Source organism: Myodes glareolus, chromosome 5 (assembly GCF_982192425.1).
Source record: "Myodes glareolus chromosome 5, mMyoGla1.1, whole genome shotgun sequence".
Taxonomy (NCBI): domain Eukaryota; kingdom Metazoa; phylum Chordata; class Mammalia; order Rodentia; family Cricetidae; genus Myodes; species Myodes glareolus.
The window spans coordinates 32,336,816-32,479,793 of record NC_142030.1 but is presented as its reverse complement, the minus strand read 5'-3'; the positions used below and the strand labels follow the sequence as shown (position 1 = coordinate 32,479,793).

The following is a 142,978-nucleotide window of genomic DNA, read 5'->3' as shown; positions in this document are numbered from 1 at the left end:
TATATACATAATAAATAAATAAATCTTTTAAAAAAACATTTTATTTCTGTTTTATCTTCCCAATACATATGGAATAAACTTAGAAAAATACAGCCCACCTATGAGACATGCCCAGGGAAACTTAGCCTGGCTTTGCTCTTCACTTTGATTCAGAGAGAGAGAGGACAGGGGTTTGACGCCTACCATAATTTGAGACTCTGAGATGCCCAGTTCTTTAGCCAGATGCCCCCTTGTAGCTAAATCTGGATTAGGATTCTTTTCAAACCATGCAAGAAGAGTGTTCTTTTGATTCTGGTTCAGAATAATTCTCCTTCTCCGAGCTTCTTTTTCCAGTAGACCTAGCAAAGAAAGACAGGTAAAAATGTGAGTAGGACATCTTTTCTGGCATGAACTCCTGCCATGTCTGCTCCATGCTGAAAGCCCCGACATACAATGACGACTATGTATTTTTAATTTAGTGATATCTTTTTGTTTTTGTTTTTTATTGAAACAGGGTTTCTCTGTGTAGCCTTGGCTGTCCTGAAACTCACTCTGTAGAGCCAGTTGGCCTTGAACTCACAGAGATCCTCCTGCCTCTGCCTCCCCAGTGCTGGGATCAAAGGTGTGCTCCACCACCACCCAGCTAGGAAGGTATCTTAAGCCATGCCAATAAGACATGCACAGGTATAAACATGAATTTTAGAAGAGATGATAATTATATTAGAATAAAAGTAAGAAATTACAGAAATTCCCACAATGGTAGATGAAAATAGAAAGTAGTGGGAACTAGAAACATGCAAATTAATGAAACAAGTATATAAGTTTTAAAAATTGAAAGGTTAAAAGATTGAAAGGTTAGATTATTATACAAAAGTTGAACTGTGGGATAAGTGACATACTTTTAATAAAACGAAACATTAGATGTTTAATTATCTCTTTATCCAAAGTGTCAACTTAAATATTCTAAGTAGTCTCCTTTAAAAAAAAAACAAAAACAACAAAAAAAAACCCTGTTATTGTAAATTACAAGTTCCAAGAATTTCAAAGCACTCATTCATCAACCCACCCAAAATGTCAATAAAATCCAGCTCTCTTGCTCTCCCTCAAACAGTGGAAAAATCATGATTGTGATGGAAAAGTTCTGAGGTTTGGGAAAACAAAGGAGGCCTCTGGCATCACTGCAGGAATAAACAGAGAGAAACATACCAAACGTGCAGCTTAGATCCATACTGAAGTCAACTGGAATCCGGGAAAGACAGACGAGACAGACGAGTGGAGTGGCCCGACTGAGCTGCTCAGAGACACAGTGTTTATCAGAGCCCAGCCTGGCCCACCCATCCCTTAACTACCTGCTGCTTTCATCCCTTCATTAAATATGCAACAGCACTGTGGCAAATCTTGATTGTCAACTTGATTGGATTAAGAGGTTCCTGGGAGATTTGTGGGCTCCGCCTCTGGGTGTGTCTGGGGTGTTTCCAGGCAAGAGATTAAATCATAAGTAAGTTGAGCTAATCACAGGTTTAACCCTTTGATGGACTGACATTTAGAAGACTCTTGACAGGTGATGAGCTGTGAATGCTGGGACTTAGTTGGAGGGTTGCCTGACTTTAAAGGCCAGGCATTGGCCGTGGTGCATTGCTGTGACCCTCTCTATCTCTGTTTCCTTAGTTCCAGGAGAAACAGCCTCAGATTCACTGCCTTGATACTCTGCCTGATCAGTTCCCCAGCAGTGGAGTCTGCTAACCGCAGACAGACCCTCTGAACCAGGAAGCAAGAAGTGAATTCTTCCTCCTTCAAAGTGTCTCTCTGGGGCACTTGTTAGAGCAATGTGAAATTTGACTAACACATCCACAGAAGAGAAATTTGAAGTAATTACTTACACAAAGAAATCAAATTTGGAGAAAAAGTACCAAATCTTCTGAGTAATTTGGCATCTATGTTAATATCATATAAATGTATGGTTTCATTTCTGAGCTCTCTAGATTGTACCTGTATATTATTTCAGCTTTTTCATTATTTGCTGTGCTCGGGATGGAACCCAGTCTCAAACAGGTTAGGTAAGGTCCCTATCACTGAGCTCCAGCCCCAGCCTCTACTATTGATTTTTTTCCTAATTATTTTGACTTGACCATATTCTTTAATTTATTAGGAGTCTCACTTTGTTCCATATTTTTTCAACTTTTGCTCATCTTCCGCTAAAACACATTCTGTTTATTTTATTCTTTCCTTACTGATCTAATTGTATGTCCCATTGGCCAGCCTAGTCTCTAGCATATCAACTCAACCTTAGGGTAGGTGTGCTGCGAATGTATTTGGCACATGTGATTAAAAAGTAAAACCAGGTGACTTCAAGTAAAGCAGACTATCCAGTAGGAGTGGAACTGGCTAAGGAGGAAGAGAAGGTAGTAAAACTGGCACCTGCCTGAAGAAAGCCGACAGTGGAGAGCTAACACTGCAGCTGCGGCGTAAGAAGACCAGGCTTCTTCCCTCTTCTTCCCTAGCTGGCCCTGCTACTGTGCATGTATATGTGTGTGCGTTGTATACACATGCCTTGTGAGCAAGCATATATACACACTCGCAAAATATTTTCATGTCCTTTTATCCCGTTATTACCTAATACAAGACATATTAATAGCAATTAACTTCGGGAGCCAGTAAGATGACTAAGCAGGTAGGGATACTTGTTGCCAAGCCGTGACAATCTGAGTTCAATTCCTAGACCCCATATGATAAGAGGAGAGAGCCAGCTCTCACAAGATGTCCTCTGACCTCCACATATTACATGGCAGGAATGTGCCCACCTTATACATACATAAATAAATAACAACTTTATATAACCACATTCAACATATGGTAAGAAAAGAATGAACCTCATCCAAGAACCTTCTCCTTCTGAGTAAATGTGTTCAGGGGAGAGTTATAGAAAGCTAGAAATATGATCTGTTGTTGTTTTTCATTTGCACCTAAGAATAGCTTAGATTAGACATAGGCATGTCAAGTTGGTATAACTGTTGTAACTCTGGGGCAAGTAACAGTGGAATTAAAACTGCTAGTGAGAAATCATTTCAGCTGTCTCTGTTGCTAAAGAAAAAGACAGTTCATGCTTTAGAAAGGTGGATAAGCCCAGGACCTCTGAGAAACAAACTGTCGCAGTTACTTTTTCAGCTGAGACAAAATACCCTGATGAAAAGCAGTGTGGGGAAGGAAGGGTTCGGCTCAGTTCCAGGCTCAGTCCATCATGCAGGGTGGTCAAGACAGCAGGAGCCTGAAGCAGCTGGTCATACTGTTTCCCAAGTCAGGAAGCAGACAACCAAGGATGTCTCTGCTCAGCTAGCTTTCTCCTTTTCAGTGTAGTCTGCGATCCAAGCCCAAGCCCTAGGAAAGGAGCAGCCTGTTTTGAAAGTGGGTCTTCCCACCCCAATTAACCTAATCAAGATTAACTTGCAGATGTGCCAGGAAGCTTACCTCCAGGTGAGCCCGTACCCTGTAGAGGTGATGACAATTTTTACCCATCACCCACATCTCCACCAATCCTATAAAAGCTAGGTAGTCACCGCAGTGTGTCCATTCCACCATCAGGTTTTCTAGTTTGTTTTACATTACAGTCAGACATTAATTTTTAAAAATTGTTGGCTGAACACGTAACATTGCCAATTTTCTGTAGCCAAAAGTCACATTTCAATATGCATGTATTGTTAAAAATATGTTTTGTTGACAAGATATATTTTTGTGGCTTGGCATAAAATACATTGTTGTCTTCACTTTAAAAATATTTACAATAACAAAGAAAACAGACAATAAGTTGGGAGTCCCTGTAGCTAAATGAAATCAGTTGCATTAATTAACCTTTGTGCAGGGTGTTACAGATATCTGTCTATGAGACCAGTTTTAGTTCCAAAACAGCCACGTGACTAAACTAATGAAAAAATACTTGTGCAGAAAAACTCCTATCTAGATCGACAGTATCTACCCATATGGTAAAGAGGAGACCCAGTAGCCCCTGATCCCCCCACCCATGTATTTGCAAATTAAGCAGAGATGGAGATCTAGTCTAGGCATTTCAGTCAGGTAGCAGAAATTACCTAATTAGGGGAATCGCATCTGAAACTGAAGGATGTGAAAAACACCTCTCCAGCAGCAACTTGGTGTCCCACTGATACCACCTCGTCCTCTTCACAGTCTCCTCCTCTCCCCACTCCACATACCCCCTTCCCCACTGTATCAGAAGAGAAAAATGTTTGCTTTCTGGGGTAAGATGGCGGATTGGATGCTTCCTCCATGCAACCCCGGGACAGAAGAGTCAGGGTAACAAAGACAGGGTAACAAATACGGTGTATTCCCAAAAAACAAAGAAAGGAAAAGCATCAAAAACAGGCGATAGGACAGATGAAAAAGGATGGGAAAATACAAAGGCTAGCTATGACAAAGACAGGAAGAAGCAAGCTGCAGCCCCAATCTCCGCAGAGGAGCAGGAGCCCCAACCACGAGTAAGCGTGTCAGCCCTAGTGACAAAAGACTGGCAGTCCCAGCAGCAGGATAAACCCACAGTTCTCACAAGCCTTAATCCAGTGGGGGAGGGAAGATAATGCTTCCTCCGGTGGGGACCCGCCAGGGGCGGGAAAGAAATCCTGCATCCAGTCCCTGCATCCAAAGCCCTATCCAACCCGGTGTTTCAGAAGTGCAATGCTATACCAGGTGCCTGGTCGAGAAAGGACCTATTGTTTGAGACTAGGCTACTCTGGGACTCCGAAAACAAGGAACAGTAGTCACAAGTCAGCGAACATGGGGCCACCCTGCCACAGAAGCTACCAGGCGCAGATGTAAAGAGGAAGGGTCTGACGTGGGCGGACTGGGAAGTTTTAGGGGCGGGAGATCAGAGGGGGTGCCCCCTCCCTGAGAACTGAGAGCTGGTCCCAGCAAAGACACAGAGAGATCCAAGTCCCGGCTGGCGGATTCCTTGGCCTCCGGAGTTGCCTCTAGTCTGCCACGTAATGAAAGAAAAACACCAAGAGCCCAGAGCTGGCAGATGGCTCTATTTCCAACAGGGAGGCTTGCTGCTAGGCTGGGGCTGCGTGCCCGAAAACAGGCAGACAGCTTGTCATCCTCTCCCGGTGCAAAAACCAGCACTCCTTGATTCCCTTCCGATACACTCCTGGACACCTCTAGGCTTGGACATTTGCCACTGCTGGGTGTACAAATTTAAGGGGTGGAGGATCTATGGATTGGGAACCTGCCTTACTCACAACCCGCAAAGTTTACTGTGGTCAGCTGCAGCCGTCAGGGAAGGGAAGCTAAAAGAGTGAATGTATCCCTGACCTCGCAGCCCACCCTTGACTAGGGCAGACCCTCTCCGCATAGGCAGAAGGCTTTTCAACAGGTTTCGGCACTGACGCATCACACTTCCTCCACCTGGCAGACTCTAGTACTAAATGAACCCTGAAGGAAGTTTGGGTTTTCCCCCTCACGTTTTTCTTTTTGCTATATTATATTTTTAGTTTATTTTATTGAAATTTTTATTTAAAAATTATTTTAATTTTTGTTCCTTTTTATCCTTAACTTTATTTAATACTTTAAATTTTTAATTCATATTTATATCCTTATCATTTTCCTCACATTCCTTTCTCATCTTTTAACCTCATTTCATCTCTTTTCCCTTTCCGTTGCCCCTCCTAATTTTCTTTTTCTTTTTTTTTCGAGACAGGGTTTCCCTGTAGCTTTGGAGCCTGTCCTGGAACTAGCTCTTGTGGATCAGGCTGGCCTCGAACTCACAGAGATTAGGCTACCTCTGCCTCGCTAGTGCTGGGATTAAAGGCGTGCGCCACCACTGCCCGGCTACCACTCCTTATTTTCATCCTTTTATTATTACCTTTATCTTTATCATTTAAGACTTTTTGTTGGTTGCATTAATTATTCATAACAGTGAGTTTCACTATGTCGTTTCCATGCATGTATATAATGTAACTTGATCATAGTCACCCCAGTGGCTTATCCTGCTGCTAAAGCAGCTCAGAAATTCATTTAAAAAAAAAATATCATTGTAGGCCGGCATCTGGATAAAAAATACAGCAGTTTGAGAAATTCAAAGGGTCTTGCATTCTGATTAGCAACAACAAATAAAAATTTTAAAAATGAGTGTTCAGCCCTTCCAATAACTCACTGGAAAGCGTCAGAAAGCAGGTGGAATAGTGACTTACAATAACTGAAAGGGTGTGTAATAGAGAAACATTGTAAAAAGTTACTCACTCTGGAGGCTGGAGGGCCCTATGCTGCGAGACTCCCAAACAAGACCACCACGGAGCTGGTTTCTTGTGCAAACACAAAGGGGTTTATTGATTACAAGCTCGAGCTCGGACCACCGTCCAACACTCTGGTGCAGCGGGTGGAGGACAGCAGCACTGAGCATTTACAGTGTGGGGTTTATATAGAAAAAAATCCACAAGCAGTAGTACAAGTGGGTCATAGCCTTGCCATTGGGTCTCGGGGTAGCTGACATTTAACCTGATTGGTTGTGGTGAGGGGAAGCACAGAATTGAAGAGTAAAGTAGTTAAAAGTACATCAGGTGCGACTGAGGCATGTGGTGAGTAGCTGTCATTCACCCTGTGGTTAGTGGTTGCCATACCACTAACGCTCATCAGTCATACCCAGGATGGAGTTTGACTCATTTCAGGAACTTGGGGGAACTTGGAATCATGGAGAGGGCCTAAGAGGGGTGGTCTTAGTTTAGATCAAATTTGATCCTCACAGAAGCTTTTTATTTCCATAGCATTACTTATTTAGTGATTTCTAGTCTAGGTAGCAAGCCTGCCCCAGTAATCCCAGTCTCTGCCTCCCAGAGCACTGGGATACAAACAGCTAGCATGGCCCAGATTTTGTACAAGAATTCTAGGAATCTTAACTCTGATCCTCACAATTTACGAGGCAAAAACTTTAAGCCATGTCTCAGCGCCACTAATAAGCTAACTCAGTCTTTGAACCTATCTCTCAACATTCCCAGGAATACATTTATCATTACTACATGTTACAGCCCTTTACTAAATGTCCTGTAACTACTTTGTAGATTAGTCTGGCCTCAGACTCAAAGATCCACCTTCTTCTGCCTCTAGACTGCTGAGATTAAGGTGTGTACCACCACACCTGGCAAAATCCATCTTTTAAGTGAAATGCTTCAGCCTGTCTGTCATTCTCTCAGGCTCAAAAATCTAAAGATCCACCTGGCCAATGATCTTGAAAATAACAGGGCATGGTGGCACATGCCTTCAATCCCAGCACTCGGGAGGCAGAGGCAGGTGTGTTATGCCAAATCCGTGAAGTCCACCCAAAGCCAACAAGGAGAACAAGTCCCATATGTAAAAGCGAAGAGCCTTTATTTTATGCAAGTTTTCAAACTCGGTCTCTCCACATGTCCAATGTATTGGAATAAATGGAGAGCCCAAAGTTCAGTTAGAGTTGGGTTTTTATAGTAGTAAAGGTTGGGGTGAGGGGTTTCTGAGTTTCAGGACCCCTGATTGGCTGACATTTGTCTAGGGGTGTCCTGGTGAGTGTTTGCTGGCAGGTGATCCTTATCTACAGTGGTTGGAACTTAGAACATTAGGCATTTCTTTTGGATGGTCTGTTCTTGGGTGGTACTCAGGTAATCTTAGCTTATGGTCCTTCCTGCAACCAGGTATTACTTCAGGGTAAACTACTGAGACTCAGGACACCATTAAACTTAACGATGGCTGAGTCCTACTCTGGCAGGTGATAATGGTTGGAAGTAAAGAACTTCTTTTAGGTGATCTGTTTATATTTAGCTTATCATGGTTGGCCCCCACATTTTCCCCTTCACAAGCACCAATGACAGGACCCAATCTTGGATGACTCCCATTCCACACTCCCCTCCCTACTTCTCTGGCTGTTTGTTCTCTACAATAGATCTAGATGCCTCTTCCCTGTCCTTCCTAAAACTCTACAGGTGTTCCTTCTTTATTTTTGTTTCCTCTTACGTCTGCTAATCTGGTCCTTAATGCAACCACCTCTGTGATTCCCTGCCTTCTGCTGCTTGTCTAAAAGTGTTTTATTTGTCTGCCTGTTAGAATAATGTGTCCACAGTATGTCTGTGTGTAACATGAGGGCTGGCTTACTTGTTGGGGTTTCTGTCCCACCCGGTACCCCACAGCCGACAAGCCCCAAAGAAAATCACACAGAGATCTCCATAAGTTACAAACAGATTGGCTCATTAGCTCAGGCTTCGTATTACCTCTTAAAACTCATATATTAACCCATTATTCTTATATATGTGAGCCACAAGGCTCAGTACCTTTCACAGCAGGGCAGGTTACATGCTGCTTCTACAGTGGTCTGGGCTGGACTGGAGGAGGGAGTTTCCTGCTTCCCAGAATACACCTGTTCTCTTTGCTCTACCTCTACTTCCTGTCTGGTTTTCCCACCTATACTTCCTGCCTGACCAATCAGCATTTATTTAAAACATGATTGACAAAATACAGACAATTATCCCACACCACTTCCCCCTCTTTTTGTTTTTTAAACAAAGGATAAACTATATCCATAGTCCATTTTGGGGGAATGTGGGCATAGTTTTCCAGGATACTTCTTGCTGGTTGGGGGCACTGATAATCTTATGGGGACCTAAAAAAAATTTAGAGTTATAATCAAGTCCTGACTGGAGTATCCTGTGAGTCTTGATCATCTCAGGCAACAGTCTTGAAACTATTCTGGATGTAGAACTCAGACATACAGGCCATCTGTTCCTACCAGAGATTTCTCAGGTGGTCTTCCTTGATCAAACTGGATTTTTTCTTAACTCAAAATGAATCCATGGCCTCTCATTTTCTGTGGAAACAAAAGCAAAATCTCTTCTCCAAAGTAATATACCTTTTGACTTCAATTTTGAAGTCAAGGTATTTTTAAAATACCTATCTTGGATTAATTCAGCAGCATTTATAAGCAAATATCTGTAAGCAGCTGTTGTTCCTTCCTCAGCATTCAAACAATTCAAAGAGAGCATCATAGCATACTGTATCCAGAATCTCTGTGTATTTTCCATCTTTATGAGGCTTTATTTTAAACTTTATTTCTTTTACTTTTACTTTTAACTTTTGGCTTTTTAAGACAGGTTTTCTGTGTATCTTTGTCCTGGAACTCCCGCTGTAGACCAGGATATCCTTAAACTCAGAGATCAGTCTGTCTCTGCCTCTCCAGTGCTGGGATTAAAGGTGTCTGCCACCATACCTTGAATTTACAGAGGTCTGTCTGCCTCTGCCTCCCAAGCTTTGGGATTAAAGGCATGTGCTACCACACCTTGAACTCACACAGATCTGTCTGTCCCTGCCTCTCAGGCACTGGGATTAAAGGCATGTGCTACCACACCTTGAAGTCACAGAGGTCAATCTACCTCTGCCCCTTGAAGTAACAGAGGTCAATCTACCTCTGCCTCCCAAATGTTGGGATTAAAGGTGTATACCACCACACCCAACTACTCTCTTTCTTTTTTTAGGAACTTTAACCTTTTTTTCTTTCAAGCCTGCATATATTTTTAACACACAGTAAACCATTTAGAGGTTTTCTTTGTCTTTGAATCTCTCTTTACTGTATAGCTCTCTTTTTCTGACCGCATGAGTCTTTATGGAGAGTATTAAAGCTGTGGCTTTGATGGCTGAATCCTACCCATTCCTTAGTTTTCCAGCCTCATGGCAGAGGTGCCAGCTGTAGCCATTTTTATTGTCACAACTCTATGGCATTTCAAGGTCCCTGCCAGCAAGCAAGCTGCAGCAATCCAAACTCAAATGCTCCATAGTCGGACTGCCTGCCTGAAGAAGTCAGAGTTTGCCCTGGCAGATCGACCCAGAAAGTCAGTATTTTAAAACAGCACAGCTTTTTTCCTGCTATGGCTGAAAACCGAGAAGCGTGCAGTCAGCTTTTCATCAACACCATTTAAGTGTTTCGTGGTAGGACCTCTTAAAAAGCTGCAAAGTTTTGGGGCTAAAGCTTAGTGAAGAAGCCTCGCTTAAATGAGAGTACTTGCTTGCCTCTAGCAAGCAGAGCAGACCCGAGAAATTGTTGCTACCAAGAAGCCATGGTTTACTCTATTCTTTCCCAAGCTTTTTCAGGCTTTCTGTTGATGCAGTTATCCACGTGGGCACCGTTCTGTAACATGAGGGTCTGCTCATTGGGGTTTTCTGTCCTATCTGGTTCCCACAGCTGGCACACCCCAAAGAAAATCACACAGAGAGTCTGCATTACTTATAAACTGATTGGCCCATTAGCTCAGGCTTCGTATTAGCTCTTAAAATTCATATATATTAACCCATTATTCTTATCTATGTTAGTTACATGGCTTGGTACCTTTCACAGTGGGGCAGGTTACATGTTGCTTCTTTGGTGGTCTGGGCTGGACTGGAGGAGGGAGCTTCCTTCTTCCCAGAATACTCCTGTTCTCTTTGCTCCACCTCTACTTCCTGTCTGGTTTTCCCACCTATACTTCCAGTCTGGCCAATCAACATTTATTTCAAACATGATTGACAAAATACAGACAATTATCCTGCACCACCTGTGTGGGTATATGGGTGTGTTTTCATAGTATGCTTGCTTTATGTCTCTGGGTGCATGTGTGCTTGTTTTAAAATCAGTAAATGTTATAACTTCAGATTACAACAGCTCTGTAAAAATACAAACACGTGAGTAACCTTCATTTTGACCACACCACCATCTTGGGTAAGAGTATCCATATGTGCTAATATTCTTTGACTTATTAAAATATTTCTTTTAATCTTCCTACATTTACTAACATTGGCAAGCTGTAACTAATTAGGTAAAATACATGTCTAAACTTAGCTTATATGTCCAGTTTAAATATAACAGGTAATGGTACGGAATACTCAAGTGCCTTTACAGATCTGAGGGTATGGCATTTAACAAAAGAGCTTCTAAGACATGCCAGCTCCCACAGCATCCTATAGCTCCTCCAAGAAGATACATGGTTACAAAAGACCTTTGCCTTGAGGCTTGCCTTTGGGTTTGGCAAAGCTACCCACACAGCAAAATGCGGCCTTCCACCTCTTCAGCCAGTATTCCTCTGAATACCACTTGGGGAATCGATCTTCTCATCCTGCCAAGACAGGTAGTCTAAATCTCCCCCTACACACACAGGAAAATCTCTGGGCCTCTTGTACTCAGGAGCTAACAGCAAGCACTGTTTCTAGGCTGGTGTTCTCCAAAGACTAAGGAGAGACTTGGGATTGCCTGCGTAGCTAAAAAACTGTCTCGTTTCTGCTCATTTATCCCCTTAGATCTGTCTAATGGAATTTGATGACTTAAGGTACTGGCAATTTATTACTATATCTGCTGAGTTTCCTGTTAAAATACAGACAGGTGTGCCTCTTTAACAGGCTTTATAGTCCAGGACTAACAGGTTTCAGGTGTATCTTCAGAGGTTCAGAGTTTCCAGCTCCCTTTAATTGTCTTCTAAAATGTTCATACCTTTTAACCTAAAGCAATAGCCTTTTGCTATGACACCAACATGTAAATCTGTTACAGTTGCCTTACAGATACCTACAGGTTCCTGTGAAAAAATCTGCTGCTGTATCAAAAATCAGGTCTGGTAAAAAACACTAACAGGATCCAGAACCTAGTTTAACCCCACCAATTTTCGAGCATATTTTACAGGTCACTCCTGCTATCTGGGCCAAGATCAACTTATAAAGAGCTCTCCAGACAATGTGAACACCTGCACCAGCTCCAGAGACTTCACGATTGGTATCAACTCTCCTGGATCAAGGATACTTATCAACTAAAATCTGGTTTTATCTGCTATTGTGTCAAACTCATAACCTGAGCCTACCTGTACAACCAGGACAATTCTCTGTCTCATTCTTTCTGGCAGTTAATGACTCTTCCCTTGGCTAGCCCCATTTATAGAGCCAACAATAACAATATTTTTCCTCCTAGCCACCTGCCTTCTCATCTCCCTCAAGAAACAGTTGCCTGAGGTCTCCAGGATGACAGTGAACTGGATGCTGCTCCAACTATACCTCTTGCTGAGCGTGAGCCCCCAACTCCCAGCTCTCCTCTCTCCCACATCACCTCATGCCCAGACTTGAGCCAGTGTCCCTTTATCCAAGGAGTCTAAAATGCTTGGTTGAGACACTTCACCTTAGCTCACTGGCACCCTCCTTATCCAAAAATCCTGGAATGATTGGTTGAAAGCATCACCCCAGCTCCCTAACACCCCTTTATACAAAGAGCCTGGAATATTATAGTCAGGGGCCTCATCCCAAACTCTGGCACCCATCTTTGGAATACCGGGCAGGAACTCCATTTCAAGCCCCCTCCCCTGGGAGATGCCTTAGTTCAAACTCTACCTCCAAGAAAGCCCACCAAACAGTGATGCCCTCCCCAGGGAGGGTCAAGAAAGTCTGCCAAACAGTAACCCCTCCCCAAGGAAGCTCAAGATCACTCCCGTAGGCTACTTAAACTGCCCCCCATAGAATGAACATGTGATCTCAAAATTTCACATGGTCTCCCCTTTTCTTTCTCTTTCCCTCTCCATGCTTTCCTGGGGCCATCCAGGAGTGTTGCATTAAACATGGGTGTCTTTTAATTTGGTTTAATTTGATCTGATTGGAATTATTTGTGTTGGCAGAGAGGCTCGTCTAAGATGAAAAACCTAACACTTTTAAATGATGATAAATATATGGCTAGATCTGTTACAACATACTGTATCTGTGATTCAAGACTGTTATAAAATATATTGTATATAATAATAATAATTTAAGGTAATAAAGATCTATTTCAGATTAACAAAAGCTAACATTCTCAAACATAAATCTGACCTGTTAAGTTAAAATCAGTTACAGTCAAGCTAAAAAACTCTTCAATAACCTCTCAGTTTGGATCCAGCTCTCCAGCCAGATTCTATATTGTAGTCATATTCCACACATACCCAATAGATATCCCTCAAATGTCCAGAGATCTGGGGAATATGATGTTAAATGTTTACTTAAAAGAGTTTTCATGACTAGGTGGTAGTGGCAAACAGCTTTAATCCCAGTATGTGGAAGGTAGAGGCAGGTGGATCTCTGTGAGTTTGAGGTCAGTCTCGTCTACAGGAACCAGGGTAGGCTGCAAAGCAACACCAAGAAAGAGTGTCTCAAAAAAAAAAAAACATTTAAGGTCATGCTCATCCTCCTTAGTGATCAGGGAAATGCAAACCAAAACAACTTTGAGATACCATCTTACACCTGTCAGAATAGTTAAACTCAAAAACACCAATGATAGCCTATGCTGAAGAGGATGTGGAGTGAGGGGAACACTCATCCATTGTTGGTGGGAATGCAAACTTGTGCAGCCACTGTGGAAATCAGTGTGGCAGTTTCTCAGGAAACTGGGAGTCAACCTCCCTCAGGACCCAGCAATTCCACTCTTGGGAATATACCCAAGAGATGCCCTATCATACTACAAAAGCATTTGTTCAACTATGTTCATAGCAGCACTATTTGTAATAGCCAGAACCTGGAAGCAACCTAGGTGCCCCTCAATAGAAGAATGGTTAAAGAAGGTGTGGAACATATACACATTAGAGTTCTACTCAGCAGTAAAAGACCATGACATCTTGAATTTTGCATGCAAATGGATGGAAATAGAAAATGCTTTACTGAGTGAGGTAACCCAGACCCAAAAAGAGGAATATGGTATGTACTCACTCATAAGTGGATTCTAGCCATAGTTAAAGGTCTTTGAGCCTATAATTCATGATCCTAGAGAAACTAAATAAGAAGGTGAACCTGAAGAAAATCATATAGTTGTCCTCCTGGATATTGGAAGTAGACAAGATTGCCAGGCAAACTTGGGTGCACGGGAGGTGGGGGGTGGAAGTAAGGGGAGATGGTTAGAGAGAAGGGAGTGGGGGAGGATTGGGGATAGCTTGGGGGAATGGGATGGGGGGGAAGAAGGATGGATATGGGAGCAGGGAGGTATATATCTCAACTAAGGGAGCCATTTAAGAGACTTGATTCTGGAGGGGTTCCCAGGCCCAAGAAGAGGTCCCCAGATTGTTCTCTGGGCAGCAGAGGAGAGGGTGCCTGAACTGGCCTTGGCCCATAACCATACTGATGAATATTTTGCATATCACCATAGAACCTTCATCTGGTGATGGATGGAGATAGAGACAGAGACCCACATTGGAACACTGGACTTAACTCCCTAGGTCCAAATGAGACACAGATGGAGGGAGGACATGAGCAAGGAAGACAGGATCAGAGAGAACCTTCATCCGACGATGGATGGGGTTAGAACGGAGACCCACATTGGAGCACTGGACTGAGCCTCCAAGGTCCAAATGAGGAGCAGAAGGGAGAACATGAAAAAGGAAGTCAGGACCGCGAGGGGTGCGTTCACCTTCTGATACAAGGGGACTGATCTAATGAGAGCTCACCAAGACCAGCTGGACTGGGACTGAACGAGCATGCGATCAAACCAGATTCTCTGAATGTGGCTGACATGGGGGCTGACTGAGAAGCCATTGATAATGGCACTGGGTCTTGTTTCATCTGCATGTACTGGCTTTTTGGGATCCTAGTCTGTTTGGCTGCTCACCTTGCTAGACCTGGAGGGTGGGGGGAGGAACTTGAACTTCCCACAGGGCAAGAAACCCTGACTCCTCTTAGGACTGGAGAGGGAGTAGGAGAGGGAGTGGGGGGAATGGGAGGGTATTGGGAGGAGGGGAGGAAGTGGAAACTTTTATAAATAAATAAATAAGTAAAGAAAAAAAACACCAAAAAACAAAAAAACCCAACAACAACCACTAGGAAAAGGCTTTCATAACAGAGAGACAGGTTAGCTCCTGGCATCAACCTCTATTTCTTCCAAAGAAGATAGATGGGCACAGAAACTCACTTCATCAAGTGAAAGTGCTAGCCACTGAGCAAAACTGTCTTTCACCTAAACAGCAGCAAAAAATTCTTCAGACTGCAGATGACAGAACACTGGAATCAACTATCTTGAGTTGCCTAGGCCAATGGTAGGCTGGTCTTCCTGCAAACTCCTAATCCACAGTGTCTTCTGAAGCCTGGCAGGCCCCAGACTAACAGCAGAAGGTAAATGTTGCCCTGTGAAGCCCCTGCCCTCAGTGACCATGGAGGATCCTGGGGCGTGGCTGTCTAGGCAGCCAATCGAGACTCTGACATTTTTTAAATCAGTAACTCAGGAAAAATTTCATTCTTCTCATTCTCAAGGTCCCCTTGCACCATCTGGTGTGAAAACTTGCTCAGAACTTCAAAACAGATCTGCGCTTCCAGAGTGTAGCTATTGGTGTTTTGCAGGAGACATGTGAGGCCTATTTGGTTATCCTTTTTGAAGATACCAGTCTGTGTGTTATCCATGCCAAACACGTAACAGTTATGCCAAAAGATATCCAACTAGCACTCAGCATCCGTGGAGAATGTGCTAAAGAGTCCACTGGAGGAAGCACAGCGTGCTACTACACAAAGACGACTGAGATGTAGGCTGCTCCATTACCCCCATCCTGACCCTCAGACCCTGCAAGCTACGAGTCCCACCCCTGTTGACCAAGGTTTTCTGTCCCACCTGGTCCTGCAGTCATTAAGTCCCAAAGAATCACACAGAGATCTACATTAGTTATAAACTGATTGGCCCATTACCTCAGGCTTCTTATTAACTAATTCTTACAACTTACATTAGCCCATAATTCTTGTCTGAGTTAGCCACATGCCTTGGTACTTTTTTCGGTGAGGCAGTCACATCTTGTGTCCTTTGCATCTGGGTCACAACTGAAGACTGAAACTTCCCTCTTCCCAGAATTCTTGTTGCTCTGCCTCTACTTCTTGCCTGATCACCCCTCCTATACTTCCTACCTGGCTACTGGCCAATCAGCGTTTTTATTAAAATACAGTTGATAGGGTACAGACCACTGTCCCACAGCACACCCTGCCCCAAAACTTGCCTATCCCCCTACTACCTCAGTGGAATTCAGAAACATGATGGGCGTGGTCAATCGGTAGTTAAAAATTAACCAGACTAGCTTAATATGAAAGATATAGCTTTAATAAACAGAAGAAAGGAAAACTTACAAAACCGCGGTTCCAGCCATCCAAGAACACAGGGGGCAAAGAGGAAGCGGCTAGTGCACCTCGATCTTTTATTTGTTTTGTGTGGACCCAGGAGGACACACCCTAAGCAGAATGTGATTGGTTTAAGTTCCCCATCAGAAACATAGTCACTACTACACAAAGTGAATCAAGAGGTGAGTGACCAGCCACCCTGCAGGACACACCATCCTCTAGGCCCTCCATACTAGGGCAAAAACCCTGGGTCCTTCCCCGACCTGCCTCGGCTTCTCTAGACAGCCAGCAGGAGAGCTTCCTGCAGGTAGGCTGCTCCAGTACCCCCACCCCATCCATTGTACCCTGCAAGCTACAAGTCTTACCCTGCCCCCAAACATGCCAATCCCCCTGAACTTCAGTGGAACTCTGAAACACAGCCTGGTAATACAAAGAGAGGGCTACTGCAAAACCCCTGAGACACCGTGACAGTACAAAGCAGATCAAGAACAGTTCCCAAGATACAGACAGCTACTGCAAGGATAAAACCAAGACTCAAAGACACTGCTGGCATCAATTGAAAGAAGAGATGGGTAGACACCAATGCAAAAATTCATCCAACAGCCTAAAAGCAACATGGTAAAACCAGAACCCCCAGTGGTCATACAGCAGGAAAACTTGATCATCCTAACTGAGAAGAAGCAGAAGAAAATTATTTTAAATGTAACTTTATGAAGATGATGGAGACCCTGAAAGAGACATTAAAAACTTCCTTTAAAAAAATGGAGGAAAAGACAAACAACAAATCCAAAGTAATTAATAAATCTCTCATGAAAAACCAAGAAAAAAATAACCAAACAGGTTAAACAAATATTTCAAGACTTGAAGTCTGAAATGGAGGCAATAAAGAAAACATGAACCGAGGGAATTCTGGTCAATGAACGGGAACTACAGAGGCAAGTATAACCAACAGAATACAAGAGATGGAAGAGAGAATCTCAGGTGTTGAAGATATTATACAGGAAATAGATTCATTGGTCAAAGAAAACATTAAATCAAACAAATTCTTAACACAAAACATTCAGGAAATCTGGGATATCATGGAAAGACCAAACCTAAGAATAATAGTGAGAGAAGAAGGAGAAGAATGCCAGCTCAAAGGCACAGAAAATATATTCAACAAAATCATAGACAAAAACTTTCCCAACCTAAAGAAGGATATCCCTATGAAGGTACAAGAAATTTACAGAACACCAAATACACTGGATCAAAAGTACCATTGCCATATAATAACCAAAATGAAAAACATACAGAATAAAGAAAGAATATTAAGAACTGCAAAGAAAAAGAGTCAAGTAGAATATAAAGGTAGACCTATCAGAATTATACCCGACTTCTCAATGGAAACCATGAAAGCCAGAAAGTCCTGAACAGATGTGCTGCAGACACTAAAAGACTATGGGTACAAGCCCAAACTACTATACCCAGAAAAGCTTTCAATCACCATTGGTGGAGAAAAAAGAAAAACCAGATATAAACAATGCCTACTCACAAATCCAGCCCTACAGAAAGTACTAGAAGAAAAAAACTGAATCCAAGGAAGCTAACCTCACCCTCAAAAACACAGGCAACAGATAACCTCACAGCAACAAAAACCAAAGAAAGGAAACACACACACACGCACACTGAAAAATAACAGAAATTAACAATCACTAATCATTAATATCTCAATATCAATGGACTTGCTTCACCTATAAAAAAGGCACAGGCTAACAGAATGGATATGAAAGCAGGATCTCATCTTCTGCTGTATACAAGAAACACACCTCAGCCTCAAAAGTAGCTGTTACCTCAGAGTAAAGGGTTGGGAAAAGATTTTCAAATTAAATGAATCTAAGAAACAAGCAGGTGTAGCTATTGTACTATCTAACAAAATAGACTTGAAACTAAAATCAAAAGAGACAAAGAAGGACATTTTATACTCATAATAGAGACAATACCACAAGATGAAGTCTCAATCTCGAACATCTATGCCACAAATATAAGATTACCCACATATGCAAAAGAAACATTATTGAAGCTTAAATCACACATCAAACCACACACACACACACACACACACACACACACACACACACACACTAATTGTAGGAAACTTCAACACCCCACTCTCCCTAATGGACAGATCAACCAGACAGAAACCTTACAGAGAAGTAAGAGAACTAGCAGATATCATGACTCAAATGGACTTAACAAACATCTACAGAACATTCTACCAAAATACAAAAGGATATACCTTCTCATCACCTCATGGAACCTTTTCTAAAATTGACCACATACTTAGTAGGAAAAAAAAAAGCAAACCTCAACAACAAAAAAAAAATGGAGTAAACCCCTGTATCTTATCAGATCACCATGATTTAAAATTCGAATTCAACATCAACACTAATTTCAGAAAGCCCACAAACACATGAAAATTAAACAGCACTCTATTGAACAACCCCTAGGTCAAAAAAGAAATAAAGAAATAAATTAAAGACTTTCTAGAATTCAACGAAATTGAAGGCACAATGTGAGGGGGGAGATTGGACACTTGACAAAAGAAATCCCACATTAACTCAGAACTAAGAAATATAGAGATTTTTACTAATAGATAAAACTTACAGATGGATGAGGATGAGATCCAAACAAACCAAATCAGCAAAACTGGGGTCCAGGGGGAAAGGTAGAGAGGAAGAGGAAGCAAGGGGGCAGGACACACTTCCGCATCCAGGTAAATAGTCCATGAGGCCACGCCCCAGTAGGCAGGTAGGTATTAGCTGTAACCTTCCTGCAGCACCTTCCCCTTTTATTTAAATAAGAGAGTTCTAAACCTACTATAAAATTAAATACAATAAGAACAAATATTCTATTCTAACTAGCCTAAGTCTTGTATAATAAATAACTTGGCCAAGTCATGAAAGGAAAGTAACTACATTTATCTAGTCTTCAACCCCATTGAAGATCTGAGAAGGGAAATAATGTTACCTGAGTAATTAGGAAGTGCAATCAGACAACTTCCAAAACATACAACAAATCACAGAGACAACTGGCTACCTGGGCAATCACCCAAAGTCACGTTAGCAATGTTGAAGCAATCAACTTTGGCTAAGGCCTAGAATAACTGAGAGATTATTTTTATTTATTTATTTATTTATTTATTTATTTATTTATTTATTGTGTATACAACATTCCTTCCATGTATGCTTGCATGCCAGAAGAGGGCACCAGATCTCATTATAGAGCCACCACGTGGTTGCTGGGAATTGAACTCAGGACTTCTGGAAGAACAGTCAGTGCTCTTAACCTCTGAGCCATCTCTCCAGCCCTGAGAGATTATTTTTAAAGGCAAGAAATTTTTCAAAACCATCTTACCCTGTCTTGACAAGATTTGACAGATCTGCTTATCCATTTCCAGATACAATGTATTTTGTCAGTGGTTGAGGTATGAGGAGTTCCTTGCTCAAAGGCCAGTTTTGCCAAGAAGAAGACAAGCTCCAAGTGAAGAGTCTTTGGTGCTCAACAATCTCTCAGAAATAGATCAGTGTTGCCAGGAGCAATTGTATCTCGCTACCACAGAACTCTAAATTAGATTAAATGCCATTTTCTACAGCAATTTGAAGAGGTTGAAGATTATCTATTTATACAGAATAAAATCTCTATGTAGCTAAAGAACCTGATTAGTCTAATTATAAATATGACAAACATAGATGACTATTGATCTATAATTCTTAATACCTATCTAACTTAAAGACTAAGACAATAAACAGCTATGCAATAAATGAGGACAATGACCTCCAAATGTAAATGATGTATAAGTATCTTGATCAGAGGTAGAAATGTACACTGCAATATGGTAAATATATATATTTATACATAAACAACATATAAATATCTTAATCAGATATAGAAATGTACACTGCAATATGGTAAATATATATATTTATACATAAACAACATATAAGTATCTTAATCAGATATAGAAATGTACACTGCAATATGGTAAATATATTTATCAATACATAAAAAATGTTTAAACAGAGGTATAAGCATACATGCATACAATGTTCAATATAATTTAACTTTGTATCCATATACAAGAATCTATACCAATGTAATTGTCTGTAAACAAAAACTCACAAATACCAATCTATTATCCCATCATCCAATTTTCCCTTTTTTTTTTTTCAAAAAGATTCCTGAGCTTATAAAATTCCTCCCCCAACCCTCAACCATATACCAATTATAATCAACCCCTTAATGATGTCCCTAAGCCTGAGGACAAACTTTGCTGGGAGAAGGGACATCGTCCTCTAGAATTACTTCCAGCTGTCATGGGGGCGACGTTCTTTCTAGGGGATCCTGTGAAAGTAAAATGATGGTTAAATTTCAAGATCAATGTCTGGCAAGATTGCAAATAGTCTCTGAGTATTTTGTGGAGGTCTGGCCAGAATGTTGTAAAAGATGTGCACCGTTTCAGCTAACCAACTCAGAACTGTCTTCTGCAGCTGGTACCCAAAACAGGTCTTGTAGTAGCGCTATCAGTATCATGACATCATATCAACCAGGTGGAGTTGTTGTTATGGGGCCCCATTTTCTTCCTGGGAACTTCAAAGATTACTGCAGGAAAATTCATTGTTCATTGTGGAAAACTTAAACATTAACTATATAGATGTATATAGACATATAATTCAATGAAAGGTATGATAGATATGAAGAAAAGCAAAGATGTTTTCTAAATTCTTTTTTCCTTCTGTCCTATATCATGGATCCTGACATGAGACAGAAACTCTGGGTTTTTCTCTTAACAACAAGCTTGGAATTGTTTGATTTTCTTGATGATCCGTATTGGATAGTAATTTTTTCCATCTGTCAGTATTCAAACATCCAAGGTCCCTTGAATTTTTCGAAGATGAGTGTTTTCCTGCAGGGATAAGAACAGAACCCTGCCCCCATTCTATATGTTTTTCTTACCACCTGTATGATTATCATCATTGTGGATGAGCTGTCATTTCTCCTTTCCAAGAGGTTTCTCCTCTTCAAACCGAACCTTTATTAATTTTGATGGTATCCACAATTTTTCTTCTCCTGTGGAAACAAGAGCAAAACCCCTTCCCCAACACAGCACATCTCCTGGCTTCCATTGCAAGGTCAGCACATCCTTGAAATAAACTGGATGATTTAGTTCAGCAGACTTTTCTATTATCCAATGTCTCTCTGCTGCTGTTGTCCCTTTCTCATTAGCATTAAGAAAATTCAAGGTTAATAAGGCATTATGTAATTTATTTCTGGGGCCATTTTCCACCCCTTTCTGTTTGTTTAACACATCCTTTATATTTCGATTTGATCTTTCTATAACTGCTTGACCTGTAAGATTGTGTGGTATACCTGTAGCATGCTTAATATTATAATAAGCAAAAAACCATTTCCTAGAGACATAAGCTGGACCATTATCTGCCTTTGTTTGTGCAGGTATACCCATGATGGCCATAACTTCTAATAAATGTGGATTACTGAATCAGCTTTTTCTGAGCTTAAAAGAATTGCCCACTGAAAGCCTGAATAAGTGTCAATGGTGTGGTGCACATATTTTAATTTTCCAAATTCTGCAAAGTGAAACACATCCATCTACCAGATTTCATTCCTTTGAGTACCCTTTGGGTTAGTCTCTGCAGTTAGTGGTATTTGGTTATATAAAGAGCAAATAGGGCATCTCTTTATAATCTCCTTAGCTTGTTGCCATGTAATAGAAAACTCTTTCTTTAAACCTTTGCCATTGATGTGATGTTTTTTATAAAATTCTGAGGCCTGCAACATGCTTCCAATCAATAATTGATCAATTTCTGCATTACCTTGTGTTAGAGGACCTGGCAGACCCATATAGGATTGGATGTGTGTTATGTACATACGACAAAGCCTATTCCTGATTATGTCTTGTATCTGGATAAACAATTAAGTCAATTCTGTATCATCTTGTATAAATTCAGCAGTTTCAATATGCAAGACAACTCTTTCTGCATATTGTGAATCAGTAACTATGTTCTTTAAAATCCCTTAGCACAATAAGAATGACATATAATTCTGCCTTTTGGACAGAATTATCAGGTCTTTGTTCCACCTTACTCAATTTGACTGATTTGTAACCTGCCTTTCCTGATTTATTAGCATCAGTATAAAATGTACAGGCTCCAGTTATTAAAGCATCACATACAATTCAAGGAAGAAATAGAACTGCTGAAGAAATAGAAACAGTCATCAAAAGTCTCCCAACCAAAAAAAGCCCAGGACCAGATGATTTCAGATCAGAATTTTACAAGACTTTCAAAGAAGAACTAGTACCAAATTATTCCACACAATAGAAACAGAAGGAACTTTGCCAAACTCTTTTTATGAGGCTACAATTACCCTGATACCCAAACCACAGAAAGACATTACTAAGAAAGAGAACTACAGACCAGTCTCACTCATGAACATTGATGCAAAAATACTAAACAAAATACTAACAAATCAAATCCAAGAACACATCAGAACCATCATCCACCATGACCAAGTTGGCTTCATCCTACAGATGCAGGGATGGTTTAACATACAAAAATCTGTTAACATAATCCACCATAAAAACAAGCTGAAAAATAAAAACCATATGATTTTCTCATTAGATGCCGAAAAGGCATTTGACAAAATACAACATCCCTTCATAATAAAGGTCTTGGAAAGAGCAGGGATACAAGGAACATACCTAGACATAATTAAGGCAATATACAGCAAGTCAACATCCAACATCAAACTAAATGGAGAAAAACTTGCAGCAATTCCACTGAAATCAGGAGCAAGATAAGGTTGTCCACTCTCTCCCCATCTATTCAATATAGTTCTTGATTTCCTAGCTAGAGTATTAAGACACCAAAGGGAGGGGCTGGAGAGATGACTCATTGGTTAAGAGCATTGGCTGCTTTTCTAGAGGTCCTGAGTTCAATTCCCAGCAACCACATGGTGGCTCACAACCACTTGCAATGAGATCTGGCACCCTCTTCTGGAGTGCAGGTATACATGGAGGCAGAATGTTGTATTCATAATAAATAAATCTTTTTTAAAAAGACACCAAAAGGAGATCAAGGGGATACAAATTGGAAAAGAAGAAGTCAAACTCTCACTGTTTGCTGATGATATGATACTTTATGTAAGTGATCCCAAAAATTCTATCAAGGAACTTCTACAACTCATAAACACTTTGAGCAAAGTAGCGGGATACAAGATTAACTCAAAAAAATCAGTAGCCCTCCTGTACACAGATGATAAAAGGGCTGTGGAGAAATCAGATAATCAACACCATTCACAAGAGCAACAAATAGCATAAAATATCTCACAGTAACTCTGACCAAACAAGTGGAAGACTTGTATGAAAGGAACTTTATATCTTTGAAGAAAGAAATTAAAGAAGACACCAGAAAGTGGAAAGACCTCCCAAGCTCTTCGGTAGGCAGAATTAACACAGTAAAAAATGGCTATCTTACCGAAAGCAACCTACAGATTCATCTCAACACCCATCAAAATCCCAGCAAATTCCTTCAAGACCTTGAAAGAATGGTACTCAATTTCATTTGGAAAAGCAAGAAACCCAGGATAGCCAAAACAATCCTGTGCAATAAAAGAACTTCTGGAGGCATCACAATCCCTGACTTTATACTCTACTACAGAGTAGTACTGAAAACAGCCTGGTATTGGCATAAGAACAGACAGGAGGACCAATGAAACCAAGTAGAAGACCTGGATATTAATCCACCTAACATCGAACACCCAATCTTTGATAAAGAAGCAAAAAATATCAAATGGAAAAAGGAAAGCATATTTAACAAGTGGTGCTTGCAATAGCTGGATATCAACATGTAGAAAAATGAAAATAGACCCATATCTATTACCATGAACAAAACTCAAGTCCAAATGGATCAAAGACCTCAACATAAAGCCAGCCACACTGAACCTTACAGAAGAGAAAGTGGGAAGTACACTTGAATACATTGGCAGAGGGAACCACTTCCTAAATATAACCCCAGCAGCACAGATACTGAGAGAAACAATTAATAAGTGGGACCTCCAGAAACTGAAAAGCTTCTGTAAAGCAAAGGACATAGTCAACAAGACAAAACAACAGCCTACAGAATGGAAAAAGATCTTCACTAACCTCACATCAGACAGAGGTCTGATCTCCAAAATATACAAAGAACTCAAGAAATTGGACACCAAAAGATCATATAATCCAATAAAAAAATGGAGTACAGACCTAAACAGAAAACTCTCAACAGAGGAATCTAAAATGGTTGAAAGACACTTAAGGAAATGTTCAACACCCTTAGTCATCATAGAAATATAAATCAAAACAACTCTGAGATTCCATCTTACACCTGTAAGAATGGCCAAGATCAAAAACACTGATGACAACTTATGCTGGAGAGGTTGTGGGGAAAGGGGAACACTTCTGCATTGCTGTTGGGAATGCAAGCTGGTACAACCCCTTTGGATGTCAGTGTGGCAACTTCTCAGAAAATTAGGAAACAACCTTCCTCAAGACCCAATAATACCACCTTTGGTTATATATCCAAAGGATGATTAATCATGACACAAAGACATGTGTTCAACTATGTTCATAGCAGCTTTGTTTGTCATAGCCAGAACTTAGAAACAACCTAAATGCCCCTCGACTGAAGAATGGATAAGAAAAATGTGGTACATTTACACAAAGGAGTACTACACAGAAGAAAAATATAATGACAGCTTGAATTTTGCAGGAAAATGGATGGAGCTAGAAAACATTATTTTGAGTGAGGTAACCCATACACAGAAAGACAATTATCACATGCAGTCACTCATACATGGTTTTTAAACATAAAGCAAAGAAAGTCAACCTACAAACCACAATCCCAGAGAACTTAGACAACAATGAGGACACTAAGGGAGTCTTACATAGATCTAATCTACATGGGAAGTAGAAAGTAGAAAAAAAAACAAGATCTCCTGAGTTAATTGGGAGCTTGGGAACCTTGGGGAAGGGTTGAAGTGGGGAGTTGAGAGGCAGGAAGAAGAGCAGAGACAAATGTAGAGCTCAATAAATATCAATACATAAATGTATAAAAATAAAAAAAGTAATAAGCTAACCCCACAGAGGACTTCGAACTTCTTACCTCGCTGCGATTGGTGTTGGAGATAGTTCCGAGCTACCTTGTATTATGCTTGCTTACAATAACTTGTTTACAAACTTGTTATTGCAGTTTGGACTTCTCTGGTTTCTGGTGGTCTCTCTCTTGGGGTCATAATCTGGGCACAACATTTGGTGCATTTGTTGGGAACCCCAGGGAACCCACGGGGACCTCCAAGAGTCCGGAGGTTCATTAGCATCTACCGGTTAAGAGTGCTCTTTGTCTTTTTGTCTTGCCTGTGTCTTTGTCTTATAACGTCGTCTGCTTTGTACCGGTTGACCAATCTGAGATTCAGGAATTGGTGGACTCTTTCTGGAACAGACGTGTTCGGACAGTGAACCTGGAGGAGAAGAAAGATGCCTTGTTTTCCAGTTTGGGTAAGGGACGCCCTCCCTCCCTCTTCCCACCCCACCCCGTCCTGAGCCATTTGGGGCCACCTCAGAGGCAGCAGTTTGGTTTCGGAAACCTCCTTCAGGAAGTGATCAGGAGCCTCTCCTGTGAATTCAACAGTCTGGGCCCTTAGGAGTGTGTTTGGGTATCTCCCTCCACTGTGGGAGGAAGTGCCACCTTGTGTTTTGTCCGGGATCTTGTCAAAGTCTTTTTGTGTTTTGTTGTGGTAGTTGTTGCCTTGTTTTCTTTCTCTCTTGACTTCTATCTTCATCTCTCCTCTTCAGCAATGGGGAATACCCCATCAACACCCTTAAACTTCATTCTTGCTCACTGGCAGAACGTCCAGGATACCACCAGCAACAACAGTGTAAATGTCAAAAAGAAGAAATGGGCCACTCTTTGTTCAGCTGAGTGGCCCACCTTCAATGCCGCGTGGCCAGCAGGCAGAGCCTTTGATGCAGCAACTATCCACCAGGTGGAGGAGATCATCTTCCACCCCTGCTGTGGCCACCCTGACCAAGGCCCCTATATTGTTACTTAGAGGGGACTAATAGATAGGGTAGGGGGACCCCTTTCTTGGATTGTACCGTTCTTACTTCCACAGCAGACCAAGGCACTCAAGTTTTGGCTGCTAAGACTAGGGCTCCCTCAGCAGGTAAAAAGGAGAATAGGACAAAGCCTGCTGTTGTATTCCAGGGGAGAACAGCAGAGACAGAGCTTTTTCCACCTCCCTATCTCCCTCAGTCTCCCCAAGCATGTCCTATGGCTCCTGTAGAAACCCCAGCCTCCAAACTGTCAGGAGAGTCACCGGCACTGTCTACTCATAGCAGAAGGGCAGGGACCCCACACCCAGACTCCATGGTGGCCCTTCCTCTCAGACCCGCTGGCCCTCCTGATGATTCAGGGAGCCAACCCTTCCATTATTGGCCATTTGCCACCAGTGACTTATATAATTGGAGGGCTCAGAATGCACCATTTCCCAAAGACCCCCAGGATTTAATTAACCTGTTGGAAACTGTTTTTTGGGTTGTTTGTTTGTTTGGTTGGTTGGTTTGGTTTGGTTTTTGGTTTTTCGAGACAGGGTTTCTCTGTAGCTTTTGAGGCTGTCCTGGAATTAGCTCTTGTAGACCAGGCTGGCCCCGAACTCACAGAGATCCACCCGCCTCTGCCTCCCGAGTGCTGGGATTAAAGGTGTGCACCACCACTGCCCGGCTGGAAACTGTTCTTTTTACCCATGCCCCTACATGGGACAATTGTCAGCAGTTGTTAAAGGTTCTCTTTACAACTGAGGAGAGAAGCAGAATCCTAGAGAACACCTGGAAGCTGGTCCCAGGACCTACAGGCGCCCCTCTAGCAGACCCTCTGCCAGCCAAGGCAGTCTTTCTAGCACCCCGCCTTAACTGGGACACAACAGGAGGTAAGGAGAGTCTCCGCTCTTGGCTCTATTGGCAGCTCTCAAGGCCACCGCATGCAGGCCTACTAATATGGCAAAAATTATGATGTAAAGCAGGGAAGGAATGAGAGCCCAGCTGTGTACCTGGAAAGGTTGATGGTGGCTTTCAAACAATACTCCCCCTGCAACCCGGAGTCTGGGGAAGCACAGAAGGCCGTTATCTTAGCTTATGTCAATCAAGCTGATGGAGGAGGGTTATCTGTCTATTGTGTTATTTTCATTGGTCAATAAAGAGACTGCCTTGGCCCCTTGATAGGACAGAAAATTAGGGAGGCAGAGTAAACAGAACAAAATGCTGGGAAGAGGGCTATGAGCCAGATGCCATGGAGCCAGCCACCAGGTCAGACATGCTGAATCTTTTCCGGTAAGCCACTCCTGCGCAGATCACTGAAGAGGCAGCATGTAACTTGCCCAGCTGAAAAAGGTACGGAGCCATGTGCTAAAGTAGATAAGGATAATGGGGTAACATAAGTTATAAGAGTTAACAAGAAGCCTGACCTAATGGGCCAATCAGCTTTATAACTTATAGAGTTCTCTGTGTGGTTGATTTTCCTTTGGGGCTTGCCAGCTGTGGAGCACTGGGCAGGACAGATACCCCAACAAGCCGGCCCGTCATGTTACATCAAGCAGCACCAGATATTAAGAGAAAATTACAGTCATTAGAAATACTAGGAGAGAGGAGCCTAAGAGATTTAGGAGCAGTGACAGAAAAGGTTTACAATAAGAGAGAATCAGAGAACCAGAAAGAAGAGAGAAGGGAAAGAGAACATCAAGAAAGGGAGGAGAAGATAGACAAAAGACAAGAGAGGAACCTAACCAAAATATTGTATAGGGAGCAAACTCAAATGGAAAGAGTCCTCCTTGCCACCGAGGCAGGAGGACAGGATGGAGACCAATGATTCCGACCAATGATTCTGGCCTAAGTTAGGAAAGAATCGGTGCAGGTATTGCTAGGAAGAAAGACATTGGGCCAGAGAGTGCCCCCCCCAAAGGAACAAAAGAGAGGCATCAACAGGATTGGGAAAAAAGTCAGCTTCCATCCTTGCTGCCTTGGAAGAGGACAGTGACTAGGGGAGATGGGGCTCGGCTTCCCTCCCCAAGCCTAAGGTAGCCCTAAGAGTGGAGGGGGAACCTATCCAGTTCATGGTGGATACAGGAGCAGAAAGTTCAGTACTGTTGACACCCGAGAGCCCCCTGTCAGGGAAACAGACCTGGGTGCAAGGTGTGATAGGCATCAAACCTTATAAATAGACCCAAAGAACAGTGGACTTGGGAGTGGGACAGGTAGCCCACTCATTCTTAGTCACCGGACAGTTCCACAGAGCGTGGACAGCAGTGAAACAAGCAGCTTCCTCAGGTTCCCCAAGATTTCAATGCCCACAAATCAGCAGAAAGCATCCTCTTTCCCTTAACCTGCCATGCCTAACTCCTCAGCTTTTTAATTAAAAAAGGAGAAATGTTAGTATCCAGGCACACCCTGGCACAGCACCTCAAGCCCTGCGCCCTGCATCCTAAGCCATGTCTGCCTGCCTAGCAAACAGCACACTGTCCCTTTAAGAGACAAGCTGTTGTGAGCACTACTGAGTGGGCCTTCTGGCCTTACTTAGAGGTCTGCAAGTGAATGACACTCAGGATAGCTGTTCTCTGCTTTGTCCGAACTACATTTATTGTATAAGCACTTCAAGATCTTACAGTTGTTCTGGCACAGCCAATAAGAAGCAAATATCATCATCACAGGCAAGGATATAATATCACAGAAGCAATGTCACACAAGCACATATCTATTTCTAAATCCTAGGCAAGCATTACTATATTCTATCTAATAAGGCATTGGGGTGTACAACCTGATGATGGTTCGTGGCTCTCGACGTAGACCTCTGGATCAGCAAGTCTTGATCTGCTGGCAAGAGCAAGTTCTCTGGTTCTTGGAAGATCTCTGGTCCAATGTCTCTGGTCCAATGTCTCGTTGATCGATTGATTGATTGATTCTCGATGCTGTAGAGCTTCTCTGGCGCCTCTCTGACAGAGTCTCTAGCAGATCATCTTGAGAATGGCTTCTGGTCCCTTTGTCTCACTTTTTATACTATTCTTCAGTCTCACTTCACTTCTTCCTACATCACACTCCAGATTAACACTCCTGTCTGCCTGTAGGTCACTCTTATCATCACTGCACACATGTCTGCTAGTGCCGCTTCTCCTGGACTTGTCCCAGATTTGTCCTTCAATGGACTCATCTAGGTTCTGTCCTTACAGACTCATAACACAAGCTCTGCCCCAGGTCTGTTTCCCTGACAGGGGGCCCTCAGGTGTCCCTCCCAATCTCCCCATCAAGGCAAACAGGTCTCTGCCACCCTCCCTCTTCTTGCTATTTATCTTTCTCTCTATATCTGTCTCTCTCTCTCTTCTCCCTCCCTTCCTTTCTCCCTCCCTCTCTCCTCCCTCTATCCCTCCATCCTCCTCTCAATAAACTCCACACCCAAACTCTGCCTGCATGGCTAATTCTGTCCTGGACTACATCATTCCTTGATTTGGTGTCCCACAAACCATCTAGATGTACAATGTGCCTCCCTTCACTTCCAGGGTCACGGACCTTTTTGAAGCTCTCAACATTTCCTGGAAATTCCACATCCCCTACCATCCACAATCCTTGGGAAAGGTGGAAAGGGACAATGGACTCATCAAACAACAACTAACCAAGCTCTCCATTGAACTCAGATATCTTGGCCCTCCCTTCTCCCCATTGCCCTTACTCACCTCAGGGCCACCCCCACGTTCCCCTAAAGGCCTGAGCCCTTTTGAGTTGTTTTAAGGCAGGCCCTTTCTCCTTAATCATCACCTCCCAGTCCAAACTCCTCCACTAGCAGGGTATCTACCCTACCTCTCCCTTTTAAGGTCCCTTCTCTGTTCATACGCTGACAGTTGTCTACCTGCCCCCACACCAGTGGACCCTAATGCTTCTAAACCTGCAACTCTCTCCCCGGGGACAGAGTACTCCTTAAACAGCTAACTCCTAGATTTCTCGAACCTCAGTGGACAGGACCTCGCACATTAATCCTCATCACCACCTCGGTTGCCAAGCTCCTGGAACACCCATGTTCAAGCGGGCACCCACTCAGGACATTTGGTCTGTCCAGCAGACAGGACCTTCCACTCTTCCAGTTTTCCAGGATGCCACAATGAAGGGCCTACCTGCTCCTCATCCTGGCACACCCATCTTTAGTGATAACAATATTTTTTTGCATAGTCACCTGCCTTCTCACCTCCCCCAAGGAATAGATGCCTGGCGTCTCCAGGATGACAGTACACAGGATGCCTTTCCAGCCACACCTCTTGCTGAGCGTGGACCCACCAACACCCAGCTCTTCCCTTCCTCACATCATCCCATGCCCATAGGAAGTAGCCAGACTTGAGTCAACGCACCTTTTTCCTAAGAGAGCCTAAGTGTTCGTCAAAGTATGACCTCAGCTTCCTTTTACCCCTTATACAGTCTGGAATGTAAGTCCCAGACTCTGGCCTCCATCTTTGTAGGCCCCATTCCTGCGTCCGCCAAGCCTTGACCCCTCCCTGGAGGAGGGTCAAGACAGCCCGCCAAAATCTTGATCACTCCCCTAGTCTATTTAAACTGCTTCCCGGAAAGTTCCCTATCCCCCCCCACACACACACACCCATCCCATTCACGGCTTTTCAGTTCCCCTCAGGGCCACCCAAGAGCGCAGGAATCCCATTAAACCTGAATATTTTTTAATTTGGCTTGTGATTTGGCTTGATTGGGATTTTTGTGTTGGCAGAGAGCTTGCTTTAGGAAAACTCCTAACACTACACAGAGAAACCCTGTCTCAAAAAAAACAAAACAAGAAAGAAAGAGAGTGAGAGGGAGGGAGGCGGGAAGGGAGAAAAAGAAAGAAAGAAAGAAAGAAAGAAAGAAAGAAAGAAAGAAAGAAAGAAAGAAAGAAAGAAAGGACAAATAGATAAGCGTTATATCATTATATTACATTACATTATAATTATACTTTCTCAAATGAACTCAGGGGCTATATACTAAAGATGCAGTTGTCTAGTTGTCTGCTGTGGTGCTGCTGGGAGGTGATGTGATCCTTAGAGGAAGCTGGCTCACTCAGAGTATGCCTTCGAAGGCAATGTTCTTTCTGATCTGTTTTCCAGTCGGTATAGTGCAAGCACACATGCCAGGAGTGTGGGATACCTGCCGAAGAGGAGTGGGCAGCAGGGACAGCCCTCCTGTGGTGCTGCTGGGAAATAGAGGGGCCTATAAGAGGTGGGGTATGGTTAGTGGAAGGCCATTGAGGGTGTGCTTTGAAAGAGATAGTGGTGCCCCAAGCCCTGTCTTCTCTCCCTTGCTTTTCACTTCCTGACACCATAGGATGTAAGCAGTTTTGCTCAGCCAAGCACTCCTCACTACTTATGGCCTTTCTGAAGATCCAAAACAGAGCAAATGATCTTTTTAAAAACACAGTCTGTGTGCTGGGGATATAGCTCAGTTGGCATTGTTTTCGTGCTACATGTAATACCCTAAACTCAACCCACAGCACTGCACTGACCAAGTATGATGGTGCATACCAGCGCTAAGGAAGTAGAAGCAGAAGAGTCAAAAGTTCAAAGTCATTCTGTGCTACACGGTAAATCTGATACATAGGGAGTTCTAAGCTATTCTGGGATACACAAACCCTTGTTTCAAAAAGAAAGGGGGCTAAAAATGATTTGATGGTTAAAAGTACTAACTATTCTTCAGAAGACCTAAGTTCAATCCCCAGGACCCACAAAGCATCGATAAAGCATTTGTACCTCCAATTTCCAGGGGCTCCAGCCCCCTTTCCCGTGTCTTTAAGCACTGTACAGACATATATGCAGGCAAGACACCCATATGCACACGTACAAAGTAAATCTCAAAAACAGAAAAACAATTTCTATGACCCAAAACAAGTATTTTAAACTTTTAAATTGTTTTTCTTGGTGACAGAAAGTCAACTCTCTGACTTTAGTTAATTGGAGGCTTTTTAAAAGACTGATTAAGCTGGAACCAGCTATTCTCTCTTTGGTTCTTTTTTCCTTTTCTTATTTATTGGTTTTTCGAGACAGGGTTTCTCTGTGACTTTTGGAGCCTGTCCTGGAACTAGCTCTTGTAGACCAGGCTGGCCTCAAACTCACAAAGACCTGCCTGCCTCTGCCTCATAGTGCTGGGATTAAAGGTGTGTGCCACCACCGCCCGGCTAATTCTTTTTTCTTTAGATGCTACTGTGTGTGTTGTTGGCCACACTTCTTAGAAGTTGCTCTGACTCTGAGGGTGATCCAATTGCCAATCATTCTTATTGTTTTGTTCTTCAAACTCACTTATATAATTTAAACTTGTTTTTCCTTTCAACAGAACTTAAATTTCAGCTGGTCACCAAAGACAGATAAAAACCCATATTTAAAAAAAAATGGTCCCCAACTTGTTCAGACATCTCACTTGGAGCGAGGGATTGTCCATTGTATATAAGATCACCACTGTGTTTGTCTTGGTGAGAAATAGGACAGCAACTTTGAGTTCTTTAAAATCAAACTTCAAATCCGCCAGCTCTGCCTCAGTATCTGTGTTGGGGAGAGCGGAGACAGGCTGACCCCGGCAGCCAAGGTGTTAGAACAGCTCAAAGGCCAGACACCTGTCTTTTCCAAAGCTAGGTACACCGACAGGTCCTTCGGCATCGGGAGAAAGGAGAAGATTCATTTCTGCTCACTGTCCTGTCCATGGAGCCAAGGCAGAAGAAATTCTGGAGAAAGGCCTGAAGGTGCGGGAGTATGGGTTTCGGAAAAATAACTTCTCAGATACTGGGAACTTTGGCTGTGGGATTCAAGAACACTTTGACTTGGACATCAGATATGAGCCAAGCATTGGGATCTACGACTTGGACTTCTATGTGGTGCTGGGCAGGCCAGGTTTCAGCATCGCAGACAAGAAGTGCAGGACAGGCTGCACTGGGGTCAAACACAGAATCAGCAAAGAGGAAGACATGCGCTGGTTCCAGCAGGGGTATGATGGGATCATCCTTCCTGGCAAATAAATTTTATCCAAAAGGCCAATAAAATTTTTCTCAGAAAAAAAAGAATCACAAGGCATTGAATTCCCTGTAATTACAGATAGTTGTGAACTACCATGAAGGTGCTGGGAACTAAATCTCGGTCCTCTGTGAAAACAAGCTCTTAATATTGAGCCATCTCTCCAACCCCCTTGTTAAATCTTTATTTGTGAGTGTATACACAAGCACCCGGGCTCGCAGCCCAGCACACAGCCGTCATACCTAGTGACACATATTTGCAGTCCTAGGGAGGAAGACAAAGAACCTCCGTTTGGGCCAGAAAGATGGCTCAGCTGGTTCAGCCATTTGCCCTAAAGACCCAAAGTTTGATCTTCAAAACCCACAGAGGGCAAGATGTTCCTGCAAATTGTCATTTGACCTCCATGAATGAATGCACTGCTTGTTTATTCAAAGGTTTGGACTGTGTTACTGCAGAGTTGTTTGTGTACCATTAGCCACTAGTGACACCAGGCACTGTAACATGAAAGGGGCTGGCTTGTTGGGGTTTCTGTCCCGCCCGGTACCCCACAGCCGGCAAGTTCCAAAGAAAATCACACAGAGTCTACCTTAGGTTATAAACTGATTGACCCATTAGGTCAGACTACTTATTAGCTCTTATAATTTATGTTACCCCATTATCCTTATCTACATTAGCCACATGGCTCAGTACCTTTTCCAGCGGAGAAGCTTACATCTTTCCTCTCCGGTGGTCTGGGCAGAACTGGCAGAGAGAGCTTCTCCTATTCTCATTGCCCCGCCTCTACTTCCTGTCTGGTTGACCTGCTTCTACTTCCTGCCTGGCCAATCAGTGTTTTATTAAAATACATGATTGACAGAATACAGATAATTCTCCTGCACCATTTCCCTTTTTTTTTTTAAACAAAGGAAAATACCCATAGTCCATTTGTTGGGAATGTGGGCATAGTATTTCAGGCTACTTCCTGCTGGTTGGGGGCACAGATAATCTTATGGGGACCTAAAGAAAATTTAGAGTTATAATCAAGTCCTGACTGGAGTATCCTGTGTCTTGAACATCTCAGGCAGCAGTCTTGAATCTGTTCTGGATGTAGAACTCTGTCATCTGGGCCATCTGTTCCTATCGGAGATTTCTCAGGTGGTCTTCCTTTTTTGAACCTGATTTTTCTTAACTCTGAATAAATCTCTGAGTTCAAGGTGTGGTAGCACATGCCTTTAATCCCAGCACTGGGGAGGTAGAGACAGGCAGATTTCTGTGAGGTCAAGGACAGCCTGGTCTACAGAGTTATTCCAGGACAAAGATGTATACAGAGAACCTGTCTCAAAAAGCCAAAAGTTAAAAGTAAAAATAAAAGAAATAGAGGTTGAAATAAAGCCACATAAAGATGGAAAATACACGGAGAATCTTGATACTGTGTGTTATTATACTCTCTTTGAATTGTTTGATTGTTGAGGAAGGAGCAACAGCTGCTAAAAGACTTGTTTATAAATGCTGCTGAACTAACCCAAGATAGGTATTTTGAAAATACTGTGGCTTCAAAATTGAAGTCAAAAGATATGTTACTTTGGAGAAGAGATTTTGCTTTTGTTTCCACAGGAAATGAGAGGCTGTGGATTGATTCTGAGTTAAGAAAAATCAGGTTCAATAAAGGAAGGCCACCTGAGAAATCTCCGATAGGAACAGATGGCCCAGATGACAGATTTCTACATCCAGAACAGATTCAAGACTGCTGCCTGAGATGATCAAGACTCACAGGATACTCCAGTCAGAACTTGATTATAACTCTAAATTTTCTTTAGGTTCCCATAAGATTATCAGCGCCCCCAACCAGCAGGAAATAGCCTGAAATACTATGCCCACATTCCTAACAAATGGACTATGGGTATTTTCCTTTGTTTAAAAAAAAGGGGGGGGAAATGGTGCGGGAGAATTATCTGTATTCTGTCAATCATATTTTAATAAAGCGCTGATTGGCCAGGCAGGCAGTATAGGCGGGAAAGCCAGACAAGAAGTAGAGGTGGAGAAAAGAGACCCGGAGTATTCTGAGAAGCAGGAAGCTCTCTGCATTCCTGCGCAGACCACCGAAGAGGCAGCATGTAACTTGCCCAGCTGAGAAAGGTACTGAGCCATGTGGCTAATGGAGATAAGGATAATGGGGTAACATAAATTATAAGAGCTAATAAGTAGCCTGACCTAATGGGTCAATCAGCTTTATAACTTATAGAAATCTCTGTGTGATTGATTTTCTCTGGGACTTGCCAGCTATGGGGTGTCAGGCGGGACAGAAACCCCAACAAGCCGGCCCTCATGTTACAAGGCACAAATGAACAGACCTCCCTACAAGATGCTTTACTGTGGATGAGCTTCAAAAATTTAGCTGGCTTCTACCACAGAGGAAATCAACAGCTACTGCCTCTATTAAGTAAATGAAAGGAAAGAAAATCGGAAATCCAAATGGGGCACTTGTTGAATTGACAGAAATTCTTGGGAACACATAGAGAAACTGTCTAAAGATACTGTTAAGCCAGATAATGACACCCACTCTTCAAGAGGTTGAATCTTTGCCTAAAAAAAAAAATCTGCATATGTGTTTTGGTTTTCTTTCTTTGTTTGTTTTATTCTCTGACAATTTAGCGCACATATACAGTGTGTCTTGATGCTCCCTCATGCCCCACACAAACCCCCCACCTTTTCACAGTTTAGAAAATGTTACAACTATTGTTTACATTCTACAGAAACAAAATATAATAATCTAAACAAACTACTAAGGTTAAAAAAATAAACTCCAGTGGAGGCTCTGGAAAGAGTTGGAGGAGGGCAGACCATAGCAAAATACATTGTGTATATTTTTAAATATCTAATTACAAAGCCAGGCAGTGGTGGCCACGCCTTTAATCCCAGTGCATGGAAGGCAGAGACAGGTGGATCTCTGTGAGTTGGAGGCCAGCCTGGTCTACAGAGTGAGTTCCAGGACAGGGTCCAAAACTACAGAGAAACCCTGTCTCAAAACAACAGAAAAATCTATTTACAAATATCAAAACTACGGGTTAACTCAGCCAAATCCCTTCTAAATGCCCCACTTGCTTAAATTTGGCCAAATGGCACTGGATCTCTGAGTGACTGTTACTCCCCTCATCTAAGGTCTGATCAGGCCAATATGGGGAAGTGGCTATCTAAAATTATAGCTAAGCTCTGTCTGGTTGTATGAAAACTTAAGGGACCCAGAGGCTGTTCACTCTGGGGAACATGATGACAAAGTTTGCTAGGTGGAGACTCTGAGACAATCAAAGACAAGTATCCTCATTATAAAGTCACCTGGGCTGTTGATGGCTAATGAGACCCTGACACTCTTCCTGAGTTGACAGGATGGCCTTGTTTCTGGGTTGCCAGTCTGGCCCATGCTTTCATTTTTAGCTGGGGCATTGTGCCATCTGCCAGGACCTAGAAGACACCAATCTGGTCCATAGAAATTAAAAGAATTGATATGTTTGCCAGTCTAGGATGCAGGGACGCACGCTTATATCTAGGGCCAGGTCACAATTCACATTTGCAAACTTTCCTCTTGGGTACAAGAAGTCTTAGGCAACCACTCATGGGGATCCTGGATCTTTGTTAAGTGTTAAAGGTTTCATTCATAGAAGCTTGTAAGACTCCTGGACTCCACCTTAGCCCCCACGCTGCTCCCTAAATTCTTGCAACTCATGGATTGCAGGCTAGTCCCAGCACAGCCTTGAGGAGCCTGCAGGTGTGTTTTGATAGGACTCTTCTCCTGCAGGGCAGTATACATAGCTATTGTCAGCCCCTTGTTGCCCAACTAGCCAAAGAAGCATTGGTGATCTGACTGCAACTTGCAGAGGTGCAGGCTGCATCTGAGAGCCTGATGCTCCTCTGTTACTTGGACCAAATTTGTCCTGATACCCTGAGAGCAATAAGGGCACTCGCTACCCTAAGTCCCTATGACCCTGTTGTAGGATGAGCCGGTCTGCAAAGGATGTCTCTTGGTAGCTCTGGGGCCGCTGCAGCTGTTGCTGTTCTCTGCAATTATTCAGCTGCTGTTCTGGGAACAGCGAGGAATAGTTGCCATCATCCATCTGCCTCTGCACACCAGGAACAGCCAAAGACAGAGAACACTGGTTTTCTTGTATCTCAGGTCAGTCACCCTTATAACACTGCTCACACATAGGGGGAGGAGTAAAGTTTGTTGGTTTGCAGTTGAAAGAAGATCCACTTTCACTGGTACCTTGATAGCACACAGCTCCACTTGATCTCATTTTATTGCTTTGGACCATAGCATTCACCAGCAGCTTTCTGGGGCTCCACAGAATAGACAGGGAGACTCAAAGGTGCCACCTGGTCATAAGAGACTTGCTCAACGCTGTAATTGGGACCTTGCACCTGGGTATCTTGGTGTCCTGTAAGCATGTAGTCTTGGCTCTTGTGCATTCTCCCGGTGTCAAAACTTTTGTCTCTAAATTTTGATAGCCTTGCTCTTCTATTCTGAAACCAGTTCTAAAGACAAAGAGGAAATGGTTAATCAAATCTGCTTTCTAGCACTGCCCCACAGTGTTCTTTCCCCTTTTTCTTTTTTCCTTTTGTTTTGACACAGGGTCTCCCTATTATGTAGATCTGACTGTCCTGGAACTCACTATGCCTCAAACTCAGAGATCCACCAACAGAGCAATGGGAGTAAAGATGTGTGCCACCCTGCCAAGTTTCACAGTCATTTTCACAGGCACTTTCACAGGGTAGTAAGGTTCAGCCTTACTGTCTTGCTTCCTGACCTCACAAAGACAGGGAAAAATGAAGTACGGAAGCCTGCTCCAACCAACCCTGTGTAGCCTCTGCATCTACACAGAACAAACCGGAACTGCCCCTTAACACTTCCTAGATACTTCACCTAGCTGCCCCCAGCCAAGATACAATAAATTACAAGTTATATTCTTATGGGTGACACAAAACGAGGCAAGACTTAGCCATGCCACGGTAGGTGTTTTATGTGGTTCTAACCACATCTGGTTTCATTTTTAGCATCCTTAAAAATAATAGCTATACATGAAAATCATGGTCCAAAGCTTTTGCAGGGAAGGGGAGGTGTAGAAATTATATAAAAAAAAACAATTTAAAGATGTAGGACAGGTCTGAGAGCACACACTTTTAAACCCAATAATTGGGAAGCAGAGGCAGCAGGATCTCTCTGTGTGTTCAAGATCAGCCTGGCTGACATAGTGAGTTCCAGGATGGCCAGGGCTACATAATGAATCCTTTCTCATAATTATTAAATAAATAAATAAGGGTTTGAGATACACACCCATAATCCTAGCACTTGGAAAACTGAGGCAGGAAGATTCAGAGTTTAAAGTCACTAGTGAGGAACCTACTCATTTTGCTAAATGATCATGTTACAAATTTTGTGTAATGTTGGTTTTCGAAACAGGGTTTCTCTGTGTAGTCTTAGAGTTTATCTTGGACTCACTCTGTAGATCAGGTTGTACTCAAACTCAGAGATCTACCTACCTCTGCCTCCCGAGTGCTGGAAATAATTAAAGGTGTGCACCACTACCGCACTTTAATAAACACAACCGCAAGTGTTAAGGGGCAGTTCCTGTTTGTTCTGTCTAGATGCAGAGGCTGCAACAGGGTTGCTTGGAGCAGGCTTCCCTACTTAAACATGGAAGCGGGAGGGGGAGGGAGGGGCTGCACAGCTCACAGCCTTCACCATAATGTGCAGGCCTAGGAAAGGCTGTCTTCATTTTTCCCTGTCTTTTCAAGGATTATTTTTATAATCATATATTTGTGCTGCTTTCAACCTATCAAAGGTACTTCTTTTGCAGCAGACAGTAGTTAATATAGAGACTTATAATTAGTCAAGGTACTGAGTGCTTGTGAGGCCCAATTCTCCAAGGGACATCTATACCAACAAACCCCTCCAAGGCTCAGGAACACCATGGAGGAAGACTGTAAAAGAATGTAAAATCCTGCCAGGCAGTAGTGGCACACTCCTCTAATCCCAGGGTTTGGGAAGCAGAGGCAGGTGGATCTGTGGGTTCAAGGACAGACTGGTCTACAGAGTGAGTTTCAGGACAGCCAGGAATGCTTCACAGAGAAACCCTGTCTAAAAAAGCAAAACAAAGGCTGGCCGGTGGTGGTGCATGCCTTTAATCCCAGAACTTTGGGAGGCAGGCAGACCTCTGTGATCTCTGTAAGTTCGAGGTCAGCCTCGTCTACAAGAGCTAGTTCCAGGACAGGCTCCAAAGCTACAGAGAAACCCTGTCTCGAAAACAAAAACAAAAAAAAACCAAACAGCCGGGTAGTGGTGGCAGCGGCAGCATACGCCTTTAATCCCAACACTTGGGAGGAAGAGTCAGGCGGATTCTCTGTAAGTTTGAGGACAGCCTGGTCTACAAGAGGTAGTTCCACGACAGCCAGGACTACTACACAGAGGAACCCTGTCTCGAAAACCCAAAAGAAAAAAAAAACCCACCTAAACAAACAAGACAAAAGAATGTAAAATCCCAAAGAAGTGTGTTGTGAGTGCTTCTGCTACACTCATGAGCTCCCACTTCAAAGTAGATTTGATTAACTATAAAACAACCACATAGCTGGGACGTGTAAGATCAAGTCAGCCCCGCCTGTCCAGCATAGGAAGGAAGACAACGCCAATGGCCAATCTTCCAGTTTCGTTTTTCAAGGCAATCCTTTCTCCCCTTCCCTTGTTATATATCTGATCTCTTAGCAGACTGTTCCACCTTTAAAATGGACAACATTTTCAATCCTAAAATCAATACCCAGAAATCTTCCTACTTTGTCCTTGCCATAGCTATCACCAGCATAAAACCATCACAGTTCCTGTCCTGGGTAACGCCAATGACTTTTAATTTGTTGCTGTTATTTGGAGACAGGGTTTGTCCCTGTCACCCTGGCTGTCCTGGAACTCGCTCTGTAGACCAGGCTGGTCTCCAAGAGATTCCCCTGCCTCTCACAGCACCCATGTCAGTGTATGGACTAAAGGCATCCACAACCATTCATGGCCTAAATTTTTTAATCTTATGTTGTATGGATGTTTTGCCTGCTTGTGTATCTGTGTACCATGCTTGTGGTATGCCTGTAAAGGTCAGAAAAGAATGTCAAATCCCCTAGAACTGGAGTTCCAGAGGCAAGAGCTGGGTGGGTGCTGGGCATTAAGCCTAGCTCCTTTAGAAGAGCAGCCTGTGCTCTCAAGCCATCTCTCCAGACCTGGAGGGGCTTAAATCCTTAAAGTTCCTGCTTCCAAATGTCCCTCATAATAAGTTATTTTCTATCTAAATTGTGTCAAATTGAAAGAAGAAAAATGACATGTTAACAATGCCTGATGCCAAGACGTGTCAGCTTTCCTATGATTCTTTGCTTCATTTTCCGAATGGCCCACAGAAGGGCATATCCTCGTGAAAAGCTGCAGAGATCTGACTTACTTCAATCACATACACTGTGCACCTGCACTCCTGTGCCAGATTTTCCTTGGTTGTGAAATCTGGATAACGATTCTGTTCAAATAATTGTTGAAGTATCTTCAGGTCATCCTTGGTAAACTTATGCCGTGGTTTTAACCTTCCTCTTCCACGCTCTGTTCTTGCTTTCCTGCAACTGTCTTCTTTGTCAGGAGAGCCAGGAAAATGAGGAAACAGAAATGCATTAGACATCAGTAGCACCCAGAGATGCTACAGAGCAACAACAGCACTCATTTGTCGACTGACTATTCATAAAGACTTTTTTTTCTTTTAAAAGAAACAAAAACACATGGTGTTCTCATTGGATGCAGAAAAGGCCTCTGACAAAAATCTTACAGCCATTCAAAAAGTCCTGGAGAAATTAGAGATACAGGAACATACTTAAATATAATAAAGTTAATTTCCAGCAAGTCTATAGCCAATATCAACTTAAATAGAGAGAAACTCAAAGCAATTTCACATAAGTCAGGAACGAGACAAGACTGTCTACTCTCCCCATATCTATTCGATATAGAACTAAGTTTTAACTAAAGCACTAAATTGGAAAGGAAGAAGTCTAATTTGTGAATGATATAATAGGATACATACACTAAAAAATACACTAAAGATTCCACCAGGGAACTCCTACAGCTGATAAATACCCTCAAAGTGGCTGGATACAAACAAGATCGGCTCAAAAAACCAGTAGTCCTCCTATATAGAAATGACAAACAGATGAGAAGGAAGTCAAGGAAACAACACCTTTCACAATAACCTCAAATAAAATAAAATATCTTGGTGCAACTCTAAGCAACTGAAAGACTTGCAGAGTAAAAACTTCAAGTCTTTGAAAAAAGAAATTGCTTCTAGTAGATGGAAAGATCTCCCATGCTCATGGAGAGGTGGGAGGTAACTAGGAGAGGGAAGAGAAACTATAATCAGGATATATTGTGTGAGGAAAAAAAAATCTAGTTTCAATAAAAGAAAAAAAGAAAAGAATGGCTACTACCGAAAAAAAATTAAATTAAGAGCTGGAGAGATGGCTCAGCTCTTCCCACCACCAACATGGTGGCTCAAGCTGCCTGTAACTACAATACTAGGTGATCCGGCGCCCTCTTCTGACCTCTGTAGGCACCAGGCATGCACACACAGACAAATACTCAAATATATAAAATAAAAACAAATTTTCTTTAGACTGACTTAGTCAGCCCAAGGGAATAGCTGAGAGCTAGGGTAGGCTCTACATACTCAAGTTCACCCCAGTGTTAAAGTCACCTTGACGCTAACTCACCCCCTCTCATGCCATTACCCACTCTGGCCTGCAGGATCCGATCACTTTGTATAGGCCCTACATTTAATGTTGATACATTGAGGATGCTTTTTTCAACATGCTAACTTTAGGGTCATGACCATAGTACTCAGGTTCATTCAGATGACTACAATAAACATTCACAAAGTTTTAGACATTTAAATGTGTAACAGGTTAAAATAATAGATTGGTCATGCATTTAAAAGTAACTAATATAGGGTCATCAAGATGGCTCAGAAAGTAAAGTTTCTTAACCCCAAGTCTGACAGAATTTGTTTGACTCTTGGGATCCACAAGCTCCCTAGAACTTGTCTTCTGTCTTCTGTGTGCCCTCCCCTCAAGCAATATGTAAACAAATCAAAGTCCTGGTTTGTTCAACAAACTGCTAACACCACTAAATGCTACACTTTTAAGTCCAGTCGGTGAATTTTGTTTTTTCACCACAATTTGAAAATATATTTTAACTGGGCAGTGGTGGTACATGCCTTTAATCCCAGCACTCGGGAGGCAGACAGGCAGATCTCTGAGTTTGAGGCCAGTCTGGGCTACTGAGCAATTTCCAGGCTCCAAAGCTACACAGAAGACCCCTGTCTCATAAAATCAAAAACGAAGGAAAGAAAAAAGAGAAGAAAAGGAAAGAAAGGAAGATTACCCGACTTTGCTATTGTTATAGCGGCAAAGAACAGAGGAAAATATAAAGGTGAATGTCACATTCCAACAGCTAAGGGAAGAAAGAGGATGACCACGTGTGTCAAATATCTACAAGGCTGAGACATGAGTATAGCTGGTCCTTATGTAAGATTTTAGACAATTCTGAAGCCATTTCTGACAATTCCAAACCCTCTCAGCCTCTGTGTCTCAGTGCTTCCCTTCCACCCCTGGGAACCAAAGACCTAACAGCTAGCTACACATGCACGTACTCAGTTCCTGAACAATTACCCATACACGTATGTTTTGACTCAGTCCCCTGGGAAACAGGGTCAAAATGACCTCTTACCTCATCTGATCTGACAATAGTTCTCCAGTCAATTATTGGTATTAGCCCTTTTCGAATAAGCCAATCATAATGGTCAAGGAACAACCCCTCTTGTTTCTATGGGGCCTTCTCCTTTAAAAGTAGACTGTACCAGCTAGTTGGAGTCTCTCAGCTTCCCGAATGCTGGGGGACCCTGTCATGACAGAATTAATAAAGTCCTCATGCTTTTGCATCGGCTGTGGTGTATGAGGTGGTCTCTGGGGGCGACTCCTTCTCGGTTTGGACACTAGAGTCCAACACTTAAACCCAGCAGTAGGTTGAATTTACTATTGTTATTGGAGAAAGACAAAATGAGAAGCTCTACCTGAGGTAGGCAGAAGTCATAGCTAGAGAATCGGAGTTCTTGTCCAGTCCCAACATCTCCAGGAACCCCATGGGTCCAGCATTTACATTGTCTGCCTCAGGTAACATGCCCCAGATTGAAGCGTTTTTTCCTGACCTTAGAAATTATTTCTGATGTGGAAAAGAAAATCAGCCTTACACTGATTTGTCTGCCCAAGGGTGGCCCTTTACATTGCTCTAACAATTTCTATACCAGACTAGCTGGTCCCTGGCTCTTATAATATATACTCCTGAACTTATCCAGTATTTTTATGTTTCTGGTGGTGCAGACTGAACCCGGGGCCTCACACTGGCCTACCAAGTAATCTACCACTGACCTGAGTCCCCAGTCCTCCTCCATCAAAAAGCACCTCTACAAAAATTCAGGAGAGTAAAAGAGCCCAAAGGCTCTACCTCTTGATTCAGCCCTCTTCCCTTTGGACCAGGGATTATTCCTGAGGCCGTGTGCATCATGGCCATTCCCTTTAATACAGAATGCCGCTGGGCTGGTGCCATTCCCTAACACACATCCTGACCCAACACTGCAAATGAAATCCCAAGCATAGTTTTATGTTACCTGCAAATAGTTCCATGTAGACCTCTAACATAGGAGATGCCCCCTTTAATGTAACCACACGTTTATTTGTAGGCACTTGAGTCTCTGGGGAAATTCCCACCAACCACCTCACCAGGCAGCAGACAGGAGCAATTACACTGTTTATAAGAGCTGCCTCTATTCTACAAACTACTTTTAAGAGATTTAAAAAAGGAGAAATGGTAACTCACATCCCTACAAACAGACAAACAAAAGCCCAGATGCAGGCATGCCCAACTTGTAGGCAGAATGTGCTGGGATGAATGCAGCCCAACACATCTGTAGATGAATAATCAAAATATCAAAGGTTAGACATTCCTGGGTAGAGCATCAGATAAATAGCCAGCTACAAAAGCCAGAGTGTGGTCCCTATGCAAGGAACTTACCTTTGGAAGCCATTTGGGAAACTTCCAATCCCAAACCTTGCTCGCTGCAGAAAAGAAAAAAAAAAAAGAAAAAGCTTTTTTTTTTCCTAATTATATAATAAGCGAAGAGCGGGGCGGTGGTGGCACACACCTTTAATCCTAGCTCCCGGAATTCGGGAGGCAGAGGAAGGTGAATTTCTGTGAGTTCAAGATCAGCCTGGTCTACAGAATGAGTGCCAGGACAGGCTCCAAAGCTACAGAGAAACCCTGTCTCGAAAAACCGTAATAATAATAATAATAAAAGTAATAATAATAATAATAGTATTAATAATAATAATAAATAAGTGAAGGCTGCCCCCTCCTCAGAAACGCCCGAAAGAACCCACCCAATCTTCACTCAAAACAAGGTTCCACCCTTGACCCAGCCCTATTCTCCACCCAGGACCTTAGGCAGAAGAAAAAAAAAAAGTCTGCCTTTTCAAACACACCTTACATTCCTTAGACACACACTGAAAGGAATCTTCATATTTAATCTCTGTGTTATCTTTATAATGTTGGCATTTTAGTCCCACCTAGACTGGAAGGCAGGGAGGGCAGATCTCCTAGACCAGAGTGAGTTGAGGACCTTGAAGCTAAGCTTACCACATTCCACTGAGTAGTACAAGTGAAAGCTACGTGAGAACCAAGTCTGTCTAGCTCACAGTGTCCATAACATTCAATAAATGATGGATTAATGAATACTGAGAATATAGACAATAGAGGGTCCATGGTGACATTGAAAAGGACATTATAAAACTCTTGTGGGGTTTTTTTGTTTGTTTATTTGGTTTGGTTTTGGTTTTTCGAGACAAGATTTCTCTGTAGCTTTGGAGCCTGTCCTGGAACTAGCTCTTGTAGACCAGGTTGGCCTCAAACTCACAGAGATCTGCCTGCCTCTGACTCCCAAGTGCTGGGATTAAAGGCGTGCACCACCACTGCCCAGCTGACTCTTGTGTTCTATAAGCTTTAAATTGTTTGGTTTCTGAGTATCTCTTGTAGCCCAGGTCAGCCTCAACTCCTGCCCCACCCCACCCCGCATAGCTGAAGCTGACCTTAAATTCCTGATGCTCCTGCTGACTCTTAACCTTTAGATCTAATCAGGAATGGGGAAAATAGGACACCTATAATTCCAAACTACTCAAAAAAGCTGAGGCTCGAACTCACAGAGCTATATGCCTGTCTCTACCTCCAGAGCTCTGGAATTAAAGACACATGCCACCACCACCGATCAGAAATAATGTTTTTAACTGAGCAAGTTAATGGCACCTGATCTTTCTGGCTGCCTCTGTGCTATGTGATTCCATTCTCCTACCCTGCATCGAACTTCTGGGGGTGGTAGAGAGGATCTGTAGCTACAGTTATTTTCCTCCTGCTGGTTTCTCTGGATCGGTTTTCTCCACCTGCCTGTTCCCAAAGCCACTTGTAAAATAACCACTCCGAGGCTTAATATTAACTACATACTCTTTAGCCTATTAGCTCAGGTTTCTTCTTCTTCTTCTTCTTCTTCTTTTTTTTTTTTTGGTTTTCAAGACAGAGTTTCTCTGTGGCTTTGGAGTCTGTCCTGTAACTAGCTTTTGTAGACCAGGCTGGACTCGAACGAACTCACAGAGATCTGCCTGCCTTGGCCTCCCAAGTGTTGGGATTAAAGGCATGCGCCACCACCGCCTAGCCTTAGCTCAGGCTTCTTATTAACTCTTACATCTTAAATTTATCAACTCATCTCTGTGCCCTATTTAGTGTAGCCCCATTTGTGTCTTTGGGTTTGGGAATAGAGTTCCAGATTTGGTTAGCTCCTCCCCTATCTAATAGGTAACTAATTGCTGCAGAATCATTTGATGGCTCACTCATTTTCTCTTTAATTTGAAGTGTCACCTTCATCATAAAATCTATGCTTAGATACATGTGAGATCTAATGAAAGACCCCCCCCCCGGTATGGGGAGACTCTCGCTCAAGTCTCGGGATAACATGACACTCCCCCACACACACAAGAACTCACGAGAGACCGTCCTTGCTGCAATCACACGAGGTTTATTTACATATTTATTTACTTGGGGGAAGAGTTCGACCCCAAGTAGCTGGGAGAAGGGGTATTTAAGGGAAGAAACCACAACCCAGTAATCCAAAGGGAGTAGGGAGGGCGTCATTGGAAAATTCCAAAAATACCAATTATTGTTCTTTTTAAAAATAATATGATATGATGGCCCGGGCAGCCTGCAAGCCAGGCAGAAGCTGCCGCCGGAGCAGTACAGGGTCCCTGGGCGAGCGGCAGAGTCAGGCGGCTGGATGAGGTGAACAGCAAAGTAAATGGACATGAGGCTATACATAAAGCTAGACATTTATTACTTAAAGAAAGAAAAAGCATAGACAAACATAGAGAAAACAAAGACATACATACATACACACATGCGCACACACACATACACACACACGAGAGAGAGAGAGAGAGAGAGAGAGAGAGAGAGAGAGAGAGAGAGAAGATGGTGACGGGGGAGGGTCAAAAGTGGCTGGGATGGGCGTGGTTAGTTCTTAAAGTGTCCCAATGGAATAACACCAATGATCATTGAAAATCCTGAAAATACCAGTGATAATCACAAGGGGGTGACTCCCTGTTTCTCAAGATTATTCTCAAGATTATAATCCAACTTTATCTCCAGCTACTTCCTGAAACCGAGTCACTGAACCAGTTAATCTAGATTTCTGATTCTTCTCTCCCTGCTTAGATTTTTGGCTCTATTTTTTTCTGCTAGGGGTGTCTGGATTTATCCAGGTCTTTCACTATGTCTGAAATTATTGTTTTCCATTGCTCTTTTTGCATGTCAAATGCCAAGGGTATCGTTTTGGTATTGTGAGATAAGGTCCACTATATCACCCAAGCTGACTTCACATTCTCCATCTTCCTACCTTTGCCTCTACAGTTCTAGAATTACGGGTATGTGCTATCATGCCCAGCTACCTGCAGCATATTTTTGCTTGTTCTGCATATATTAAGTAGTTATTACCCTTAAGTATCTTTTCATTTTTCTGTCCCAGTCAAATTATCTGAGGATGCTCACTGCCATGATCCCATGATCTTTTTTTTTTTTTAATGTTTTTTGAGACAGGGTTTTTCTGACTGTCCTGAAACTCACTCTGTAGACCAGGCTGGTCTCAAACTCACACAGATCCCCTTGCTTCTGCCTCCCTGAGTGCTGGGATGAAGGTGTGTAAGACTTTAAGACAATTCTGAAGCCATTTCTGACAATTCCAAACCCTCTCAGCCTCTGTGTCTCAGTGCTTCCCTTCCACCCCTGGGAACCAAAGACCTAACAGCTAGCTAGCTACACATGCACGTACTCAGTTCCTGAACAATTACCCATACACGTATGTTTTGACTCAGTCCCCTGGGAAACAGGGTCAAAATGACCTCTTACCTTATCTGATCTGACAATAGTTCTCCAGTCAATTATTGGTATTAGCCCTTTTCGAATAAGCCAATCATAATGGTCAAGGAACAACCCCTCTTGTTTCTATGGGGCCTTCTCCTTTAAAAGTAGACTGTACCAGCTAGTTGGAGTCTCTCAGCTTCCCGAATGCTGGGGGACCCTGTCATGACAGAATTAATAAAATTTTCATGCTTTTGCATTGGCTGTGGTGTATGAGGTGGTCTCTGGGGGTGACTCCTTCTCGGGTTGGACACTAGAGTCCAACAGGTGTGCACCACCTCTGCCTGGCTCATCTTTGCTCTTGCTCTTTTATCCACTGTGAATATTGACGATTTCCTTGCAGGTTTTTCAAGTTCATGGTGTCTTTTCTAGGAAAGGGGGGATTTTTTGTTGCTTGGATGTGGAGGGTGTTGTTGTTTATGACGGCATGTTCCCCGGCAGGCTCGCAGAGCAGCCCTAGTCCGACAAGGACGGCTGTGGGTCCCCTGCAAGGTCCCCAGGGTGGCAGGCTGGTCCCGCCATGCGGCCCGGAGAGTCAGGCGGGCGGGTACGGCAGATAATAGTAAATAGACGTAGGCTAAACATAAAGCTAAACATTTACTACTTAAAGAAGAGACAGAGAGACAGATACAGAGAGACATAAAGACATAAAAACATAGAGACACAGAGGAGACACGTGTGCACATGCGGAGAGAAAGGGACAGAAGAGGAAGAGTTAAGATGGCGACCAGAAGGTCAGAAGTGGCTGGGAGTGGGCATGGCTTGCCCTTAAAGGGACCAAAGCAAAAGAATAACAGAGGGTATCTTTAAAATTTTTTTTTAATGTCAGGTGGTGGTTGTGCATGCCTTTAATCCCTGCATTCAGGAGGCAGAGGCAATTGGATCTCTAAGTTAAAGGCCAGCCTGGTCTACAGAACTAGCTCCAGGACAGCAGAACTACACAGAGACCCTGTCTCAAGTGTCTGTTTATTGTGTGCAGGCACGAATGAGTCACAGTTTGAGTGAGGCAAGAGGATAACCTTTGGGAGTGCTCTCACCGCTTCTGACATGTGGGTTCCAGGTGAGACCTGGCAACGTGGTAATCTCCCCTGAGTTTTGTTTTGTTTTAGGGAGAGAGGTGTTTTTACTGTGTTACACTGGTTGTCCTGGAACTCACTTTGTAGACCAGGCTGGCCTTGAACTCCCAAGTGCAGGGATAAAAGGCTCACGCCTGTCAGGCTCCTCCCTTAAGTTTTTAAAAACAAGGGTCATTTTGCCCAAACTAATCTCTTATTTGCTACTTAGTTAAAAACAACCTTGAACTCTTGATTCAAGGTTATTCCGTCAGGAAATTACTCACCTTTATTTCCCTGTTGTTTTCCATATACTGGTCATTAACACAGCCAAAATGGAGAAAGTTTGCAGGTGTGAAATCCTCTGCCCTCCTGGAGGTAAGGGGCAAGGTGCTTGAGTGTGGCTAAGAAGTCAGACTCCCTCCACTGCAGAGGGTGAGCAGGTTCGAAAAGAGAAGCGCTTCTCATCAACTAATCGACCTATTACTCTTTATGATTTATTATCAGTAATGTTTTGAATCCCTATTTTATATGCCTATATATGCACATATATGTGTTTATATGTGTGTGTGTGTGTATGGTCACACCAAAATTTCTCAGGTGAAAGGTCATGAGTAGAAAGAGTTTAAGTGTCCTGCTCTAGAGCTAACTGCATCTGGGAGAAAACAAACGGCACGGGGAGTGCCATGACCATCAACAGGGGTCTTGACGAGGACGGGCTCTGCAAAATGACAGTGGATTTCTTATCTTGAGGTATGGGGGGGGAGTACCTGGTAAAGATGACCAGCAGTTAACTGAGGAAAAAGAAAGAAAGAAGAAAAAAAAAAAAACAAGAGTCAAGACTCAAGAGACCCTTTTAGAGTCAGCCAGGCGTAGGTGAAAACCGAATCTCAAAAGCACTGAACACACAAAAGAGAAGACAAAAATTTGCACCTAGGAGATAAGAAGTAAAAGGGAAGCTGGGAAAACACTTAGGACCAAAAGATTGGTTTGAGCAAGATAAGCACTAAACACACACTATCAGCCAGGCATGGTAGTGCACACTTCAATCCCAACATTCGGGGTGACTCTCTGAGTTCCAGGCCGGCCTTGTCTACAGAGAAAGTTCCAGGACAGCTAGGCTGTTACACCGAGAAACGCTATCTCGGAAAACAAAAACAAACAAACAAAAACACTACCACAGTGTGGATGCCTGGAGGAGGTGACTGTTTACTGTAGCTTAGATTGCCCCCAACTCCCTACAAGTCTGAGCTGACCATCTTCTTCGAAACTTCTGCTTCCACCTCCCAAGTACTAGGATTACAAACATGTACCAGCACACGTGGCGTGAGTTTCTCTGAACCTTGTGTAGCGTAACCCAGGCTGGCTAAAACTCCTGAATCTTTTGCCTCAAAGTCACAGTTAATGCAGAGATTTAAACCACCACACCCACTTTTGTCACTGAGGAGTTTGATTTTTCTGCGTGCCATGGTTTAGCTGGGAAATGGATTGCATCACACCCTCTGGAATTCCTTCAGAACACTACTGCCCAAGACATGTTAAAAAAAACTGAGAAAAGAGAACCTGGGATGGTCTGCATGTTCTAAGAATTCATCTCACACAGCCTGGACTACTTGGCTCTTATATTCCCCACTCCATATCCATTATAGGACACTGGGCACCTTTCTGAGGACCTGCTACTTTCATATAGAAACAACTGTGTACTGCCTATAGATGTGCTGAGGATCAAACCAACTGAACCTTGCACTGTACTTTGTAAGCTTTCAATGCCAGGTATTATTGTATTTTCGAGACAGGGTATAATGGTAAAAATAAAACGGCACTGTTCCATGAGGGGGATGGATAGGCACACCATGCTGAGTGAGGTTGGATATTTATTTAGTGGGTTATGAAGGGGAAAGGGGAAACTGGGGTAGAGCAAAGAGAGAAAGTGAAAGAGAAACGCGGGGTGGGGGGGGGCTACCTCTTCTGAAGAGAGAGAGGGAAAAAAGGAGTTCAGGCTGGAAGGGGAAAGGGGCAAGGTGGGGAGGAGAGAGAAAAGGAGCTCAGGCTGAAAGCAGGAGGAAGATCAAAAAGAAAGATCCTGCTTGCCTTGGCAGAAGGGGGAGGGAGTGGGCGGGGCTTTTCTCTTAAAGGGACAGGGCAGGACAGACCAAGTCACAGGGACTTGAGACAGTAGTAGCTCCACCTCCCCATTCCTTGAATTACAGATTTATGCTGCCACACGTTGCTTGGTTTGCTTGGTTTGTTTTTTTTTTTTTTTTTTCGGTTGAATGTTGGTTTTGGGACAGCACCTCACGTAAACCCAACCTGGTCAGAACTTGCTGTTTATCTGAAGATGACTTTGAAATCCTGATCTTCCTGAGTGCTCGGATTAGAGGTTTGGGCCACCACCACACACAACTGCTGGCATGGTGCTGAAGACAGAACCCAGGGCTTTCTGCATGCTAGGCAAGCAAGCACTGTATTTACTCTCTGAACCACATTCCCAGCTCCTGAGGGCATTATTATTTTGACTGACCTGGATCTCACTAAGCAGCCCAATGAGACCTCGACCTATAGCAATACTCCTCCTCTGCCCTCTCAGTTTTCTGGGATTACAAATAGGAACCTCCAGCAAGTTATTTTAATACATTTTTCAGGCCCAAGCAAAACTTATCTTTCTTTGAAGATGCTCAATCAAAACAGTTGGGTACCCCATGTCTCTCAACACACACTGAAGATGTAACTAAGCATTGGGGTTGATGTCTACGCCAAAGTCTAAGTAATTATATTTTTGGCCAGGAAGTAGAGTTAACAGTATTAATCACTGATATTTGGTAAGCAGTATGGGTCAGAAGCTTGATGCTTTCTTTTTAGATAAACCCAAAACCCCGAGCTGGACTAATACATGACCTGTTTACAGATAGAGTGAACAGGCTAAGGAACCACGCTAAACTTGCTAGAGGGATAGCCTGACACCGTAAGCCGCCTGCTGTGTATGGCCCCACCCATTAAACAAATGAGGAGGAGGCGCAATACTTCTCGTGGTGTGCACGTCTCACCGGACTGGCTCGGAAACTAGACTCGCGATTTTGAGGGCGGCAAAAACGAGCTACTCGAGCTGAAATAGGGAGGTGCCTCCTGCACCGGATTCCCGGGGTCACCTGCAACCGAAACCTTCTGGGTCTGGTGCACAGGAAGCCTCTCGCCTCGCCTGGTGTAAAAGACACCGCTACAGCGATGGGGACGGCCCCAGGTGCAGGCTACTTCCAAAGGGGCAGCCTGTTTTGGTTCACAATCATCACCGTCTCCTTCACCTACTACACGGTAATGCCGGCAAGCGGCAGGCACGGGTCACGCAGTCGCACTGGCCTGCCCGAGCAAAGCCTGGGAAACCGGCTCGCCCGGCTCTCCCTGCGTGGACGAGGGTGGGAAGCAGGTCTTGCCCCACAACCCGGTGTTTAGGGCTCTCAAGATGGTGGTGGCGAAGTCGGAGGCCCGCAGGGACGCCGCTACATACTTCCGCGCAGCCAGACCCTGGCCCTCGTTGGTCACCGTCCTGGGGCTAGGCTACTTCGCGGTGAGGTTTGGAACCTACGGGCGCCACTAGCCCCCAGAACCCTGAGGGCAAAGTGCACGCGCGGAGAAGGAGGGGGAGGGGGCGGCTTCTGCGCACGCGAACAGCGGTTGCCTAGGTTACTAGTGTACGCGGAAGTTCGGTGGGCTCTGGGGATCTTCTAGTTGACGGTGTTCCGGTCCGGCGTCTTCTCCCTCCGTATCAATGAGGTTTAACCAAGTTTTATCGTTTGGGAAAGGGAGAAGTGAAGTTAGTATATTTCCGTAGACCTAACAACTCAATATAAAATTCGTAGCAGAGTGTTTGAATAAGTTTGAACTGCTTGGAAAATGATGATAAACTTAATGGATGGGTAGGGTTTAATTAGTAAGAAGGAAAGGAGAGAATATAACTGGATGTGGAAGAAGACAGTTGCATAGGGGAAGAATAACTTTTGCCCAGTTGAGAAAGATTTTGTTTAAAGAATAACGAGAAAGATGCTGGAGAATTGGGCTCAACTGGTATAATTATGAAGAAATGCTATTTAAATATTCCAGGAGACCCAAGGATTGTCGTGTCCACAGTGTTGTTGGTGTCTAGTGTGATCACCCCTGTCCTAATTTCACCATATGCAGAGGCGCGAATTGAAAAATTTCAAGGATATAGTTTTGTTCTGAGGTCCCCATCTAGCGGATATAGAAGGGAGGAAGTCTTTGCTAGTTCAAACAGTTATTGCAGTTACAATATGAGCTTCATCTGGACTTTGTGAAATAACATCCACAGAGAGGTAAAGGTGTCCTTGACAGAAATGTACAGGAATATAATATAATATAATATATAATTAATATAATATAATTTTAATAGTCATTGCAAATGTTGACATGTAATAGCAGAAACTACATGGCAGAGGCTGAGAAGATGGTCATTCAGCTACAGAACCCTTATATAAATAAACAGTTTCAGTTCAAACTTCAGTTTTAGGGGTACAAAAGGTGAAAGAACAGTTCTAAATTAAAATGGGAGATAGATCTGTTCTGGCTGTAACTTCTGCAGCCTAGCCAAGGCATGCAAATTCTGTAACAAATGGCTAATGACATCTATAAAATAACATTTTACCGTCATACATTAAGAATATCACACTCCATTAATCCCAGCTCTCTTGAGAGGCAGAGGCAGGCGGATCTCTGTGAGTTCGAGGCCAGCCTGGTCTACAAGAGCTAGTTCCAGGACAGGCTCCATAGCTTCAGAGAAACCTTGTCTTGAAAAACAAACAAACAAAAAGAATAGCAGTCTCCCTCTCCCTGGACACTGATTCTGAATACTATTTTCTCCAGCATAAATCTCACAATTAAGTTGTTATTCAGGAATAAAAGTTGGTACTGGAGGATTGGATGATTTCTTCATGTTCTTTGGTCTGTAGTTGTTTTTGTAGAATCATTATTGTTCCACAGCTGCTGTTAAATATAATCATTTACTGAACAAATTCTATGCTTCTGGTTCTCTTTCAGTGGGTTGTCTTCTGGCCTCAGAGTGTCCCTTATCAGAGCCTTGGACCCCTGGGTCCCTTTACAAAGTACTTGGTGGACCACCATCACACCCTCTTAAGAAATGGGTAAGAAAAGGGAGGTTATAGACACTCACTGCGGCTCCAGGCTCTCTGGGTACCTGGAAGGCTTACAGTTACCTTTAGGTAGCTAACAGAGATGCTAGTTTGCATTGAGATGCCTTTCTTTTTAAAGTTTCTGTGTTAGAGTTAATTAGTAAATTACTATAACCTTAAACTAAAAAACGGCTTTTTGTTGTTGTTTCAGGTATTGGCTTGCTTGGCTGATTCATGTGGGAGAGTCCCTATATGCCATGGTATTGTGCAAGTAAGTCTTTGTAATAGGAACTTCTCACTTTCATCTTGGTATTTGGTGTAAGTCATGAGCAGCCATGTCTAAATAATTTATACACTTTGAGGCTGAGAGCCTGCAGCCTGAATTCCTATACCTAATACTGAGCCTGGAACAGAGGTAGTCAGTAAATGTTTGATGAATGAATGCAGTTTGCTTGCATTTACCAATTAATTATTTAGTTGGGTCTTTTTTTCCTTTTTTGGTTTTTCGAGACGGAGTTTCTCTGTATAGCTTTGGAGCCTGTCCTGGAATTCACTCTATAGACCAGGCTGGTCTCAGACTCACAGAGATCCACCTGCCTCTGCCCCCTGAATGCTGGAATTAAAGGCAGAGGCTACCATCACCTGGCAATTAGTTAGTTATTTAATTGAGGTACTTTGCTGTGTTTCAAAAATTGTGTCTAACCAACTAGAGCAGTTAATACTCTGTCTTCTAATTTGCAAAAGAACTGAGTTATTGATCTAGGCTGTTGGTTTTTAATCCAGTTTCAAAACAGAATCACATGAAGAGCTGTTTTGAAATATATATGCCTGGTTTCCAGATCCAGAGATTGTGATCTGATAGACCTTGCTTTGACACAAGTATATGTAACTTTCCTAAAACTCCTCAGATAATTCTGTGGTTTGATATTAATTAAATACCACCCAAACCATATCCTCATATACTGCACTTCAGAATTGTAAATAGAACTAAAAGAAGAATACAATAATCCCCTGGCACCAACATTAAAGTTCTCTTGTTTAAATTTGCTCCTTTCCAGGCATAAAGGAATCACAGACGGCCAGGCTCAACTCCTCTGGTTCCTACAGACTTTCTTCTTTGGCATAGCTTCTCTTTCCATCCTGATTGCTTACAGACCAAAGCACAAAAAACACAATTAAAGGAGATAGCCAAGTTTTTTTTTTCCCACTTCTTTAAGCCCTCCTTTCTGTGGGTCCTAGTTTCTGTACAGATGACCTCTCTGCATTCCAGGCAGGGTCTGTCACAGAAACCTGTCTAAATTGCACTTATTTGGGGTGCTCTGACCAAACTTGGATAGAGCATTTGTTGTTTAAGAAAGACCCTGCCATTCCAGCTCTGCAGACGACCTGCTTGGAGGAGGCCTTGGGCCTCTTTCCTGAGGTCCTTGGCCGAGGCACTTTCCTCTTGTGTCTTTTGGCTAAAACACAAACTGGATTATTTTTTTATGGGTTCACCCTTGCCCTTCCTTCAGACTAATGCTCCCTCCCCTCCTCCCCACTGATAGGTTTCCACCCCCACCTTTCCCCCTGGTTCAGGACTAAGGTAAAGTAAAACTTCCACATATTACCAGTTCCATAGGCATTTATCCACCACGAAGCAGGATCTTATCCACACACACACACACACACAGAGTCGCTACCCCACCCCGCATCTTGTTTCTATTTCTCCAGCTACAGAGAAAGATAAAAACAAAGCAAGTGCCTGGCATAGAAACTGGAGGGACCTGCTGAGCCTAAGTCAGGAACATTGTGGGTGTCCTCCCTGATGCTGCGTACCAGAGGAGGTGACTGTTAAGTTGGAAGCGTAGCCCCCAGCCCCCAGGCCTGAGAGTTGTATTGGTCTGGACTCCAAATCCCAGAGTATTTATGTGAGCTCCCAAAGGAGAAATACGTGGTCCCTTTTCCTTCCTCATGGCCTCCCTGTTCCCCCTGGGGGCCACCCGAGAGCACAGGAATCCCATTAAACCTGGATATTTCTTAATTTGGCTTGCTTTGATTTGGCTTGATTGGGAATTTACATCGGCATAGAGCTTGCATTAGGAAAAATTTCTAACAGTGACTTTACCCAACTTATGGTTGGGTATGCTGAAAGACCCCCAGAGTAGGGAGACTCTCACTCAAGTCTCAGGATAACACGACCCCCCAAGAACTCACAAGAGACTGTCCTTGCTGCAATCACAGGAGGTTTATTGACAGGAACCAGCACGCTGGGGCCGAGACTCATTTCCCACGCAGGGGTAGCTCCCGAGTAACTGGGAGAAGGCGTATTTAGGGGAAGAAATCACAACCCAAAGGGGGTAGAGAGGGCGTCATTGGAAAATTCCGAAAATACCAGTGATAATCACAAGGGGGTAGCTACCCATTTCTCAAGATTATTCTCAAGATTATAATCTAACTTTATGGTCAGCTAGTTCCTGGAACAGAGTCACTGAACCCACTAATCTAGATTTTTGGCTCTACTCCTCCTGGTCCTTCGATGCTTAGGGAGCTAATGGCACTGCCGGGTTGTTCCTTCACTTCAAGCTACTTCTTATCCTTCCTTTCCCCTTGGTACTCAGCTCCAGCCCTACCCCATCGATGGTAACCCTTCAGGGTCGCAGACCGAAACTACAAACCCATCTCACTGTGCTCCATGCGTAACTTTCTCCATGTGAAAACTGTTGAGCCTGTTTAGTGCGCTCTGCCACAGACGCGCCCAAGACTGCTCCTATCGGCAGCAGCCCTCTGTGGGTCCTCCCTGGGAAACCTGGTTCCTCTCACACGTTCCTGCTCAGTCATCACTCCATTCTGGTGATACTCCTCCAGATTATCCAGCCTGCTACTTCTGCTTCCCCATTCACTGTGAGTACCTGATTAGTGCTAACTGTGTAGCTGACTATTGCTAACGATGCATAGCTGAATAGTGCTAACTGGTTGGGAAGAATCACTAACTCTTCTGTCCCCCAACCCTGGCAGGATGACACTGTCAACTCTAGGAGTCTTTACAGCTCTTTCCCCAGAAGACCAACTATTTTCAGAGCAATTCCTCATTTCCCTTCAGTGACATGGCAAGGCAATTTGTTTATGTTGGCAAGCATTTACAAGAAACACCTCAGGCCAGGAAAGCCCCCAAGTGAAGACTCACCCTGAAAGGTTGTAGACTCTTGCAAATGTATCTCAGCCTTCTGTTTTGGAATCAAGTATTGCATTTAGGTAAAAGGGATTTGTAACCAAGTTGGTTTGGGTTGCACACTTTATTTTGCTTCCTTTTCCTGAAGAGCACTTTTCCAGAACACTAGTCAGACTCTGGGAATTAATTTGAATTCTAAAGTTTTGTGTTCAACTCTATGCCTTCACCAAGAAAGGAATCCACTCTCGGCAGAGCAGGGCTTGGTGTGTCCATGGCAGCTACATCTCAGAGTCAGGAGGACAGGATCCGATCTGGTGAATGGAGTCTACATAAGCTTCCCATACACACACCACCCTCCACCATCCTGGGGTCAGGGATTTGATAGAGTCTTTCTCTGTAACTATAGTTGGCCTGGTATTCATTATATAGCCCAAGCTCGATTTGAACTCACAACAGTCTTCCTGCCTCATCCTCCAGCATGCCAGGCCTACTGGCATGCACCACCATATCCAGCTATATGTCTCAAGGAAGCCATTATCCCTGAAGAAACTGAGTGAATTCCTACCAAGATGGCTGACTAGCTCTGGCAGTTGGCCGAGTCCTTCAAGATGAAACCCACAGAAACAGGAACCATAGTGCCTTTTGTAATGGTCTGTCCTGTCCCTTTAAGAGACAAGCCCACCCACTCCTCCCCAGGCAAATGATCTTCCTTCTGCTTGTCTCTTAAAGGGACAGGACAGACTTAATTAAAGGTGGTGCCACACCTTGAATCTCAGCACTTGGGATCTCAATACTTGCAGGTGGATCTCTGTGGGTTTCAGGACAACTAGAACTATGTAATAGACCCTATCTCAAAAAAAAAAAAAAAGAAGAAGAAGAAGAAACAGTGGGAGCAAGAAAATGCATAGGTTTCCAAAACTGAGGCAGAGATATTGGAATTCCACACCACCTCACTACACTGAAGATTTCTAGAACTGGAGGCAGAATGCTAGTAACCAGTGTAGACTGACGCATGGAAAACCCAAGCTGAGAACGAGAACTTTACAAAATACTTTCTAGTCACATCCATAGGATATAATAGTTGTCAGGGTAGCCCTTTTAGCAGTAGCAATAGCATCTAACAGGATGCTATTCACAGACCCATCTAACAAATGCTGCTGCTACCCACATGAGAACCCTGGTTTCAACATCACTATGCTGACTCATGCCACACAATTTTGGAAGCGCACTGTGTTCAGCCAGTATCACTACAAACAGCCACTGTCTCTGCAGTCTTTACGCTTACATCTGAGTTCTTTTTTGTTTCTTCTGAATGTGCTATTGGTGTTCAGAGGGTTTTAAGTTTGTTTAGTAATTGCAATTGCCTTTTAGGTTTACTCTTCCCTGGCCTTCTTTTCTCCGTATTGCATCCTTGATATACATGATGCTGATAATGCCTCAAAGGCAAAACTATACCATAAGTGTGCTTGGAGAAGACTAGCTTCCCTCCTGCCCATGTCAGTTTATTCCCACCTGCTCACTTAGTTAAGGGGTAAGTTAAAATGTGCATAGCAGACAATCCCTAATGTAATGGGAAAGGCAAAAAGGAATGTCACCCTTTATGGACAGAACCTCTGTCATATAATACTCCACGTGGTGTTATAGGTAACCATCCCTAGAATAAAGAGTCCCATATGATGTTTGTAGAAAAAACTGGTCAAAGTACTAAGACTAAATGACAGCGAAATGACTGGCCTTGAATAGAACATGTCTGTGACCCCTTCAAGGTTCAAGAAAAATAAAGGAAAAGGGTACAGATAGAATGGAAGAGCCATGGATGTGAGGGCAACCTGCTACCCCATTGATTGTCAGGATTTAGTCAGCTGATCCGGCTGGCTAGGACAGTGTCACCCTCCTTGTAGCTCTGTGTGTGTTCCTCTCTAAGCTGTACTCTTGGTGGAGACCTTTCTGGAATAGAGGAGGATCAGTGTGATGGTTTGAATGAGAATGACTACCATAAGCTCATAAATTTGTTGGTATTTTTATTGTTTTTATTGAGCTATACATTTTCTCTACTCCCCCCCTCCTCCCCTCTTCATTTCTACCCTCTCTCATGACCCCCATGCACCCAATTTACCCAGGAGATTTTGTCTTTTTCACCTTCATATGTAGATTTGTGTATGTCTTTCTTAGAGTCTTCTTTATTGTCTAGTTTCTCTGGGGTTGTGGCCTGTAGGCTGGTTTTTCTTTGCTTTATGTCAAAAAGCCACTTATGAGTGAATATGTATTATATTTGTCTTTCTGGGTGTGGGTTACCCCACTCAGTATGTTTTTTTTTCCCTAGATCTATCCATTTATCTGTAAATTTCAAGATGTCATTATATTTTACCACTGTGTAGTACTCCATTGTGTAAATGTACCACATTTTCTTTATCCATTCTTTGGTTCAGGGGGAAGTAGGTTTATTTCCAGGTTCTTGCTTTTACAAATAATGCTGCTATGAACATAGCTGAGCACATGTCCTTGTGATATGATTGAGCACCTTTTGAGTATAGACCCAACAGCAGTATTGCTGGGTCTTGAGGTAAGGCTCATAAATGTGGATGCTTAGCTCCTAGCTGGTAGAACTATTAGGGAAGGATTAGGAGGTGTGGCCTTATTGGAGGAAGTGTGTTGGAGGGGGTTAGCTTTGAGGTTTAACAAGTCCAGGCCATTATCTATTTATGTTCTCCCCCACCCCACCTTCTGTGTCTCTTTTTATTTTCTCAGCATATAAGCTCTCAGCTTCTACTCCATGCTCCCTACCTCATGATTTTGTATTCCAACCTTCTGGAACAGTGAGTCCCCAAATTTAATACTTTCTTTTATAAGTTGCCTTGGTCGTGGTGTCTCTTCACAGCAATAGACAAGAAGCTAAGCGTCCATGTTCCCCTCTAAACAAGCTGTCAAGAATGGAACAGCTGGAGGATGGGGAGAAGCACTGTGAAACAGTTTCTTCTGGACATGACATTATGGATTCATGGCAGCTGCAGTGACCTACTCAAGATTGGCCCTATCACCTATTTCATCATGCACATGGGAGAGCCAAATGATGCCCCTCGCCCCCCATGAAGGAACTGCAGGAGGTTAATGGATGCTGGTAGAGAGAGTATCATGCTCTTCAGTGGAATAGCCACTGACAAGACACATATTCTAGTAATTAAACCCCCACTGATGCTCATTCAGGCCATCATTATTACACTCAACGGGTCTCCCACCCACCCACAAATACAAAGACTTAAAAATAGGAGATAGTTTAGAATGATGGTGGAAGATACAAAATTATCCCACACTAGTTCAGAATTACGTATAATAAAGGGTTGTTTATCTAGGGGAGACTCAGATCACAGTCTAGAGTCCTCTGCACGAACAGGGATGAAAGTCTAGCAGCTGGAAGCGAGAGAGGGGGAGAGAGAGAGAGAGAGAGAGCACACGCACACACACACACACACACACACACACGCGAGCGCGCGCACGCACTTTACAGTTACATTTATAGTGTAAGAGACCATGCCCAAGTGAGCTGGTATCTTAAAGGCTATTGGCTGAAGGAGCTCCCACAACATTAGAAGACAGTTTTTAGAGAAGAGGAGGAGGAAGGCTAATGGAAGGCTGAACAAAACCAAAATCCATTAGGTTCATATATGAAATTGTCAAGTATTTTAACAATATCTTTACTGATTCTTTGATAATTTCATACAGTGTATCTTGAACACTTTTGCTACCTTCCCCCAATTCTTCTTATAACCACCACCTTCCCCTCCCATTCTTTCCTACTCAACTTTGAATTTTCTAATCCTCTAACCTCCATCAACCCCATTGTTTTTGCCCAGCTTGTCTTGGGCTGCCCCAAAGTGTGGTCACCTGCCAGGGGTCACCCAGTAAAGGAAACTGTCTCTCCCTCTCCCCAAAGCTATCAAATGCCAGCAGCTCCCTCAGCCACTGGTAGGATTTTGTGCCCACGTCCTGTGCTGAGATTCTGCCCGGCTTGAGTTTGTGCAGGTCTCGTGCATGCTGTGACAGTGCTGTGCATGTGAGTTCATGTGTGCAACCAGGAAAGAGTCTCCTTGCTGCTTCCCACCTCTGCCTCTGGCAATTTCATCCACCCCACCCCACTCTAGAAGATCCCTGAGCCTGTGTGGAAGGGCATATGATATGAACACCCAGTTTAGTGCTGAGCACTCCATAGTCTCTTTTTTAAATATTTATTTATTTATTATGTATACAATATTCTGTCTGTGTGTATGCCTGCATGCCAGAAGAGGGCACCAGACCCCATTACAGATGGTTGTGAGCCACCATATGGTTGCTGGGAATTGAACTCAGGACCTTTGGAAGAGCAGGCAATGCTCTTAACCTCTGAGCCATCTCTCCAGCCCCACTCCATAGTCTCTTATTTGATCTATGGCGACCATTTCAGGGGTCTCAAAGAATATTTTTAGATAGTTTTGGTTTGGGGTTTTTTTTTTTTTTTTTTGGATTGGTTTCTCTGTGTAGCCTTGGCTGTTCTGGAAATAACCTCCAAAGACCAGGCTGTAGACTGGCCCTGAACTCTGAGTTCTACCTGCCTCTGCCCCTGAGTGCTGGGATTAAAGGCATGCACCACCACCACCAGCCCAGCTGTCTTGTTTTGTTTTTTTGTTTGTTTTTGTTTTGTTTTTGAGGCAGGGTTTCTCTGTGTAACCCTGACTGTCCTGGAACTTTCTCTATAGACCAGGCTGGCCTCGAAACTACAGAAATCCACCTGCCTCTGCCTCCCAAGTGCTGTGACCAAAAGTGTGTGCCACCACTGCCCAGCTCTAAGAATATTTTAGAAGAACCATATCTTCCAGAACTTCCTGCTTCAAGTCCTGAGAATTCGTTACCAGTTCATTGAGCTGGGATTATTTACCCCAGGACAATCATGGTTTGTGGGAATTGCAGCCCCGAGTTACATTTCCCTGCCCCCATTTGAGGTGCTTATCTGCAAAGAAAACATAACTTCCCTCTGCTCCTGGAATTGGGTAAGGAAGTTTGAGTGCACGTGATCATTCCTTGATCCCTGCTGGGGTCAGGTGACAGTCCCTACTGGGGTCAGGTGACAGTCCCTTCACAGCCCCCTCCTCATTTGGTGCCATGGTATAAAAGCTAGCCCCGGCAGAACAATAAAGAAGCTATTCCACCTCAGCCTCGTGCTCTGTGAATTCATTCAACCTGGACACCCTCCACTGAGACTCTTGGTTCCAGCCCAGCAGGCTCGGTAATGGTTCATTTCCTTTCCCTTTGGTGCTACTGGGAATGAAATGAGTCAATCAAGAAGAAGCAGAGCTCCCCAAAAGGGAAGACAAACCTGCATGAATCTGTTCTTTCCAAGGAAAAAGTGACAACAGTAGCAGTAACCTCTGAGAGACAGTGATGAACAGGACACTGCTTTCTTTCAGTTTTCAGGTTAGCATGCAAAGCAATGGCTTCCCTACACAGGTGTCTATACAGCAAGGCCCTGCTCAGTATTTATTTATTTATTTATTTATTTATTTATTTATTTTTATTATTTTTGAGACAGGGTTTCTCTGTAGCTTTGGAGCCTGTCTTGGAACCTGGTCTGCAGACCAGGCTGGCTTCGAACTCACAAAGATCCCCCTGCCTCTGCCACACTTCCCAAGTGCTGGGATAAAGACATGCATGCACCGCCACCGCCAGCACCCTGCTCAGTCTTTCATTGCTGCCCTTGTTTGCTCTTGAGAGCACAAGGCCGCGAGCAGGGGTTTGTTCCTTTGAGTGACAGCTCTGTTCAGCTCAGTTCCACTTAACAGCTGTGTCTCCTAGGGAGCATTACATCATCTCTTTGAGTCTTCTCTTGCTTGTTTTTCCTTTTATCCCCATTCCTTGCTGTCCTCAGTCCTAGGCAACAATTCCTAAGTGTTAGATATGCATGTCATATAAACATCCATTATTGTTGTGTGTGTATTTTTTTAAATAAAGAGTAATGTATTTGTAGCGAAAAGGCCCTATTGTGTTGCCACATGTCAGCCGCCATTTAACACTGGCATCTCAGGAAGCACTCTAAGTACCTGTCTGGTTTTCATTTAATACTTGACAGTTTGCCAAGAAGACCTAAGCTGTTCACATCCCATGCTGCTCCCTTAGAGAGTGAACAATCTATCTTGAAGACAGTACAAGAGCCAACTAATAGCCACTTGTGAAGGGCAAGTAAGAAAAAAAAAAGCCATACCTGGGCATGGTGGTGTACACCTTTAATCCCAGCCCTTGGAGACAGAGGCAGGTGGAATTCTGAGTTCAAGGCCAGCCTGGTCTACAAAGTGAGTTCCAGGACATCTGGAGCAACATAAAAAAAACCCTGTCTTGAACAACAACAACAACAAAAAACCTATTTTGATCAATTTAGCTAGGATGGATTTAAAGTACACAGTATAGGGGTTGGTGAAATGGCTCAGCATCTCAGCATGTAAAGGTGCTTACCACCAAGCTTAATGGCCTGAGTTTGATCCCAGTACACCACACACTCACATACACGTGTGCGTGCGCATGTGCATGCGTCCGCCGTGGCACACATGTACCTCTCAACTTTTCCTCAAGCTGCCTGTCAGGAGTGTGGAATGAACCACCCAAAGGCATGTTCTCAGCAGTGTGCCTCATGCCCCAAATATTTTGCAAAAGTTTTCCAGGTATAATACATTCAGAGAGAATGGTCCCTGTCGTTAGCTGCCTTAGATCCTACATCCTGTCCGTGTTACTGACGCCTGCCTTTGTGCTGTATCCATAGCAATGCACAAATAATATAAGCCCTCTGCAGACCTGGGGTTTCTTAACCAGCCCAGGGTGATTGCAACAGCATTTAGGAAGCTTTAACGTCTGCACAGCCAGGGTTCCCAGGCTTATGGTCAGAGTATTAGCCTATTTCCTAGGAAACTGAAATAAATACACGATGAAGTTTCAGTGATTGATGTGTCACAACTGCTACCCTGGCACCTTGTCAGTTTTGTAGTGAGACATCCCTCCCCAGAGGAGGGTCCTTATGCAGTATCATCACGTCCTTGGAATCAGCAGGATCCCACAGAATGGCTTCCATGTTAATAACATCAAGTGAGCACTCGCTGCATGCCAGGTATTGTGCTAATTGCCATGCTTGCCTTTCATGCAATACTCCTTTAACCCCCTGCACGCCCAGATCCCTGATGTCTCTATATTTTCACCAAGCTACCTTGGTGAATACTTTGCAAATATTAGCCAAGAAATATTGCTGCTAGCCCAGTTTTTCCAACTTAGAAAACTCCAACATTTGGGAGTTAGAAACAAGAGGTTCAATGAAATCATGTTACATGGTGAGTTCTGATGAGCCAGGTAGTTTGATACCCTTTCTCAAGAAATCAAAAGCAAGGAAGACAGCAGGAGCTGAATGAATAAGTAGCTCCTTTACAATCAGGACTAGCAAATGAGGAAATGAAGGACCACACCTAGACGCCCATGGCTCCAAAGTCTAACTATGTCTGTTATGTGTTCAGAACTAATTGCTAGGTACAAAACTAACCATAGCACAGTCTTTCCCCAATACCCGTATATTCACAGTGAAATGCATTTCCTGTGAAATTCACATCTGAAATAGACTCCACTATTGAGTTCCTTTTATGGAAATGATTCCATTTCTTTGAACAAGGGACCACTTGGGATGCCTCTTTGAAGTGACATCCAGTAGGGAAGTACCAATTTGAGTATTGAGTGACCACTGCACAGTGTCCCTGTGACCTTGTAAATAAATGATTCCAATGTTGCTCCTGATTTTTTACCTTAGGAAGGAGGTCTCGGTCAGATATGCAGGGTGACTAGGCTGATGAGATTCCCAGGCACCAGTCCAAGTTCACTTTAGTAACTCTGAGGACTCCTGGGATGAAAGGGAGATGGCCAGGCCTCTCCGCTGCATATCCACATAATGTTCTGAACCTCCAGTCCTCACTGTGAGGGGAATGACCCCTAGCAATTCAGCTGTAACTAACCCCCAGGTGCCTTCTGCTGTGAAAGTATCCATACTAGAAGGGACAGACCGGTCACTGCACATTGGCCTCCAGGGACTGTCAACCAAAGACTAACCATCCTCAATCCGGGTCAAAGTGCACATCAAGAGTCCACTTGGCAGGCCAGGGGTAGCTGGCTGGCTGGGGGGAAATGACTCAGCGTGAAGATCATGTATGAGGACCCAAGTTTGGCTACCAGCACTCAAATCAGGTGTCTTGTAACCACCTTAACTCCAGCCCTGGGGAGATTCATTGCCTCAGGCTTCTGTGGACATTTACTATACATATTGCTCTCTCTCTCTCTCTCTCTCTCTCTCTCTCTCTCTCTCTCTCTCTCATACACACACACACACACACACACACACACACACACACAGAGAGAGAGAGAGAGAGAGAGAGAGAGAGAGAGAGATACACATGATTAAAATTGATAAAAAAAACCTTTTTTTTGAAGAAAACTCATTGGGCACCAAGTGAAACAGTTGTTGGTTGAAGTATAGGCAGTTGTTGGTTGAAGTATATGGGTCTTTGGCTGTCTGGCTTCTTCTGTAAACATGAGACACAGCAACTATAACATGGACACATGGTTTTTTTTTGAGACAGGGTTTCCCTGTGTAACAGCCCTGGCTATACTGGAACTCACTTTGTAGACCAGATTGACCTCAAACTCACAGAAACTCACCTGCTTCTGCCTCCTAAGTGCTAGGATTAAAGGTGTGTGCCACCACCTCCCAGAATTTTACAGATCTCTTCAGCACAATAATTTAAACATAAAACATAACTTTAGCCATCACATATTAACCCTAACTAGTACACACTCTAAACACTAAGGACAGGAAAAGATATTTTTGCAGATGACAATAATAGTTATTTACTACATTTGAAAGCAAAATGAAACTTTTGTGCTTGTTTTTGTTTTCAAGAAAGGGTTTCTCTGTGTAACAGCCCTGGCTGTCCCGGAACTCGCTCTGTAGACCAGGCTGCCCTCAAACTCACCGAGCTTCACCTGCCTCTGCCTCCCAAGTGTGTGTGCCTCTACCACCTGGTGCAAAATGAAATTTTTAGGTGATTAATGATTTACTTGAAGGTAGCAACAGTCAATGAACTGAAACAAAAGCATCTCCACAAGATTATGGAATTAATTTTGACCTCAAAGCCTTTGAAATCAGTATTTTTTTTAAAAAAAAAGGTCAGTTTGGGCCAGGTGGTGGCAGTGGTGGCACAGGCCTTTAATCCCAGCACTTAGGAGGCAGAAGCAAGCAAATACCTAGGTTCCAGGCTGGTCTGATCTACAGAGCGAGTTCTAGGACAACCAGGAACACATAGAAAAACCCTGTCTAAAAAAAACAAATAAATAAAATTTTATTCGTTTTGGTTTATAGTATTTGAGCTTGGACTATTTTAAATATTAAAATTTTAATTTTTACGTTGTGCTATTCTTCTCATTTATGAAAGGCTTAAGCAGTTTGTTTACAATATAGAATATATAATGTACTTAAACTGTTCAAGCTCCCACTGACATCAGACCGAATATGGATCATCTATTGATATAAGCAACATTGTGCATGAAAAGACAAGCAAATAAACTTTTGGAAGAATAGCATGTTGTTCAATTTCTATGAAATATAAAGTCAAACAAAACTAGTTCATACTATCAAATGTGGCTTCTTGGATACTGTTGTTGGTCTCTCCTTTGGTCTGGGTACTGTTTACATGGGTGTCTTCAGTTCCTAAAATGTATGCACACTGTAGTTCCAAACTTAAAGAAAAAAATGACCTCCTAATTCCAAACCTCTTGTCGCTTTAACTCAGTTGTTGCAATCACACCTTCAGCAGAATAGAAAAAGTCTAGCCTCTAACTAACCCCACCCTCTCTCCTCTAGAGTTACACATTGTAAACATTGGATGCTACCCTTCCAGGTTCGTGACTCTTCACCCAACCCTAGGGAGGAGGAATTATTTCAGTCTCTCACACTGGGAGGATGTAGAAGAGAGGCTGGCCTGCTCAGGGCTCTACTGTCCACTGGGGAAGGTATTACAGAGCTATTGAAAGCTAACATCACCTAGTGGCCATTCAGATACTGCCTTACAGGGATTGCCAACCACGTAAGGTAGAGAATTAAATGTTCCTGACTGAAGGTCCTCTTGTTTGTAATATATTAGCTCTCATCTCATGCAATGGTGAAAGATTTTTATTTTCTTTTTGAGAGTTTAGCCATACAGCCCAGGCTGGCCACAAATTTGTGGTCGTTTGGCTTCTGCTTCTCCTGGGAGCTGGTGAGGCAGGCGAGCATAGGAAACAGTTCAGTACTCTTGGACATCAATCAAGATGATCCCCCACTGTACACCAAGAGCCAGTCTCTTAAAAAAGGTGTTTGTATATAATCATCCTACTTCATAGTTTCAAGTCAGTAGAAAGTATAGACTTATAATTAAGTAAAAGCTTTTAAAAAAATCTTAGAAACCTGGAAAAGCCTGGTGTGGTATGGTAACATCTATAGCCCCAGGTTTAAGCAAGGCTGGGGCAGAGTGTTCTCTTGAGACCATAAGCGTGTGTGTGTGTGTGTGTGTGTGTGTGTGTGTGTGTGTGTGTGTGTGTGTGTTGTCTTAAATGCTATATGCAGACAAGAATCACTTTGAACTCTCCCGGTGTGCAGAGATTAGAGGCACATGCCACTGTCCCCGTGAGTCTAGTATTTTAAGGCCAGCTTTGATGGCACAGTAAGTCCTCATCTCAAACAAAATAACAATTTAGATGAGGGAGTTTGCACTGGATATAAACGGCAAACACCTATAGTCCCAGGACTGGGGCAGTGGAGGCACGAGGATCAAGGTTATACTGAATTCAGAGCAAGTCCAAGGCTAGCCTGGGCTGGAAGAGATCTTATCTCAAAACAAAATCAAAAAGCAAAGGTTGTGGAAGAGAAATGATAAATATTTGCTTAGGTCACCTTGATTTGAACATTCCACAAAGTCTGTGCACATACTGATGCCTATAAATATGACAGTAATGTGTTGACTTTGTGTGCAGAGCACATAAAACTATGTACTCTTTTTTCTGGAAGAAAAAGAATGAGATTTTGTTGTGACTGTGTCGCTGTCTTGGCTCAGTTAAACCCTGCCAGGCCTCCGCTGTTATCAATTTTCCTTGAACGCCCTGAAGATCTGGCATTGCTCACGCCTTTCTACCCTGAGGAAAGTTGGAATCAGCAAGGCCCTGACTGAACAGCTTTAGGCTCAGAAAAACTTGGGAGAGCAATTCAGAGACGGGCAGAGGAATTTGACTGTGTTGCCCAGGCTGGCCTTGAACTGCCAACCCTCCCATCTCTTCCTCTAAGGGGCTGAGAATACAGGCAAGTGCCCACACCCTGCTTTACTTGAGCTGTTTTTATTACTCCATTTTCTAGTGTGGACTAAAGATGGGGGTGGGGGTGCTGCCGAAGGCTGCAACACCAGTAAAATAATCAGGATTTGCACCGACTCCATAACTAGCAGAAACTAACTCAGATTCTTCAAACGGTCATCCACACAGTGTCTGCAGACAGCTAACACTTTCATGGTGACATAAATGAGATCATCTCTCCAGAGAGTGCTGCGGAGAACATTCCCTAAGGGTTAGGGGTAGGGGATGCCAGCTGCCACCAGTCTCTACAGGGAATCCTAGAACATCTGGGGAAAGCCATGTTTGTGGTGTTAACTGAACTCAGCACTGTGAATGCACTGTGGGGAGCACCCCGTGTGTGAGCACCCCATGTGTGAGCATCCCTTGTGAGCACCCCAGAGCTGAGCTGGCAGGTAACACACCACTGTTAGCATTCATTTCTTCCCTCACCCCTGCATTTCTGTCTCCCTGCACTAAGGAGATTGGCTCATCTTCCTATACCTCCTACCTCCTGGGAGGGTTTGGGACAGAGGAACAACTGGGGCTGTAGCTCAATAAGTAGAGTGCTGGCTTAGCATTTACAAAGTCCTGGATTCAACACCCAATACCTCATAGACTAGGCACAGCAGAGCACATCTGTAATCCCAGAACTGAAGGCAGAAATTCAAGGTCATTCTCGGCTACATAACGAGTTCAAGGCTAGCCTGTGCTTCACGAGACCCTGTCTCAAAACAAAATAAATAACTATTGTTAAAAGCACTGAATGTCAACATTCTAAGTCTTCTACCTCCTTTTCTTAAGCCAGTGGAGGCGCCCGTGCCAAACTAGTGACATATTTTCTGATTGTTGATTCTGTGAGCCTTGGACCATCAACTGCCCTCCTTTTGTGCATAGAAAAGCTGGCCTTTTTTTAATGCATCAAGGGGGGCTTTCCTAGTTCAGGCTTCCCTGTGGCTTTGGAAATCTTTGTTTGGTGCCAAAAACAGAGGACAAGAAGGCGTTGTGCATTCCAACACCACCACCCCCCCCGCCACTGAGGCTCTTCCAGTTGGACAGACCCTCTTGTCCAATCTCTATGCCCAGAAGTCTAGCCAGCCTCTATTTCCTGCTTCCCTTGGCTCCATGCCTTTGGCCACGAGCAAGAAGAACAAGCCCCTGCCAGATTCCCTGACATGTGTCCCCCAGCAGCCCAGTCTGAGGAATTCCTAAAATAGACTGTAGCATGCATGCCCTGAAGCATTACTGGAGCAAACTGCTTGGGTCCCTAGAGTGGCATACCTTGGCCACCTCCTATTCCACTGTATGTGGGTTTCTGTGCAACCTGGCAGGGAAATAGGAACTTTCTGGGATGGGGTAGCTCTTCTGGAAAGAGCACTTCCCTCTGTGGGTGGCCTTGAGACCCAGATTGCACAAGGCCCACCACTGCCAGACACCAAATAACCCCACTTGCTTGTCGCCTCCTACACATCCCTGGCTGCTGACTTTCCTGGGGCCTAGGAGTTCAGAGGACGAAGCAGGCTGCACAGATATGCTCTGCCTCCAACATGCGATCACTTAATCCCTTTTGTATCTAAAACATAATTGCTGATTGCCTCACTGGTGCTAAGAGCAGTGCAGCCTCAGCTGAGCTCCGTGCTCAAAGAAGACAGTGAGAAAACGACGGCATAACAGCCAACACTGGCACTTACTGCCACCACCCAGCCAGCTTGCCCATGTGCTCCGCTGCCTGACAGCAGCCTGGCATATCCCACTAGTTCTATCCGTGGATGCCCACCTCCATTTTCAACGTCATTTCTGGAGAATGCTGAAGGTGGACCTTAGAGAATAGGTGTGTACTGTTAGTGTTCCTTCGTGTGTTTCAGCTGGCTTCTGTAGGAGAGCACATAAATTTCTTTCCAAACGCTACAGGTCTGCCAATGTATGGAGTGATTCACGTCCATCTAGTTCTGGTGGATCTTGTAGGGAAAGAAGCCAATCTTCTACCACTAGCAATATTTGTCTCTTTCACGTCTTCTTGTGGAGCTGGGGAGGTGGCTCGGTGGTTAAGAGCACTGCCTACTCTTCTGAGTTCAATTCTTAGCAACCGTTACATGGTGGCTCACAACCATCTATAATGAGATCTGGTGTCCTCTTCTGGCATACAGGCATACATAAAGGCAGAACACTATATACATAAGTAAGTAAATCTTTTAAAAAAGAGAGAGGGAAAGAAAGGAAGAAAGGAAGGAAGGAAAAAGAAGAAGAAGAAGAAGAAGAAGAAGAAGAAGAAGAAGAAGAAGAAGAAGAAGAAGAAGAAGAAGAAGAAGAAGAAGGGAAGGGAAGAAGGGAAGGGAAGGGAGGGAGGGAGGGAGGGAGGGAGGGAGGGAGGGAGGAAGGAAGGAAGGAAGGAAGGAAGAAAGAAAGAAAGAAAGAAAGAAAGAAAGAAAGAAAGAAAGAAAGAACTTGCTGCTCTTGCGAGGACCTAGGATCAGTTCCTGTCATCCATATCTAGTTCCAGGAAATCCGATACCCTCCTCTGTCCTGCATGGGCACTGCATGTACAAATCCCTGCACCACATCAGGCAACTCACCACTGCCTGCAACCTCAGCTCCAGGGGATCTGACAGGTCTGCCTCTGGAGGAAACTGCAGTCATGTACATATATATCCATACACAGACACATAGTTAAAAATAACTTCAAAAGTTAAAAAATTTTAGCTGGGCGGTAATGGTGCATGCCTTTAATCCCAGCACTTGGGAAGCAGAGGCAAGCAAGTCTCTGTGAGTTCCAGGTCGGCCTGGGCTATGTAGACAGATCCTGTCTCAAAATATCAAAAACCAAACAACAGCAACAACAAAAATCTTTCCTCTCAGACATAGCATGCCTATGGAATACACACACACACACACACACACACACACGGGATGAGCTGGGGGTTCGAGTCTTTCCTAGTTCTTTGGCGCCATTGCCACCTCTATCTTGTGAGACTCCAATAGGAGAAGGAAGCAAGAAGGAAAATGTATGGCTGTCAGGCCTCAGACAAAGCCTACATTTCCAACAACAGAAAAGTACCCCGAAGCAAATGAATATAAAACAACTGGAAAGAGCGCGCCCTCTAGTGGAGCGTGGAAAAAACTCCTCTTCGTTGCTAGCTAGCCAGGAACGCTGGTAAATAAACATTAAAATATTGATTGGCAAATTCCCCTTCAGTATCTGGTACTGGAATTTGGATATTGATCAAACGTGTCATCGCCTGGAGAGGTGACTCAGTGGATAAGAGCACCTGCTGCTCTCCCAGAGGGCTTGAGTTCTATTCTCAGCACCCACGTGAAGTGGCTCACAGCTGACTGACTCCAGCTTGGCAAGGTGAGGAAGCCAATTCCCTCTTCTGACTTCTGCCATCAACCTCACACACGCAGCATACACTCACAACACGCACACTCATACATATACATTGTGTGTGTGAGATATATATATATTCTTTTTACTTTTCTGGGTGGGGGGTTAAGATGCAAAGGTTCTCCTGACTGTCCAGGTTGACTTCAAACTCACAGAGATCCACCTGCCTTTGCTTCCCAAGTGCTAGGATTAAAGGCTTGTGCCCTCACTGTTTGGCTATATTTTTAAAACTTTATTTCATAATGTAGAAACCCCATGACTACACGTCTATTAGTAAAGGATACTTGATAAACAGTGGCACTCACTGGGGTCATTTGTGATGCTTTTCTTTTCATTTTATTTGTTTATTTTTAATGATTTTAGTTTTATTTTCTGTGTACAGGTGTTTTGCCTGCATGGCTGTGTGTGCACCTGGTGCACAGCATCCCCAGAAGCCAGAAGGTATCCCCTAGGACTGGAGCTGCAGACTGTTGTAAGCTGCCGTGTGTGCTGGGAATGCAGACCATCTGGAAGAGCAAACAACACATGTGCTTAATCACTAATCCATCTCTCTTTTTGCTACTCTCAGAAAGAATTAAATGGGTGTTATTTTGTTCATTTCTATGAACCTTCTCAAGTCTTCAAAGACCTTCTAAGAACTAATGATATGACTGAGGTAAATATAAATGTAAAAGCAAAATATCCTTTTCATCCCATGTCTAAATATATATTGAATAAGTGCAGAATTTGTGGATGAAGAGTCCACCAAGCTGAGGGGACTGGGCGAAGGGAGGAGCAGCTAGTAACACAGTGCTTTCAATGTTTTTACATTATATATTTCATTACTTTGGGGTTTTCTGTTTTCTTGTCTTTTTATTTCTTCCTTCTTTTTTCTTTTCTTTCTCTCTTTCTTTCTTTCTTTCTTTTTTTATTTCAAGACAGGCTTTCTCTGTGTATCTCTGGTCTCTGGCTGTCCTGGAACTCGCTTTGTAGAACAAGCCAGCCTCAAACTCACAGAGATCCACCTGTCTCTGCCTCCCTAAATTCTGGGATTAAAGACATGTACCACCACTGCCCAGCATTACTTTGCTTCCTTAATTAATTCTTTTGAGACTAGATTTCATTATGTAGCCCTAGCTGTCTTGGGACTTGCTATGTAGACTAGGCTCACATCAAATTCACAGAAATCCTCCTGCCTCTGCCTTCTGAGTGCCGGCATTAAGGGCTGTGCATCATCACATTCACCAAATTAATTGATTTTTTTAATTTAATTACTTTTATTCGTGTGAGTGTGTGAGTGAGTGTGTATGTGTACATACCACATGCTGCTTATGAAGGTCAGGGTCTTTCCCAGTGTGGATACAAACCTGGGTGAGCAGGCGTCTTTACCCACTGAGTTGTTACATGGGCCCATACTTTGTAACTTAACAATGATAAAGTACCTAATTCATGTTATTTATTTGCTTATTCAGAGCCTGGATCTCACTATGTAATTCAGTTTAACCTTGACCGATTACCCTCCTGCCTAAGTCATCCAAGTTCTGGATTACAGGCTTTGTGTTTTCTTATCTTAAATTTAAAAAATTAGGTAGCCCACTGGCCCTAAGAAGAAAAAAAAATCCTTATGGGCTTAGGTTTTTTTGTTTTACAATTTCATACCTGTTAAGCTAAAGTAAAGCGGAATGCCCTATACAAGTATAGACAATTCTTGGCATTATTGAGACAAATCCTTCCCCCTAAACCTGCTCATCTGGGCATCCTAATCCTAGAGGGGGGCAAGAAAGGTAAGAATTAGATCCAAGTCTTGATGGCAGACCTGATAACTCCTAGTGTGTCCTGGGGCGGGGGGATGAGAAGGAAGAGCTCCTGATGAACACAGGGAGTGTGATGTGCAGCAGCTACACGGCTGATACAGCATGTGAGGGCACAGTGACCGAGAGAGGGCTCAGCAGTCCAGAGCACTCACTGCGCTTGCAGAGCGCCCAGGTTTGGTCCCTAGCACCCACATCAGGGGGTTCATAACTGCCTGTAACTTCAGCTCTAGGACAACTAACACCCTGGTTGGGCCTCTGTACTCATCTGTACACACCCACATGGAGACACAAACACGTTCTTTCACAGTCATGACCCTCAGATGCTCTCTTGACTCTTGATGGGTGAAGCCATTTTCCTGCAAAGGTGCCCAACCTGCAGCTAGGAGCTCTGTGCTTGGACTCTGTGGATTTTTTAGAATCAGTGTTCTCGCTTTATGGTTTTGCTGTCGTTTAGTTTTGCACTTGTTGGACTGGTGTGTTCCACAAATGAAACATCAACCATTCACGCTCTAAACTGCAGGAGGTTTGAGATGGTTTCAAGCTCACTGAAAACAAACAAACAAACAAACCAACAAACCCACCCAGCTCTTAGATTGGAAACATATATCCTCCCTTCCTCCATCCTACCCTTCCCCCAGCAGCTTGCTCAGCATAAACAGAACTAAGGATAGCAACAGTTATCTAAAACGTGGGTTGCAGAGGCAGCAAAGCTAGATTTGAAGCCTGATTCCACATCGCCCAACAGTGTGGCCATCAGCAAGTTTCTTAACCTCTCTGAATATCAGGGTTTTTTAATCTTCGGAATGGCTATATGATAACAGGTCCCTTGTGAGGTTATACTGAGGATCAGAGATGGTACGGCCGAAGAGAACACCAGGGTTTAGCTCCAGTTTATACCGTCTCTGACATAGACAGTTTAGATGTCTCTGACTCTGGCCGGGCTCTCCCTTTTATCTACAATAAACCTTCTCCTCCACCGCACCTAGGAGCAGTCATGTCCTTCCTTTTAATTTCTTTTATTTTTTTCCTCCATTCACCAAATACTACCTAGTGCATGGTTAGCATATTTGCTAACTGCTATGGCTTCAGTTCTATTTCATCTCTGGGACATCCCTTGCTTTTAAACTGCTTTGCAAGTTGTAAGTGATAAAGGTGCAAAATAACTCTCTCGATTTGTAAATTCCACCTGAGATGAGTTCACCCACTGCTGGTTTCATTGCTTACTGTGTTATTGCTGGTGAGGCCAGTCATAGGTCGATACCCCGGGTCTGAGTAGTTGTTTGGACACCTTGTAGCATCTCATTCCTTTACTCTTTAGTCTCTTTAGTAAGGAGTTAAATGGTCTTTATCAGTGAGTTTCTGTGGACAGCAGCGCTAGGTCTTCAGTTTCCTCTGTCCAATACCATGAGCCTTCATTTTCTGGTTCAGAGATAGTGCTTCAGATCCTGCGTGATCCTGGGAGGGATACAGAGAAAAATCCTCATTTCTGGCCTCAGTCTGGTTGTCTGTGGAATAGGTTTATAAAGAATAGTGGCCCCAGAAGCAGCCTCCTCCCCCACTTCTCTGTGGGGGTCCAAGGCTGGAGGTGGGATCAGGGGCTGGAAGATCTGCTCCGGAGGAGAGGTAGCCTTGGGATGGGATCCCGGGCTGGGCCTTCTCGGTGGGGCTTCTGGAGGGGGCGGATTCTCTGGAGCCAGAAACCCGGAGCCGCCCAGGAATTTTGGCTGGGACTGCATTTCCTTGGGTCGGGCGGGCGTGATCCCGGGGAGGCGGCTACGGACACACAGGCTGTGCTCGGTTGGCTCCTCGTCATGCAGCCGCTACTCTGCGCCCTGGCCGGGCTCGCTCTGCTCGGCGTCGAGGCGGGTGAGTGGGATCAGGGACCCAGGGACACCCCCGGACGGCGAGGTAGGAATGAGAGAGGAACCGGAGACAGAGATACCGGGAGAAGGGAAGGGAAGGAAAGGCGATGGTGACAGAAAATAGAAACACTGTACAGAAGAGGGAAGAGATCGAGGAGAGAGGTGAGTAAGAGAGGGGGGACTGAGAGCGGAAGAGAATTTGAGAATAACGCGTCTGGACGAGGAGAGCTAGAGCAAGGAGTTTGAGAAAAACACAAACAAGAAGGAAAGAAATGGGAATGCAGGAAGAAACAGGGAAAGAAAGATTGGGGGAAATGTGACAACCGGATGCCTAGGAGAGCGCGGGCAGCCTGGGCGGAGGTCCGGTTGCAGGGTGTGGCTGCCCTCGGGCCAGAGCATCCAGGGAAGGACTGCAGAGGGCGTCTTGAAGGAAGAGGAGCCAAAAGGGTCAGTGATCCAAGTAGGGTCAGCACCACCATTGAGGAGACAAATGGAATAAAGGTACCATCTCACCTTCCAGGAGGCTGGAGGGGTCTATAGTGAGGTGAGTGGGCCATCTTCCAGTTTCCCAGAACGATCCAAGAGCTGTGGCTCATCTAGTCTAGGCAAGGAGTGAGCTTATAGTGCCAAGGCAGACCCAGCACCAAACCTCAGGCCTCTGGCTCTCTTGGTTCTTGCTCCAGTCAGGCAGAAATGCCTGGCACTAAGAGTGAAGCTCTGACTGTTTTTTCAACGCCCACACAGAGAAGGGAGGCTAACTCCCTTCCATAAGAAGTAATTCCTATGGGGCAAATAGCTTTACATTTCACAGCATGGCTTCCGGGAGTGTATGAAAGACCGTGCCCACCAGGGAACAAACACTAGTTCTCTGAGATCATCAACTCCTCTAGCCTCAGTTTCCCCATCTGTTAAGGAGTGACTGGCATTCTGTGTAACTCAGTTTGCTCACAAGGCACAAGCTCCTTTCTCCTTCCCTCTCTTAGATTCTCCTGTCAGCTCTGCATGGGTGGCAAAAGTGGGGAACAGGGCTTAGCTGATGCCTCCCAGAGAAAGGAGCTGTCCCTGCTATGAATCGGTTTTCCTGCCCCTTTGAGCCACGACCGTTTTAAACATTGCTTTCCTTTCTGTTATGCATGTTCATTGCAACAGATTAAGAAGAAAGGGTAGATGTGCCAATGGAGTTTCCCAAGTTTTCACTTCTAACCTCTCAATCTTCAGACACTATCCCATTGCTTAACTTTCTAAAGATAATTTCAATACTTTCCTTGTACATACTGTGGGGTACAGTTTTTCCACGACTTTTGACTATGAAAATGATTTGGATACAAAAATAGAGTTTAAAATGACAGCACACATAAAAATGGATTACTAAATGTAATTATACTATAAGTATTAATTAAGCAACCTCACCTCTACTGTCATTCTTGGGTTATTTTAAAGGAAATTTCAAGCACTGCGTTTATTTTTTAAGTTTATGTGTTTGACAAATTTCATGCATGTGATGAATTTTGTCGTTCTCACACCCCTCCCCCAATCTGTTCCCCTCACTGAAACTTTCTTCTGAGCAAGTCCCTCCACCACTTGCGTATTTTCTTTTTTATGAGCTTAGTTCCTTTTTAAAAAATATTTACTTTTATATGTGTGCATTCTAAGATTATGCACGTGCACCACATCTGTGTGCAAGCCTGTGGAACTCAGAAGAGGGCACTGGATCCCCGGGAACTCGAGTTACAGATGAATGTGAGCCACCATATGGGTGCTGGGGAATGAACTCAGGTACTCTGCAAGAACAGTAAGCACTAGTTAGTTAGATAGATAGATAGATAGACAGACAGACAGACAGATAGATAGTTTTCAAGACAGGCTTTCTCTGGCTATCCTGGCACTTGTTCTGTAGACCAGACTGGCCTAGAACTCACAGAAATCCACCTGCCTCTGACCTCCACCACCACCAGGCCAACAGTAAGTACTCTTTATTTGCTGTTTTGTTTATGTTTTCTTCCCCCTGTCTGCATAGTCAGCCTTCCCCCTGCACTGAACCACAGCAAGGGTGGAACCTTCTGACAGGGTTTTTTTACTATTATTATTATTGAGCTATACATTTTTCCCACTCCCCTTCCTTCCTCCCCTCTCCCCTTCCACCTCCCCTCCCCCACTCCCAATTTACTCAGGAGATCTTGTCTTTTTCTTCTTCCTAGGTGGATTCATGTATGTCTCTCTTCGGGTCCTCTTTGTTGTCTAGGTTCTCTGGAGTTGTGGACTATAGGCTGGTTAGTCTTTGCTTTATGTCTAATATCTGCTTTATGAGTGAATACATACTGTATTTTTCTTTCTGAGTCTGGGTTAACTCACTCAGTATGGTTTTTTTTTCTCTCATTTTGTCTATTTGCCTACAAGTTTCAAGATGTCATTATTTTTTAATTGCTGAGTAGTACTCCATTGTGCAAATGTACCACATTTTCCTTATCCATTCTTCGGTTGAGGGGCATCTAGGTTATTTCCAGGTTCTGGCTATTACAAATAATGTTGCTATGAACATAGTTGAGCACATGTCCTTGCGGCATGATTGAGCATCGTTTGGGCATATACCCAAAAGTGATATTGTTGGGTCTTGAGGTAGATTGATTACTAGTTTTCTGAGAAACCCTCATACTGATTTCCAAAGTGGCTGTGCAAGTATGAACTCCCACCAGCAGTGGAGGAGTGTTCCCCTTACTTCACATCCTCTCCAGCATAAGTTGTCATCAGTGTTTTTGATCTTACCCATTCTGATAGGTGTAAGATAGTATCTCAGAGTTGTTTTTGATTTGCCTTTTTCTGATGTCTAAAGAAATAGAGTATTTCCTTAAGTGTCTTTCAGTCATTTGAGATTCCTCTGTTGAAAGTTCTCTGTTTAGGTCTGTACCCCAATTTTTTTATTGGATTATTTGTTCTATTGATATCTATCTGGTTTCTTGAGTTCTTTGTATATTTTAGAGACCAGTCCTCTGTCAGATGTGGGATTGGTGAAGATCTTTTCCCATTCTGTAGGCTTTTGTTTTGTCTTATGCTTTACAGAAGCGTCTCAGTTTCAGGAGGTCCCATTTTTATTAATTGCTTCTCTCAGTGTCTGTACTACTGGAGTTCTATTTAGAAAGAAGTCTCCTGTGTCAATGCATTCAAGGCTACTTCCCACTTTCTCTTCTATGAGGTTCAATGTGGTTGGTTTTATGTTGAGATCGTTGATACATTTGAACTTGAATTCTCTGCATGGCTATAGATATGGATCTATTTGCATTCTTCTACATGTTGACATCCAGTTATTCCAGCACCATTTATCAAAGATGCTTTCTTTTTCCCATTGTATAGTTTTAGCTTCTTTGTCAAAAATCAGGTGTTCATAGGTGTGTGGATTAATTTCAGGGTCCTCGATTCAATTTTATTGGTCTACCTGTCTGTTTTTGTGACAATTCCAAGCTGGTTTTTACTATTTTTTATCTTATTTATTTATTTATTTATTTATTTTGAGGCAGGTTTTCTCTGTAGCTTTGGAGCCTGTCCTGGAACTTGCTATTCTAGACCAGACTGTCCCCGAACTCTCAGAGATCCACTTGCCTCTGTCTCTCAAGTGTTGAGATTAAAGGCATGCACCTCTCAGCTCATCCTGCTGGCTTTTTTACTATAGCTCTATAGTAGAGCTTGAAGTCATGGGTGGTGATGCTTCTGCAAGTTCCTTCATTGTACAGGACTGTTTTGGCTATTCTGTTTCTTTTTGTTTGTTTCTCCATATGAATGAAGTTGAATATTATTCTTTCAAGGTCTGTGAAGAATTGTGCTGGGATTTTGATAGGGGTTGCATTGAATCTGTAGATTGCTTTTGGTAAGATTGCCATTCTTACTATGTTGATCCTACCTATCCAAGAGTGTGGAAGATCTTTTCATTTTCTGATATCTTCCCCAATTTCTTTAAAGACTTTATTTATTTATTTATTATGTATACAGTATCCTGTCTGCGTGTATGCCTGCAGGCCAGAAGAGGGCACCAGACCTCATTACAAGATGGTTGTGAGCCACCATGTGGTTGCCAGAAATTGAACTCAGGACTTTTGGAAGAGCAGGCAATGCTCTTAACCACCGAGCCATCATCTCTCCAGCCCCCTTTTCCTCCATTTCTTTAAGGAAATTTCTCATTTCATCTTTAAGAATTTCGAACATTCTCTTGAAGTTATGTTTTAGGTCTTTTTCTTCTGGTTCATCCATATTTGGTTGTTCAGGTCTTGCTGTTGTAGGGTCTTTTGGTTATACTGGTGTTGTGTTGCTCTTCATGGTGTAGCATGTGATCTTACCTTTTCTATTCATCTTTTCCTCTAATAGGTGTGGTTGGGGCTGTCTGAGATTCTGTTGAACAATCTTCTAGGTGCCAGTGAATCCAAAGCTCAGATGGTTGTTCCTCGTGGTACAGTCAGTGTCACAGTTCTAGTTACCCTGTTGGTTACTCCTGTTCCTGGAGATAGCTCAGTGTTTCTGTGCTTTGGTCTGCTCCCTTAGAGTTTGCTGTCTCAGGTCTACTTTGGCCTAGGTTGCTGACTTTGATCTGTTTCTGTAAATCCTGGTCTGGATCCCCTCCTTCAAAAGTCCCCGGCTTGGAGTTGGACCTGTTCTGGTGGAGATCACTGACTCTGGATCTGGTCACAGCTCAAACCTGATCTGCCAGTGTTCTGGGACTGGGTTGGCTCCCAGGACTGGATTTGCTCCTGGCTTCTGCTCCTGGTGGAGCTTGTTTCCTCAGGCCATCTCTGTCCTAGGTGGCTAGTTCAGTTCCACTCCTGTGGAATTTGTTGCCCAAGGTGGAGGCCCTTGACTCAGGGCAACTTTGACCTAGGTTACTGGCTTTGACCTGTATCTGTAAATCCTGGTCTGGATTCCATCCTGCAGAAGTCCCTGAGTGGAAGTTGGACCTGGAAAGGTTTCTGGTTCCTGTCTACTGCCTCGGAGGCCGCAGGCTCAGGTGCACCCAGACCCACAGAGGACCTGCTTACTTCCTCAGAGGTCCCAGACTCATGCTCGAACCTGCAGAGGTTCCAGGTTCCTGCCTATTCCCTTTGATGTCCCAGACCAGTGCCCCAACTCACCACATCTTTATTATTTTAATTGGATGCCTTTGATTCCTGCTAAAGATAGACTTTTTTCCTTGAAAGGCATTTATAATTCTTGTAAACTATTTAGGACTTTCTCAACTGTCTTGTTGGGATTTTCTCATATTATTCTGTTTACATATTGAGGGAAGTAAAATGGTTTGTGTTATTTTAAAGATCTTTAATTAAGTATTTGTTTATTATTGTACCTGTGGGGTTGCAAGCCACAGTGCAAGTGAGGAAGTCAGAGGACAACTTTGTGGAGTTGGTTCTTTATGAGGGTTCTGAAGATAGAATTCAGGTCTCCAGGCTTGTGCTGTTGTATAAGTCTTGTTACCAGCTCCCTTTATGGAGACCTTTTCAGAGGCCAACTTCAGCTCAGTTCCTGTTAGCACACTGTCCACTGTCACAAGAATTCTCAGTGTCTTTCTTCTATTTATTTAACTAAATTTTTCTTTTTCTTCTCTCTCTGTCTCTCTGTCTCTCTGTCTCTCTCTCTCTCCCCCCCCCCCTTGAAACAGGGTTCCTGTGTAGCCTAGGAACCTGTCCTGGAACTTGCTCTGTAGACCAGGCTGGTCTCAACCTCACAGAGATCCACCTGTTTCTGACTCCCGAGTGCTGGGATTAAAGGCGTGTGACACCACTGCCTGGATCTTTTATTTTTTATAATTAAAAATATTATATGTATGTATATATATACATATAATATATATACATACACACACATATATATTACGTGTGTGTGTGTGTGTGTGTGTGCACCTGTGTGAGTTTATGTGGACCATGTACAGGCAAGTGTCCTCAGACATATGTCAGGACATAGTATCTCCTAGAACTGGAGTTTCAGGCCATTGCTGGGTCCTACAGAAGGGCAATAAATTGCTGATTTATTCATTTTTTATGTTTATGATAAATTTATACCTGTGTCTCTTCTTTTATTTTTTACATTTTATTTGATGAATACGGGTGTTTTGCCTGAATGCATGTCTGTGCACACCAGTGTCTGGTACCCACAGAGGCTAGAAGAGGATGCTCTAGAGCTGGAGTCGCAGATAGTTGGGAGCCACCATGTGGGTGCTAGGTATTGAACCCAGGTCCTCTGAAAGAAAAGTCAGTGCTCTTAACTGCTGAGCCATCTCTTCAGTACCCAGTATCTCCTCTTGTAAGCAAGTATAACCACCCACACCTTTGGATCATAGCATTTCTTACTACCAAAAAAAAAAAAGAGACGGTGGGACCAAGCAAACATGGGAGAGCAGAAACAGAAGGCCATCCTGTGCCTCATACCTTTGCAGGCTCCCCCATTTTACAGATGGTGTAAGAAAACATGACCCTCACTTCATAATAAGAGTGCTGGGCAGGGAAGGCTGAAGTGTAACTCAGTTGGTAGAGTGCTTGCCTAACATCCATAAAACCCCAGGTTCAATCCCCAGCACCCATGCAGCAGGTGACAACACCTGTAACTCCAGTTCCAGGGGATTTGATACCTTCTTCTCACCTCCAAGGGCACCAGGAATGCATGTGATGCACAGACTAACACACAAGCAAAGCACCCATACACATTACAAATAAATAATTTTAAAAAAAGAGCACTGGGGACTCAGAGTAGCGACATCAAGGTCAGTTATTTTTTGACCTTGCAAAGGTGTCAGCCAACAGAAAAGATTAAAAATAGCTGGCCCACCAGTTTGGCACAAAACTGTGTATTTTATATTCCTAATCACATTTCCCTGCCCCATGAATTCCTCATCAGCTAAGTTCTTTAGGGAAGTACGGTCTTCCTGGTGTCTAGTATCACTACCTCTCCAGATTTCCCAATCTATTTGTTCAGGATTCAAAGCCTTATCTGATGTTCAAAGATAAACCTGAAATTCAAGATGCCAGTCCTTTCTGACACAGGGGCTCAGACACATAGCCTAACTTTTCAAGTCTAAGATAAACTAAAAAGCTCCCAAGAAGCAGGCACTAGCTGTGAGCTAAGGGAGACAAGGATCTGTGCGTGTGTGTGTGTGTGTGTGTGTGTGTGTGTGTGTGTGTGTGTGTGTGCGTGCGTGCATGGATGCCTGTGAGCATGGAGACTAAGACAGGGAGATAGAGAGAGACTCACTATGCAGCCCTGGCTTATCTGGAACCCACTTGTAGACTAGGCTGGCCTTGAACTCATAGAGATCAGCATGCCTCTGCCTCTTGAGTGCTGGAATTGAAGGTGTATGCTACCATCACCGAATTCTAAATGTTCTGTAAATTAAACATAATTATTTATTTCTTACAAGGGGAGATGGTGGGGAGCCCCAGTATAGAACTTCCTTTTCACAGTCACACCACCAACAGGGACAGACAGTGCCAGGTGGTTGGATTCCAATCCCGTCACCACCACCTTTCCACCATGCAATCTTTTGTATATCACTTAAACTTTTGATTCTGTAAAGTAATAATAATAATAATAATTTGGGGTTTTGTTTTGTTTTTAAGACAAATACTTGCTGTATAGCCCAGGCTGGCCTCACACTTGCAATTCTCCTGCCTCAGACTCTCAGGTGTTGGGATTATAGGAACACCCTAAACTCCATGTAGAAAAACAAAACAAAACAAAAAGATTTTTTTTTTAAGGTGGAGGAGTATATATAATCCAGCACATGGAAGGCGGAGGTGCCAGAGGATTAAGAAGCAAAAGACAAGGAGTGACTTTATTTAATACCAAATGGTCAGCCCTGACAACATACATAAAAGTAACATTATATAGACTGAGCAGGTTACATTTAGGAATATATAGTATATGCATATATGCATATAATAAAAATTAATGGAAAAAGGCCATGAATTTGAAATAGAGCAAAGAGGAGTATATGAGAGGGTTTGGAGAAAGTAAAGAAGAGGGGAAACGTTGTAATTATATTATAACCTGAAAACTAAAAGAGGAAAAAAACTAGAATTAAATACCATATCCATATATACATTCAGCAAAAAGCTTGGCATGATAAAGGACCATAAAGCAATAGTAACTTAGAAGGCAGAGTATGGTTATGTCCACTCTAAGAACAGCAAAAGCCAGGAGGGAGATAGAGCACACCTCTCCCTAAACAACAACAAAACAAAAGTGTCTTGAAATCTGGCTCTCTCTTAAAGGGCTTAGGGATCCTTGGCCTTTATCAGCCAGAGTAGTTCCGTGCAGAGTTCTTCATACAATCCTTTTAAAATATCATTCTATTTTTTAAAAAAAGAATCATAATTCGCCGATGGTTTTGAACGCATCACAAATATTTATACAAGTACTGGATGTGGTAAAGTTTATTATCCTATTATACTGAATGTGGTCAAATATCATTAACCCCAAGTGGCCAGTGTTGCTGGTAAAAGTAGAATATGGCTTTGATGGTAAGTGCAGATACTTTCTCACTGCGTGAGTCCTGAGTGCCAAGGAAGGGCCGTGACTGGGTGGGGCCATATAGAAGACAAAGCCGGTGGCCAAGCCTCTTTAGTTAGTTCAGCCAGTCCAGCACCCCTCCTGGTCTCTGGGTTCCCCTCATCACACGGCGCTGCTTCACCCATGGTCACCATCCAGGGTACAAACAAGGCTTTAATCAGAGCCAGGCTAAAGGAAACAACCCTATACCCTAGGAAATCCATTTCCAACTAGCAGAGTAGGGAGGGCAGAGGAGGGAGGAAGAGAGCACCCAAGGCCCAAGGAGGAAGGGACCTTGGTTCAAGGTCCAGTGAGTTAACATCACGGTGCTCTGGCCTTTCTGCCCATAGTAGATGAACTTCTTGACAGTCAGTCAGAGAGAGAGAGGGAGAGAGAGAGAGAGAGAGAGAGAGAGAGAGAGAGAGAGAGAGAGAGAGGGAGGGAGGGAGGCAGAGAGAGAGAGAGGGGAGAGAGAGAGAGAGAGCGCGCGCACCCTATTTTTGACTTGCCTAACTTTTTTTCCACCCCCTCCCCCCTGCTTACTGAACCTAACTTGGTCCTCTGAGGCCTCAGGCAAATTCTGAAAGATTGACAAACTCCAGTCTATTTTTGGGACACAGAGCCTCAGTCCAACCCCACCCAGCATGGTAGAGGAGACGGCAGAGGCCAGAAAGTTAATGGCTGAGGGTGTAGGCTGAGAAGGATCTATACTGAGAGCTATACTGAGGTCCTCTTCGGGGAGGGAGCTCTTTGTGCAGGACAGTTTTTAGGGTTGTGCTCCAAGTTTTCTGTCAGACTAGTCTCCAGGAGGCCTGGATGAGCTCAGAGCACAGCTCCATCCAGATGTGAGGGATTAGTGCAGAGGAGAGCGACCTCACCCCAGCCTCTTCCCCTGAGGGATTCTGAAGCCAAGTTAGACCTCATCGCAGCTCTGGAGAATAGTGTCTGAGGCCAGTAGAGAGAAGCAGATGCTTGCTGCTCAAGACACCCACAGGCACAGCCCTCACTGGGTAAAGGATCTCAGCAAGTGCAAGTAACCTGGCTGGAGGCCCCAAGCAGCGCATACAGAGACAGTATCTATGCAGACTCCCACCAGAACAGCCTCATCTTCCCAGAACAGCCCACACTGGAGTAAGAAGAGCCCTCCCTGTCTTTTCTAACTAACTCTCTCCAGGCTGAACCCCTGGCTTCAGCTCAAACAAAATGTGGAGTCCCTTCACTAAGGCTAGTCTGGACCTTCTCCTGTCTCTCAAAGGACTTCTCAGATCATGGAGCACAGCCTTCCAGAAGGGAGGTCTGGACTAAGGATCTCTTCCTTGTCCCCACCATTGTGTATCTGTCCACTCAGCCCATCATGGCTTCTGCTTTTAGCTAACAATCCCACCAAGCAACTGAATTATAGTATAAGAACCTCAAGGGGCAGGGACCATGGCTCAGCAGCTAAGAGTGTGTATCACTCGTCTGGAAGACCTTAGTACAGTCCCCAGCACCCATATTAGGTGATTGACAACTGCCTGTAACTTCAGCTCCAGAGGATCTGATGCCAGCTTCTAGCTTCTGTGGGTACTTGAACTCACATGCACATACCCAGCACACAGACGCAGTCACGTATATGTAATTTAAGTGTCTGGGTAGGAGGGATGGTTCGACAGTTAAAAGCACTTTCTGCTCTTACAGATAACCTGAGTTCAATTTCTAGCTCCCACAAGGAGGCCCACAACTGTCTTGTCTGAAACCCCAGGACCAGAGGATCTGATGCCCTGTTCTGACCTTCTCAGACACTGCATGCATATACTGCACTTACGTACATCCAGGCAAAACACTCACATAAAATAAAAATGAATTAAATAAACAAATAAAGCTATATACATAAAAGTAGAGGGATAGCCGAATGTACTCCCAGGACCTTTGCTGTGAATGCCTCTTCATGCTTCTTGCTGTCCCTCCACCAGGCCTGGGTGATTTTGAAGTAAGTCTAAGGCTAACATTTTAGCAGGGAATATTCTAATATGGGTCTTTCAAAGACCCATTTCTTTAAAAAAAATTATTTATTATGTGTAATATGCCAGAAGAGGGCACCAGATCTCATTATAGACAATTGTTAGCCACTGTGTGGGCGTTGAGAATTGAACTCCAATCCTCTGGAAGAACAGCCAGTGCTCTTAACCTCTGAACCATCTCTCCAGCCCCCAAAGATATCCATTTCTACAAACGTAGCCAGCACACCACTTATCCTAGCTGCTTTCCTGTTTGGTGTAGGAGGTCCTTCTGTTTATGTGTTGCTTTTGAAGTCAGCTTGGGAGCCTGCCCTATGAAACATCACTGAGCACTATTGGCAGACAAAGAGGAAGGCTTGCCGCACAACTCAATTAACTGTGCCTTCTTTCTGCAAGGCAGTTCGATGGACTTTATTTTGCTTGTTGAATTATTCCACTTAATGCCCTCTGGCACATTTTCAGATCCAGAGCTCAAAGAAAATACCGACGAAATGATTGGACGCTCAAATGTATGACTGGTCTTTTCAAATTCTTCAGCTGCTGAGGCTGATGGGCTGTTGGGACCTCAGTTTATCTTCCCCAGTAATGTTTACCTGTAAATACCGTGCAGAGGAAGCCTGGCCTGTATTTCCCACTGCCTTGTTTCCTACCTGTTTGTCTTCCAGCTTCCTGTCAGAGGGAACCATTGTTTCAGTACGACTAGTCGGATTCCTGGCTTCTAAGTCACTCTCACCTATAGGCAGAATGCCCTTCTCTGCAGAGAAGGGAACCTTTGCAGGCAGAGGCGAGGCAAAGGAGCTGCTGGGAGTCACTGCAGGAACCCCTTCCTTCTTCAGCCAAAGGAACAGCTGATTTACTCAAGAAAGGGTTCACTGTGGTTCCAGGACCGCAGGAAACACTGCTTTGTACAGAGGCTGGAGAATGGCCTTTTAAGGCAGCAGAGGGAAGGGGTTCCCGCAGTGACCCCCAGCAGCTCCTTCCTTATTCCCCAACACCTGTTGCTATGATAAAGTCCTCTGACCAAACTCCTTTGGGGGAAGGCTGAGTCTGGCTCACTCTTCCAGAGGGGTGACAGCCCACTATGGTAGGGAAGGCACAGTGGGCAGTAGCGTGAGGCCTTCCCATCCTATCACATTACCAGTCCAGAAGCAGAGAGAGGGAAGAAGAAATAGATATAGTAACCTTAAAGCCCACCCCTAGTGATAAACTTTCTCCAGCAAGATTCCACCTCCTAAAGTTTCCAGAACCTTCCAAAATAGCGCCACCAGCAGGAAACCAAGTATTCAAATTCCTAAGCCTATAGGGGAGGCAGGGGGGGGGGGTCATATCACATTCAAATTACAACACTACTGCAATATTCTTTTCCCTTCTTCAAATCCGTAGCAGCACCATTGTCGTTTGAACAGGGGTTTCTAAGTTCAGGAAAAGGAGATCATGTTCTTCACAGGTTTTCTGCTAGTTAGCTTGCCATTGCTATGGGAAAATATCTGAAGCCATCTACTTAAAAGAGAGAGAAGAAAGAAAGTTTGTTTTTAGCTCATGGGCTAAAAGTTTCAGTCCATGGTCAACTGGCCCCATTGCTTTGGGCTGCTGCTGTTGAGGCAGTACATCATGGTGGGTGCAAAACCCGCCTTATCAGGCAGGAAGCAAAAAGAAAAAAAAAAGCATTAGAGAATAGGGCTCTACAATGCCCTCAGAAGGCACACCCCAATGACTTAACCTCCCCTAGGCCCCGCCTCCCAACAGTCCACATCTTCTTACAGTAGCAGATCCCTTCCCTGCTGCCTGCTCTGGATACTAAGCCTCTAAGTCACCAGAATTCTGTCAGGACAGAACTGATCAAATGACTGTTCTTCTAGAGAATCCTGACTAAGAATAAATCTATAGATATATAAGTGGATTTATTAGAATGCCTTACAGGCTGTGGTCTAGTTAGTCCAACAATATCTGGCTACCAATGGAAGGCCCATGTGGGCCTTCAGAGGACATTTAAAATCTGAATTGTAGCAACCTGCATTGCCACTGGCTCACTCACCATAGTTTCTGTCTCATCTTCCTTATTTACCTAATCCTGAATTGTTGCTGTGGGGTCCCATCTTCTTCCTGGAAACTTCAAAGATTACTGCAGGAAAAAGTATCTGCATTTTAATCAGTTAACAAAATGTTATCCATGTAATGGTAGATTATAGACTTAGGAAATGTTTATGCATTGTTTTTAATGACTGACTGACACGTATTAGCTCAGGGTGGGGCTATTGAGCATTCTCTGTGGGAGGACAGTTCATTGATATCTTCTAGTAGGCTGAAAATTTGTAGGCACTGTGAAGGCAAATTTTTTTCTATCCTTTTCTTGTAAAGATATAGTGAAGAAACAATCCTTTAAATCAATAACTATGAGAGGCCATCCCTTTGGTAACAGAGAAGGCAGAGGAATTATAGATTGTAGAGGGTCCATAGGTTGATAGCTCTAAGATCTGTCACATTTTTTTTTATTTTTAGATTTCTTTTTAACAACAAATACAGGAGAATTCCAAGGGCTGGTAGATTCTTTAATATGGTGAGCATTTAGTTGCTCTTGTACCAGCCGTTCTAAAGCCTGCAGCTTTTCTTCTGTTAGAGGCCACTGTTTAACCCATATTGGTTTCTCAGTTAACCATTTTAAAGGCAGGGCCTTTAGTACCTCAGAAGGTTTGCCAACTGTTTTGTGTTTTCATACAGCCTGAATGGCTGGTGACCTTTTGCTATAATATCTTCTAATATCTTCCCTAGAAACATAAGTTTTGGGGGCTACAGGAATGTTAATCTGGGTATTCTGTTGCTGCAATAGGTCACGACCCCACAAATTCACTACAATATTAGCTACATATGGCCTTAGCCTCCCTCTCTGTCCTTTTGGTCTTCTGCATTGGACCCATCTCATGCTTTGTTTTACTTGAGATAGGGTTCCAATTCCTAGGAACTGAACATCTACCTCTTGAAGAGGCCAATTTGGATGTGCCAAGATTTTGGGGTAATGATACTTATATCTGCATCCATGTCTAGTAAGCCTTCAATAAAAATGCCATTTATATACACTCTTAGCTTTGGTCTTTGATCACTTATATAAGTCTGCCAGAATATATGTTTCCTATGTTTTACTAGAGTGTTCGATTCATACACCACATCTACTCCATCATCCAGACCAGTATGGGTTTTTTAATAGGCACTGGATTTTTTAAAATTTTTCTGGTGAGATACGCTTTCCACAATATCTGGGAATGATTGGATCACATTCATCATGGGAGTCTGCAAGAGGTCCCCCCAAGGAGTTTCCTGATGGTGTTAGGTTGTCTTATCTGTCTTTTGTTGACCTAGATTCATTGGTCCAATATTGGCCTTGCTGCACTTCCTACATATACCTGAAGGCTGAGTCCTCCTATTTTTGCCATTTCCAGAAGAGACATTATTCCTAGGAATCCCTTGTTTACAATCCCTTTTTAGATGTCCTATTCTACCACAATTAAAACATTTGGGATTTTGATGTCTCCTCACACCACTGGAAGTTGCTTCTACCCAAGCTTTAGTACTATAGTCAAGTGTCTCAACATACATTGCATGCAAGATTCATTCATCCATTGGTGCTGATCTGACCTTTAAAGACCCAAGGATACTTTTGCATTCTAAGTTGGCATTCTCAAAAACCAGATTTAATTAGTACACATCTAGTTTCTGGGTCTGTTACCCCTATTTGTACAGCCTTAGTTAATCTTTGGAAAACATCACTAAAGGGTTCTCTCTGACCCTGCTTAACCCTAATATATGATCTCTTTTCTGGTTTCTGAATCCTGTCCCAAGCATTTAAAGCTGCTGTGCTACATAGAGACAAGGTGTGTTCATCATAAAGAGCTTGATCCTGAAGATCAGAGTAAAGTCCCTCACCCAGAATTTGATCTTGGGAAATCTCAAGTCCTTTTAATTTTTTCTGTTGCTCTAAAACTGAATCGAGTCTTGTGGCATTGCTTTGTGCTTAAAGCCCACATTTTGACCATTTCCCTAAGGAAGGATAAATGTATTTCATAAGATACAATTGCATGTTTAATTTCCTTTAGATAAGTTATACATATGGGCTCCCATGTATATTCTTTGACTACCTTAGGGTATTTGGTGTCAGATGCTCTTTCTGATGATATCACCAGAAAGGCAGGTAGAACTCTGGGTAAACTATCCCGGAGTTTGATATGTACTGATGAGGCTAAATTTTGTCTTTATATGTACCTTTTTTCCCTGGTCATTAAATTCAATAAATTCCTCAATCTTTTCAAATCTTTTTAGCAGCGCCTTTTGTAGAGTTTGGATCACCTGTCCAGTGTTCTGTTTTAATGCCCTCATTGAGGATTCCAAGGTGTGAAGTCTGTCCAGTGAAGATAATGCCTCATCCTTGAACATAACTTTTATAGTATGCATATTATCTTCCTGGAGAGACATTCTATCAGTCAGTCTATCATAACCCTTCAACAGAGTCTGATTAATACATTCAACAGTACGAATTCTCTCAGACAATATCCCAGTACCCTGGGTTTTATTTGTCAAATTGTTTGTATCCTTCTCCAGAGTGTTTGAATGTCCCTTTTAGTTGGACACTAACACTATCAGTCTGTAAAGAATGTATCATTTCTTTTTTTAAAAAAGATTTATTTATTTATTATGTATACAGTGTTCTGCCTGCACGTATACCTGCAGGCCAAAAGAGGGCACCAGGTTTCATTACAAATGGTTGTGAGCCATCATCTGGTTGCTGGGAATTGAACTCAGGACCTCTGGAAGAGCAGTCAGCGCTCTTAACCTCTGAGCCATCTCTCCAGCCCCAACTGTATCATTTCTAAAAGCACCTCAATCTTGGCCCTGTTATCAAACCATGTTTTTAAGGAGAAAATATGAAGGACAAAGCTAATCCCCAGAATCAAATAGAGGGATGTAGGAGGAAAATCGTATAAACCTTGTGTCATACATGGTATAAGTAAAAAGGCTATTGAACTCCTGTATTGCTAAATTGTTCGTAATCTTTCCTTTTTAAATTATAAATTTGTAATTTATACTTTAAATTATAAATCTTACCTGTGGTTGAGTTTGAGCTGGAGTAGATGCAATAACCATTACCTGCCAGTAGGTGTCGCGGCGCACTTGAAGCCACTTGGGCGGCTTGAATCTGAATTTTAGCATTAAATGCTGAAAGCTATGCTCAGATTAAAAGCAGTTATTAAGTGTAAATCACGGAAGTCCCTGACTGGTCCGCAGCCACATGAGCACAAAGAGAGCAAGAAAGCAGGGAAGCCCGTGTCCCATGCTGGACTCAGAAGCCAGCTGTGCAGTCACGGGGGAGTCAAGGCTCTCTGAGCTGTTTAGTGAGAAAATACGAAGAACCACGGCTAATGACTACTTAGGGTTGCTGCGTGGGAATTCTATACCCAAACTAACGGCGTGGAGCCTGACATCGGCTGACTAGAGCCTCTGGAGACCTGAGCCCCACAAATCGGGGCGCCATTGTAATAGTTAGCTCAATTTGAGAAATAACCAGGCTAACTAAAAGATAAACAATTATATTTTTATTTATTATAAGGGGGAAACTCAAGAAACAGGAACAAGAAGTCCAAGCTTAGCTGTGCCACGAGGGAACCACAGAGAGAGCACCTGGGCCATGTACCCATTTTTCTCTGGGTTCCAGAAAATCACACCCTAACTTGGTCCCACCTCTTGAAGACAACTGGCTAACAAAGCTTCCCCATCAGAGGTACATAGGCAGAAGTGTGCCAGGATATATGTTTGCCCCCAACTTGACGAAGGCAGAATTGTAGGCTCTGCCTTTATAAGCACTTAACCTAATTTGGCACCATACTCAGGGAATACCTGGTAGGGACCTGGCCAGTATTTAATAAAGCTTACTTCAAATTTGTCTCAAAAATTGTGGTAGTGGTCTCATTCTAGTCAGGTGGGATAAACAGCCATCACAGTAGGTTAGACCTCTGATCCTCGCTCACTAGCACTGTGGCTTTGGGCATGACCTCTCACCCCTCTGTGCATTCATTTCCTGGAGTACAAAATGAGGCTGCTACAGATCGACAGGACCTCCTCAGCATGCCACATGGTGTACAGCAGCTCAGACTGACTGGTTCCCAGTGCCGAGGCCGCTCAGCCTCCTCCCTGGATTCTACCTGATACTGTCTGGCTTATTACTTCAAACATGGATTTCTGTCATCTCTGCCTTCCTCTAAAGTTGCATCCCTCCACATTCTCTAGATCTGAAATTCAAAGCACTCCCTCCAAATATCCATGGAAGCTCATGGAGGCCTTGGGTCCATGGGCTTGGTTTTGATCCCAAGACCCTGTGCTGGTCGAATCTCCCACCCATCTGGTTCTTTCCAGGCATTCCAGTTCCCTGGGTGGTTTGTCCAAGGAAGATTTACATCTCTCCATGTCTTTGCAAGCAGCCAAACCTTCCCTGTCTTGACTTTACCCAGTCTAAACACCGCCTACTTGATGGCGCCCTCCTGGTTCTGGAGACAGTAGTTAGAGTGGTGGGTCATCTTCATCCTCCCTCTGTGTCTGATTTCAGCACCCATGTCACTCAAGGCTGGTGTTGGACAGGACTCTAGTACCACAAGGAAACCAATGGGCCCACAGTGACAAGACTTGTTTTCTCTACAGCTGTTGAGTCCCCCGGTTCCTCCAGAGAAGACCTAGCTTGGGGCCCAGGCTGTGACAGACATGTGGCTATCCAAGGCCGTTTAGACATCATGGAAGAGGTAATGAGGGCATGGGAGGAAGGGATTGTGAACTTCATGGCCATCTGCCAGGCTTTGTGCAGTGGATCGTCAGGAAACGCAGGCCAGTGCCTGTTTCTCAGCCACCAACTTACTCTCTGCTCTAACTAGGATGTTCGGCTGAGTGATGTGTTATACCCTACCTCTCAGGAAGCACTGCTTAAACCCGAACTGAGATTTTTTTTTCCAAGTCGGAGAAGGTGTAAGCTCCACCATCAAATTTTGTGGAATAGCCATGAATCATAACTTGGGGTTCATAAATTTATGTGGGGGAAGGTTTTATCTTCATTCCTGGAAGCTTTTAAATTCTTTCCTGTAGTCAGAGACATGCTCATTTGTTCCCCAGTCGTTCAGTCCAGAAATAAACACACAGAAACTATATTAATTGCAATACTGTTTGGCCAATAGTTTTAGCATATTTATAGCTAACGCTTATATCCTAAACTAACCCATCTCCATCAATCTGTGCATCACCACGAGGTTGTAGCCTATCGACCAAGTTTTGGCAGGCTTCAGCAGAAGCATCTGTCTCCTGCAGCAGCTACAAGGCTTCTCACTGATTCCACCTACTCTCTCCTCTATCTCTGCCTGGAACTCCTGCCTTACTCTATTCTGCTAAGCTGTTAGAGTCCGTGTGGCTCCAACATAGATAACTATTTTCCCTAACTGGACTGGTACGGAGGTGCAAGGAATAACCAGACACAGCTTACACCATCATCACGGAAAGGGTATCTCAGGCTTCTTCCTCCTGAAGATCTCCCCGCGTTTATTCTCCAGACAACTTTTATACCAACCCATAAACTGAGCGGGGTGGGGGGATACATTAGACCCGTCTCCTAGGTAACCAGGTGAATGACCTTTTGTCACGTCCGCATCTACCTGTCTGCTGAGTATGCTAGCTGTCACATAGGCTTGAATTAGCATCTATATAAGGCATCCTCCAAATTACAAAGAAAAGGAGCAACAACATCCTGACCTATTGTAGGCAGAGACAGCTTGTCTGCTGGTCTACGTGACCACCTCCGGTGGGCCTCTATGGCTTCAGAGCCTGGCAGCCACACCACATAGAAATATGGGCCTACTCTAAGCCACTGGCCAAAACAGCTTTATTCATTAACCAACAAAAGCAAGACATACACAGGACTTCCCATACCACTTTCCTTTCATCATGTGTGTCCCAGGGATTTAACTCACGTTGTTAGAGTTTGTGGCAGGTGCCTTGATCTGCTGAATCACATTGCCTGCCTTTTTAAAATTATTATTATTTTTTTTATTTGGTGACAATGGGTCTTACCATGTAGCCATGGCTGGTTTAGGACTCACTATTAAACCAGCCTGACCTGAAACTCTTGGCAGTCGTCCTGGCTCTGCTCTTGAGTGCTAGGACTATAGGCATGGACCCCCACACCCCGCTTCAGCGTGTCCCTATACGCCCTCGTCTTGTCAGGATGGCAGCAATCACTGGGTCTGATGGTAGACTGTTACTTAGTGAGTTAATAAGTACATATTCTAGGATATTGAAATTTTACTTTTGGGGTGGGGAGATAGCTCAGTCCGTAAAGCACCTGCCATGTAAGCATGAGGACCCAGGTTTCATCCCCAGGACCCCCCCACACACAAAAAAAAGGAGACATAGTGGCATGCCGGCACCGGAGGGAGGGGAAGAGACAGGAGGGTCTCTGGGGCTCGCTAGCCAGTCAACCTAATCTAATCATTGCCAGTAAGAGCTCCTGCCTCAAAGACCAGGTGAGGACGGTGTGATGGCTCACCAGGTGCTGGTCATCAAGTGATGCGGGGGAATTGTCTGTATTCTGTCAATCATATTTTAATAAAACGCTGATTGGCCAGGCAGGCAGTATAGGTGGGAAAACCAGACAGGAAGTAGAGGTGATGCAATGAAAACAGGAGTATCCTGGAAAGCAGGAAGCCATTCCTTCACTCCTGCGCAGATCACTGAAGAGGCAGCATGTAACTTGCCCAGCTGAGAAAGGTACGGAGCCATGTGCTAAAGTAGATAAGGATAATGGGGTAACATAAGTTATAAGAGTTAACAAGAAGCCTGACCTAATGAGCCAATCAGTTTATAACCTTATGGAGTCTTGTGTGTGATTTTCTTTGTTGCTTGCCGGCTGTTGGGGTACTGGGAGGGACAGAAACCCCAACAAGCCAGCCCTCATGTTACAATCAAGCGTGATGACCCAAGTCTGAGCCCCAGCTGTCACTCTCTTTCCCCCTTCTTTTTGGTTTTTTGAGACAGGGTTTCTCTGTGCAGCTTTGGCTGTCCTGGCACTGGCTCTTTAGACCAGGCTGGCTTCCAGTTCAGAGATCTTCCTGCCACTACTGCTTGGCCTAATCCCCAGAATTTTCAAAATTTTCAAAGTGGAGAGAGAACAGACCTCTACACACTCCCATAGTGAGTGTGCCGCTACACACACACACACACACACACACACACACACACACACACACTGCACCGCTCCTAAGACTGACATTTGGCCTTTCTGCTCCCTTACTCCCATAATGATAAAACAATTATTGGGGAGACAAACCATACTCTGTATCCCAAACTGGCCTGGAACTTGTGGTGATCCTCCTGTCTCAGTCTACTGACTTTTGACCTTACAAACATCAACAACCAAAATAATATGTAGTTTTTAACCTTTGAATGCTATTGTAATGTACTTGATATTCCGTTCTGAAGTCGGGCAGTGGTGGTGCAGGACTTTAATCCAGCACTCAGGAGGCAGAGGCAGGTGAATCTCTATGAGTTCGAGGCCAGCCTGGTCTACAGAGTGAGTTCCAGGAAAGCCAAGGCTACACAGAGAAACCCTGTTTCCAGGGGCAGTGGGGAGAACTTTTATTAGGTTGCCAGAAGGACTTGCAGCAACCCACATTCTTTTAAGCAATTCCTAGGAAAACTTTAAAATCCCAAGCCTGTCTTTAATGAAGGTGCCACGAGGGGGCGGTGTGACAAAAGGAATGTACACTATTGCTGTCAAATCCCAAACAAAGAAAAAGGTGTTCAGGAGTTCCCTTTGCGTGCCAGGGCAGGAGGATCTTTCAGAGGCTGAAGTGGGCAGCCTGTGGTGGTGTTACCAGAGGAAACCAAGCAGAGACTGGGTGAGGGCCAGGATTCCCCAGCACCCAGTTCCCTCTCCACTGCATTACGCTGGGACCTGGGGCACAGTGGAATTTCTTTAGGATATCACTAAGCTAAGCTAAAGATGGCCCAAACCCCTGTGATTGACTTTGCCCCGTCCTCTCACTCCAGACAGTGGAGAAGACAGTGGAGCACCTGGAGGCAGAAGTGACGGGTCTGCTGGGCCTGCTGGAGGAACTGGCTTCGAATCTACCCCCAGGGCCCTTCAGCCCAGAACCGGACCTGCTAGGAGGTGGTGAGTGGCTCAGAGGGCAGAGAGACACCTGCTGGGTCTGTCACCTAGGGCCACTGGCAGCTCCATCACACTGGTGGAGCCAGAACTCAGGGCATGCTATGCACCCCCAGGGACAGAATGGGTATCACATCATCAGTCTTCGAGTATTCTGGTCTGTGCTTCTCTGTCTATTCTCACCCTGGGCCCTGGCATCCTATTGATGCTCTGGGCAGCCCCCAGATCCTTTTTGAGTCCTGTGTTTTGGTACTGCTATCCCAAGGGACTGGGAAGCTGGAGGGAGGAAGTTGTTGGGCACAGCAAGAATACCCCTTCAGCATCCCTCTGCTGCTCACTCAGGGCACCCCCTTTTCTTGCAGATCACTTCTGACCATCAGAGGTATTGGAACCTGGCAACTGAAGAACCAAGTTAGGCTTCTTGCCTTCCTGCCCCACCTCTGTGTGAAATAAATGCTACTGCTCGGGCCCACGATTGCTAACAATGACCTCTGTAACCATAGTGCCAACTCCTTCTGTCATACACCCTGAACCCCACATGTTCTGGCCCACAGACCTGGTAACCTGGCCATCTTTATAGGGACAGACCGCAGAAATTGACTCACACCAAGTGAGGCACCTGAGGCCCGGGATGGTACAGGATACAGAAGGCCCTTTATGCAGCATTGTTATTCAAACTGTGGCCACAAAACATCAGTAGAGCCACCCAGAAATACATGGTCATCTGGGTCCCATCCAGCCATCCCCAACATCAGAATCTCTGTGATCCCCCAGTCTGCCCTCCTGGTGGTGACTGGCTGTGTGCCTATTAAGAATCCTGTTCCCTGACTGGGAATCCAAACATACAGCTTCTTCTTCTTTCTTTCTTTTTTTTTTTAAGCAGACAGGACGGTCCTAAATTGTTTATTGGGTATGAATTGTACAAACATTACGTGTATTAGCGGTAACGGTGCAGTGGAGCTGCAGTGTTGCGCCTTCTCCAGGCTCTTCACGGCGGTGAGAGCCACCAATAGTGTGGTGGAACTTGTGGCCCTTTCCAAGGCCACGGCTCTTGCGGCCTGCAAATGTCTCTTGTACTTGTGGACCGGTTTGGTGATCCACTGGGTGTCAGGGTTTCTTCTGGTAGTTTTATGGAATGGATCGATGAGGATAACCTCAAAAAATTCGTATGTAGAAATTCAGGACTCTCAGAGCCCCACAGGGGCGTCCAGCTCTCTCCTCAGCAACAGACTAAAGGCTTCGGGCAAAATAGCTGGTTCACACCGTGATGGACAGGCTTGCCATACATAGGTCGCACCCTTGGGCACCGGGCATTTGCGGCCACCACGGCAATCCTGTATATGACGTAACCTTGCTTGGCCTTGTAGCCCAGCCTCTGTGCTTTGTCGGGCTGGGTGGGGCGGGGAGCCCGGTGCAGGCCGCTGGACAGCTGGCGGTACTGCCAGCAGCGGACCCTCAGCAGGAAGCGCATCACGCCCGATTGCTTCTTCCGCCACAGCTCCTGGATGTACTTGTACGCGCCCATCTTGGCTCACCTGATGGCCGCCGCTAGAGGAAAGGCTCCAGCCTCTTTTTTAGAAAACCTCTATTTCAGTAAACAAAGTTCACATTACATAAAATTCACCTTTTGCAGGGGGAAGGGGGGATGCACCATGCAAACTAAGCTGGGACCACAGGTGTATACCCAGCAAAACTTACCCTTGTCACCTGCACCAATTCTGTGCTTTCTAGTGTGTTCACTGGGTGACAAAGCCATCACCATTAATTCCAGGTCATTTTCAGCACCCCAGAACTCTGAACCTATACAGCAGTCACTTCCCCTTCCACCTCTCCCCACTTCCAGCACGCTAAAAAACTATTTACCTTCCTGGACTTGCAGACTGTGGGCAGCTTCTGTGAATGGAATCAGAGTTTCACTGGACATTGCAGAATGTGTCAGTCCTTCGCGTGGCTAAATAATGCTCTATTGTATCACCCATCTGTTCATGGGTCTTTGGGGTGTGTGCACATTTGGGCTATTAATGCAATCCACAGCACTGGTGCTTAGCTCACAGATACTTGACTTCTCCACTGTGGGGGAGAAGTGAGGATTGGTACCCCAGCAGCTGCCACTCAGCTGAGGCTTCTCTGGGGTTCTAATCAGGGCCCAGGAGTCCAGATAGACACTTGTCTTCCTGGAGAGTCATTATCATAAGCTTTCTAACACAGGGGAAGTGAGGGGAGACCTCCAGTTAGCAAGCGAAAAACTCCATGCTCCTGGATATGACAAAGAATCCCAGAAATTATCTCTGCTAGTTCTCTTCTCTGAACACCAACGAGCAGAGAACCTGCAGGGCTGGAGCCAAGTGCCCTTCTGACTGGCGTTTCCAAGGGAACATGAGGCTGGGGAACATGGTTGTTCCTGTCCTCATCACTAGTCTCCCTGAGACCACCCACTCTTTCCACCTCACTCAGGGAACTCTACCACCTCCATCTGGCTTGGGCACCTGTGCCTTGTCACTACCTGGCCCTGTGTGGATCTGGAGAACATCTTTTGCAAGTCCTTCAAACACAATCCCTGCCAGTAGCTTATGCTTGGGATTTCCACAGTGTATGTTTCTAGTTTAACACATCCATTTTTACTAGCTAACAGGGCTGGAATCTCTGAGTCATAAAGCGGAAGAAAACAAGCTGGCACCAGAAAAGGTATTTCCAAAATGTTCCAGAGCTGACTGACTTTAATTTGGAAACAGCTTTTGGCTACAGACATTCAGGTTTAAGGCACAGTACAAACTACAAGGGTCCCAGTCACTCGCAGGAGACTGGCTTTATTCTTGCATGGTTTTGCATGGAAGATGGAACAAATGATTTCTTGGCCTTTTTCTAAAAAAAAGGAGTGAATTTGGCAAAAACAAAACTCATGACACATTCTTACCAAACACAATAGTACCTCTACAAGACCTCCCTTTATCCAGCAAGGATGGGATGTGCCACCCACTGACCAGTCTCCTCAGAAACATGTATATAGTAAACACACTTATATGCATCTGCCTGGCAATGATGGTTAAAAAAAAAAGTTTACAAAAAAATACAAAATCACATGTCTACAACAAAGCCACAGCAATGAGGAATGATTGCAGGAGCCAGGAGAGCAAAAACATCTATTCTGAACAGCAAAAAGCTGTGAGGGCCAGGGAGATGGCTGCCTGAGAACTCTGGCCCAGCTGGGCCCTTTCGGCACAATATGTGGATGAGGAGGGACCAGAAGGAAAAGAACGTGGTTCTAGGGGAGAAATGGTGTGTCTGGGGATACTGGATAGAATATGAAAAACTGAAGGACACTCTGTGGGCCTTTCCCTGCCAATGCCAGCAGGAGGCAGAGGAGAGCCACCATCACTGCTCAGTCATTGCCACCGCAGATCTTCAGCAGAATCTTCCTATAGTCCCCAGAAGTGTCTCCCTGGTGGCAGAAACAAGAGCGAAAGTTTAGGGAGGCAAAGCCACCAGAAGGTCCCAAGTGCTCTCGTGGAGAGGCAGGCCTGTCCGAGGGAAAAGCCACCAGAAGGCCCAAGTGTCCTTGTGGAGAGGCAGGCCTGTCCTCGCTTGCTTGAACAAGTTAGATCCAGTGATCCCCACATTCTAGGTAAAATGAAAGCCAAAAGTCAGGCATGATGACATGTATTTGTAATCTCTGCACTGGGTAGGTGGAGACAGACAGATCCCTGGGGCTGACTAGTAGGTCACTCTAGTCTCATCAGCAAGCCTCAGGTCCCAATGAGACCCTCAAAACAAACAAACACCCAGCATTTATGTAGCTCCCAAGAAATGATACTCAGTGCTGACCCCGGCCTCCATATGTATGTTATGTGCGTGCACATGTACACATCCACACCTAGTACCGAAGTCAAATAAATATCCAGAACATTCTAATCGGCCTAAGGACCACCCCCAGGGCTTCTCAGCACACTCCTTGCCTAGAGCACTGGGCTCTACTGTAAAGCAATGCTGTGTCCTTGGGGACATCACCATTGTCACAGCCTCCCACTTCTCACAGACCAATCTCTGCCCAATACTGTGCCTTCTCCATGAGTGCTGGTGCTCAGGCTTAGCTAATTTCAGATCATTTTCTGCCCCCCGAAGCTCTCTGAAGGCAAGGTCTGTGGCTTCTTTAGCTGTCACAGCCTACTAGTACCCTGGCCACAATCTGACAGTAATGACAAGTTCTCCCCTACCATCAGCCTCAATCCCACAGCACAGGGATGGAGATCAGCAAGCCCAACGATATCAAATGCCAAGTCTGAAATCAGGCACTGAAGTGACTTAGTGTCTGCCACCCAGTTCAGGCACACGGTGTTTCCTCCAGCATTTGTGGAGACTGCCACCACCACACCTGTGGAGGAACTATTAACCTTAGGGATGCTGGTTCATTGCTTGGGTGGTGTGCAGACAATGTTCAGGTTCATGAGGTTAACCAAGTAAGAACAGCCAGGATCAGACACACAGGCTGAGCCAAGGGCTGAGCTACCTATGTGGTCTCCACTGTAAAGTGAAAGGGGAAAAAGCTACATGCGGCAAACAAGAGCTGAGCTTCACAGACCCTTGGGACATGAGCTCTCCTTGGTGGACCACACCTTCAGAGTGGTGGGGATTCTGAAGGTTAGGGACAGGAAGAAGGAAGGCCTGAGATTTCTCTATGCCACTGGCAGACACGCCTGTCCGGTTATTAAGAACTGGGGTCCTAGAGGGTGGGAATGTAGGGTCACAGGGTTGTGGCCTGCCCTTTCCTCAGGATCTTGTGATATGTTTGAAGGTGACTGGATGAAGAAGACCAGTAGGACAAGCGTAGGGAGAGGGGAAGGAGACAGGGAGGGCCTTGGCCCCCAAGCCCGTACCGTGATATCATGGTACAGCGACTTGCCATACATCCGCTTATACTCTGCTCGGATATCCAGGAGGTCGAGCTCGCTTCGAGACACCATGATGCGAATCAGAGTCCGATCTTTTGTTCCTGCTCCCTGAAGAGTCATGCAGATAAGAGTATGCACATGGGGCTTCCCACCCTCCCACTTTCCAAGGCCCCAGTCCCTCCCATGAATCTTCTATGCTCAGCCCCCTGTGACCCCCTTAGACCCAGGATACTCTAAGATGTCTTAGATTAGGGCCCCCTAGACACAAGCGCTACATACCCTCATAGCCTTGTTGAGTCTTTCAGCAAAGAAGGCGGGGGTGTTCTTCAGGCATTTCACTGAAAGAGGAACACAGCATGAGGTCTGCAGGACCCAGGAGGGCATACACTGGGCATCAAAGCTGCCACAACCTACCTACTTCTCTTTCCTGCCTGCTCTGATCCCGTGAATATGGCTCCACACAAACTAGGACCAACAACCTAACCCCTTTCTTGGCATCACTGGGCAAAAACCACCGGGACTGGGCAGAGGGTGGGGGCTTAATGATGAAAAGGGGCACTAACTTCATGGGTGCCTAGGCATGAGGGGTCAAACAGAAAGACCCTCATGGAAAAAAAGGAAGGCTAAGGGGATGTGGTGTTTTTCTCAGACCACGCAGGGAAATGAGGAGCTAGTCAGAAAGAGCCAAGAAAAACATACTAAAAGAAATAGGCAAAATGATGTCTCCTGGAGAGTTTAAAGAGAGGTGGTGAGGGCTGTAGGGCAAGAACCCAACTCCACATTAGGGGGAGTTTCCCAGAGCCTCCAAGATCTGCTGTAGAGGGCACAGTGCTGTGAGAGGCACTCCCCATGCTGGAAGCTCGGCCAGCATTCTCTAGAATGGGCCCTGTTTTGCTGTTGCAAGTAAAAAATCTTTCCATGTGTTTCTATCAGCTGACAATTGCCTGCACAGACGTATTTTTAGAGGAAACTTGGCAGGATATGAGTCACCTTCCTCCAGGAGAGCAGTTGGACAGGCCCCCACCAATGCCCACACTGCAGAGCAGCACTGCAGACACAGACTCCTCTGTCCCCGAGGCCGGGGACTCATGAATTCCCACCAGACAGATGGTTCAGATTAGCAAGCTCAGATTCTGTGGTTCTCTCACTACACCACCTTCAACCACAGGACACTGAGCACCCAGTGGGCGGGCAGGCAAACGAAGCTCCAGATGCCTACCCACAGCCAGCATGCCCTGCTCCAGGTCCCCAGACATCTCCCGGCAGATGCTCTTCTCAATGTCTCGGCCCGTCATCCTCTGATACTCGTTGAAAACTAGGAGGAAAGTAGAAGGAACATGTCATATTCTGAATCATGTTCTCTCAAATTTCCATGTTGCAGTCCCGACCCTCAGTACCCCATATGCCACAATGGCAGGACCTCAACCTAGCTAATCGGTGGCATCCACGAACAGGTCAGGTATGTGTGTGGACCAACAAATCTCGGTCTGAGACAGTTTGACTTAGGGCCTTTGCCTTTTACTTTTCACACACAACCATGGCTCTCTCCAAGTCCCACTAAGCACTACGGACTTCGTAACCAACAAGGATATGTGGTAGAGCACTCTACTCTCCTGTATGTCAATGTGTTTTGAGTCTATTTAAGTCACACAGGGCTGACCTATGACTTTCACTACACTGACATAATAAATGCATTTCTGTTTTTTTGTGTGTAATAGAGTCACATCATATAAACCCTCTGGCTTTAAGGGACCCCTGACTCAGCCTCTCAGGTAGCTAGGACTACATGTTTCACTACCTAGCTTTAAGTGTATTTTTTGACTGATGATATTTACATAGGAGCTTGTTGGACAGCATGTCATCACAAACTATGAACATCTATGTAGGAGGAGACCATGTGGGGACACAGGAACAAGAGACTCATCCAGAGAGAGAAGTCTCAGAAGAAAACAATCCTGACAAGCTTATTGGCATCCAAAACTCTAAGAAAACACATTCTCGTTGCTTAGGCCCAGCCCAGTACTGTCACGTCAGCAAAGCCGAGAAGACAAGCCTCTTTCACCTCTGCCCTGGGTCTGCTCTAGTGCAGCTCATGGGAAGCCACACCCTCTGCCTTAAGTCTTAGGCTATCTGCTGCCCTTCATTCAGGCCATTTCTTCATCAGGGCAGCCAGTCTGCTTACCCATTTTGACACCCTCTGTTCTCTTCCGCAAATCTCCACATTCCCAGCCTGTGTTCCTCTTCCTTCATGCAGCAGGCTCACCCTCCTCTACCCCACTGTGAGCCATGACCCACTCAGACACAACCAACCCACATTGTTCTGTCATGCTGAAAACCCTTCATTATAAACCCAAGAGCTGTTGAGTGCCACGGAACAAGCTGCTGGCTCCTACAAGAAGAAGCAACGCTACAGCCCACTGACGGATGCTAGAGAGTCAGGTTTAAGAATGTGGCTTCTGAGAAGCTACCCATGCTCCAGTAGTGGGCACTATATCAATGTACAGAACAAGGTACTGGTGACACTAAGTGGTATAGATGAGTGAGTGAGAGAGAGAGAGAGAGAGAGAGAGAGAGAGAGAGATAACATATCTGGGTGTGGTGACACATGCCTTTAATACCAGTTCTCAGAAAGCAGAGCAAGCAGATCAGAGTTTGAGGCCAGCCTGGTCTACATGGCCAGTTTCAGGTCAGCCAGGATTACCGAGAGATGCTGTTTCAAAAACCAAAACAAACAAAAGAGAGCACATAAACTTGGGAAGAAAAAGTGGAGCATGGATAGGGGAGGGGATAGAGGCCAACTTGATCAAAACATGTTACATGCGAATATGAAATTTCTCAAACAATAAAAAAGACAACGAATACATGTTGATTGAGTACATCTGTGTTCATCCACATCCATTACTGCAATCAGGAGGTTAAAAAGCATGCCCCGAGCTGGGCAACGGTGGCACACACCTTTAATTCCAGCACTCGGGAGGCAGAGGCAGGCAGATGGATCTCTATAGGTCTGAGGCCAGCCTGGTCTACAGAGCGAGTTCCAGGACAGGCTCCAAAGCTATACAGAGAACCCTGTCTTAAAAACAAAACAAAACAAAACAAACAAAAAAAGCATGCCCTGGGATAGGGCTCAAGCCCAAACTTAACAAACTTACTCACTGGCCTCGTGCCAACCCTGAGACCGAGGGAATACCTCTCCCATTCTATGTGTCCGGGTAAGAGGCCCTGGGACATGAGCTGGAGTGCTACGATCCTTCCCTCACTCCTCACCTGCAGCTCCTACAACCTTAGCTGTCCTATACGCTACTGGTCTTCACCTGTCTGCCCACAGGGCCTCTCTCTAGTCTTCCTCCCAAGAAGACCTTCTCATAATCCCAAGGTCTCAGATACTTGAACCCTCACAGCCGCCAACCTTCCAAGCCCAAGACCTCTCCTGACATCCGGGCTCATCAGCATTACCTTTCTGATGTCCTTTGCTCCGGATGTCTATTCCACCCACAGCTCCTAATCTCAGCTGAGGGTCACTGCCTTCCCACTCGCTCAGCTGATGGACTCCCTGTCCTCCTAGGCCATCTGACTCCAACACACCATGTCCAGCTTACCAACAAGCAGGCTGGACTCTAGTCCCTTCTACCCCAACTCTCTATCCAGGCTATCAGTCTCCTGCTCAGCTGTGAATCCTTCACCCTCCTCTCTTCACACCTGATGCCCAAGGTCACCTAGGCAACCTGGCAGCATGTTGTCATCTGCAAGCTGAGATCCCTCCTGTGACTCCTGGTCTTCTCAGGATGAACCCCTAACTCCCTGAACGGTCAGCAGAGCTGTCCACCACCTAATCCCACCTCCTGCTACCATCATTCTATCTGTTCCAGGTACACGAAGCTCTTTGGCTGTTCCTGAGCCATGCTGGAAAATCTTTGCACCTATCTTGCTCAGGACTTTGAATCTCACAGTCTTATACCAGAGCGGACTGCTCCAACCCTCCCCTGAACTCTATTCCTTCACCTTCTACCCCGTTTCAGTCTGTTCTTTTTCTGCTCCAGGCTGTACTGAATACTTGTCTCCTGACATGAAGCTGAACCCATGAAAACAGACTATACCTGATAGACAGAAACCTACTTTTACATATTCAATAAGTAAATGTTACCCAGCAGTGCTGGAATGTTTTTTCTTTTTGTTTTGTGTTTATTTGGTGCTATTGTGGGGAAAGGCACATGCTCTGTGTGTGAAGGTCAGAGGAGAACTGTGTTTCTGCCTGCTGAACCACTGCTTTCCCCACGCTGACATTCCTCATTTCAGTGCATGCCAACCCACTTCCTCATCTTTTCCTTTGTCCTACAAGCAAAGTTTGCAGAAAATGTTCTCACTGTCTTTCAGTGAAAGTCCATGCAGAGACACCAGCTGAATATTCTGCAGGCTTTTTCTCCATGGACTGTCCTGTCTGCTCTCCTCTGGCTGACCCAGGGCTGTCTTACCTGCCACCAGGTGCGCCCGGCTCCGCGAGCAAAGAATCGCGTTGAACTTGGACTCATCTGTTCCAAGGCGGTTCTCCCCAGCTGCATACAACTCCTGGATAGGGAGGAAGATGTATGTATACAGCAAGAATCAGCTAGGGCCCAGGCTCAGATCACCTAGGCAGCATTTAGCTCTGCAGAGCCCATGGAAGGGCAGGGCCCTGGAGTGGGAGCACAGGTCTTCTGAACCCTGCAAGCTGTGCTTGCTGCAGACCCAGACTCGGCAATCCACATCCTCTTGTCTGACCATGTGGAGCACAGAGGATTCTGAGTCCAGAGCCCAGCGCCACAAAAGAGGGAAGAGGAGCCTGGACTCCAGTCCTAGCTCAGAAGCAGCTTGCTAGACACGGCTCTGACTCCCGAGCCTCGATCTTCTCATACAGAAACTATAAGGACTAGATCTGACTTGAGATCATGACTCTGAAGCCCAAAGGGTCACATGGAGAAAAGATGAGTGGGAAAACTAGCAAGGACCCTAGCCAGCTCCTCAGAGCAGCGCTTCTTAGCAACAAGGAACGCAGGTCCTTGGCTGACAGACTGACGTCTCAGGAGAAGCCAGTTGCCAGATTTCTATGTGACATTCATTTCCCAATCATGGAGAGCAGCTTCCCTCTCTATAAGAAACACACGGGATGATGAGAACTATCACACTTAAAAACCAATTACGAGCCAGGAGGTGGTGGTGCACGCCTTTATTACCAGCACTCGAGAGGCAGACGCAGGTGCATCTCTGTGAGCTCAAGGCCAGCCTGGTCTAAAGAGTGAGTTTCGGGACAGCCAGAGCTACACAAAGAACCCATCTCAGAAAAAAAAACCAAAACAAACAAAAAACTAAACAAAACCAGTGCCTGGAATGGAGATGGCTCAGCAGTGAACCTAATACCTTCTTCTGACCCCACCCCCCAGACACCAGGCATACATATGATTCACAGACATGCATGTAGGCAAGACATTCATCAACATAAAAATAAATCTTAAAAAAAAAACAGATGTGGGGCTTCCTCCAGCCTTTTCTCCATGGTTCATTACATGTATCATGTTTGTTGAATCGGGCCATCAGAGGTTTTTAAAACCTATGAAAGTCTGAACCACAAATATTTGCCAATCAGCAAGCAACCTTGCCCCAGACAGTCATGAAGTTAAGGGCACTGATGCCCCAGGACACTGTCAGGTTGAGATCTGAGCAGGTCAAGAAGGGAGAAGAGAGGACAGAAGCCAGCCTTTCCCAGAAGGCTGGGGAAGGGCCGGCCACCTGCTAAGAAGGCAGGACAGTCTGAACTGCCCAGCAGGCAATGCAAACTTATTCCGGTAGGAATTCAGATATGCCTCTTCCGTCTTCAACTCATAAAGCAATAATGACGAAGTTTAAGGATTCAGGGCTAAGGTGACAGTTCATTTCTAAGTCTGCAAACTCAGAAGCTGAATAGACAGGCACCTGCACACACCTAACAGTACCTGCATGGGAAAGTACCCTATTGCAGCAAGTTCCACACCCCTGTGATCTGCTGCAGCATTTATTACCCCTTGGAAACCCAGAGGGCTGAATGCCTGTTCAAGTATCTGAGCCCCTCAGAAACACGGAACTGACCAGTGTCTATCGCTCTTCCCATCACCGAGCACCTAACCACAAAGCAGGAAGTGTGACCCAACTCTGGTTTAGAGCTCACAGTAGCACCCTGTTGGCCACCATACGCACCTGAACATCTCTCTGTACAAGGGACATGTCCACGTTTGTGCTCTCATCACGATTTCCCTGAAAGGAAGGAGGCTGTAAGGTCAAGCCACTTTTTGGAAGATCACAGCCCTCCCTCCTCATTCATCTGCCTGCTTTGATGCACCCCCCTCTCCTCTCCCGCCTTCCAATTTCCTCTCTGACATCCCGTTGTGAGGAAGGTACCTGAGAGAGAGAGATGAGGAGCCGCTGGAAGTGTCCTGATGTGTCACTTCGAATGGCCTCCTCCAGAGTCTTCTTAAATTCTGAAAGACACACACCAGCCCTGCTACCTCTAAAGACATAGTTAACAAGGGGGATTGGCATGACAAGGGTCCATGGGTCTCACCCAGACTGGAGGTGACAAGCGCCCCATCGAACCTTCTAGGATCATATAAGCTTATGACTCCAGGCTGATCTGACCTCTGGTCAGGCCTGGCCCAAACCCCACAAGATTTTCCCAGCCCTTCACAACCACAGGCACCTGCCCTGTATGTAAACAGCATGCAGGGCTAGGCTTTGGACCAAAGCCCAGAGAGTTGGGCGTGAAAGGAAATAGGGGACAAAGAGGCCAAGGACATTGAGGCCTCAGAAGCAAAACCATTTGTAAAGAGTGGAGGCCAGAGAGCTTCCAACCTGTTTTGTAGGCTCTGTTTAGTTCCTGGATGTGTTCATTACTTCGGGAAGCGAGGATTTCGATCAGGCAGGCCTCATCAGTACCAGCTCCCTATGGTAGCAGAGAATATACAGACCTCTTGCTGGTGACTGGGCCCTCACTAAGCATCCAGAAGGACATCAGCAACAGAGGCCCCCCAACACAGACACACATACCCCACTCATGCCTGAGAAGCCAGCTTCCCTCCCAGCCCTAGACAATGAGATAAGGACATAGCAAGCACATGTGGGGTCACCCCCCATGCACCAGGAAAGTGAATGAGAAAAGGGGAAGCGTACAGTGACTATCCCACGCCACACCCAGCTGAGTCAGGCTGAGGTGCACATCAAAGTGTTTCTGCCAAGTTCTGGTCCTGAGTGAGATAGTGAACGGATGCAGAAAAAGTCCAAAAGTAAGATTATAACGGATATGAAAAAGCTAGAGTCGTGGGTGAACTGTCTGGAGACATCTAGGAAAAGAAGCCAGAAGGGACAAAAGGAATGGTTGTGCCCAGGACGGCAGGAAGGTAGAAAACAGGATGGAGGCCTGGCTTTTGTATCAGCCCAAATCTCTGCAGCTCACTGTGTAACCTCGAGCAAGGTTCTTAACTATCTGTGCCAAGTTTCTTGTCTATAAAGGGAACGTATTGTGCCTACCTCCCAAGGAGTCCTTAGTGGGACTAAATGGGCTAATTTGTGAAGAACATCTAGCTGACGTGGTGTTTTATACCACGGCTGGCATGCTACTGACTTACAAAGGATGGGCATGTTAGTGCCTTACCCAAATCTCCCTGTATGTCCTGAAAGAATATCCACTGTCTCCTCTCATGGTACTCAGGGACACAACAGCTATTCAGCACACCTGTGATGTTCTAGCATTCCGCCAACTCCTCCTAAAACTGGAGGTGGGTTCTGAACACTCCCAGGCCAAGGCTGTTGTCATCCTGTCTGTCCTGAGCACCCTCTAGTCTACAACAGGCATTGGATTTCAGGCGGTCTTCTCTCCCTTCCAGACCACCTACAAACCTCTCAACCTCTAGTGGAGGTGGAATCTGTTGTGCCCAGCATGCCTCTGAGCAAGTAGCTCCCTCAAGGTGCCGAGTAGGGACCCAACTCTACTCACAGGACACACAGCCAAGTGGCTGTAGAACCCACACAGGACCTGCCTCATGGTCAAAATCTACTAGACCTAGGAGGACCTAGTTATGCCGCAGGAACAGGCCCCATGAGGATTGGGTTCTTCTAGAGTTGGATGTCTGGGAGGGGGCAGATGTGGGGACAGACATCTCTGATGCAGCACAGGACAGACCCAGCAGTCAGGAGAGTGAGGTGGGGCTCAGAAAGCAGTGGAGACAAAGGCAGAAGTCTCTGTCTGTGTTCCAGCCCTACCTCTCCCACCCCCAACTTCTCTGCTGCTCTGGCTCCTCAGACACGCTGCTATTTGCCAGCAACAAATACTCCCTACTGAGTGAGAATGATCAACAACAGCCTTAAACCCTTTATGTCATCTCTGTCCTCCATAACCCCAGATTGGTCGAGATGGAGAGTCCCTGTGACCTGCCTCTCTAAAAAACTACTTTATGCGCTCTTTCTAAATCTCATGGGCTGTAGCCAGGAATGCCCAGAAGTCAGGGTAGGCAGCAACTAGTGAGTAGGGAACACATCATCCACTCCTCTCGCGCCTGAGCTGTGGCTATGCACACATGTGACGGCAGGCACCCACAAGCACAAGGACACACCTTGATGGCTTCCTTTATCTCACAGACATCAAACAGGACCGGGGTCTTCATCAGGGCCAGGATAGTCTTCTCAAAGTTTCCTGACAGCTCTGATTTTAGGTCTTTGATCAAATCCTGATTGGACAAACAAAATACACAGATGCAGAACACTGCAGACAATGGGGCTGACAGTATCAGTCCAGCCATGGGAAGCCTGAGCAAGAGCACTAACATGTTCTGTATTAATGTACCTTACCTAAGACTCAAAACCCGGGGAGCTCAAAATGCAACTCCCTTAAGCCTTTTCCACCAAAGCTCTTCCATTAACTAAACCTCCCTGGATCCCCTGCAAGCAGAGGAGGGGAAATGGAGGCTGGGTAGGGGAAAAATGATCTATCTACAGACTTAATTTGGCAAAGCCAAAGCTAGACCCCGAAACAACCCTAACTAAGCCTGTTGTCCATCCTGGAGATCTAGTCCTATGAGGTCCCAGTTCCCGGAAAAGCAGAGTAAGTGGGCCTGTAGCTATGCTGGTTGTAGGCCCTGGAGCTGGGCTTAGGAGAACCAGGCCTCAGTGGTCTTCCTGCATTCCTCTCCGCTCCTCACCTTGCCATAGGCTGTCTTGAAGGACAAGAGGATCTGCTGCCGCTGCTTGTTAGAACGGCTCCCTAGGCAATCGATGATGGCTTGTTCATCCGTTCCTAAGAAAAAGGAAGGAACAGGCATGCTGCGGGTTAAGAGGATGCTCTACGGTGTGGCCATGGACTCTCCAGTCTAGGGCTTCCAATTCATTCTCCAGGACATCTAAGACAGCTCTTCATTCATCTCCCTGGCCAGGCTTGCCTACCCCTCCCACACAGTGAACTGCCCAGGGAACTAAGGGCACAGGTAGGACTGGAGTCAGCAGTCTGCTCTCTCTCTCTCTCTCTCTTTTTTTTCAAGACAGGGTTTCTCTGCGTAGCCCTGAACTCACAGGGATCTGCTTGCCTCTGCCTCAGTCTAGTCTCTTACCAAAGCCCTTCATGGCCTTCCGAAGGACCTCAGCATCTCGCAAGGGGTCAAATCCAGAAGCATCTGTGATGGTGCCTCGGTTTCCAAACTACTCAAACAAACAGCCACAGGTAAGATGACCCACCCATGCCACCCTAAGGTGCAAGACTCTTCCACCTCCTCCTATGCCCCAGACAATGCCCCCTTCTCTAAGAGCTGAGGCACCTAAAGGAAACTTGAAGTCAAAAGTACTAGACATAAATACCCCAAGGCTCATGTGTCGATGGTGCTGTTTAGAAACCAGCTGTTAGAAGTGGTTACTGGGAGGATATTAGGTCGCTAGGGGTGGAACAGGTCCTTGAAGGGGATATTGAGGCCCATGCTCCTTTCAGTCTTTGCTTCCCGTCTGCTAGGAGGTAGACAGCTTTGATTCACCAACTGCTCCGTACAATGATGTTCTGCCCTACCACAGGTCCACAGTGACAAGGCCCAAGCAGCCAAAGTCAACCTTCCTCCTTTTAAGGTGTGTTTCCTTCAGGTATTTATACACAGGCTTACTGTTGCCTAGTGAGTGATCTTTTTAGTGGCTAGGATGTGCTGGTCATCAAGGCAGTAAGGACGTATGCTCAGAGAAAAGGGAGCGAGAGTGGGTACCAGTGCAGAGTGGGAAAGAGTGGGCAGTAGTATAAGGGTGGGAATGGAAGGAAGGAGAGGTAATGGACCCTCTGTCTAAAAGTAGTAAGCCAGCACACACCACTAGCCCCATGTTTGGCTGGTTTGGTCATGTAACCGTAACAATGAATTCTAGGCATCGCACACATGAACTGATCTCCAGAATGAGTCAAGATAAACCCTGGAAGAACTGCTAATCTTCCCTACTCAGAGAGGATTCTGAGAATCCTTTACATTTGTCTAGGAGGCCACATAATGGGCCTGTTGGGCATGAGGCCATGGGACTGACGCGTTAGGAGTCATCTCACACGAGGAGCAACCACCAGGGCCGTGCTTCCTGACCTTAAGGAGTATGCCCTGGGGTGGGGAGCACAGAAAGGTCAGCATGGTTTTGCCAAAACAGTATGCTGTAACTAGAGGCCTGAGCTTCTCCCTTGTGCCCTCAATCCCCCAAGGCCTTGCTGGCTGGACCAGAGTCCATCCTTTGAACTCAATTTGGATAGCACTCACCTGGGCTGGAGGAACAGCAGGGGTAACAGTACCGGATCCTGAGTATCCTGGATAACTTGGCACTGGCTGCTGCCCAGGGGGTGGCATCGGTGACTGTCCAGGATAGGTCATTGGAGGCTGTCCAGGATAGGCCCCTGGGGCCTGCTGCCCAGGGGGTGGCATGGGTTGGCCTGGCACAGGGGCCCCTGGGTATGATGGATAAGATGGGTTTCCCCCTGGGGGTGGATACATTCCATAAGGAGGGACAGGCTGCTGGGCAGGAGGGGGCTGCCCAAAGCCACCAGGGGGGACTGGAGGATAGCCACTCCCAGGAGCTCCAGGATACAGGTTTGGCATGTTGGCGCCTCCAAATGTCCCAGACATGTTGGTTGCCTGCCAAATACACAAAGTAGAGCCTGAGACTCATAGGCCCAGAAAGGTCAGTATCCTGCCTCTCTACCCTTATGGAGTTTAGCAATGGCTTTAAGTAAGGAGCCCCCTACCAGAACCACTCCTTCCACAGCACTATGTACACCTAGCAATGAATGCAGGCACCATTCTGCTAGGCTCAGTCCTATCCCCACCCTCAATGGGACAAGAAAGGCAGTCCCACCATGGATGATGGGTACACTTGCACAGTGAGCAGAGCAACTGGACTCTGACATGGATCACTCTGTATGTAAACCAGACTCTCCAACCCTTCTGGAAATGGAAACATGGAAGATGAGGCTGCTTCTTTCAACTAAGACTAATTGGGCAGAGCCAATCACTCAAGGACCCAGAAAGTAGAGGGACCCCTTCTGTAGGCATGGGGTGGCCCCATCACATGAGTCTGCTAATAGTCAACTGAGGTAGGTGGGGCTTGCATGTGCCCAGAACAAAAGACTGAATCTTCACCTCAGTTTCTGATGCCCAATGCAGAATGGGTCCCACCATCTTCATCCCTCACTTCCCTTTGTCAACCACAAAGACCTATTCTTCACTGTCCCCAAGCTCATCAGGCCCATGGCCATCTCAAGGACTGACTGTTCCTAGACATTCACATAGCACATTTCTCTACCATGTCAGATCTTTGTTCAAAGTTCCTTTTCATCTCCTACTTTAAAGTCTTCAGTCTACACTGCCCCACCAACACCTCTGACCCTTTACCATATTCTATCCCCTCCTCCCTGTACTAGGAATTGAATCTATGGCTTCATGCATTATAGGCAAAGGCTCTACCACTAACCATTATATCCCTATCTCTTTTTACTTCTTATTTTGAGACAATGACTCACTATGTTGCTCAGGCTGGCCTTGAACTCACCCTGTAGCCCAAATGGGCCATGAACTCGAGATCCTCCTGCTTTAGTCTTCCAGGAAGCTAAGATCATAGGCCCATGCCATCAGGGCCATGTTTCTATTTCCTATCTTACTTACTGTTTTCTCCCTCTCTCTTACCCACTCTCTCTGTTCTTCCTTTTGATTCTTCTCTTTTGAGGCAGGGTCTTTCTATGTTGCCCAGGCTGGGCTGGAACTTTTAGTTCTCATGAATTTACTTACAGAATGCTAAGTGCATGCCACAATGCTCAGAAACATCTATCAATTTTCAATATCGCCATCTGGTAACACAAGTTATTTTCTGTCTCCTTTCCAGAGATGCTAAGCATATCTGGACTGAGCTTTGCTTGTGTGCAGGTGCACATAGAGGTCAAGGTTATATGCTGCTTACCTTGTTTGAGACAGAACCTGTCACTGGCCCTGGGATCACCATGTAGGCTAGTCTGGCTAGTCAGCAAGCCCAGTGGATATGCCTGTCTCTACCTCCCTAGCACTAGGATTACAAGGACCACACCTGGCTTTTTTCACATGGGTCCTTGGAATTGAACTCTGGGCCTAAGGCTGATAAAATAAGCACTTGTCTGCCTGGGCTATCTCCCAGCCCAGAGATTTTGTTTGCTGTATTTGGGTGTTTACTAGTTGCACTGTTCCCATTAAGGGCACATTTGTTTTCTGATTACAAGATGCACTCTTCTAGGGTTAGAGAGATGGCTCAGAGATTAAGAGTGCTAGCTGCTCTCCCAAGTTCAATTCCCAGCAACTACATGGAGGCTCACAACCACCTATAACAAGAACTGGTACCCTCTTCTGGCACGCAGGTATACAGGCTGACAGAATATTGTGTACATAATAAATAAATCTTTAAAAAAATACACTCTTCTAAAAGCAAAACAACAAATAAAAACAAGTACAGCCTAACCTACTGTGACATGGCCGCCAAGTCCCAACCGAAACAGAATCTGTATGTGTAACACCCCCATACCTCTCCACAATCACCCTCTCTTCCCTCCAGGATTTGTGATCAGCTCATGAAACATTCTCAGGAAATTTCCTTGCAGATACCAGCCTTACCCAACCTCCCAGGACCAAAAGGACCCGAGAAGACCATCAGCTCAAAGAATGTCTACCTCACATAGAGATGGGAAAATCGATGCCTGGAGAGGGGTGGTAAGCAGATGAGCCTCATATTCTAAGTTTCTGCTCAGCACTCTATGCTTGCATAGGCAGGCATGAGGTATCTCTGGAGCCTTGATCTCTATAGCCCTGGAGCCTTGATCTCTATAGCCCTGCAGCCACTAGCCCAGGGTACCTTGGCAGGAGCCTGACTCACCATGCCTGAGAGGTAGTCCTGGTTGAACTGCCCTGCATAGTTGGCCACGTTATCCAGTCCGATGGGGGGCATGCTGGGAGGAGGAGGATAGGCAGCACCTCCCCAGGGACCGCCACCTGAAAGCAACACCAAACTCATCAGCTCACATGCCTGGCCCAAAGAAAGGGCAGAAAGGACTGCAGAGGAACATGCTGCAGTAGTCAAGCAGGGATTCACGCCAATGTTATAAATACCCAGAAAGACTGGAGCAAGAGGGTCGGGGAAGAAGAGGAATTTTCCCTTATTCCAGGGTAAAAGGCAGGTTCAGCCCTCTGTGGGGATTCAGGTAAGCTTTGTCCTCTCCAACCCAGCACCATGGGGCGAGGGAACAGATACAGCCTTGGGGTCTGTGCTGAGCATGTACCAGCAGGGAGCTCCACGAATGCTAAGGATTCTCAGATGGAGGGAAATGGGGCCATGTCAGAGGACACGGATACCATAAAAGACAGTAGCAAGGAGCTGGTTGGCTATGCATCCTGGGCAAGGCACTCAACCACTCTCATTCACATTTGCAGACAACTGGAGACTATGACAAGCGTAATGTCAGGCTGCTGAGGTCAGGGCTGAGCCAGACATGCGGTCTCACCCAGGGTGGCCCAAGTCTGCTCTGAAGCTCCTGGGCTTTCTAAACCTGGGAGCATGCCGTCACAACAGCAGAATTCCTGCTAGAGAAGGGACGGTTTCAGAAGGAAGACAAGCCCTGCGGCCACCCTACGTGAGTAGTCTCACCCTATTACCAAGGCTCTCGGTAGTCACAGGGAGGGACAGACAGGGAGGGACAGTGAAGCAACCCTTAGTATTGGCCTCAGCAGAAGAGAATCCAAATCATACTCCTTGAAACAGGGTAAGCAGCTAGAAGCAGTACTTTGGCGGACACTCCTACAGGCTGTCAGTACAGTATGGGGGGGCGAGAGGGGAGAGAACCTTGAAGCTACTTTGCAGAGTGTGGCAGGCTTTTCTCAGCTAACAAGGCCCTCCCAGAATCAGGCAAATCCAGACCTCTTCAGCCCCTGTCCCAATGGGTGAGCCCTCTGGGGCCTAAGAGAACCAGACTCCATCTTTTTGCACAAAGGATCCACCCAGGTCCTCTTACCTGGAGCAGCTGGAGGATAACCACCTGCAGGTGGGGGGTAGCCTGGGTAGCTCATGGTTAAAGCTGGAAAAGAAGAAAAAGTGTATTCAGATTACAATGAACATGCTCCTCACCAGGCCTGCTGGGATCTGCTTCTTAGAGCACAACCCCCTGCCAGGCCCCTACAGGAGGGATTAACTCCCCATGCACCAGTGCAATCCAGTCCACACTTCTCTGCTGGATCTCCAGTTAGGTCAGGCCCACCCCAAGGATATAGGAGGGTACAATTCCACAAGCCAGCTAGGTTCCTTGACAGCTGCTCCCCCAGGCTTGGTCTGCTCTGATAATCATATTCTAGATAGAGCATTGCCTCAGGTTCCATGTCTTCCTGTCTCATCTTTCTTGTCCTTATCACTGTCCTTCCCACAGCAGGGAAGGACCCCATTTTCCTGCACCCCATGTATAACTCTCAAGCTTGCCACAGCAAACACTCCCACTCCCCAGCCCCAGAATCAAACCCAAGTTGTAAGTATAGAGCAGCTGCTGCACAGTCTGTGAATGGCTGATCGATGCCTCTCCTGGGCATTCCATTCTCTAACAAAAACACCACGGTTATGTCGGAGTCATCATTCAGAATGAAGAGATATGCTCAGAAAGGCCTGTCTGCTACAGAGCAGTGAATCAGGGCAAGTATCAAAGTCCAAAGAAAGAGAGTTACACGGAGATGAGGCAGTAAGAGAAGCAGATGGGACACCTGCTCTCACAGTCCCCTGTACACAGGTCTTCAGCAACGCCCCATGTCAATTAAAATGCCCAGGAGGAACGGAGATCAGCATGGCCCTACAACCTGTCTGTGCCTGCTACATAACAGCCGCTGCTGCAATAAGCTAAAGGTTCTGGGCAAGGTCACGTGAGGAAATTCATGGCCTCGACAGTCATGTCCACAGGTTCTAGGATAGTCACTCTGTTTTCATACATTGGCATCTGAATTATGCCAAGGGATTGTAAAATATCATGGGTTCCATCATCAGTTTCTATTCTGAGTTAAGTTCCCAGGTGATGGTATTAGATCTGGGATCCCCACTTTAATAACTATCTAGAGACTGTTCACTTAAAATAGTCTTATCGTTACCCATCATGTCTACCTTGAAGAACTGAATATGTTGTCCCAAGGATGTTACAGAATTTCTCTAGGGTACCACTAGCCCCCACAAAGTGGCTTTTGGCCCACTTACTTTGGTCACTGGATCCAGAGGGGACAGTAGACAATACAACAGGAAATGAGGTGATGCCTTCATGGCCATGGATGGAACTAGAACTGGTAGCCTGCCTTTTACACAGCTTTGTCTTTCTAAACTCCTATGCATGTGTGGTTCCTAACATGTATGTGGGGTCACTCACAACTGCCTCCAGCTGCACCTTTTGGCCTCCATGGACACCTGTACAGGAATATGCACGTATGTGTATGTATACACGTATACACACAGAAATCTTTTTCATTTTTTAAAATTATCTTTATTATTTTTATTGTACGAATGTTTTGATGTTTGTTTTGCCATGTGTGTGCCTAGTTCCTGTGGAGGTCAGAGAAGATTATTAGATCCTCTAGAATAGAGTGACAGGCAGCTAGGAGTCACTGTGTGGGTGCTGGGAATTGAACTCAGGTCTTCCACAAGAGCAGCTGGTGATCTTAACCACTGAGCCATCTCTCCAGCATACAGTCTTTTTCATTTTTAAAGTAGAAACATGCAAACCAAGAGGTGTGGGTACATATGTGCACAGACCACCCTTGGCACTGTACACAAGATACCGAGTAATGCCAGTTGCCTCTGAAAGAAAAACAGGCTGGAGGTGAAGCTCACTTTCCATGGACAGACCCTACACATTCATGGTTGCCTAATAAAAGCAACTTTAAGAAAAGGTTCAATTCAGACAGGCATTTATTTCTAACCACACATGAAGCTACCCCTTCCATTCCACATGGCCTTGGTGGCTCTTTCAAAATAAAAATAATGCACACAGGGTTCATTCAGCTCAGACATCCAGGACATGGGAGGATAGCCCTCCCCCTCCTGGAAGAGCTGTCGCGGAGTTTCCTGGCAAGAGCAGCATCTGTCTCCTGGAAAGAAGCCTACCCTCAAGGCCCATTCTATCTATGGTTAATTCCACTGCAGAACTCAGTCCTGCCATGACCCTGGCCCCTTCCCTCCCACAAAACTCCGCTTCCAGTCTTTCCTTCTCCAAAGATTCATTTTTCACCTGGAATTGCTTAAGCATGCTCCTTTTTCTCTTTCCCTCTGAGGCTTGTCAGGAGTTAAAACCATGGACTAGCCCAGAGATCACAGGACAGGATTGCTCCCTGCAGTTGGAGTTTCCTACTCACTGGATGGGAACATGTAGGTTTTCTGGATGACCGAGCCATCAGGGATTCCTATAAAATTTCTCTTATGGGTCTCCTGGATTTCCCATCTTTCCTCAATCTCTGGCGGTGGTGACTCACCGTGACTATCTTAGTTCTCTCTCAGCTGTTTCATAACCACTGTTCCTCTAAGTAAGTTAAAAAAATGAGCCAACGGCAGAGACAGTCTTGAACTATCATACTGAATTTGCTGCTAACATCTGTTGCTACCACTAGGCCCACATCCCCACCATGTTCAAATGCCAGCTATTATGCTGTTATGGCTTGAATCTGGAGGGGACACTCCAGGCTCAGAATTTGAATACCTGTTCTCAAGATAGAATAATATTTCGGAAGACTGTAGAAACCAGGAGGTAGAGTCGCTGAAGGAAGTAAGCCAATAGGGATAGTCTTTGGGTTAGCTAGCTCCATGCAATTTCCTGTCCTGCTTTCTAGACTTCCTAGTCCACAATGGCGTGAGGAACCCCTGCATCCCACGTCAATATTGCCATGCCTTCTCCACCATGGTAGCCTAAACATTCACTCTCTTAAATTTTCTCTCGGATATTGTACTCAGTCCAGTGAGTAGTTAACACACATGTGTAACACCCTGCAGCTCACCCACCTACTAATTCCCAGGCAGGAGTCACCTGCTCAGAGGCAAGACCCTCGGGCTCTAGTGAGCTCCCAAGGGAACTTACCACCCTTCTCAGCTCTAGCTCTCCATGACAAATGGGAACACGGTGAGCTACTTGCTACCTTCCACCTGACCAAAGTCTTTCCTCTACTTTATCCTTCAACAGAGAAGAAGGATGCATGGGTGAGAGATACTTCCCATGGCTGAAGTGATCTGGACATCCAGACATGTCCTGTCCCATATGCCTGCTTCTGACCATGGCACTCCAAACACGGGACACCTCATGCCTTCTGCGAAGGACAGACACCTGGCTCTGATTCTAATAACCCTGCCTACAGAGAACGCGTAGCCTCCAGTTCTGACTCTCTCAGGGACGTTACAGCAAAGCATCACCCTTCCTTCCTCACTGGGACTATGTAAATACGGCTGGGTAGATTCATCTAGCTGTAGCCCTCTCCAGCTTAAAAAACATACGTGTCTTAGCTAGAGTTTCTACTGCTGTGAGAAACACCATGATGAGTAACTCGGGAGGAAAGGGTTTATTTCAGCTTACACTTCCCTATCACTGTTCGTCATCGAAGGAAATCAGGATAGGAACTCATACGGGACAGGAACCTAGAGGCAAGGGTTGATGCAGAGGCCACGGAGAGGTGCTGCTCACTGGCTTGTTACCCATGGCTTGCTCAGCCTGCTTTCTTGTAGAACCCAGGACCACCAACCCAGGGATGGCCCCATCCACAATGGGCTAGGCCCTCACCCATCAGTCACTAATTAAGAAAATGCCCTGCAGACTTGCCTACAGCCCAATTTTATTGAGGCATTTTCTCAATCGAGGCTCCTCTCTGGTGACTCCAGCTTGTGTCAAGTAGACATAAAACTAACCAGCACAATGCGTTTCCAAAATAGACCTTTGTGAAGCATGTTAAAACCTAGACTGCTGGGCCCCTGCTGAGTGCAGGCAGGACTGCTACTTCACACATGAGCACCCCAGGGGGAACCTGGATCCTGGCAACTAGCAACCCTTAGAACCAAGTCTCATGGTACCCAGCCAATAAAGAAAATGTGGGGCAGGGCTTCTTTGGGACTGTGAAAGGGCTTATTCCCTAAAGTCATGAATACTCACACCAGTGGACCCTTAAATTTCAAGGGTCCCCACCACATAGGCAGAGATCTGGAGACAGGGCAAAAGGGAAAGTCTTCCAGAACAGAGTTCCTCTCCCCAGACTCAGTCTCTGCCCCACCACAATGCAGAGCCTTGTGCTTTCCACGCTAACAGGAAGAGGTGGATACAGTCCTCCAGCCTGCAGCGAAGCTATCTCACCCTCCAGTGGCCAGCCTGGTTTCTAGGGACACTGAAAAGGAGTGGTAGTGGTGCCAGGCCTAAAGCACCAGTCCAGAAGTAGCCTCTCCTCACGTAGAACAGAAACCACCCCTGGCTGATGCTCACAGGCAGAGGTCTGGAGAAGTTCTCCAGGGTCTAACAGCCCTTGGCACTCAGAAGAGACAAGTCAGGCCTGATGTTTCTCAGGCTGTTGGCTGAAGGGTCGCTTGCTCTCACACAACACAAATACACAGTTTAAACCACATAGCTCTGACCATCTTTGCTGACATTTTTTTCCTAAGTAAAAGGAAAAAAACCAGAAATGGTGATACACCATGTAATCTCAACTGCTCAGGAGGTTGAGGCAGGAGGATGAATCCCTTATGGACAAGGATTTAAGGCCAGCCCGGGCAAACAAATTAACAAGAGCTGTTTCAGATAAAGAAGGGGGAAAAAAAAAAACTCTACAGAATGACTGAGTGTATTCCTAACAGATACATCTGATTAAGGGACTTACAAAAATACAGCAAAAGACCTCAGAAGGCAGCTCACCAAAGGATATGCAGAGATGACAGAACATGGAAAGGCCCTCAATATGCCACTGTATATGGCAACAACAAAGTGCACAGCTATTAGAATGGCCAGGTCCAGAACGCTGACCCACCAAACACGGGGTATGGACAACAGCTTCCACATTGCTGTGGGGAATGCTAAATAGTACAACTTTGATAGAGATCTTAGCAGTTTCTTAAAAACTACACATATTTTATGAAATCAGCAACTGCCATGATCTTGGTATTGGTCCACGTGAGATGAAAAATTACAGGATGGTTGTGTGAGCCAGTCTTTTGTCACTGTAACAAAATGTCTGAGTTAAACAACTTAGAAGGAAGAAAGGCTCATTTGACAAGCTGTTTCAGGAGATCCAGTGAGAAAGAGTGATGGGGACAGGAGAAAAAGAGGAAGGGTTAGATTTCCAATACACCTTTCAAGGGTGCCCCCACCAATGTATATCCCACCTACCTCCTGTGCACTGGGGGAGGTTGTGTCTCAGAGCTAAATGCAGCAGTGTACCTCCCAACTACCCACCCTCACAGGAACAAAAATGTGGTTCAGCAGATGAATGGATAAATCCCAGTCGCACATCTAGAAAACTGAGTATTACTGACATCAAAACAGCAATGAGCCGGGCTGGGACTGCAGCTCAGCTGGCAGAGTGCTTCCTTATCACTAGCACTGTATAAACTGGGTGTGCTGGTGCCTGCTTGTAATCCTACCACTAGGAGAAGTGGGGATGCTGCAGGAGGATGATCATGAGTCTACGGCCAGCCTAGGCCAAACAAGAAGAAACAGTTCCAAAAAATCAAAATTGCATAAATTTTATTTCGAAAAATAAAGGAATACACTGGCAGTGGTGGCGCACACCTTTAATCCCAGCACTCCGGAGGCAGAGGCAGGAGTATCTCTGTGAGTTCGAGGCCAGCCCAGCCTACAAGAACTAGTTCCAGGACAGACTACAAAGCTACAGAGAAATCCTGTCTCGAAAAACCAAAAATAAATAAATAAATAAATAAAAATACAAGCACAAGTTGAAGAAGAAAATCAGAACAAATAGAGGCCACTATCCCCTCCCCTAACCACCAAGCATTCTAACATACAACCTAAGACATATGCACATACATGTGTACATATATTTACAAAGCATCTGCATACATAGATGAAAATATATACACACATGTATTTGATTCACATGTACAAATGATATACAAATGTTTGAAAATAAGTAAACATTCAGGCGGTAGTGGCATGTGTCCTAAATTCCAGCATACAGGAAGCAGAGGCTGGGGATCTCAGAGTTAGAGGCCACCCTGGTCTACAGAGCAAGTTCCAGGACAGCCAGAGCTACAGAGACAGACCCTGTCTTGAAAAAAACCACACACATACCAAAAGAAAACAGGTAAAATATTTTCTTTCTTTCATATTCTCTCTCTCACATACACACACAGGATTTCGCTATGTAGCCCAGACTGAACTCAAACGCCCTTTTTCCCTTTCTTTTTTTAAATTTTATTTACATATTTAATTTTTATTATTTATTCATGCATGTGTGTGTGTGTGTGCGCGCGCGCGCACGCGCGTAAGCCCTAGCGCTCATCTGTCCCAGGTTACTAGACAGAGGTGGATACTTATCTAGCTCCCACTGCCCTTGGTTTTGTCACTAGAGCACATCACATCACTAGGGAGCCAGGATATGGCCACAGGTGGCTTTGTCATTGATAACCTGCTTTAAGAGCTTCCTTCCAACAGACAGGAGAGACAGCACAAGGAACAGGTTTTGAACTGGAGTCAGAACTTCCCTCTACTGAAGCCAGTTTTCAGGTCAAGGCTGTTTGCTGTGAGGGAAGAGGGAAGCCCCACATGACTAATCCCTACCATACATGCACTCAGAGTCAGCAGAGCCGGCCTAGCGCACCATGTAAACAACTCAATTCCAAGGAATGACTCATAAGATGGAGGCACTGATGATCAATGATTGACAGGGAGAGTTTATATAAGCAGAATAGGGCTGTAAACTTTCAACTATCAGCTTCATCAAAGCACTGCTTCAAGGTCAATCTTAATTCATCTGGACCAGGGATTCTTAACCTGTGGGTCACAACAATTTGTAACAATTTGTAACAATGAAAATACATCCTGCATATCAGATATTAATAATACGATTCTTAATAGCAGCAAAATTACAGTTATGAAGTAGCAAAGAAAATGATTTTATGGTTGAGGTCACCATACATGAGGAATCTGTATTAAAGGGTCACAGCATTAGGAAGGTTGAGAACCGCTGATCTAGACCCTATCCACTCCGTTTGTTTCTTTAAGAAAACTCCAGGCATTGTAAACTATTTCCTGTGTAATTTTTAAGTACTATCGACTTTAAATGTATGATATCTCTCTCTCTCCACTCACTCACTATAAAACTACATGTTAACCCTGGGTTCCTATGCCAAACACAGAACTTGGGAGCTGGATCATCTTAAGGAAAGTGGGAGCACATGACACTTGAAGGCACCTCTCTAGGAAGGGGACCAGAGACCCAGCCCAAGCAGCCCAAGGTAAAACTTAAGAAACAGATACACAGGGCTGGAAGGATGGCTCAAGTAGTGAAGAACACTGGGACAGAATTCAGATCCCAGCATCACAACTATCCGTAACTCCAGCTCCAGTGGGTAGATCCAACACCTTCCTTACCCAAATACATACCCTTAGGGACTCTGGGCACTTGAACATACATGTGTATACACACACACACACACACACACACACACAAAAAAAAAAAAACACAGGGTGGGGGAGTCATACATATTCCCCCACACCTAAGTGAAGTTGTGTTTGTGAGTATAGTTTGCAGGTCTTTGTTTTTGTGCCACCACCCCGGTCTGAAATGGTGTCTACCAGGGCTCTCTAGGGAGCGTGGTCAAAGGTGTTTAGTGGGAAGCATCACCTCAGCTCCCTAGCACCCCTTTATTCAAAAAGTCTAGATTGTTTGCCTGGGGGCTTCACCCCAGTTCCTGGCATAAGCTCCCTCCCCTGGGAGTTGCCTCAGTCCAAACTCCACTTTCGAGAAAGCCTGACAAATGGTGACCCCTCCCCAGGGAGAGTTAAGACCACTCCCACAGGCTATTTAATCCCCCCCACCCACCCAGAGAATGAACACGTGGTCTCCGGGTTTCATGTTTCCTGGGGCTACCCGAGAGCACTCCATTAATGGGCATCTTTTAATTTGGTCTGATTCTGTCTGGGGTTATTTGCATAAGCAGAGAGGCTTGTCTAAGAGAAAATACTTAACCAAAGGGACTAGTTGGTCATCATGGACCGATGAGACAATATTTGAGTCCCCCAAGGTCTCTCTAGCCCGGGGAAAGCCCCTTGAGCTTGAGACGCTTCTGCACACCAAACCCTGCAGTGCCCAGTTACTGCCTCTGTGCCATGCAATCCTAACAACTTAAGAGGGACGGGACCATGGGAATCTCTGCTTGACCCCACATTCTAGCAGGAGCTAAGCTGAGCAGACTGAGATCAACTCCCTTAGTACTGGTGTCTCCACGTGTCCACAGACAAGGAATAAAGGATCAAAACTCTTAAGCTCACCAAACTTCTATATGCACCTATTTATCAGCTGACCCATACAGTGATGGGAGGACTGACCAGCCTTCAGGGTCACAGGGCCTTAGGACACCACTGGTCAATCAAAGGAGCACAGGAAAGGGCATTCCAAAGCCTGAGACAAGTCCATCATCATCCTCCAAAAATGTCCCAGATACAGTACTCAGCCCCAATGTCTCAGAACTGCCCATGGCAAGAGCTGGTCCAATGTGACTTGAGATTACCAGCCAGATGAATGCAGTGCTCTGATGGATTACCTGGGTGAGATCAATCCAGCTGCAGGCACTTGAAATTAGACACTCTTTCCCTTCTACGAAAGAGTAAAAACAGGAAGACAACACCAAGCAGCCAACTGCTTCACCTGTAGAAAAATGGGCCACAAAGAACATGGACGGCCACCAGGGCCAGAGACAACAAGCAAACAGATCACCCCCAGTTAGGGCACAACCCTGTGTACACCTCGAGTGTACCTCCATGGCACTCCTGCTTCACCCAGAAATCCCCATTCCTCCCTGTCTAAACCCCACCCTCAGAGAATTTCCAACCAAGAAAAGGCGTCAAAAAGCCCAGTTCTGCATTCTTGGCAGCCAAGGCAGCTCCTCGCCTGAGGTTGCCAGCAGCCCAAGATCCCGCCTAAAGTGGTCAGCTTTTGATCATACTTGGCCACAAACCCACCTTGCGGCAGACACATCATCACCACCTTGCCTACAGGCTATATAACCTCCCCGTTTTAGTTCAGGCAACGTGACCTCTCCAGCCCGATTTCTGGGACTGGAAGGCTCTCCTAGAAGTGGCTTTGCTCAAATAAACCTGTTCTTTTATTTTTTTTTTCAATTCTGTCTGATTTGGCTTACTGCATCGGTGGAGAAACCTATTATCATGTTATAGAAAACCCGTTAGCTCCGAAAAAGAAAGGAAAAACCCAAAAATCTAAACAGAGAACTACCATAGGATCCAACAAACAAAAGCAAGACCCTGCACAGTTATTTAAGGACGCACTCTCATCTAGCAGTGTTTTCCACAAGTCTAGGTGCAAGGGTGGGGACCACTCAAGTGTCACAGATGAACAGATGAAGAAAATGTGCCACTCACTCTGAAAGGACATTCTGGTGCATGGTACAACACGGATAAACTTAAACCCAGCACGCTAAGTGAAATAAGTCAGTCACAGAAAGATAAATATTGCCTGATTCCACTCAAAAGACAGAAGGATATTGCTGTCCAGAGGTGCTGGGGCAAGAGGGAAATGGGATGCTCCGTTAAATGGGGAGTTATCTTGGGCGATGAGAAATTTGGGTAGTGGTTGCACACAAAGCGAATATTCCATGCTACTGAACTACACAGCTAAACTTAGTAAAAACAGTCAATTTCATGTCGGGTATAGTACCACAAAAGCACGCTGAAGTCTGTGGTGATCTGCAAGAACAGGAATAGCATAATCTATCCAGTAGCCATCTCTCCCTTCCCCTAGACTCCTTCCTGTCTGAGGTTTACAACCAGTCCATACAGCCTGGCCAGCGTCTTTGACAAGAGAAGCATCAAACCCCTAAGACCACAACAAATCATTACCACAACAAAACCACTAGGTGCTTACTGCTCCCTCCTGTCTGGAAGAAGGAGCCCAGATAAGGTTTGCTCACTTGTATTATAGGTCAACACAGTCACCATAGTCACAGTGAGTCACCATAATAAGACCTGGGGTAGGTTCTCTGGGGCCAGGCAACACACCCAGTCAGCAATGCAAACTTTGGGGGAGGGGAATGCTAATGACCTGATTTATGGATGTAGGTAACAGAGCATGTGGTCCAGCTGGTAAGCCATTTATGGCCCTAAGAGGTGACTCAGTTTACTCCTACCCACCACACCTCTTCTTTCCAGTTACAGATGGAGAAACTGACAACCAAGGAGGGGAAGTGGCATGCCACCATGACACAGCAAGGGACCCAGCCCAGAACCTCTTGCTTCCATGACAAGTGCTATGATGCAAAGGGCGTTGCATCAGCACAGGTTCAGGGCTCACGAGGGACCCACTTCACCTGGATGCTTCCTTTTACCAAAGGCTCTGAAGGAGTAAGAGTTCTAGCTGGACTCCACGCCTGAGGCAAGGGTAGATGAGGTGGAGAGACAGACCAACGCTACAAAAGATGATTTCACACAAGGGCAAAGAGGTGGTCTAACAGAGCCCAAGGACTGACAACAAAAGATCACAGGACATCTGAACAATATCTCCAATAAGAGCAGGAGAGACCAAAACAAGAGAGGGCTCAGAGGGGAGCGAGCCATGGAGAAGTAAAGGGAGACAGTACAACTAGTATGCTCAGAGACACGGAGAAACATCTACCCATAACACAAAACCAAAAAGAAAATTCTGTACACATGGAACAATAAGAAAGCAATAAGGTGTGTTCAGAAACTGAAAACAGAAGAGATTAAAATTTCAAAAGTCAATAGATCAGTAGCAAATAAATGTGTGTATAAAGGGAATGAAAAACAAACCCGACGTTTAACAGAAAGGTTAGAAAAGCAAGTCTGGAGAAATTCAGAGACAAAAAGCAACAAAAAGCTGGCTGTAGTGAGTCACGCTTGTAATCCCAGCTCTCAGCAGCAGAGGCAGGGGGTTCTGGAGGCCAAGGGCCTAGGTACATAGTGAGTCTGAGGTGCGATCTTATCCTGAAAATAAGCAAGCAAACAAACAACAGGAGCCAGGGAGAGGTTTTAGTCAATAAAGTGCTTTCTGCAAAAGCATTAAGACCAGAACTTAATGCCCAGAACTAACATTAACTGGCTAGGCACAGTGGCATATGCTTAGAATTCTAATGCTGGGGAGGCAGAGGCAAGTGACTCCCTGGGGATCGCTAGTCAGCCAGCCAGCCAGCCAGCTGAGCCTAGATAGAGAACACCAGATTTCACTGAGAGATCCTGAGGAACACCTGAGGCTGACTTCTGGCCTCCATATACATGTGCATGTACTCACAAACAAATGAAATGCATTAACAACCACAAACAGGTATAAAAAGATGTAGGAATATCAGGATCTAAACAGTGTTTCTCAACTTGGGGTCCATGACCCCCTGGGTTAAACAACTTTTTTACTGGGTCACATGTTAGACATCCAGGATATCAGATATTTACATTACGACTCATAACAATAGCAAAAGTAGAGGTATGGAATAGCAACTGTTAGGATTCAGGCACTAAGCTGGCCTGGCCTGTCATCCGGCAGGATACACCCAGGCAGAACCCAGGTACAAAAGGGCCCTTTCAGAGACAAATCCCACCTACTCCTGCTCTCTTCCTTTCTGCCATTTCTTTGAGGAGGCAGTTTTCTGTCCCTCTGTCTTCTTTCTCTTCCCCCTTCTCTCTGTATCTCTCTGTCTCTCTCCCATTTTCTTGTGCCTCCCCCGTTCCCTTTATCGCAATAAACTCCACACTTAAGCTCACCCACACCAAGGCCCCAACTTGCATCGTAAGCAAGTTGCATAAAAGCAACAAAAATAATTTTGTAGTTGGGGGTCATCACAACAAAGGAACTATATTAAAGAGTTGCAGCACTGGAAATGTTGAAAAACAATGATCTAAAATGAGTCCCAAGGGGGAGGGCAGGAAAAGCTGAGGCAAGAAAATTATCAGTTATAGCACAAGAACACTATGAGGGCTGGGGATGGCTCAGTGGGTAAGGATGCTGGCTGCACAGCATGGACACCCAAGTTCAAATCCCCATGTAGAAAGCTGGCCATGGTACGTATATGCCTGTAAGCCCAGTGCTGGGAGGTAGGGTGGAGACAAGAGGATCCCTGGAACCCAGTGGCTATCAGTCTAGCTCCAAATTCAGTCAGTAATGGAATAGAACACTCTAGAGTTCTCTTCTGGCTTCTGTGCGCGCACACACAGGCAAACACATGTTTATACACCACACACACACACTGGCACACACACAATAATAACATCTATGATGATGATGATGATGATGATGATGATGATGATGATGATGATGATGATGATGATGATGATGATATAAGAACACTGACTAGGACCCGAAGAGCTACTTTAAGTCGAAAGGACCACCTAGTGGTGATCCAATGTCTGAAAAGAAACCATCAGCAAAGCTTATCAACCTGACATAAGAACTCAGAGGCAGAGAAAAAATACTGTAAGCTTTCAGAAAAAGAAAGGAGTCGAGGTTCTTCAGGGGAAAATGGAATAACACTGGGAACTATAAGGCAATAGCTTGATGTGGGGTGTCCTTCTGTATATGTGTTGCTTTTATTGATTAATGAATAAAGCTGCTTTGGCCTTTGGCAGGGCAGAATATGGCCAGACTGGAAGAAATACAGAAAGAGAGAATAGGTGGAATCAAAGAGACACCATGTCACTGCCAAAGAAACAGATGCCAGAACCTTATCGGTAGGCCGCAGCCTTGTGGTGATACATAGATTAATAGAAATGGGTTCATTTAAGCTAGGAATACACCTAAGCTATTAACCAAACAGTGTTGTAATTAATATAGTTTCTGTGTGATTATTCAGGTCTGGGCAGCCAGAAAGGAAAACAAACGAGCAGCCTCTGATTGCAAAATGGTGCCCAACGTGGGGCCTGGTTCTCCATAAGACCTAAAAAAGCTTAAGAAAAAAGGGGGGGCAGCCTCCGATTATAGTAGCCCCTTCCTTCAACCTCCCAATGGATAATAAACTATTTTCAGCTTTCCGTTCATTCCTACAGCTAGCTAAATTCCCACTACCAACAGGATGCTGCAGATGTTTCCAAAGGACTCAAAAATGAAAAGTACCCACCTCCCACTTACCTTTACTAGAAATTTCTAAATTCTGACAAAATGAGAAAGTAAATAAAGAAATTTTTAAAAAACCCACAGTGCAAGGGGAATATAACACAGAAAACTTAAAAAAGAAGACCCAAGATGATAACCAAGTGACAAACGTGGGGTTAATTTGTCCTGCTCAGAACAACTGGTGTGCAAAAGCTCAAGCCCAAGGGGAGGGTGACTCACTGCAGGAAGAGGAAGCGTGATAGCCCTGCACGCGTATCACACAAGTTGCTAGGACAGCAGTGAGCAATACATTCTACAGTCATAATAATGCAATTAACACTGATAGACGTATTGATTCCTTATCTATTCAAACAGCATGTCAGCAGGATAAATTAACAAACAGAACTATAAGCTCATCATTTAAATAAAGACATCTGTTAGGAAAAAGTTACCTACACAGAAGTAGACAACGGGGAGGGTGTGTCGGGAGACAGCGAGTTTCATTTTAAGCCCTTCAGATCAATATCGTTGACTTTTCTCATTCTGTAAACTTCATGTTTTATAATGCGGCAATAAGTGCTACATATGAAGGGGACCCTGACACCTAACTCAAAAATGGACTATTCCAGCACAGTTCAACAATTCTCAGAAGAACAGAAACTTTTTAGCTAAAAGCCGAGACACCATTTGTCCTCAGTGTTGTGCCCTTGCACCTGTCCCTGGTTTTTTGTTTTGTTTCTCACCATCTGTAAGCACAGCCAGAAGTCTGGTGTCACACAAGACTTATAGGATTTTAAGGGCCCTCTTAAGGATACCAAACACCTTCCTTTATGCCAATACTATCAAGCGATATGGCTTCTATAGCCCTCCCAGAGCCCAGTAGAGTAGAGATGGAAGGGAGGATGGGACGGATTGGTGATAATCTGATTCTGTCCCCCTGCACTGGAAGAAGGCCCATTAGACTCCCCATGACAGGGGGCTGAACACACAGGCACTGCCAGAAAACACACACATCCTGCCTTCTCCCGTGGGGGGCGGGGAAAGCCCGAGAGGATGGGAGGTAGTCCTAGGGCTACACAGGGATGTGAGGAGACCCACTTTTCTCTGGTGGATGCAAGCAGATCCAGACTCTCTGGGGTTTCTGGAACCCACCTATCCAGGCAGCTGGTGCTTCATGAAGGTTTTGTAGCCACCTTCAGGAAGGTTCTGTAGCTCAGAGTTGCTTTCTTGGGGAAACAGAAAGGATGCAAAGAGGATCTGTGACTTAAATATTTTTAGAAATGGAACAAGAAGGCTGGGCCCTCTACTAATCCATGTTTAACCTCTCGGAGGATCTCTCTCCTCTGAAAGGCACCTCCACACTTTCTTGCAGCAGCGAGGGACAGAGGCTGAAATCAAGGCCTACAGGCTGCAGGGGCCCTGATCCAATACCACTGTCACATACTCATTGCCCATTTATCCGCCTAGGATCTTTAGTGCCTTCACACCCAGAAGACACGCATGTTCAGTGACTTTTCTGTAATGCAGCAGCCAGCCATGCTGTCAGAAATGGAAAGGAAGTCCATGGAAAACATACAGATCGATCAGGTATAAGATTCTCTGTCAGGCTGGACTAGGAGTTACACTGGGCCACTAATAAACAGCAAAAAGGCAGGCAGACCAAGGACCCCCCCAAGGTACGTATGTGATACAAGAAGTCAGGAAACACGTCTCTCACTCAACCAAGCTTAGCAATCTCCATCTTAGACAACTGGTCAGTTGTTCCTATGGTTGGCCACCCTGCTGTCTCCTAGGCTTCCCTGGGACTACAGGGGGTCCCCACCTCTTTCAGGAAGCTACCTTGACCTTCCCACTCACAATGAAGGCTCTTTCTGGAACTCAGTCTAACATGTTCTAGTCACCCCCTTTCTTCTAGTTCCTAGGATGAGCATGTACATTTCCCCACAAAACAGCTCACTAATCTTCTCAGCAATCTCATGGGTGTGTACCATACTGCCACCCCCATTTAACGCACTAGGGAACAAGGCTCTGAGGTCAAGGGCCAGTGTTAGATCACTTCTCCTGGTCTCCCGGGGAGATGATGGCTCCGGCAGGCTGTTGGCCTCTTTGCTGCTTCCCACCATTGCCCAGTAGAGTTGGCACTGGGACCCTTCAACATAGCTGCATCCCGCCAGGACCACAAGTACCTGACTCATCTCTCCTCACCCTGGCAGGCACCCGTCCTGACAGCCTCTCAGTAGGCATGACTCTAGAATCTGAGGGGCAACCAGTACCCTTCTAGAAGAATCCCTTCTCCTTTCCATCCCAAACAGGATGTGAGAAGATATAGGAACACCCTAGCTCTTCCAGGTCTATAGAGTCCCACACCCTGGATCATAGGGCACTAACCTCACCTATGTGGGTCATGGGTGCCATTAAGTGACTGATACAAGCCAGAGAGCCCTGCGGCAGCATTCACCAACCCTGACTGCATTTTCTCAGGCACTACACAAAAAGCCCACAGAAGGTGGAGGCAGGCATTCAGCTCCCCACCCACACAGAAGGAATTAAAAATAGCAGAGCTGACATCAATCATTCTCCAGGCTGTGTAGCAGACGCTGCCATCCAAGACTGTCTCCTGGGCTTCCATTCTGGGCAAAGCTGGCAGGATAGTAGTCATAGCAATCACTAGGGTCTCACCATGGGGTTGAGCCTGAGCAAGCAAATCTGAAAGAACTTTCTTAGAAATAAAAAGCCAGTCCTCAGTGGCATTTGGATTGCTCCAGGATTCTGAACCACTGGCATTATTTCAGGCTAATGGCTTAAAGGCCCAGGGAGCACGAGAGACCTGCCTGAGTTCTCAAACAGGACAAGGCCTACAACTGTATCTCTTGCCGTCCTGTCCAATGCATTTCATCTCAAGAGGCCATTGTACACTCCGGGCTCTCAATCCCACTTTCCCAGACTGGAGACATGAAGGTTAACCTGAGAAAACCAAAGTGAGAAAGTGATGGTGATCTCCTAACAACTGGCACATTAACTGAGTCATACACAAGGTACCATTTGTTCCAGTGATCTGAGTGGCGACAGAGAAACTGGGGCGGGCTGCCACAAACCTCATCTCTCATGAATGCGAGGAGTCCCAGCAAACATCAGCCTTAGTTCAGCCAGGGAATACGGGGCTGTTACCACGACAAGAGTATAGATCCCAGCCTGTTAACAGGCCTGACCTCTGGGAGGAGGCTGAAGACTCTCAAGCATCAACAAGGAAGCAAAGGCCTGCCAGCATGTTCCCTCACCCAAGTGACAGAACTGCCCTGCTGTATGCCCTGCTGGCTTCTGGCTGCTATGATACACGGCGAGGTTCCTATTCCCTAACCTGTGCAGTGCCAGCTCAGTCAATGGCAAGAGGATAAACGTATTAGTTTCAAACTAAGGAGAGAAGTGGGTGGTGTTCCCGAACCTTCTGACTGTCATCTGTCAACCATCTGCCCTGTCTTGCTTTAGGAACAAAGGACTCACTATAACCTGGCACACAGAAACCCCAAGAACCACATTCCAAGTCACTCCACCAGCTCAGCAGTACCTGTCAGAGAGTATTAGAGTAGGCTGACCTGGTCAATGCAGGTAAAGAAAGCACAGAGACTTCAGTACCCAAGTGTGACCCTAGGGCTAGACACATCAGTACATCCTGGGCACCTGCCAGAACTAAATCACTCAGATATATATGCATACACAGAGACATAGTACATGCCCCAGTCAGACCTGGGGTCTAGAACTGTGTTTTATAAGTCTTACACATGCACAAGGTTGAAAACCACAGTCCTAGAAGATGCTTGAAGCAACGTAATGTTGGGAGTCTGGTACCTGGACCACCACTTAGGAAAGATGTAAAACTCAGCCTCTGATGTCAGAAGTGAGGGAGAGAGGTAAGCCCTCTGTGATAAACAAATAAGCCAGAATCATAACAGTGGGGATGGAGAAGGAGAAATCAACCAAAGTAGCAAGAAACAAGAAGAAAACAACTTCCAAGGGCAATAAAGCAACAAAGATAACAGAATAAAATGACAGACAGCCACAACTGCAAGAGTGTGAATTCCTCTACCAAAGATAGAAGCCTCCAAGCTGCCATGGCCTCCTGCTACCCCCTTTCTCTCCAAGACCAGACATGTGCTGATTATAAGGAAAACAAACTCTTAAACATAAATGATTTGAAGTTCAGAGCAAGACAAAGACATAAAAGCTGAGCAAAAATGAGACAGGGAATATTAATATTAAAAAATATGTTGATGGTTGATACGTTTCAACAGATAAAGTACTTTGCTATGCAAACATGAGGGCCTAAGTTCAAATCCTTAGAACCCACATAAAAGGCCAGGTGTGGTGGCGCATGCACCTGGAAATGGAGACAACGGGCTTGCTGGGTGCTCAGTTTAACCAAACTGGCAAGTTCCAGAGGCAGTGTGAGACCCTATCTCAAAACTTAAGGTACTGAGGACAATACCTGATACCAACATTTAAATCCCCATGTGTGCATAGCATAGATGCACACACAAGCATATGTCACACACGTCAAACATACCTGCACACAAGCTCAAGATATCTTAAGGACTTTTTCATAACCCTAGACCACAAACCAAGGGCTTTTCCAGCAGTCTTTGTAGTTGTACGTCTTTGTCTGAAAACACTGGTCTTGGAAAATTTCTAAGATCAGTTTAAGGGCAAGTAAATCAGAACACTCTAGTTCAGTCCACTGAGACAGAAAAAAGCAGAATGACTACAGGACAGAATCTTCTTCCACCATTTGGCCCTCTCTACTTTCGTGTATTACTACACTGTCATTTCCCTTGAAGGACACAGAAAGTTCAATCTTGTTGCCTCACGTGAGGAAGGAAATGTGGTCAGTCAAGTTGAACTGGCCATACATCCCTGGACACATAGAAAGGGGGCCCAACTTCAAGGGGGTTAGGGCAAGAGGTCCTGCCCCCATGATAGTATGGTCGGTTCGCTATGGTTCTGCACAGTTCATCTGCTAAAGGCCCACCTGGGGGAAGCCTGACCCTCTGTGTAATGGCACTGAGCTGAGAAGTGACAAAACCTTGAAGAGGTGAGCTGGGTGGGATGTGGAAACCGGCTATTGTAGCACCAGTGGCCTCATCCTTTCTTACTTCTCCCTCCTACTGTCATGCTATGATGCAGCACACAGCTGCCAGAACACTGGGCTTCATTTGTCACTGGTTTATCAATTCTCTGTATTTGTTATCCACCTTCAGATGTTCTACTGTAGCATCAGAACACGGACTAAGACTTCCAGGTCCCTTCCCTAAAGTTTACAGGTGAGTCTCATTTTATTCACTGGGCCACTGGCAGGAGAGGGCACTCGGAGTATCGGCAGGTTGAGAATCAAGACACAGCTACCAACTGGACAGAAAGCACAAGAGTATAGCTAGAAGTCTGCCAGGGACATTGCCTCTAAATGCCTGAGTCTTGCTGTTTTGTAAAGTGTGTTTTTATTGTCGGGTGGTGGTGGCACACACCTTTAATGCCAGCACTCAGGAGGCAGAAGCAGGCAGATTGCTGTGAGTTTGAGGCCAGCTTGGTCTATAGTGCAAGTTCCAGGACAGGTTCCAAAGTTACACAGAGAAACCCTGTCTCAGAAAGAAAAAATGTGTTTTTATTAATTTTAGGGCTGTAAGGAAAGAGATTACCCTACCTCTTGGTTATTTCTTCTCCTAAAACATAAATATGACCCCAAACTTCAAAGACCACACAGTACGATCCGTGAAGCAGGCCTGAAACACCTGTCAACTCCAAACATGATAAATTACAGTGAAAATTATTTTGGTCTGGATTTTTGTTTTGTTTTGTTTTTAAGATAAGGATTCACTATGTAATCTAGTAATCTAGGCTGACCTTAAATATATGGTCCAGGTCGGTCTTGAACTCATCGACCTCCTGCCTCAATCTCTCAAATACCGGGATTACTGGCCCATGCACCACAATCAGCTGTACAGTGAGAATTTCCAATATACCTCTTAGTGATAGGAAAAAGTCAACTTGAATTTGTAGGTACACTTTAACATAAGGTAGTCAACCACAGAGGATTTAATGCCGTCTGTGATGTTTGCTTGCTCACTAATCACAGCCCACTAAAACCAGGACCAATCACACAGCCCACTTAAACCCAGGACTCAATGACAGTCCACTAAAACTAGGACCCAGTCACAGCCCACTAAAACCAGGACCCAAATATGAAGCAGTCAGTCTCTCCATGACACTACATTGTAAATGGAGAAGGAGCTTTTCTGTCCTGATCACCTGGTCTCAAATAAACACACAAAAGCTTATATTAATCACAAAATACTTGACCTATAGCTCAGGCTTATTACTAACTAGCTCTTACAATTTAAACTAACCCATTCCTGTTCATTTATATTTTGTCACATGGCTTGTGGCTTTACCTGTCCCCTAGCATTTTGTTTCTCTGGCAACTGGCTCACATCTCTCTCTCCCTGACTCTACCCTTCTTCCTCCCTTTATTTTCAGTTTGGCTTTCCCGCCTACACTTATTCTGCCTTATTAAAAGCAAAATCAGATTTATTACTAACCAATGGGAGCAATACATATTCCTAGCATACAGAAGGATTATCCCACAGCACTACATGACCAACTTGGGAATTCAGGATTGTTTTTCTAAATAATTCCCAGATTATAGCAGATTTACAGAGACCAAAGGACACCAAAGGACAATGAGAGGTGGGCAGTTTGTATGTGTGGTGGTTTAAATGAAAATGATACCCACAGGGAGTGGCATTACTAGGAGGTATGGCCTTGATGGAGGAAGTGTGTCACTGGGAGTGGACTTTTAGATTTCAGATGTGCAAGTCAGGCCCAGTGTCTCTCTCTCTTCCTGCTGCCCAGATGTAGAATTCTTAGCTACCCTTCTAAGCACCACATCTTCCCAAGCACTGTCACCATGATGATAACAAACTAAGCCTATGAACTGTAAGTCATCCCCAATTAAATGTTTTCCTTTATAAGTGTTGTGAGAAAAGAAAAAAGAAAAACAAACAAGCAAACAACAATAATTAAGAAAGTATGGAAATCCATCTGCTAGCATTATATCCAAAAGGCAGTGTTGGGCATGATGGGCTTCTCAGTGACAAGAGAACAAAATAAACTAAAAGAAGAAATGGATAAAAGTTGAAATGGCTCTTGAACAGAAAAAAATAATAAACATATAATTAAAATTCTATTGAAAGTAGCTAAAATTCCAGTTCTTGATTGAGAGAACTTAAAAGCAAATATATTCTGGAGCATTCAAAGTAGACAGTTTCTTTGCCCCAACTCTGCCTCAAGTCAATAAAAACAGGAAAAGAATTCATTGCATTGTGCACTAACGAGGAAAAGACTGAATAAATTATGGCAATTCTGTACTGAGAACATTCCACAGCTGCTGACCTACAGCAACAGTAACCCAGACACTGTCACAACAACCAAGTCGCACACAGAAGCTGCAGGATGAGGTACAGGGACGGAGGCCATCCACAGTCCACTCTCCTCAGGTGAAAGAGGAGCAACAAGGGTGAGCTGAGGAAACAGGACCCCGCGCTCTCTCGTCCTTTCACACAGCGGCTCTCATGAGGCTCTGCACACATCTGCTCCAGCTGTTCTTTCCGTCAATGGCCATTGCAGCAACGCCACCGGTGACCCCGCTGGTTCCTGTGACTAGCTCCTCTACTGCTCATTTTCCTTTACTCGGTTATTTCAGGGAGTTCTTGAACATCACCATGCCCTTGGCTTCAAATATAAATATAACCTAGACAAAACTGCCCAGGTTATATTGTCTCTAGCCTAGACACTTCCCCAATCCCTAGAATCTCAAAAACAACTAAAATGCAACATGAAAGAAATAAATAGAAGTTAATGACCTTTCCAAACTGGGTTCTCATCTGGGATATCCAGAGGGCAAATCTAGTGTTGTAGTAGGCTCGGAGGCCCCTGAAGATGGCTATCAGGGCTCTGTGGAAGCCCGTTAAAGGAAAGCATTCTTCCAGATAAAAGATGGGTTCTACCTCTGGCCCTGGGCAGACAGATGACATTTTAATCTGCTCCAAAGATTAGATCACTAAATGCTATAGTGGGCCTGTCAATCACCTGGCCAAGAGACCATGCCTCAGGAATGCTAATTCACCCTAAGTCATGATTAGGAGGTGGGAGGAATTCCCTTAGTGGAGGGTACTTATCCCCTGTGCATTCACCCACAGAGCTTCCATCAGGTGCATTACTCAGAAAAGCACAATTTTCCCCCTTTTTTCCTCTCCTTTTCTCTCAGATACTGGCCAAAGCCTGGGCATGCTCTTCCAGATTCTCTGAGCTTTCTCTAAAGCCTCCCTCCCCTCCTGCCATGCGGCTGCTTGTCCGCCATAAGGCAATTTGCCGACCCGTTACTGAACTGTCTGCTTTCTTAAAAGCATGACCTCTCTTCCTCATCTCCATCCCTTCCTCCTAGCAACTACTGAGATTCAGTTTTCCTGATCTGTTGTTTTTCTTTCCAACTCTAATAAGGATGTCCTTGAACACCCTTCCAAGTCCCTTCCTAGATTCTTTTATTAACGAACTGGCTGGACAAGCAGTGGGCACTCAGTAAAGATTTCAACAGAAACATGCCTTGTCACCTAATTCCTAAAAATAACTGTGCCCTTTGTGGTGGACACAGCAAACTCTCGTCCCTTAATGCCAGCCCTGCTCCCCTTACACATCCCTTTCCCCACAAAATGCTTCCCACACCAGGCTGCTTGTGCCTGCTTGCCTGATCTCCCTGTGAAGAGTTCCCAGTTTCTTCTCTACGCCCACCCTGAATTTTCATCCCTCTGTCTTGCAAGCCAGGCTCCGCCGGTGGGCTCAGCTCCCTGAGCCCCTCAAACCTCTTCTTTGCTGCTAAGACAGTGGGACCTTCAAGAGCACAATCTCAAAACAACTACCACTAATGATCAAGGAGCCAGCCTTGACTGTGGCACACTTCACTTTCTGCTTCCTGGTTCCTCGGCAACATGGTGACAAACCCACAATATCAACAAGATCATCACCGCTCTCGCTGATCTCCAGACCCTTCCACAAACATCTTGTCATCTGACTCTGTTGGAGGCAACCATTTGTCAGCCAGAAAACTGGGCCCATGTGGCTACATGGCTCATCCTGGGTTAGCTGGCAGATAAAAACAGCCCTCCAATCCTCTAATTCTTTTCTATTACCTTACACGCATAGGCGCTATGCCTGCATCTGTGTATGTTCACACTAACATGATTGGTGCCCACCAAAGTCAGAAGAGGACATCAGACTCCCTAGATGTTATAGATGGCTGTGAGTGGCCATGTGGGTGCTGGAAATCAAACCTGGGACCCTGGCAAGAACAATAAGCGCTCTGTGGTGGTTTGAATAGAGAACAGTCCCCAAAGGTTCACGTTTGAATAGCAGGCTTCCAGTTGGTGGCTGTTTAGAAGGATTAGGCGTGGCCCTGCTGGAGGAAATATGTCACAAGGGGCTGGCTCTGAGGGTTGAAAAGACTCACATCATTCTGAGTTAGTTCTCTCTGCCTCCTACTTGTAGGTCAGAAGACCGAGATGTGAGCAGTAAGCTGATTCTGTTTTTGGCCTTGCCGTACCATAATGACTCTAACCCTCAAAAAGCATAAACGCTTTTTTATAAATCACCTAAATAGTGGTTCTTCCCAGCAACAAAAAAATAACTAATATCTGCTTTATTTTTTTTAGTGATTTACTTATTTTTATCTTATGTACACTGGTGTTTTGCCTGCACTCGTGTCTGTATGAGGGTGTCAAATCCCCATGAGTTGGACTACAGACAGTGGTGAGCTGCCATGTGGGTGCTGGGAATTGAACCTGGATCCTCTGGAAGAGCAGTTAGTGCTCTAAACTGCTGAGCCATCTCTCCACCCCTCCCCCCACCTAATACCTACTCTTAACCACTGAACCAACTCTCCAGTCCCTGTCCTCTAATTGTTCAGCTGTCCTCACCCTATTCTTTCTCACATCAGTGTGGGCAGGTTCATCATAAGTTGACCACTCCACTGTATAGCCAGTCTTCTCCCGATTACCCTGGGACCTTTATTTCATGAGTTATGTCAACATGCCTGATGTGGGCTAATGGTTTTAGAGGTTAACGGAAGGTTTCATTCCAAAGCTCAACAACTCTTCTTACAAATGCCACTCCCACCAGGGAAACCTAGATCTCACGGATCTTCAGAGCTGTCCTATCTAGGCACCACTCAAATTCCCGATGGTCTGGAGGGACAGTGGGTTCGTGAACAGCCACACCCAGACTCTCCCATGCTCATGGGACCAAGTGCCAGGAACTGCTTTGGACTCAAGAGGGAGAAAAACAGCTAGGAAGGGTAGAAGAGAAAGCCTCAGGCCTTAGGGGAACAAGCACGAAACTCCACCCAGCCGGGGTTTCTCTTCTGTCTCCCGGGAGAGTTCCCTCTCCTGTCATCCCAAACTACCTTCCTGGGTCACAACACCCAAGCAATCACTGATCAAATCAAACCCTTTGAAGCAACTGAACTGAGATGGCCCTTTCTCTTTTCCCTGTCATGGCTACAAAAAGAGCTCAAACAGCGGACTTGCTTGTTTTTGTTTGAAACAAATGTTTCAATTCTATCTGTTTGTGTGCCTGTGTGTCCACAGGTATAGGTAAGCCACAACTTACAGGAGTCAGTTCCCTCTTTCTACTATGTGAAAATACAGGCTCAAACTCAAACTGGAAGGCTCAGTGGCAGGTGCCTTAGCCACAGTCCCAGTAGCCCAGACTGCACTCAAATTCACTATGCATCCCCAGGAGGATGCTCAGTGTTAATTACATTTACTAATTTTGTGTGCATGGGTGCACTGAGATTAGGGGAGTGCACACCACTGTACCTGTGTGGAAGCCAGAGGATAACCTAGGAACACCAGCTTTCCACTTACGGAATCATCTCTCTAGTCCCAAATTCATTCTGTATCTGAAACTGGCTCTGAACTCCTGATCTTCCTGCCTCGATCTCCTGAGTTCTGGGATTACAGGTGTGAAACTCCACACCCAGGTCTTTCGGCCTCTCTTCGTCCCCCTCAGTCTGGATGCATTTCTCCTTCACTTTCCTCCATTCTCTGCCCATCCTACGGCTCCAATACTCAGGCCACAAAGACATTACTTCTCTTGCCTGCTTCTCATCCAGCTGAAATTTTCTGAACATTTTAAAGGGAAGGCTCATCATAGGCACTTTGAAAGACCAAGAGATAATCCAGAAATAGTCTCTGTGCTCCAAAGACTGAGAACAGCACGGGGACAAGACACCTGGTCATAAATCCCTTGGATCCAATGACAGAGTGAAGGAAAGAAAGAACGCATGCCTTGTCCCTCCTACTGGGAAGCAGAAGCCATTGGAATGGCATGTGAATAAGAAATGGGCAAAAGAGAGGAAAGATGGCCGAGCAGTGTGGGCCGAGACAGGGCAGCTCAAATTGGCTGCACCCTCTGCTACAGCTATCACTGGTTGTATTTGATTACTAACATGCCAGACCTTGCCTAGTGTGCGGTATGCTTAACCTGAGCACCATCCAACTGGGATGCACCAGTTGCTACCTGTTCTAATGGTCAGTACCTGAGCATTCTAGAACTGTTTAAAAAAAAAAAAAAACAAACATTAACTTGCTGGGCACGGTGGTGGCACAAGCTTTTAATCCCAGCACTCAAGAGGCAGAGGCAGGTGGATCTTTGAGTTCCAGGTCAGCCTGGTTTACAGAGCAAGTTCAGGGCAGTCAGAACCACACAGAGAGAACCTATACTTTAAAAAAAAAAGAAACAAACAAAACAAAAATTAAACAAACCTCAAGGGGCTAGAGTGACAGCTCCACAATTAAGAGCACTTGTTGTACCCACGTGGCAGTTCTTAACTGTCTGAACTCCAGTTCAAGGATGTCCAAGGCCCTCTTCTGACCTCCAAGGGTCCCAAGGGCACTAGACATCCACACGGTTCAGACATACATGCAGGAAAAAAAACTACACACATAAAACAAAATAAAATATTTGCTAAAAAAAAAAAAATGTAAGCCGGACAGAGGTGCCGCATGCCTTTAATCCCAGCACATGGGAAACAGAGGCAGGTGGATCTCTGTGAGTTCGAGGTCAGCCTGGTCTACAGAGCGAGTTCCAGGACAGGCTTCAAAGCTACACAGAGAAACCCTGTCTCAAAAGACCAAAACAAATAATAAATAAACAATAGTAATGTAAATAAAAATTTTAAAACATTAACTTGCTGGGCAAGGTAGCACACGCACTTAAGCTCAGCACTCAAGAGGCAGAGGCAAGATCTGAGGTTGAAACCAGCCAAAGCTATATAGGGAGACCTTGTTTCAAAAAGCAAAAAAAAAAAAAAATTAACAACAAAAATTAACTGGCTGAATCCTCACACTAAGTCAATGACATATGAATTATAATTATCCTTATTTTATGGATGAGGAAATCAAGGTGCAGAGATTAATGACGGAAGAATCCAAAGTGGGCACCCCTGGGTTAGAGCAACAGACTGCCCTCCTCTCACCTGGCCTGGTAAGAGAATACTAAGCACAGGTAAGCACCGAGGGAACGGCCCTGTTGTTAATCCTCATGGAATTCTCAACAACTGAAGCAAGGAAATAATGCATAATGAGAGCAAGCTGAGGGTGAGCAAGGCAGTTGGCCCTGCCCTACGAGGCTCCAGGCTTGTCCAACCTTTTGACAATGACACACTGTCATCTTGTAAATTTACAACTGAGAAAAGCTCAATCCAGTTACAATATATATATATATATATATATTGATTTTGGTTAGGGCTTTTTTCATAACTTTCTTCCCTCACTATGTAGCCCCAGGGCACGCCTGCTCGAAAGTCCCTATTATGCCAGAGGGCAGGGCAAGGCTAGTGGAGGCCTATGAAGGAAGTAGACGATTCAGGTTGACAATCGAGGGTCGGGTCCGAGAAACACAACCTCCACAGACGCCCACTGACTATCGGGCGGGGATTGAAATCCCCAGAAAGAATGTGCCTAGCTTGAATTTAGCTATCCCTCCCCCACATCTGTTTGCTACCTAGTTACGCCGGAGCCCACGGGAAGTGGGGAAACCAACCCCAAGAGTTCCTCGGGACTTTGGAACGGGGGCGCAAGGATCCTAGCTGGATAAACGGTAAGGAAGGCAAGCAACACAAAACCTGGCACGATCCCTCATTCTCTGGATCGCTTGAAAACCTGCCTTATATAAACCCCGGGTGGCAGGTCCAGGAACCCGCGCTCTGCAGTTCCGGAGCAAAGTTCCCAAAGACAGCCTTCTCGGCCGGCTAGGCTCGGCTAAAGCTTCTCCCGGAAGCGCACCGAGCTGGCTGAGGAGACCACAATCACCCTCAAGCCCGCTGAGGTCCCCAGGCTCCCCTGCCCTGACTCTGCCCAACTCCGGGCCCTGGCCTCGGGCGAGCCTCGCACCCCGCACCGAGCGCGAACACTCTGCACGCGCAGGCAGCCAGCCGAGACCCTCACTCACCTGTCACTGGGGACCCGAGCGCTGAGTTCTACTTGGAGCTCCTTCCCACTGTCGCTTTTCCTTTTCCGGATACCGACCCGCGACCGACTACGTACTACTGGAGGAGCCCGCGGGGCGGAAAACTCTACGGGCGCGGTCGCCTTAAGCGCGCCGGGGCGGAGCCACGTGGGAGAGGAGGGACCTCTCTGGAGGGGCGGGGTACGTGGGACCACGCCCACAGGTGAGGTCGGCCGTCAGCGCTCCTAAACCCGGCTCAGTAGGAAGCCCAGCGCCTGCTCGCTTTGCAGAGCCGCTCTAGATCCCTAGAGAGTGGAACATTCACCCGGCTGTATGTTTTTAGACAACTGAGAGTGAAGAAAACTTTAAAAGGTCACACCACGTGTACTGTAGGAGAAATTTCATAATGGAAAACATTACCAACTGCCTCAGCGGGGAGATCAGGGCCAATATCAACGGTGATTTTCTGTCGTATGGTGTCTTCCTCTCAATGACACATGATTCAGTGTAATCGTGCAAAAACATCGGACAAGTTCCACTTGAGGAATTCACGACTGTCCAAAACTGT

At 45.1% G+C, this 142,978-nt stretch overlaps 5 protein-coding genes and 2 pseudogenes across 9 annotated transcripts in view; 3 read left to right on the top strand and 4 right to left on the bottom strand.

Moving 5' to 3' along the window:
• The window catches only part of LOC125391823 (double homeobox protein B-like), a 10,987-nt gene extending 5,613 nt beyond the window's left edge, over window positions 1-5,374 (bottom strand). Inside the window, exons 1-2 of the mRNA XM_087906636.1 lie at window positions 5,296-5,374; window positions 184-338 (exon numbers count right to left, since the gene is read on the bottom strand). Of these exons, the coding sequence (XP_087762762.1) occupies window positions 184-338; window positions 5,296-5,374 (234 nt within the window). The remainder of the gene's footprint in view (window positions 1-183; window positions 339-5,295) is intronic.
• Window positions 5,375-25,941: 20,567 nt separating this feature from the next.
• Window positions 25,942-33,198, top strand: LOC125391563 (large ribosomal subunit protein uL5 pseudogene; annotated as a pseudogene).
• A 2,614-nt stretch (window positions 33,199-35,812) lies between these two features.
• On the bottom strand, window positions 35,813-40,884 carry LOC125391564 (cytoplasmic polyadenylated homeobox-like protein). The gene is made up of 3 exons (XM_087906635.1): window positions 40,605-40,884; window positions 37,552-37,665; window positions 35,813-37,493 (listed from the first exon to the last, which is right to left on the bottom strand). The coding sequence occupies exons 1-3, from the start codon at window positions 40,830-40,832 to the stop codon at window positions 37,308-37,310; spliced, it is 528 nt and encodes a 175-aa protein (XP_087762761.1). The 5' UTR covers window positions 40,833-40,884; the 3' UTR covers window positions 35,813-37,307.
• A 10,903-nt stretch (window positions 40,885-51,787) lies between these two features.
• Tmem254 (transmembrane protein 254) lies at window positions 51,788-55,917 on the top strand. Of its 2 annotated transcripts, none has more exons than XM_048421317.3 (4): window positions 51,788-52,068; window positions 53,806-53,909; window positions 54,109-54,168; window positions 54,956-55,917. In XM_048421317.3, the coding sequence occupies exons 1-4, from the start codon at window positions 51,982-51,984 to the stop codon at window positions 55,074-55,076; spliced, it is 372 nt and encodes a 123-aa protein (XP_048277274.1). In that variant the 5' UTR covers window positions 51,788-51,981; the 3' UTR covers window positions 55,077-55,917. The 2 variants fall into 2 exon arrangements, with proteins under 2 accessions (XP_048277274.1, XP_048277276.3); XM_048421319.3 differs by lacking the exon at window positions 51,788-52,068 and adding an exon at window positions 52,155-52,321.
• A 19,398-nt stretch (window positions 55,918-75,315) lies between these two features.
• Plac9 (placenta associated 9) lies at window positions 75,316-96,660 on the top strand. 3 transcript variants are annotated; one of them, XM_048421006.3, is made up of 4 exons: window positions 75,316-75,534; window positions 92,684-92,781; window positions 96,071-96,194; window positions 96,551-96,660. In XM_048421006.3, the coding sequence occupies exons 1-4, from the start codon at window positions 75,438-75,440 to the stop codon at window positions 96,559-96,561; spliced, it is 330 nt and encodes a 109-aa protein (XP_048276963.3). In that variant the 5' UTR covers window positions 75,316-75,437; the 3' UTR covers window positions 96,562-96,660. The 3 variants fall into 3 exon arrangements, with proteins under 3 accessions (XP_048276963.3, XP_048276964.1, XP_085543938.1); XM_048421007.3 differs by having other exon boundaries at window positions 75,340-75,492; XM_085687812.1 differs by having other exon boundaries at window positions 75,510-75,650.
• A 415-nt stretch (window positions 96,661-97,075) lies between these two features.
• Window positions 97,076-98,724, bottom strand: LOC125391601 (large ribosomal subunit protein eL15 pseudogene; annotated as a pseudogene).
• A 150-nt stretch (window positions 98,725-98,874) lies between these two features.
• Anxa11 (annexin A11) lies at window positions 98,875-142,572 on the bottom strand. Of its 2 annotated transcripts, XM_048421005.3 has the most exons (16): window positions 142,414-142,559; window positions 124,355-124,458; window positions 115,602-115,664; window positions 114,470-114,585; window positions 111,841-112,212; window positions 110,680-110,767; window positions 110,275-110,369; window positions 109,690-109,803; window positions 107,933-108,023; window positions 107,483-107,562; window positions 107,282-107,338; window positions 105,547-105,640; window positions 102,294-102,389; window positions 101,354-101,412; window positions 101,060-101,182; window positions 98,875-99,627 (listed from the first exon to the last, which is right to left on the bottom strand). In XM_048421005.3, exons 3-16 carry the CDS (start codon window positions 115,654-115,656, stop codon window positions 99,568-99,570), a joined length of 1,500 nt encoding a protein of 499 aa, XP_048276962.1. In that variant the 5' UTR covers window positions 115,657-115,664; window positions 124,355-124,458; window positions 142,414-142,559; the 3' UTR covers window positions 98,875-99,567. The 2 variants fall into 2 exon arrangements, with proteins under 2 accessions (XP_048276962.1, XP_048276961.1); XM_048421004.3 differs by lacking the exon at window positions 124,355-124,458 and having other exon boundaries at window positions 142,414-142,572.
• Between the last annotated feature and the right edge of the window lie 406 nt (window positions 142,573-142,978).

Excerpts from the sequence above, each read along its gene's own strand:
- LOC125391564 (XM_087906635.1), bottom strand. The coding sequence starts at position 40,832 with ATGTCTAATGCATTTCTGTTTCCTCATTTTCCTGGCTCTCCTGACAAA. Across the intron at positions 37,666-40,604 it reads GCACAGTGTATGTGATTGAA|AACTGGTTTCAGAATAGAAG; the intron begins GTAAGTCAGATC and ends CTTTGTCTTTAG. Across the intron at positions 37,494-37,551 it reads CAGGACACCAAGATACCCAG|GTCTCCCTGTCTATTCTGTG; the intron begins GTGCAAGGTCCC and ends TGGCACCTTTGA.
- Tmem254 (XM_048421319.3), top strand. The coding sequence starts at position 52,217 with ATGGTGGTGGCGAAGTCGGAGGCCCGCAGGGACGCCGCTACATACTTC. Across the intron at positions 53,910-54,108 it reads CACACCCTCTTAAGAAATGG|GTATTGGCTTGCTTGGCTGA; the intron begins GTAAGAAAAGGG and ends TTGTTGTTTCAG. Across the intron at positions 54,169-54,955 it reads TATGCCATGGTATTGTGCAA|GCATAAAGGAATCACAGACG; the intron begins GTAAGTCTTTGT and ends GCTCCTTTCCAG.
- Plac9 (XM_048421006.3), top strand. The coding sequence starts at position 75,438 with ATGCAGCCGCTACTCTGCGCCCTGGCCGGGCTCGCTCTGCTCGGCGTC. Across the intron at positions 75,535-92,683 it reads GGACACCCCCGGACGGCGAG|CTGTTGAGTCCCCCGGTTCC; the intron begins GTAGGAATGAGA and ends TTTTCTCTACAG. Across the intron at positions 92,782-96,070 it reads GTTTAGACATCATGGAAGAG|ACAGTGGAGAAGACAGTGGA; the intron begins GTAATGAGGGCA and ends CTCTCACTCCAG.
- Anxa11 (XM_048421004.3), bottom strand. The coding sequence starts at position 115,656 with ATGAGCTACCCAGGCTACCCCCCACCTGCAGGTGGTTATCCTCCAGCT. Across the intron at positions 112,213-114,469 it reads AGGACTACCTCTCAGGCATG|GCAACCAACATGTCTGGGAC; the intron begins GTGAGTCAGGCT and ends TGTATTTGGCAG. Across the intron at positions 110,768-111,840 it reads CTGCTGTTCCTCCAGCCCAG|TTTGGAAACCGAGGCACCAT; the intron begins GTGAGTGCTATC and ends TTGTTTGAGTAG.